Source organism: Vidua macroura, chromosome 24, assembly GCF_024509145.1.
Source record: "Vidua macroura isolate BioBank_ID:100142 chromosome 24, ASM2450914v1, whole genome shotgun sequence".
Lineage (NCBI taxonomy): Eukaryota > Metazoa > Chordata > Aves > Passeriformes > Viduidae > Vidua > Vidua macroura.
The window spans coordinates 2,565,486-2,702,703 of NC_071594.1; the positions used below are offsets into that span (position 1 = coordinate 2,565,486).

Below are 137,218 nucleotides of genomic sequence, written 5' to 3' on the forward strand. Positions count from 1 at the left end.
ACACACGGACACACGGACAGACACACGGACACACGGACACACAGGGACACACGGACACACGGACAGGGACACAGGGACACACAGACAGACACATGGACACACGGACACACGGACAGGGACACACGGACACACAGGGACACACGGACAGACACAGGGACACACGGACACACAGGGACACACGGACACACGGACAGGGACACAGGGACACAGACAGACACACGGACACACGGACAGGGACACACGGACACACAGGGACACACGGACACACATGGACACACGGACACACGGACACACGAACAGGGACACAGGGACACACGGACAGAGAGACAGAGACACACGGACACAGGTTCACACGGACACAGGGACACACAGGGACACACGGACAGAGAGACAGAGACACACGGACACACAGGGACACACGGACACATGGACAGGGACACATGGACTCATGGACACACAGACAGAGAGACAGAGACACATGGACACAGGGACACACGGACACACAGGGACACACGGACAGGGACACACAGGGACACACGGACACACAGGGACACACGGACAGGGACACATGGACACAGAGACAGACACACAGAACAAGAGACAGAGACACATGGACACACGGACACACGGACAGGGACACACGGACACAGGGACACATGGACACACGGACACAAGCACACAGGGACACACGGACAGGGACACACGGACAGGGACACCTGGACACAGAGAAAGACACACAGAACAAGAGACAGAGACACACGGACACACAGACACACGGACAGGGGCACATTGACACGGATACACAGACACACAGACAGAGACACACGGACACACGGACAGGGACACACGGACAGGGAGACACAAACACACAGACATGGACACATGGACAGGGACACACGGACACAGAGACACACGGACACACGGACAGGGACACACGGATACACGGACATGGACACAGGGACACACAGACACGGACACACGGACACACGGACAGGGACACACGGACAGGGACACGCGGGTACAGGGACATGCAGACAGTGACACGGGGACACACGGACAGGGACACACGGATACACGGACATGGACACAGGGACACACAGACACGGACACACGGACACACGGACAGGGACACACGGACAGGGACACACGGACAGGGACACGCGGGTACAGGGACATGCAGACAGTGACACGGGGACACACGGACACACGGACACACGGACACAGCTCGCATTCACACTCGCACTCGTCAGCCCCTGCTGCCCTCTGCCGGGTCAGGGCCCCGCTGCCGCTGCGGGCTGTTCCGGGGCTGTGCCCGCGCTTCTCCGGGCTGTACCGAGGGCTGTTCCGGGCTGCAGCGCGTCTCCACAGGGCTGGCACCACTCCGACACCTCCTTGGCTCCACTGGATCCCGTCCCCTCTGGCGCTGGGGGGTGACACCGTGGAGCAGCAGGATACAGAGCAGGGCAGGGACTGACAGAGCCACCGGGACTGGGGCCTGGCAGCCCTTTGGGCTGTCCGAGGCTGTGGTGAGTCTATCCTAAGAGGACGTGGCATGCCAGGATGGTGTCCAGGTGCCAGAACAGCTCCCCAGCGTGCACAGTCCGTACTGCAGGGCTGGGGTCCGCGCAGCCAGCTGGACACCCGCGCAGCAGAGGGCAGCGCCCACGAGCTGTGCCCACAGCGCCATTGGCTCCATCCTCGGAGCTGGTCTCGCAGGCTGGTGAGGGAAACACATCCAGAGGCCATCAGAGAGCAGGGCTGGAGACAGACAAGCACTGGGGAGCTGAAGGAGTCCCTGTTCTGGCTTTCCTGAGTTGCACTCACGTTGCTGGGGCCGATGGCAGCCGGACACAGCCAGGCCCTGGCTCTGCATCTCCCAGCAGGGGTGGGACCTACAGGGGACTCCCAGCTCTGCAGGTTGGTGTCCAAGTCAGGGCAAATAGCAATGGAGCACAAGGGCAAACTGAGGCACTCAGTTTTCTTTTGAGTCCAGGCTGTATCCTGGGAAAGGGATAGCCAGGACATGCCAGCACTGGTGGCTAGCAGCTGGTGGCCGATGGCTAGTGAGGCAGTGCTGTGCCCAGCACAGAGCCCAGCACCCACCCTCTGCTCTGCAATCTGGGTACCTTCACCCCTCCCCATGTTTGCCCCTCCCAAGGTGCCAGGACCATACGTGCACAGGACTCTGCATCCTGCAGGAGCTCCTCAGCTCTGCTGGCATGGTAAGTCCCAGGATGCTGTATGCTGGTACAAAATCATGGGGGTCAGCAGGACATGGCCTGTCTGGCTTCCTGCAAGGTTGTCAGGAGCTGGTATTCCTCTTTCTTTGTCCCACGTTTGCAAGGACACCTGGTGCACGGTGCAGGTCCCACCCTGAGCTGCTGGTTTTCCTGAGGCTGGACTCTTCCCCTCTGAAGCTCCAGGCAGAGAGGGGCAGTGACTGTGCCATGATGTTTCTCTCTTCCTACTCCCACCCACATGCCAGCTGTACCACAAATCACATCTGTCCCCAGTTCAGCTAGGATCAGCTTAAGAAAGACACACCACACATCTGAGAGATGGAGCAAATCATCCCCTGTGCAGCCCCAGACAGCAGCAGAGGGGGCAGAGCCCCCAGCACAGTGCTGTTGTCCCCACCATAGTGTCACCCTTTATCGTTAGAGCCTCCAGTGACCACCCCCGTGTCTTGGCAAGTGATGCATGCAGTCCTGCATCTCCCCAAACCCACCAGGAGACCACAACCACTCACCCCATGGTGTCCTTGACATGCCCTGGCAGAGCAGCTGAACTGCCAGCCAGCCCCATGCACCTCCACCAGTGCGTGTGTGAGGGTGGGAGTGTCAAGGGGGTAGCTCCTGCCCCAGGGCAAAGGAGCAAGAGGAAGGGATGCAGCAGTTTTCCCCACCCCATCCATCTCTGCTGGCTGCATGCTGTGGGGGAAGCTGTGCTGCCACGGGCTCTGGTGCTCAGGCTGCAGCTGGAACTCGGGCAGTTCCCCTCATGGAGGCAATAAAAGCCATGCTGGGGAGTAGGCTGGCTCATTGATCGCCTCCTCCCCTGGGACCCATCCACTCTCTGCATTTTAATATATATTAGATGATCAAGAGCCCCCAGTTCCCAGTTAGGCCGGGCTGGGGGCCCTGGGGAGCCAGATCCCACTGAACAGCTGGGCTGGGAGATGGGGCTGCCCCAGAGCTCAGCACTCCGATCCCATGGGGGGCACTGTGGGCCCCCTGAGCAGCCCAGAGAGGAACAACCTCGGCTGCTGCTCAGCACCAGCGCAGGCAGTGCTGGGGGCACGGCAGGAACAGCTCCACACCCTCCTGGCCCGTGCCCCACTGAGCTGTGGGATGGATGTCATGGGCTGAACGAGACCTTCCCAGGGACTGGGATGGATGCCTGACCCCAAGAGCGCAGCGTGGAGATAGTGGAAGGGGCAGAAATGGCATCACAGTGTCCAGCTCTCCTCTTGGCCAGCCCCAGGGCTGCTGCCCCGGCCTGAACATGCCTTCACACCTCTGCCCCATCCCCAGCTTCACACACAGTTGGGACAGGGAGCCAAGAAGGCCCCAGGCCCCATTCTGCTGCCCAGACCCTGGCACATCTCCTCACAGGCCAGAGTTAGCTGCAGGCAGGAGGCTGCAGGCTCCAGCTGAGACTTGAGGATGCAGGGTCCAGCTGCTGGGATTTCAGGAGATCCCCAGAGCCTGTCAACCTCAAAATGGCTGGACTGGAGGCTGCCACGTGACTCACTGCCAGCTCTGGCTACACCCTGGTGCAGGCAGGGTGCAGAGGAAGGACGGCAGGGGCACCCAGAGTCACACAGCAGGAACACTTTAATGACCTGTCCAGCTCTTGCAAGACCCCGCTGGAACAGCATTGTCCTGTTCTGAACCAGCACCCCAGAGACCTGTCCCAAAAGTAACACCACAGGTGGCCAGAGTACCTCAGGACCCTGGGCAGAAGAAGGAGCAGTGTGGCTCTGCTCCTGCACCCGCTGTGACAGAACCCTGGGCACTGCAGTGGGCAGCTCAGAGGCGAGTGGCAGTGACGCTCTTCTGGCAGGGAGCTGCACCGAGCCCTGCGGATCTGCCTGGTGGCACGGCTGAGCTGTCCAGAGGGGCAGAGCAAGTTTTTGTGCCCTGCAGTGTTTCTCTTCCCTTTAGCAGCTCCACGGCTGCTTTCTCCACTTCATCCATCTCCAGCTGGCTGCTGGCTGCCATCTCATCCCTGGTCACTGCTAGGAACGACGAGTCCTGGGCCAGAGCCCCGAGGCCACCAGAGATGAGAGCCTGTGCAGAGGATGAGAGCACAGCCTGGGTGCTCAGCCTGGGGAGCTGCCCTGGCTGCAGGCACCCACCCACCCTCTTCTCCTCCCTTCTGCCCTCTGTGCTGGCACACACCTCCTGCTTGTCCTGGTGGCTAAGCTGTGCCCCCCAGTCTCCAATCATGGCACAAGCATGGTATCCCTGCAATTTCCTGCCATCCCTGCCATTCCCTCTGCCAAGCTGTGCCCTTGCCTTACCTCCTGAATGAGGAAGGTGATGGCGGGGGTGGAGGATGTTCCTGGCTCACCAGTTTCCCTCTGCTGGAACCTTGAGCTGGATGCTGTTCCTGCCATGGTGCCATCCTCCGTGGACAGCTGGGTGAGAGTAGCACAGAGGTGCAACATGTGCTGGGACAGTGCCCAGGGAAGATCTCTCCCATGTTAGTGTGGGGGCTGCCCCTGTCCCTGCCCAGTGCCTGGACAGGCAATGCCATCCTGCTGGAGCTCCTGGGTCCAGGGCACCCCCAAAATGGGACCAGCAGGGCCATGTGAACAGAGAGCTGGGAACCAGCCCTGGCTCCCTGCCCTGGCACGTGCCGGGCAAAGGGCAGCAAAGGCAGTGTGGGGCAAATCTGAAGCACCCCTTCTGCCTGCCCTGGGCAGCCAGAGGAATGTGCTTCCAGCTGTTCCAGCTTCAAGGAGCTCCCATGGCTGTTACAGCAGCAGGGAGGGAGCCCAGCTCCACCTCCGGGCTGATCCAAGAGAAAAGCTCCAGCAAGGCTGGATTCACACAATGAGCCCGGAGAGGGGCTCCTTCCCAGCACAGCTGTGCCAGGATGGCAGGGAGGATTCCCAGGATGGGAGGGAGGTTCACCTGTGTCCCTCACATTACACTGTGTCCCCTCTGACATGCACTGTCCCTTTTACCTGCTGGGGGAGGAGTGGCCCTGGTGATGAGAGACCCCCAGAGTGGGCCCCTCGCCTCCTGCTCAGCCTCTCCATGGGTATGGGGCGGTTGTGCTCTGTGGGAGGGAAGGGTAGGGACATCACAGAATTCACAGAATCGCAGAATCACCAGGTTGGAAGAGACCTTCAAGATCATTGAGTCCAACCCAGCCCCAACATCTCAACTAAACCCTGGCACCCAGTGCCACATCCAGGCTTTGTTAAACACACCCAGGGGTGGTGACTGCACCACCTCCCCGGGCAGCCATTCCAGAACTTTATCACCCTTTCTGTAAAAAAACTTTTTCCTAATATCCAACCTTTTCCTATCCAACCTTGGCTCATCTTGAGACTGTGTCCTCTGGTTCTGTCAGCTCCTGGAGAAAGAGCCCAACCCCACCTGAGCACAGCCACCTTTCAGGAGCTGTAGAGAGTGGTAAGGTCACCCCTGAGTCTCCTTTTCTCCAGGCTGAGCACCCCCAGGTCCCTCAGTTGTTCCTCACAGGGCTCGTGTTCCAAGCCCCTCGCCAGCCCTGTTGTGCTCCTCTGGACTCGCTCAAGCATCTCAACATCCATCAGATGGGTACAAGAGCAAGGACACCACTGACAAAGAGAGATGGGACCAGGCTTGCTGGACTGGGGGAAACAGGATTTAGGAATTTAGCAGCACCCAAAGTCCCTGTTTAAGGAAATGAACATGGTCTTGTGGCCCTGGTGCCCTGGGATGGGGAGTGCTCCCCCAGGATGAGGCACTGTCTCCATGTTTCATCAGCTCAAAGGGTGGAAGGAGGGAGAAGGGTCTCCTGGAGCTCACCAGAGAGATCCTGCTGTGCTCAGTGCTCTCAGCAAATCTCCAACTTACTGGGCCCTGCATCTCCTCCTTCCACCCACCACCATCAGCCCCTTCCCCCTGCCCTGGCCCTGGGCTGGTCCCAGTCCCCCAGAAGAACAACAAAGCCCAGACTCACCCCAGGCCGGGCGCCTGCGTGCCGCTGGTAGCGTCCTCCTCAGCACCTCATCCTCATACTGCACCCTGGCAAGGGCAGGCAGGTGGGTCAGCCTGGCTGGGGACCACACACTGAGCCCAGCTCCACCTGGGGGTGCAGCCCTCCCCACCTCCCCCAGCCTGGGGGGATGGACTTGTAGGATGGATGAACAGGGTGGAGACCCCAGGAAGCAGGACTAAGCACCTCCTCTTACACTGGTTATTTTTGTCCCTTCTCCCTGTGCCCAGGCACGTGCTGGTGGCCTCAACCTGAGGGGCCAAGGCCCTCAGAGATTGGCAGGTGAGGGGGAGGGGAGATTCCTGCAATCCCTGGAGCCCTGCTGCCCACCTCCATGCTCATGGCACTGAGATGAAGGATGATGGGATGGGAGCCCCGGGTGCAGCAGCTGCCAGGACAGCCCCAGGGCAGACAGTGGCAGGGCCAGCAGTGCCCTCCTCGCCTGCAGCGCCCTTACCCCTGCAGCCAGCTGCTGCTGTTGGCGTTGTTGATGTTGGTGTTGCCTTCCTGGGGGAAGTCATCAAGGAACACAGGAGAGTCGAGGTCCTCACTGCCCACCTCGGTGAACTGCAGGGGCCTCTGGCTGGCCACCTGGGGCTGCAGCGGGCTGCTGGGCTCCATGAAGCTGTCCACCTGGCCAAACAAGCCACCTGTTCTCTGCAACCAACAGGGAGGGCATCAGGGGAAGCCTGGAGCTCCAGGCTGCTCTGGGGCCATTCCCACGTCAAAACAGTGATTGCTCTGCTCAGGCCTTGCAGACCATGTGGTCCTAAAAGCTCCACTGTCCAGGCGGGGGAAACTGAGGCACTGAGGGTTAATGGCCATGCAGCAGGTTGGAAATGGGGTGTGCATTCTATTCCATCTGTCAGAGCTGGGGCAGTTCTCTGCTGTTCATGGGGCAGTTTCCTTTATCTCTCCCACAGCCAATCCTCCCTCCAGGAGATCTCTGCTGTTCATGGCCACTGAGTGTCCCTGCATGGCTGAGAAAATTCCATCATCCCATGGGGAGAGGCTCCACCCAGGGGAGGAGCCAAGCATTCCTACCTGGATCCAATCTGCCCTTGGAACAGCACAGCAGCCTTTGCGCACTGCATTCCCAGAGGAGCAGCTTTCTGCCCCACTGCATTCCCAGAGGAGCAGCTTTCTGCCCCACTGCATTCCCAGAGGGAGCCCAGGCCCATCTCCAGCAGCCCTGGAGCTCCAGAGGAAAACTCCAGCCTTGTCCAGGATCCTGCTCCAGCAGAAGCACAGCTGGCACTGCAGGAGGGCTGAGCCCCCATGGAATGGCACTGCTGCCACCACCCTGACCCACAGGTTGCCAGGGCAGGCTCTGACTCTGGCAGTGTTGTTTTCTTTTTTGTACTATTGCATTTGTATTTTTAATTTTCCTATTAAAGAACTGTTATTCCTACTCCCACATCTTTGCCTGAGAACCCCTTAATTTCAAAATTATAATAATTTGGAGGGAGGGGGTTTGCATTTTCCATTTCAGGGGAGGCTCCTGCCTTCCTTAGCAGACACCTGGCTTTTCCAATCAAGACAAGCAGCACTGGGATAAGCCAGCCCATGACAAATCCTGTCACCTCTGTGGGACAGCCTGAGGTGGTGGCACCTCTGGACACAGAAGGAACTCTGCAACCCCACAGCTGCCCAGGCTGTCTCTGAGGCTGCCAGGGAGTGGGAAGTGAATCAGTTCCTGTGACACCAGAGCTGTCCCACCTGAGCCTGGCAGAAGGTGTGATTGGGAACCTCCAAAGCAGCAGGTAAATATCCAGCACAGCCCTGCCAGCCACATGGGCTGGGTCCTTTCACAGAGGGGAAACTGAGGCAGGGAGCAGCTTGCCCAAGATGACACAACCAGGATGTTCTGATGCTCACAGAAAGGACAGAAGTGCTGCTCATCCCTGTGGCCCACACCCTGCAGACTGTCCCCCAGAGCCAGCAGCCAAGCTGACCTGTCGGAACCCAGGACATCCCTCTGGCTGCCCTGGCTGTCTCGAGACCCTGGCAGGGGGCTTGGAGACTTTGGCATGAAGTAAAAAACACCTGTGGCTTCGATTTTAGCCCGTGGAAAAAACTGTCAATTTTGTATGAGGAATTACAAGTCACAAGGGTTTGAGTAGTGTGATATTTGAACTAACACAGGGTGGAAAAGTAGAATTTGGGGGATTTTTAGAATGGGGTTCAAGGGGGTACAAGATGGAGGGATCTGGGCATGTCCTAGCCTTCTCCTGCATCTTGTCCTCCATGTCTTGGTGTGATGGTGACACTTTTCTGTTGGTTTAAGGTAGAGATTCACAGTCTAACACAGGTGATGGGAACTGGTAATAAATTGTAAACATACACACGTAGTTTTGAGTACATAAGGTGGGAGCCACTCAAGGCTCGGGGGCAGATGGCCACAGCTTCCTTGCTAGGCAGAGCCCGGCAGGTCAGAGAAAGAATGTCATAGATAAGAAAAAATAAACAACCTCGAAAGCGCAATCGGAGCATTCCAGGGTCCTTCTTTGGCTGCGTCGGGCTAGGGAAGCAAAGACTCTTTACGATCTCTTGGGGTCACCCTGACCTTCAGAACCCTGAGAGAAATCTGAGACACTGACCCACCACCAGCACTCTGAAATCAGGGCTGCTGGACAGCAGACTGTGGTGCCCTGAGGGCTGAACTCACCCTGTATATCCCCTCCTCCAGGGCAGCCTCCACCATGGCTCTTTCCAGCTCCTCCTCTGCAGTCAAGTCCCCAGAAATGGCCCGATGGATTTCGGGAGCAGCTTCTTCTTCAATGCTCCTCAGCCCAGCCTGGAGGGGACAGGAAGGCAGGGCTGGGGTGATGCCACCACCCTCACCTTGGTCTTTGGAGAGGGAAGCATGGTGAGGCACGCTCCCCCTGCCAGGTGTCCTGCCAAGGACAGGCCACGGGTCACAGCCTGCAGCTGCCTGTGCTTGGTGACACTGCTCCTGAGCTGCTGTCCCACAGCTGTCCCTCAGTTTCTGGGCTCATGCTGTCCCACAAAAGGGAATACCCTGATGGAGGTTCAGGCTGGTGACAGCCAAGGGCAGGCTGGGCCTCCATCCCTGATCTGGGACCTGGCTCTTTTCCTTGCTTTGCACCTTTGGGGCTTGGTCTTTTATCTCCACAGGTGACTTCCTCCCTGCAAAGTCAGGAGAGGCTAGGGACATCCCAGCCTTCTGGCCAGGCACAGAAATCCTCTGCCAGCACCCCCCGGGGCCTGCTGTGCAGGCTTCTCTGACTGCAGTGGTCCCACTCAAAGCCAGCCACATTGACCCCCCTCCACCTGCTGCTCTGAAAGGCTGAGAGAACACCTTCACATGGAGCTGCAGACACTGCTAAGGGCAGAGGAGGGACAAGACCCTGGGATTGGAGCAGAGCAGCTGGGTAAGGGCTTGGATGAGCAGCATTTGGCACAGACAGTGGTCTGGGGTGGGACTTCCCAGGTGTTAAAACTACTTGGTGAGGCACCAGATCCTGCCAAGGGTAGAGATCCTCTACCAAGTGCAGATCCTCTATCCAGTGTAGAGAGCTACACTGGAGTGAGTGGAGCAGAGAGTCAAAACCCTCCTCTGCTTTCTGAGTCACCTGCAGCCTGCACACCAAGGTCCTGCTCAGTGCTGGGACTCATGGCCAGTTCAATGCTGGTTTACCTGGGGCACCTCACCTCCAAAGGCCTGAGGCACAGGCTCCCTGCAGCTCCCTGAGCCCCCTGGACTCCCCCAGGCTGGGGGAAGCCTCTTCCCTTCCCTGCCTGCCTCCAGGAAGAATCTCCCCTCCAGCACCACCCACACACCAACCTGGATCTCCACAGGGTTTTTCTTGGGCCGGTACCCATAATACTCCTCCTGGCGCTTCATGAACTTCCTGAAATGCTCTTGGATCAGGAAAGTAGCGTAGAATTTGCCCACTGTCACCTCATCATCTGCAGGGAGGAAACCAACATGATGATTCTGCCTGTCACAAGATCCCCGTGGCTGGAGCAGTGGGACCGTGGCCAGGAGCAGCTCTGTCCCTCTGGAAGGGACACCTGGTGACATACCTCCAATAGGTGGGATGACCTGGTCCAAAAGCTTCATACTTGTTCGCTTCCAGATTTTTTTGATAATAGCTCTGAGCTCCTCATTGGCCTGTTCAAAATTACCTGTGTGGAAAGCAAGCAGGACAGAGCAGTTCATCCCCAGGGATGTGAGCAGGAGTGAAGACAAAGCTTGTGATCACCTGCCCAGTCTCCTGGAGGGTGTGACAGCTCCTCTCTGTCTCCCCACCCAACCAAGATGAGCTTAGTAAGAGCGAGGCTTTGATTTTAGCCAGAGCACTTTACAGATTTTGACCTCCCCTTCGGTGCTCCCGCATTCCCGAAATCCCAGTTTACCTCCAAGACCTCCTGTGCTCCTCCCAGGCTGCCACGCTCCCACCCCAGCCAGAGGGAAGCACCATGGCACCCTGCTGGAAGACACTGATCCCAGGAGCCCACCACTGCCTGGCCTTGGCTCCTGCCACAGCTGCCCAGCCCAGAGCTGCTCACAGCACAGGCAGAGAATCAAGTGTTGCACTAAGGTAGAAAAATCATAAAGGCTTCATAAAATCAGGCCTGCTCTCCTGAGATCACTGTCTGGCCTTGTCAGGCTAGCCCTACGCAAGTTCCCATGTGAAAGCAATCCTGGTGTGAGCAGTTCATTAACATAACAATCTATTCCTGGGTGAAAAACAGGAATAGCACCTGTACATACACCCAGCACCTGTATAAACTGGTTTTACACCGTCAGATAGTTTTAATTTTTCTGTCTCTCACAAACAACTTTCCCTGCACGTACACCCCGGGGGTTTGAGTGACCAATCAATACAGAATAACAACTTGTTACTAACCAGTAAAAGTAATTGGCAAGACAGCTACTGACCAATTGGAGTCCCACATGAGGTCTGTAAAACTGTATAAAAACCGGTTCTGTGAGTAAAGAATGGGCTTTTTCCACCATGAGGAAAATGGAGTCCTGTGTGATTTATTCCCATAACAAGCTGGGGGGACACCTTCCCACAGCAAAGCTCAGCAAAGTATGCTGCTGGCAAGGAAGGGCTAAAGGAAAGCAGCTCCTCCCCAGCACAGCTAAGTTCAGGGGCCTGGAAGTCCCCTGCAGTGAGGGTCCTGGGCAGAGCCAGCCCATCGGTGCCACACCTTTGAAGTAGGAGGTGAGCACAGGTAAGTCCTGATCTTCAGGAGATGAACCACCCCAGCTCTGTGCAGCTCAGCAGCACCTCCCCAAAGCTAAATTCAAAGGATGGGAGCTGGACCAGCCCCGCTCCTAAGCTGTTCAGGGTGGCACTGGTGGCACTGGTGGCACTGGTTCACCCCTCAGGGCTGCCTCACGTGGGCCACCAGCTGATCACATCCTCCAGGGCCATGCAGGCACCCAGGGGCTCTGGCCCTGGCATGGGCAATAACAGCAGGGCTGAGGGTTTGTCCACAGGGTCTGATCCCACAGACAAGTGCCGGAGCTCCCTGGCCAGTGGGGAATGGTGTGTAACCACACCCAGTTACAGAAAGTGGGCTTTTCTAAGTGAAGGTACTGCACCATACCTGCTCCTGTACAACAGAGGACAGTTGTAATATGGTATTGAGAATTGTAAAAACAAGCTGTGGACAGATGCAGTAACCACAATTTGTCCTCCCATCTGTTTTAAACCAGAGGTTTTTCCTGAATCTCAACATCTTCACTCCCAATACTCAGCTGCTGGAAGAATGAAGCACTCTTTTTAGCTCTCTTTTAGCTTAACATCATTAGATTTCCATTAAAAGTCTTGTGGCTGGTTTTCATGCACAGTGGAAAATTTTCATCATGCTCTATCGCTCTTTCCAAACCTAATGTGCACTTTCTCCTGTCTGAGGCAACACTAGAATGTTGACACTGAATGTCTTCTATGTGATTTCATGTCACATTGCTGCCTGGTCGTTATTCAATTGGTCCTAGACAACAGCAAAACTCAATCTATGTGAAAGTCAACCAAGGGAAACTCACAAGGAAGGTTCCCTGTCAGGCTTTAGAGGCAGCCAGGATCACTGCTTACCTTCTGTCTTGATCTTGAGGGCTGTCCTCACCAGAGCAAAGAGGGTGGCGTTGAAGGTGACGGTGCCGTCGCTGTTCAGGGGCATGTTCATGCACACCAGGCGCTGCACAGCAAACCAACACCTGTGGGCCAGGGGACAGAGCAGCCTGGCAGCCCCCAGGCCTGGCCAGGGGTCTGCTCAGGGCATGGAGCCCTCCCAGCCCTGCCTGCCCTGCCCAGCAGTGGCACTGGTGGCACTGGTTCACCCCTCAGGGCTGCCTCACGTGGGCCACCAGCCGATCACATCCTCCAGGGCCATGCAGGCACCCAGGGGCTCTGGCCCTGGCATGGGCAATAACAGCAGGGCTGAGGGTTTGTCCACAGGGTCTGATCCCACAGACAAGTGCCGGAGCTCCCTGGCCTATCAGCCCTGGTACCACAGCTGCCAGAGGCAGTGACATCCCTGGTCCCAGCCAGCTGAACCAGAGCATGTCATGGCTAGAGCTGGGGGAAATAACCTACAGGGGCATGGGTGCTGTGGGAGAAAATCATGGAATCACAGAACTGTTTAGGGCAGAAAAGAACTGTGAGATCATCAGGTCTAACTGTTCCCAGCACTGCTAAGGCCACCAGAAAAACCATGTACACAAGCACCACATCCATATGGCTTTTAAATCCCTCCAGGGCAGAAACCCACCACTGCCCTGGACAGCCCGTCCCAGGGCCCAACCAGTCTTTTCTTGAAAGTTTTCCCCAATATCCATCCTAAACCCCTCATGGTGCAACTTGGGACTGTTTCCTCTTGTACTGTTACTTGAGAGAAGAGATCCACTCCCACCCAGCTTCAGCCTCCTGTCAGGGACTTGTAGAGAGCAAGAAGATCCCCCTGAGCCTCCTCTTCTCCAGGCTGAACCCGCCCAGTTGCTTTCAGAGAGATGGGAGTCATTTTGCAGTGCACTTCCCACTCCAAAACGTGACCCAGGCTGCTGTGAGGAGTCTGGAAATCTCCTGATGTGTTTGCCCAAAACCCAGGAGGGATTACACCAGTGCCTGAGCTCCTGCCCATGCACATGAGCCTCACACAGATTTGTTCAGAATTAGCTAAGCCAGGAAAAATGCCTAAGAAAGTTGGGGTTTCCTTCTCCCTAAGCACCATCAGCTCTTGGAAACAAGTTCTACAGCCCAGCTGACAGGGCCACATGCTCAGGCCCTGCACTGCCCTCCTGCACCAGCTGCACTGTGGCCTGAAGTCCCCTGCAATGAGGGCTCTGGGCAGAGCCAGCCCATCCCTTTGAAGCAGGAGGTGAGCACAGGTAAGTCCTGATCTTGAGGAGCTGAACCACCTCAGCTCTGTCAGTAGCACCTCTCCTTGCCCCCCGAATACACCCCCTCATTAAAAAGGATAAGCTGGCTGGACTGTCACTCTCAGCCTGCCAGGAGGACACAGTGACAGCCTGGGGAAGGTGTCCCTGTGCTCACACACCTTGTCACCACCTTGGTTCTTACCTTACAAGCTACACGGTGTGGGCAGAACTTCCCAAAGCCCAGGGGAGGGTTGATGCGCCTCAGCAGAGTCACCACATCCAGGTGTTTGATTCTCCCCCTGCAGAGGAAACTCCAGCTCAGCAGTGAGGCAGCAGACCTGCCTGACAGTGCCTTGGGGAGCTGCTCTGGGGGCTGATCCCTGGGATCTGCCCCGTGCTCCTGTGCTGGGCAAATCCCTGCTCTTCCCTCTGCTCCTCCTGGGGAAAGCAGCTGCTCCCCAGGAGCAGGTGAAGGTGTGCAGTGGCATGGGAAGGGTCGGCAGCCTCACCACAGCTGGATGAAGAGGGAACTGAAAGCCTTACATTCCCAAATCTCCTGATGGCTTTTATCACACCTGCATCAACTCTGGCAAGTCCACATTGACCTCTGAGATGCTGGAACCTGACTTGCAGGCAGTGCCACAGCTCACCCTGCTGTGCCTGTGTCCCCCTCCATGGAACACCCTCTCCATGCTGCCCACCCACCCTCACTCCACACTCACTTGGCCTCGGGGTCGTACTCAGCCCAGATCCGCTTGAACTCGTCCAGGTGGTGGGGCCCCAGGATGGACCAGTCCCGTGTCAGGTAGTCAAAGTTGTCCATGATGACAGCCACGAAGAGGTTAATGATCTGAGGGCAGAGGAAGGGATGGGAAGGATCCAGGCAGGGGAGAGAGACCAGAACTACAAAAGCAGGGACAGATGTGTTCTGGGATCTCCTGGAGTCAGAGGATGCTGATGATGTCTTCCCATGCAGAGAGGAGCCTCCTGCTCAAGCAGGTCACGTGAAAGGACAAGCACATCAGCATCTTGTCCCTCTCCACCCTTGCCAAGGCTGACACAAACACTCTGGAAGGCAGCACACAGAGGCTGTGGGAAGAAACTAAAAGGGGATACTGGGTCCCCCAGGAGTGCAGTGTCCGTTGACAGCATGGCTGGGTAGGTGGGCTGGGGGTGAAGTCCCCAGGAGGAGGGTCAGGGGCTCACCCCAGGAGACACACAGCTACCAACACCGTGGCTGCCCAGGCAGGACAGGGGTGCCCAAGGGGCCCTGTGGGAGCCAGCAGACTGTGGGAAATGGGTTTGCAGAGAAATCTCAAAGCTTGACAGAAGGCTCACATAGTGTGTATCTGTATGCAAACCTCAAGATAAGAAATGTAAACCTTGAGATAAGAAATGCTGACTTAGAAATGCCATGGAATAGGACAGACATTGTTGAGAGAGAAATGGAAATAGAAACAGGTTTCAAAGGACAGCCTTGCAAATAAGACTAGACACTTTGGAGAAACAGAGCTATGAAAGATGCATACCAGGAAGGCACAGAGCATGTAGAAGCTGATGAAGTAGAAGTAGGCAAAGCCAGTGCCACAGGTGTACTCCTCTCCCTCAGCATAGTCGGACTCGGGGTCACAGCGCCGGCCGTAGCTGCAGTCCAGCAGGATCTCCTGCCACGCCTCGCCGGTGGCACACCTGGGAAGAGGGGACACCTGCTGGACCCCAGGGCCAGAAAGAAAAGTGGCCAGCCCAGATTCCTGATGACAGTTTGTAGGGGGCCCTCGGGACTGTCAGGGCAGCACAGGTTTGAGGTGGGGGCAGCTTGGGTCGGGGACATATCCTTGGTTGTTTGGATTTTTGGAGGTGTCCGGCCACTCAGGGCCACAGGCCCCTGGAGACAAAGACCGGCCCTTTTCCCTGGGAAAGAAAAGTGGCCAGCCCAGGTTCTTAATGTCAGTTTGTAGGGTTCCCTTGGGACTGTCAGGGCAGCACAGGTTTGAACATGCCTGTTCTGGGCATGCAGGGTGGGCTGAGGCCAGCCCAGCACACAGGGGAATGGGAAACATAAGCTTTTGTAAGGAAATCCAAACCCTCCACTGACACGATATACTAACATTTTCAAAAATCAAGGAAATAAGATTCCCACCTTACCACAACACTAGGTAGAGAGCAGAACTAATAACTACCAGCTGCTTTTGGTGAAACAATGCCTAAGAACGTCAGTTAAAGACCAGCTTTGATTCATAACACTGCCCATAAAATGTTCATGTTATCAGAAGCACATGGGCAGCCCCTCGGAGCAAACCAATGGCAGATCCACTCCAGGAAGAGTGGAGGAAGAGCTGCTATCTTGTAAGGGCAGGAGGTATCAATGCAACACAAGAACAGCTAGTGCTAGGTGAAGGCCACCCAGGTTTACATTAGTAATTGGTGTATTGACTGAATCACTGCAAAAGGCTGTTTGTGAACAAAAAAAGGAGCAGTCAGGATTCTGGGGTTGCTGCTATAGGGCCACTGAAAGCTTCAGAAAGTGTCTGGAGTCAAGGACAGCCTTGGGCTGAGCTCCTGCTTCCCATGAGTTTCCTCACAATTCACAAATTAAAATCCAGTCTGGGAAGGAAATACTCAGGATAGGAACCCCAAAATGTCCCTCTCTCCAGCAGCCCAGCCACACCAAGAAAACCCACAGCCTCTCCTGAAATGCTCCCACTGCTGCAGGAGACCTTCCTGTGGGACAAGAAAGAAATCAGCTACTGAAATGTTGGTCCTCCCTCACTCCGAGCTGAGCATTCCTGCACACTCAGAGCCTTCTGGAGCTGCTTACATGACAGGACAAGACTGACCTGAAGAGCAGCAGCACAGCCTGTGGAAAGGTCTGGAAGTTGTTGTTTCGGTTGATCTGGGTCCCATCCACCATGGCAATCTTCCCAAACATCTGAAAGTCACAGCGGCAGGTCTGCAGCGTGCCATCCTTTCTTTGGCACCAACTACCCTCTGGTGCCTGAGCTCCACTTCCTCTTGTTTATTTGGCTTTGGGCACCCCCAAAAGAGACTGAGATTGGGATTGGGTGCTCTGAGGCTTGGAAGCTACTTGGACATTCCTGCCAGTGCTGCAAGCACCCCTGACTACAACTGCACTTCATCTGGGCCACGGAGACAAGGTCTGAACCAGCACAAGCACAGGTGCCTGTGTGTCTGGGTTGTGCCACTGACTCCCGAAGTGCTCTTTGCCATGTGCCTCAGCTGCCCTGGCTGAAGCCCAGGGACAGGAGGCTGCTGGGGTGGCAAACACCTTTGCAGACCAGGGTAAACAGGTCCCATCATTGCAAAGTCCCAGAGAGGCTCTAACAGAGGAACCAGTCCCTCCCTGTCCCACCTCCCCAGGTGCCATCAGGCTCAGGGCATCTGATGAAGACCAGTTCCCACCCCCCTGCCCCTGTGCCACTCACCTGCATCCCAATCACAGCATAGATGAAGAAAAGCATCACAATCAGCAGGGCCACGTATGGCAGAGCCTGTGACAAAAGGATCATGGCTTGTGTGAGACACAGCCCAGGGACAGGGCTTGGGCTCTGGAGGTGCTGCAGGAGCCGTACCTGTCCCTGTGTGGGGAGAGGACAGCTTTCCTGTTCCTCTCACACCCTCCCGCGGGCCCCTTCTCTGCGGTGCTCACACATGGGAGGCTGATGCCAGCCCCCCACGGGAGCACTGGCCTCTGTGGCTGGGACAGAGGCTCGGCACAGCCCGGGGCAGCCCAGGCTGAGGGCAGTGCCCAGGGCAGGCTGTGAGCAGATGCTGCAGCATGCCCTGAGGTACCCACCTGCTGCAGACCCCAGCCAGACCAGGACAAACAGGCCCAGCAGGTACTGCCAGCACCTGGCCAGCTCTGACACTCAGTGCTGTCACCTTCCCACCCACATGGGCCATGTTCTACACACCACAAGCCCCCGGCCCAGCCTGAGGTCAGCAGGAGCACTGGAGCTTTCTCCTCTGCCTGGTGAGGACAGGCTGCTCGTGCCACCAGCCTGAGGGTCAGCCACTGCTGCCAGCCCTGGGCATGTGTGCGTTTGGGAGGGGAGCAGTGCTCCTGACCGACCTGAAAGGACTTGATGAAGGTCCACAGGAGGGTCCTGACTCCTTCCCCCCGGCTCAGCAGCTTCACCAGACGCATCACCCGGAACAGCCGGAAAAAAGTGATGGAGACGCGGGAGTTGTCATCAGAGTCCTGCAGGCAGAGCACAACAGCTGCAGGACACAGAGTGCTGAAGCCTCCAGGCCTTCAGGGCAGGGGGTCCAGGTCCTGGGGGGAGGAAGGGTAACGAGATCCCACCCCCAGGCACCAGCCACGGTGCCCTTGCCTGCCCAAGGATCAGACTGCAAAGGCGTGCTGGCACTTTTCCCCCTGGCTCTTCTCCCCCCGCCTTCCCAGGGATCTCATCTCCCCAGGGCCCCACGCTCACACTTTTGACACTGGGATAATGCAGGAAGGAAGGCATGCTGCCACATGGACTGGGAGAGCTGTGAGGGCCACAGGGCCACCACAGACAGGCTTAGTCCCACCAGGGTCTTGCCCAGCACGTCCTGTATTTGTAGGGTGAGGTGTAGGGTGGGCACCAGGCACAGGAAGGGCTAACCAGAGCTGTTTAAGCAGAGAAGGGCTGTTTTGAGAATGTTGCAGCAGGACTTTAACCAAAGGAGGGACTGAAGAGATCAGGAGAGATCTCTGCAGGGTGCTGCCCATGTCACCTGGCCGGGCAGTGATGCCTGCTCTCTGTGGGTACCCCCCTGGAAGGGGTGAACAGCCAGGGGGTCAGGGCAGAGTGGGCAGGCAGGAGGTGAGGCAGGAGGCACAGCTCCTGGCCTGAAAGGACTGGTTTTGTCTGGAAGCACCTAACAGTGGTGGTTGGAGATGCTGGGGGCTTGGTCACCTGTGCCCTTGATAGCCCCAGCATGGCACAGCCTCAGGCACAGTCTCTGCCACCAGGAGCCATGAACAGACCCTGCTGGCACTGCCTACCTGGACTCCATCACAGCTTGGGATGCTTTTCCCAGTGCCCCCTTAGCCTGCCAGAGTTTTACAGCTGCCACTGGATCCCTCTCACTCCCATCACCCCGGCCTCCCAGCGACTTCAGGGCAACAAAATCCAGCTGTAAATGCCCCTCCCAGCAGCTCCACCTTCCTCAGCATCACACTTCTGAGTTCCCAGGGCTGCACTGAAAAACTCCATCTCCTCTCCGACCTCTTTCTTTTTCACTCTCTTGGTTCCTCGTGCCCATCCAGTGAGTGCAGTGGTCAGGAGCAGCCCACCAGCCCCAGTGCAGCCCACCCCCATCCCTGGGCTCTGGGCAGTGGCCTGTGGAGAGCAGCTTGCACTCTGCAGTCCCCAGCATCAGGGCCCTGGGCAGAGGCTCTGGCACCTGGTACCCTGCAGTCAGCTCCTTCCACATTTTCACACCAGCCCAGGCCACCCCACTGCCACTGCACCCCCTTGGTGGTCTGTTGGGTCAGGTCTTTTCCTGACTTAAAGATGGGGTAACTGAGAGGTGTTTTAAGAATTTTATCCTATTTTTAGTCTCATGTGAGAGGTGAGACAATATAGATGTTGTAATTCACACCATCACAATTAGAAGCTGACTATTTCCTAATTACAATTAATTCTAAGCCTTTCTTGGCCTATCAGCTTTTGCTGCACTATGCTGTGAATGAACCTTCTGTCAAGCTTTGGAAATTCTCTACAAATCTATTTCCCACGGTGCTCTTTGGCCACCAGTGCAGGGCTTGGCCCACTCAGCCTCCCAGGACATTGGGCTGCACCCAGGGGACACAGCCAGCCCTGGGGGAGGGCACAGGGCAGGGACTGCCCCTCTCACCATTTCTCTGGCTGTCAGAGGCTGCAGCCCTTCAGGCAGCCAGGGTGATGGGCAGAAGGACCAAGGCCATCTTTCCTGCCCTACAGCTGGGCAACTCCTCTGACATGGCAGTTCCAGGGGATGGGATGGTGAAGGGCAGGGCTGGGCTTTCAGATGGGCCCAGGAGGGCTGGGGAAGAGCCTGGCACCTCTCAGGGTGGGAGGGGGTGTCTGTGGGTGTGGTGTGTCACCCCAAATCCCCCTCAGCGGGGGCAGAGTTACAGCCCAGAGGGAACAGCGGGTGTGGTGGCCTCGGGGACATGCAGGGCACGTGCAGAGGCTGGCCAGAGGCAGGGAGGGATGCGGGCAGGCACACTCAGCTGGTATTTACAGTGCCATCGCAGCCCCCGCCGAGGCAGTACAATCCACCACTGGGTGCCAGAATAGTCTGTGGAGAGAACAAGAGAGTCAGCAGAAGGGAGGAGGAAGGACAGGGAGGGACACAAGGAGATAACACAGACACAGAAGAAAGAGTAAGATGGAAAGTGGGGAGAAGAGGAGGGGCATAGGGAAGGGCAGGCAGAGCCCCACCGTCCCTTAGGCTCGGGGACAAGGTGATGTGACTGTTGAGAGGCAGAGGCAGCATCGGGGTGAGCAGGGAAGCACACAGACCACGAGACTCCTCCCGGTGCCTGTGGTGTGTCCTGGGCACCCCAAGGACACAGACACAGGCAAAAGGACCTAGGAAGCCCAGGCCACAGAGAACATTCCCCAAATTCTGCCTGGCCTTCTGCACAGCCCTGCTGCTGGCAACAGTGCTGCAGCACACAGAGCACAGCACCTGGGTCAGTCCCTGCCAGCCCTGTCAGGGCACCAGACTCCTCCTGGGCCTGTGATGTGTCCTGGGCACCCCCACCCTCAAGGACAGCAGGATTTTGGTACGTGTGCCAAGTGGTCTCTTGCTCCAGAGGGACTGAAGACCACTGTTGAGTCCAGGGCCTTGAGCACCCCTGGAACTTCAGTTCTGACAGCAGGCTGGGGAAGGACACCCCCAAGGCAGTGGGAAACCAAGGCAGAGGTGCAGAGAGCTGGTGGGCAAGGATGAGGAGGAGCTGATGACAGATGGAAGCTGTTGGCACTGGCATGAAATCTAGGAGATCATGAAGGCTGAGAAGCTCAGAGGGCAGAGGATGGCTGCACTGATGGGCAGGACTGTGCAGAGAGGGACACAGGGCTCTCACAGGAGAGGAAGGTGGGTGGGTTCTGCTCATTCTAGCTCTGTGAGGCGTGGAATGCCAGAGAAGAAGGTGACTGCTCTCAAGGGTCTCTGGAAACCTCACCTTCCTGCACAGAGAACATGGAAGGTGACCCTGTGCAGGGGTGGCAGAGGCAGCAGCAGTGCCAGAGCCAGCCCTGCAGTGCACAGGAGCTGGCAAGCCCTGCCCCTTTGAGGAGACACTGCCAAGCCACTGGAGAGGGTCAATCCATCATCTCCCCCATTCCACAGCTGCCTCTGGAGCCCCACCAGGTCTGCTGAACGAAGCACACACCTCCCACAGCAGGGCCAGGCACAGGTGTGATGTGCCAGGGCTAGGGAAGGCAGGGGCATGGTGGCTTCCTAGCACTGCTTTGGAAATGCTCCCAGCACAGCACTCACCAAACAGGCACTGCCTGAGGCACCAGCCCCAGAGCTCAGAGCCTGCAGAGCTCCTGCAGGGATGGCTGGAGCTCACACAGGCACACGCACACCACCAGAGTGTGTGTGTGTGTGTGTGTGTGTGCAGGGGCTGCTGTGCCAGAGGGCTATGGCTAAACCCTGAGGACAGGAAGGCCCTAGGCATGGAAGGATGTTTGTACCAGTCCTTCCACACAGAAGGCTTTTCCCCATGAGCTGGTTCCCTTCAGATCTGGTTGTCATGCTCAAACAAGGGACACACACCAAGGGACACACACAAAGCAAATGTCTGGAAATCTGATGGGTCTGATGGTTCTCCTGGGCCAGCAGAGTCCTGTGGGGACAGGGAGCTGTGGGAACCCTTTTACTCCCACCTGCACTGATCTGAGGCTGGATGTGTGGATGCCTGTCCAGGCATGCACAGGGGGAGTGGGGCAGGGGCTGGCACACAGCCTGCTGCTGATTTCCACAGGACTCCAGTGCCTACGGATTCAGGAGACCAGAGGGGAGGGGGCAATGTGACACGCTGGGCAGTTGGGGATGCCTAAATTGTGCTTTAATGCTCAAAGGGCCACAGCTGTGCTCTCCATGAGCTCATGCCATGTGCTGATCCTTGCTTGACCCTTCTCAGAACCAAGCAGGGCAGGGAGAGAGGAGAGGACACCGTCCCCCTGCAGGGCTGGACACATCCCAGCACTCCTGCTTCGTGCCAGGGCAGGTCCCAGCACAGCCTGGGGGGGACAGCGCCGTGCCCAAGCCCACTTACGTCGATCTCGCTGAGGATGACATCAATGATGCTGCCAATCACTATGAGGAAGTCAAAGACATTCCAGGGGTCTCCGAAGTAGCCCTGTCAGGGAGAAGCCAAAGAAGAGTGAACATGCAAGGGTGTAAGTCAAAGGACACAGAGGCTGGAGCCCAGAGAAGGGGCACCAGAAGGTTCTTCAGTGACTGTGACCCGCAGAAGAAGGGATGGTGGTCAGAGCTTGCACCCTCTGCTCGGTTATTTGGTCCTGCCTTGCTGTGCAGTGAAGTGAGGAGGGTGGATCAGGGTGGCTGGAGCTATGACCCCACTATGGCCATGACACTGAAGGTGATGGCCAACTGGACTGGGTGGGATTTGGCTAGCAAGGGTACCCTGACAAGCAGTGGGCCCTCCAGAAACCCCAAGGTCCTGTGCATGGAGGTGCTTAAGGGTCTTGTAAGGAGAAGTTCTGTGGAGCTGCAGGGTTGGGGGTGCTTGTACTCAAGAGATGCCCAGTGCAGGATAATTGCCTGCCTTCCATGCTGATCATGCTCTTCTCTCACCTTGGCTTTGAAGGCCATGAGCTTGAGGACCATCTCCAGGGTGAAGAGGATGGTGAAGGCCACGTTGAGGATGTCTGAGATGTGGTTCATTTCTGCAGACTGGTTGTAATGCTGAGGATAAGGCAGAAGGAGCCATTAGCTGACAGCAGATCCAGCCTCTGCTCTGAGCTCAGAGATGTGAGCTGAATGCAGAGCCCCCTCCCACAGCCAGGCCTATGGCTCAGCACAAAGGAAATTTCCCCCCTGCAGCCCCTTCTCTGGGCTCCCCACATCCCACCAGCCCCGTTTTGGTCAAGAGGCCCTGACCCAGACATCATACCATAAGCAACCACCCCCTGTCCAGAGGCTCTCTTGGGGATGGCAGAGCTGAGCCAGCCCGGGCACTCCCACAGACAGCCCTCCACCAGCCCCGTGCCCTCACCTGCATGCCCAGGCAGATGGTGTTCAGCAGGATCAGGAAGAACATGAGGTACTCGAAGTAGGAGGAGGTGACCACGTACCAGATCTGGTACTGGTAGGGGTTCTTGGGGATGTAGCGGCGCAGCGGGCGAGCCTTCAGCGCGTACTGCACGCACTGGCGCTGGGGAGGCAGGGAGGGAGGGAGGGAGGGAGGGAGGGAGGGAGGGCAGGTGTGACCCCACTGCAGGGCTCACACTCAGCGCCACCAGCCTCGCTGCACATCCCCACCAGCCTGGGCTGGAGCGCCCTTCTCTCCCAGCCCAACCACAGGGGCCAGGCACAGCAGTGGGGAATGGAACTGCTGTGCTTCCTGCACAAACACCCCAGAGCACCCACGTGGGACACGCTTCCGAAGTCAGCTTTAGCCTCCAAAGATGGCCATGCTGCCCTTGGCCTGAGCCCTCCAGCCCAGAGCCTGCCTGCTTGGCCCAGCACTTCCCCAGGCTCTCTCAGGACCAGCTTAGAGCACCCTGACGGTGTGGCTGGGCAGTGCCCAGGCAGAAAGGGACCTGGGGGCACTGGTCCACAGCCAGCTGAATGTGAACCAGCAGTGTGCCCTGGTGGCCAAGAAGGCCAATGGCTCCCGGTCTGGATCAGGAATGGTGTGGCCAGCAGGAGCAGGGAGCTCATTCTGCCCCTGGGCTGGGCACTGGTGAGGGCACACCTCGAGTGCTGTGTCCAGCTCTGGGCCCTCAGTTTGGGAAGGACATTGAGACGCTTGAGTGCATCCAGAGGAGGCAACAAGGCTGGAGAGGGGCTTGGAACACAAACCCTGTGAGGAACCACTGAGGGACCTGGCGGTGCTCAGCCTGGAGGAAAGGAGACTCAGGGGTGACCTCAGCACTCTCTGCAGCTCCTGAAAGGTGGCTGTGCTCAGCTGGGCTTGGGCTCTTTCACCAGGAAGCAACTGACAGAACCAGAGGACACAGTCTCAAGCTGCATCAAGGGAAATTTAGGTTGGATATCAGGAAAAAATTTTTCATGGAAAGAGAAATAAAGTTCTGGAATGGCTGCCCGGGGAGGTGGTGGAATCACCATCCCTGGGTGTGTTTAAAACAAGCCTGGATGTGGCACTGGGTGCCAGGGTTTAGTTGAGGTGTTGGGGCTCGATGATCTTGAAGGTCTCTTCCAACCCAGTAATTCCATGAATTCTGTGAAGACACCACATGAAGCAGGGGTGAAGGAGGCACTGAGATGGCTGCACAGGCCTGTGCCTCCCCAGCAGCCCAGGGCCATCTCTGCTGGGTTTCTGTGTGGTTCACATCACCCTGGCACCCCCAGCTCAAGCTGCCCGTGCTGCCTCAGTGCAGAAGCATGACAGCACTCTGGGGCCAGCAGTTGCCCCTGGTTGCCCCAGTGTCCTCCCAGCAGGATGGGGATGTCCCACATCCTCTGCCAATGCCTGTGCTGCCTTCAGCCTTGCTGTCCCCGACCAGAATGACAGCATCACAGAAGGGCTGGCAGCAGAAATACCTCTGGAGATGGTCTAGTCACAGTTTCCTGCCCAAAGCAGGGCCAACTGGAGCATGCTGCCCAGGACAGTTGGCTTTTGAAAATCTCCAAAGATAGAGGCTTCACAGCCACTCTGGGCAACCTGTTCCAGTGCTTGGCCACCATCACCATAAAAAAAAAAAAAAAAAAAAAAAAAAAAAGGGTTTTTTAATGTTTAAATGGAATTTCTTGTTTTCTTCAGTTCGTGTCCATTGCATTTTTCCTGTCACTGGGCACAACTGAAAAGAGCCTGGCTCAGTCTCCTCTGTGCCTTCCCATTGGTGTTTATACCCATAGGTCAGATTCCTATGAGCCTTCTCTTCTCACCACCAGATTTGACTCCCAGAGCCTCCACCATCTCAGTGGCCCTTTGCTGGACTCACTCCAGTACATCCATGTTGCTTTTGTACTGGGGAGCCCAGAGCTGGGCACAGCCCTCTGCTCCAGCTCACTCTGGGCACCCCACCTGTCCAGGGAGGCCCACTCCCTGTTCCTGGTCCCCTCTGCCCTTCCCTCGGGCTTGTTTTGTGCCAGACATGGGTCAAGCTGGCCCTGCCCCAGCAGCAAACAGGCCTGGGGCAGGTTCAACTCATCTGTGTCAGCAGTGTCACCACAAAGAAGGGCTGATCCAAATCAGCCAGCCCCAGCAGTGCCAGATGCAGGGCTGGTCCTCCTTGTCCTGTTCCAGCAGCCCCATTACCTGATTCTTGTCCAGCTCACAGTTCTTGTACTCATTCTCCCCTTGCTCCTGGAAGGTGACGATGACAAAGCCCACAAAGATGTTCATCATGAAGAAGGCAATGAGGATGATGTAGATGATGAAGAACATTGCAATCTCCACCCGGTAGTTGTAGATAGGGCCTGCATCCTCAGCATTGGTGTCAATGGCCATGTACAGCAGCCTACAGGAGGGAAATCGAGGCAACAGAAACCCTAACTGGGGTGGAAAGACCGTGTCTCCTCTTAAAAGTTACAGAGAGCTTTGGGGACATCCAGCAACGGTGGGACAGGACTGCCTGGGTAACCTTGCCAGCTCCTCAGCCACTGCCAGGGTGGCTGGTCCTACTTCTCACCCTGGATAGCTCTTCTTTCTTTACCCTGGCCAAGGCCCATGTGTCTCAGGTTAGCTGGGGGTGTGTATTTTATCACCATCTGTCAGAGCTGGGGCAGTTCTCTGCTGTTCATGGGGCACTTTCCTTTATCTCTTCCACAGCCAATCCTCCCTCCAGGAGATCTCTTCTGTTCATGGCCACTGAGTGTCCCTGCATGGCTGAGAAAATTCCATCATCCCATGGGGAGAGGCTCCACCCAGGGGAGGAGCCAAGCATTCCTACCTGGATCCAATCTGACCTTGGAACAGCACAGCAGCCTTTGCCCACTGCATTCCCAGAGGAGCAGCTTTCTGCCCCACTGCATTCCCAGAGGAGCAGCTTTCTGCCCCACTGCATTCCCAGAGGAAGCCCAGGCCCATCTCCAGCAGCCCTGGAGCTCCAGAGGAAAACTCCAGCCTTGTCCAGGATCCTGCTCCAGCAGAAGCACAGCTGGCACTGCAGGAGGGCTGAGCCCCCATGGAATGGCACTGCTGCCACCTCCCTGACCCACAGCCTGCCAGGGCCTGCTCCAACTCTGTCAGGGTTGTTTTGTGTTACTGCATTTTTAAATTTTATTTTTATTTTCTTCCCTAGTAAAGAACTGTTATTCCTACTCCCATATCTTTGCCTGAGAGCCCGTAATTTCAAAATGATAATAATTCGGAGGGAGGGGGTTTGCATTTTCCATTTCAGGGGAGTCTCCTGCCTTCCTTAGCAGACACCTGGCTTTTCAAACCAAGACACCACGGCAGTGCCCAGCTCCCAGCACAGACCTTCCCTCAGCAGAAACTCACTCGGGCCAGCCCTCGAAGGTGGAGACGGTGAAGAGCGACATCATGGCTGAGAAGACGTTGTTGAAGTGGAAGTCGCTGTGCAGCCAGACACGGTCCTGCACCTCAATCTGCGTGGGGTCTGCGTCCACGTAGTTGATGAACTGACCCCTGCAGCAGAGGGGACACAGAGCTCGCGGGCAGGGCCCCCCCAGCCCACAGGCTGCAGCACTGGCCTGGCCCTCCTTGGTCCCTGGGAGGGGAGCACAGCCCTGTGCTCGTTCCTGATTTACCCCAGGGAGAACAGGACGACACCTCAGGTCCACCTTTTGGATGCAACATTCCCACACAGGAACACAGGCATTCCCCACCACATCCCCCCAGCTCCCATCCCATCCCATCCTGGCCACTGCCCAGCTGGGAGCTGCAGAGAGCTCTTACCTGCACTCCTTCTCCGTCAGCTTGGATGGGTCTGTGCACCTGTAGAACTTGCCCTGCATTCAACAGACACCAGAAGTGGCCATGGTGTTGCTTTGACCTTAGAAGCCCTGGGGAGTTTTGACTTTTTCCCAGCCCTCGGTCAGTCCCCCCGTCAGCACCTCGATGCAGACCCCGGCCCTGGCCTCCAACACCAGCCAGCTCACAAGGCATTTCCAGAGTCAGGGCAGACCTGGGGTCAGTCCCAGGCTGAGACCAAGAAACACTGCCTGGAGATGGGAACAAACCTTCCACCCTGAGCTGAGGCCTGCCTAGCTCACTGGGACTCAGCTATCTGGAAAATAGGGAAGAAAGCAGTACCCAGAGAATTAACTAAAAGCTTAGGTATGCTGACAGGTCTGCTCAGTCTGCTGGGTGTCCTGAAAGCTCTTCCCACATCAGCTCAGAGTTTAAGCTCAGTTATTTAAATAAAACTGAGCTCAGCCAGGGCCAGCTCTGCCTTAGAGCAGCCAAGGCCCAGAGAGCAGGAGCGGTGCTGTGAGAAAGGAAACCCTTCACAATCAAAGCACTGAGGAAATCAGTCAGAAGTGCCTCCTGCCTTAGAAAGAGGAAACTGAGGCATGAAGGGAGGCAAGGCAGTCCTTTACAGGTGCTGTCTGGACCTGGGTGCTTCCTGCCCTCCTCTCACTGCAGGCTCTTCTGTGGCTCCTCTCGCAGACCACGGAGAGCACAGCCTGTGCTGACCTGCCCTGGCAGGCACCATGCCCAAGGTGATGCCCAGGAGAGCCTGGCCAGGATGTGCTTGAGCAGAAGGTCCCTCCTGCCCACCTGAGCTCACCTTGAAGAGCTGAACTCCGATGCAGGCAAACATGAACTGCAGCAATGTCGTGACAACCACAATGTTACCAATGGTCTTGATGGCCACGAACACGCACTGGACCACGTGCTGCAGAGGTGGAGGACAATGCAGATGTGACCACAGCTGGGGCAAGCCCCTGCTCTGTGTCCCACACCCTCCCACTCCAGGAAGAGTGGCAAGAGCGGCTTGGGTTGTGACTTTTGTCCACAGATTTTCACTGCTTTCTTTGTCTCTTTTTCTTACTGGTGAGTCAGAATAAAAATGCCAGTGCCATGGCTGATGTGTCCCCATGTCCCACTCCAGGAAGAGTGGGAGCCTGGCAAGAGCAGAGGGATCGGGCAGACCCCTTTCCACAGATGGGTGGTGGGAATTGGGCACAGGGCACGATGCCTGCCACACAATCTCCTGGTAGGACTGCCGTGGGAGGAGGTCCCCCTGTGCCAGCCTCTCACTTACCTTCAGCCCCTTCGCCCTGTTAATGGCTCGCAGAGGCCTCAGCACCCTCAGCACCCGCAGGATCTTCACCACAGAGATCGTACTGGACCTGGGCAGGAAGGCACAGCTGAGGTGGGGCCACTTCCCTGCCCAGCTAGGCTGGCACAACCCCACCAAGCAGCCAAGGAGGGCAGGCTGGGGCCAGCAGCGAGGGACAAGGGATGGCAGAGACACACAGATGGCCATCAGCCCACATAAGGCCAAGTGACTCTGGCAGCTGGAGAAAGCAGATCCAAACTGAATTTCTGCCCAAAAATGTTTGACACTCAGGGAGTGCCCTTTGACCTCCTTGACCAGTTTGTGGGCACACCTCCCAGTTGTCCATGCCCATGTCCCCCAAACATGACGTGATGGACACATGGGCAGCCATTGGGCTGGCTGCTCCTCCTCCACCATCCCCAGCTGCCCCACCAGCCTGAAGAGCCTAGTGCCCACTCTGTGGCACATGGAGGTGCTTACTCAAATCCCATGGAGATGAGGGAGACAGCGACCACCAGTAAGTCAAGGATATTGAAGGAGTTCCTGCAGAAGGAGCCTTTGTGCAGGAAAGCACCGTAGGTTGTCATCTGGGGAGCAGAAGGAGTTAGGAAAGAGGCTGGGCAGGGCTCAGGGGCATGGTTCTTCCATAGGGGGAAGGATGGACGGGGCACAAGGGACTTCTCAGAGCTCCATGCCCTGGGGACCCTGTCCTGCTCAGACCTCTGCAGCCAGGCAGGAAGCTGGCTTCAGGTGGAAATCCTCTGTGCAGCACTGGCTGGAGACAAAACTCTCCCAGTCAGTCAGCAAATTAAAGAAGAGGAACAGCAAAAACCCTTGGAGTGGAACATCAGCTTGGGTTGTGACTTTTGTCCACAGATTTTCACTGCTTTCTCTTTGTCTCTTTTTCTTACTGGTGTGTCAGAATAAAACAGCCAGTGCCATGGCTGATGTGTCCCCATGTGACAGCACAGCTGGCTTAGCTGCCTGACCTCACTGGAGAGGACACACAGCCTCTGGGACAGGTCACCACCCAGATGGCATGAAGGAACTCTCCAGGAGGACCAGCTGGAAGTTTCTCCTCACTGAGACCTTCAGGAGCATGAATGCCTAAGGAGTGTGAGTGTCCATGGCCACCAAAGTCTAGACCTGTCACCGCTGAGTTAGGAATGGTTGAAGAAAGGCGACATTGACTCTTATGATTAGAAGGTATAAAGTGAGATTTAATAGGAACTTTGCATATTTATAGGTAGGGTTGTTCACTTAAAACTTGATTGGTTTATAAATAACACTTTTATACTGTTGGTTAATTAGGAATAGCACTTTTTGGTAAAGTATTTTTTTATAAACACCACATATAAATATTCTACACGTTAACAAACACTAGGTGTAGAAATTAAGACAAGAATTGTTTTAATTCTTTCTCTGAGCGTTCTCACAACTTTCCTAGAATGATGCCTGGGAGAGTTATCTGTTCCTCTCTCTGACTAACCTGTCACATCCACATAGACCTGTGTGCTAGGCCATGCTCATGGCAAGACCATGGACTCACCTTCAAGACGATTTCAACTGTGAAGACAGAGGTGAAACCAATGTCGAAGTATCCAAGAATCTGGGGACAGAGACACCAGTACAGGATGAGTCTTACAGGAAATGCTTCAGTGTGCTCAAACACCCTGAAGTTGTCCACTCTGTGGACTGGGGAGGCCATCTAGCTCAACAGTCTCTAAACCCAGTACCAAGAAGACTCCTGAACTTTCCCCAGCTTTGCTGATTTTCTCCAGTGCGTGATCCAACCTGCAGCTGGGACAAAGCTCTCCCTTGCCAGGTGAGTTCCACCTGAAAGCACCTGATCCCCAAAAACCCCAACTGCCCTGGGAAGCTGTCTCATGTGAGAGCCCCCAGGCCCTGCCAGACCCACTGGTACCTTGAAGGACAGGAGCTGTGGCTCCCATGGCTGCATGCCAGCAGCATTCCAGGGCACTGCACATGCCAGAGGTCCAGTTTGCTGCCTCACAGGATGTCTCCTTCCCCAGTAAGCCACCACAGTTTCAAACCAAATTAATCTTGCACACCCTGTCAGGCGGATCTTTTCACTCAGAAGTAAACTGAGGCATGGAGCAGTAAAACTTTGTCCCAGCTGCACCCTGGATGGAAAGCACACCCAGCACCTCCTGCCAGAGTGCACTGCCCTCCCAGAGGCAGGGCTGGCACCCCAGCCAAGGAAAAGCAGCTGGCAAGTAAATCCCTGTTTACTGGGGAGCTGGGAGTCTCCATGAGGTCTCCCCCACCCATCCCAAGACTCCACATCTCTGCAGGCACCTGGTTGCGGAAGGACTCGGCCCGGATGGGATCCTCAGCTGCCAGGGAAATGCTGCTGAGCAGGATGAAGAGCAGGATGAAGTTGGTGAACCAGGTGGCATTAACAGTTCTGTGGCACAGGACCCGAAACCTGCCAGGGACAGAAATGCCATGGGATGCTGCAAGGGGCCAGAGGGGCATCAGACAGGGCAGTGGCAGCCTGGCAGAGGGCTATGGCTAAACCCTGAGGACAGGAAGGCCCTAGGCATGGAAGGATGTTTGTACCAGTCCTTCCACACAGAAGGCTTTTCCCCATGAGCTGGTTCCCTTCAGAACTGGTTGTCATGCTCAGACAAGACCCTGCTGTGAACAGCTGGTGCCAGAGACACCTGGGCCATGCCTGGCCCTACAGGGCAGGGAGAAGGGGCAGTGCCTACTTGTTGGTTGGGCTGAAGATGAAGAATGAGCTGGCTTCAGGCATGGGCACGGCCTTCTCCTTCAGCTGTAGCTCTGCAAGGGGACGTGGCCGAGGACTCAGGGGGATTTCAGGCTCATCTTCCTCATCATCACCTGTAGAGTGACCATGAAAAGGGAAAAGAAAATAATCATCCAGAGAGGGACAGGGAATACGACCTTATGGACAATCTTCTGATCCCATGACCCTGATTTGGCATGCAAGCCAGAAGGACCTCAGCACCCCAAGGCTGGTGAAAGTTCACTGCATCCTTTGCTCCTCACACACCATCCCTCTGCAGTGCTTCCTCAGCCTTCCTGCTGCCCTGCCAGGCACAAGTCTTACCTGGGAAGTCTGCAGAAGGGTAGGGGTCTTTGATCTCATTGACATTGGATTCAAATTCGTCCACTTTCAACTGAAACAAGGAGAGACAGAGAGGAGGATGTGCAGCTGCATGTGCCAGTTGGGCAGAGCCTCTCATCTTGGAAGCCATGTGGGACAAGCAGCATCTCTGCATTGGGCCCATAGAGCAGCAAGCACATGGAGTGCTGGCCCAGGTTGGAACCTGGTGAGGGGATGCTGCAATCAAGGCAAAGAGGACAGGAAATAGGAATGTGTGCTGGGCAAGAGCCTGGAGCCATGCAAATATGCCGGGGGGGAACAAGACAGGGAGCGACTCCTGAGTTTCTAAAAGCACCTCTGGAAAGTGGATAGGAAGGCAGCTGCTGGCCAGATGCTTCTCAGAGGCAGCTCAGCACAGCCAGCACAGCTGAACAGAGGGGTTTGCACGTGGGAGGTGCTGGTGTGGACATAAGGGAGATCTGGGATGCTGCTGACTTGCTTTGCTCCACTCCACACTGGTGTGCACCAGACCATGTCAGCCACTGGCAACTGGCTGTGGCCAAGGAAATGCATTGGAGAAAAAGGATCCCAGCAATGGAGCTGTTTCCACATGTCCTGCCTGGCCCCAGAGAGCCCCTGTCACCGAGAGCACCCATCACCAGGGGATGCTACGGCAAGCAGTGATTCTGGTCAAGAGGCCAGACCCAGACTGGCCCCAAGCCTTTGTCTCTCCTGGCTGGTGGGAGGAGGAGCCAGGGCACCCCCAGGAGCTCTCCAAGGCTCACCTCCACCAGAACTGACCTTGGCTGTTGTGGGAATCCCTTCTCCCTTTACTTTCTGCTCCAGTTTCTTTGCCAGCATCTGCTTCTCCTCTTCAGTCTTCTCTGGGTAACCTCTAAGCAGAGAGGAGGGCAGAGCAGGAACTGAAGTCTGGGCAGGGACCATGGGAAAGGTCATTGCGTCCCCTCACACCCAACCAGCTCGTCTGGGAGCTGCCATGGGCAGGGATGGCAGCGCTCACCTGGACATCTTCCTCCGTTTGCGCTCCTCTGCTTTGGCCTTCTGGGCCAAGGTCAGGCTCTCAGCCTCGGCCAGGTTATCCACTGCGATGGCCAGGAACACATTGAGGAGGATATCTGGGGGAACAGTGCTAAGGACATGGACGTGATTTCTGTCTGGAGCCATCCACGGTCTCCAGGGTGCCCTTAGAAACCTTCCTGGAGCTTAGCCCTTGTGATAACCCTGGCTGCTGATCCCTGACCAGCATCCACCCCTTGTGAGCACTGAGCTCTGAGCTGGCTGCCCTCTCTGGCTGAATCTCTGCCTGCCACACATCCAGCTCTGCTCCAGATAAGCTTTCCTCCAGTCCCCAGCCTTCAGCCACTACCAGTGCAAGCCCTGAAGCCCGTGGTTCATTCCTCTGCTCTTCACAACCGAAAAGCTTAAGGCAAGCACTGAAACACTGAGGGGAGCCCCTGCTTCCCCCCTGCCCAGTCCTGTGCAGTTGGTGCTATGGGGGCCTGGGCCTGGCTTTGCAGGCAGAGGATACAGTTCCCACAGACAAAGAGGATGATGAAGTAGATGCAGACCAGCATGCCAGGAAAGGATGGGCCCCCGTAGGCCATGATCCCATCATACATGATTGAATTCCAGTCCTCTCCGGTCAGGATCTGGGAGCAGAGCAGTAATAAAGACTTAAGAGATCCACAACAGAGCATGACAGAACCCCACAGATTGATCCTACCCTGCTGGCTCCAGCCCCATGGTCAAATCCTCCTTTCTGCTCAGACCTGAACCTGAACTACTGCTCACAACTCCAGTTGCATTTCCCTGTTCCTGTCTCAAACCCCCACAAACCCACATCCCCTTGAGACCTAACTCCTGCCTGGAGACCCACAGCCCAGGTGAGAGCCCCAGCCCCCACTGCCCTTCCCACAGCCCCAAACCTGGAAGACACTGATGAGGGCCTGGGGAAAGTTGTCGAACGTGCTGCGCCGCACTTTCATGTCCTCAAAGTCAAACTTGCCCCCAAAGAGCTGCATGCCCAGCAGGGCAAAAACTATGATGAAGAGGAAGAGGAGGAGGAGCAGAGAGGCAATGGAGCGGACTGAGTTGAGCAGAGAGGCCACCAGGTTGCTCAAAGATGTCCAGTACCTGGGAAGAGGAGAGACAGAGGCATGTGGGAGGTGAAAGAGTGGGGAAGGCTGTGGGCAGGAGCAGGCAGGCACAGGGAACCTAGCCAAACAGACCAAGGTGATGTGCCAGCAGCCCAAAAAGGGGGACTCTGGACCCAGGCTGGGCTCTGGGACAGCTCCAGGAGGAAGAAATGAAGCTGCAGGCATAGTGTGACAAGTAAGATAACACTGCTGCCTGCACAGAGCACCAGCAAGCAGGATGGGAAAGAGGGGTGAACACACACTGGGTTGGGGCCACAGAGAAGAGCTGGGAGTCCTGGCCCACAGCAGCCCCATCCACAACATCCTAGAGCCCAGAGCTAGAGTGGGGCCTCAGCTCTGTCCCACTCTCCACTCCCAGCCAAACCACGTCCTGGAGACAAACCCCCAGCATGGCCTTGTTGCTCTGCCCAGCAGCTCCCAGTTCTGTCCACACTGCAGCCTCTCCTGGGGACAGGGCCAGCGATGCCCCAGAACTGCGAGCGATGCCCGGGCACCCTGAGCTGCCAGCACCCACACAGCTCCCTCCCCAACCTGGTGATCTTGAAGATGCGGAGGAGGCGGATGCAGCGCAGCACGGAGATGCCCAGAGGGGACAAGGTGCCCAGCTCCACGAGGATGGTCTCCAGGATCCCCGAGCACACCACGAAGCAGTCGAAGCGGTTGAAGAGCGACATGAAGTACTGGCGCAGCCCCAGCGCGTACATCTTCAGCAGCATTTCGGCCACAAAGAGGGCGAGCAGCAGCCGGTTGGCATTGTCTGGGGTGGGAGATGTCCCTGTCAGAGCAGGGACCTCGATCCCAGCACAGCTGGGCAGCCAGGGAACAGGGCAGTGCTGCTCACCCTCCTCTGAGCCCTGAGCTGCTGGTTTTTGGGGACCACACAGGGGAGGAAGATGAGAGGGTGATGTGCAGCTGGATGCTTGTGTGTGTGAGCACACATCTGTACGGTGCACACGAGTCTATGCAGGGTGGGCACATGGGTTGTGTGTGGGTATGAGGGGCTGAGCTCTGTGTGTGTGCACACCTGTGCTCTGTGTGCCTCTGAGTGTGTGTGTGCATGGGGCTGAGCTGTGTGTGTGCTCACCTGTGCTCTGTGTGCCTCTGAGTGTGTGTGTGTGCATGGGGCTGAGCTGTGTGTGTGCTCACCTGTGCTCTGTGTGCCTCTGAGTGACTGTGTGTGGGTGTGTGTGTGCACACCTGTGTTCTGTGTGCCTCTGAGTGTGTGTGTGCATGGGGCTGAGCTCTGTGTGTGTGCTCACCTGTGCTCTGTGTGCCTCTGAGTGTGTGTGTGCATGGGGCTGAGCTCTGTGTGTGTGCTCACCTGTGCTCTGTGTGCCTCTGAGTGTGTGTGTGCACACCTGTGCTCCATGTGCCTCTGAGTGTGAGCTGCATGTGTATGCATGAGGCTGAGCTCTGTGTGTGTGCACACCTGTGCTCCCTGTGGCTCTGAGTGAGTATGTGTGTGCACACCTGTGCTCTGTGTGCTTCTGAGTGTGTGTGTGCATGGGGCTGAGCTCTGTGTGTGTGCACACCTGTGTTCTGTGTGCCTGTGAGTGTGAGCTCTGTGTATGTGCACACCTGTGCTCCATGTGCCCCTGGGGGTAAGCTCTGTGTGTGTGCATGGGGCTGAGCTCTGTGTGTGTGTGCACACCTGTGCTCTGTGTGCCTGTGAGTGTGTGTGCACACCTCTGCTCTGTGTGCCTCTCAGTATGTGTGTGTGCACACCTGTGCTCCCTGTGCCTCTGAGTGACTGTGTGTGGCTGTGGCTGTGCTCTGTGTGTGTGCTCACCTGTGCTCCCCGTGCCTCTGGGTGTGAGCTGTGTGTGTATGTGGGGCTGAGCTCTGTGTGTGTGTGCACACCTGTGCTCCGTGTGCCCCTGGGGGTAAGCTCTGTGTGTGTGCATGGGGCTGAGCTCTGTGTGTGCACACCTGTGCTCCGTGTGCCTCTGAGTGTGTGGGTGTGTGCGCACACCTGTGCTCCGTGTGCCTCTGGGGGTGTGTTTGGGTGTGTGTGTGTGTGTGTGCACACCTGTGCTCCGTGTGCCTCTGGGGGTGTGTTTGGGTGTGTGTGTGTGTGCGCACACCTGTGCTCCGTGTTGCCTCTGAGTGTGTGTGTGTGTGTGTGTGTGTGTGCGCACACCTGTGCTCCGTGTTGCCTCTGAGTGTGTGTGTGTGTGTGTGTGCGCACACCTGTGCTCCATGTGCCTCTGGGGGTGTGTTTGGGTGTGTGTGTGTGTGTGTGCACACCTGTGCTCCATGTGCCTCTGGGGGTGTGTTTGGGTGTGTGTGTGTGTGTGTGCACACCTGTGCTCCATGTGCCTCTGGGGGTGTGTTTGGGTGTGTGTGTGTGTGTGCACACCTGTGCTCCGTGTGCCTCTGAGTGTGTGTGTGTGTGTGCGCGCACACCTGTGCTCCGTGTGCCTCTGGGGGTGTGTTTGGGTGTGTGTGGAGGTGCAGTCAGTGGGGCTGCATGCACAAATGTGTGTGGCTGCACAGCTTGAGTGCGTGCCATGTGTGCAGAGATGCCAGTGGACACACTCTGTGTGTGTTCACCATGCAAGATCGTGTCCCTAAGCGTACAGAGCGTGGTCAGTGTGAGTTGGATGACAACAAGGATCACACACACACTCAGCTAAGGCCCTGTGTGTCATGCCAGTGTGGCTGTGCACTCACAGCAGGAGCTCACACAGCTCTCTGGGGCAGCAGGGTGTCCTGGGCCCTCCTCTCTCAGGCTCTTTGCTCACCTTGCACCCGTGTCAGCCACTCTGGCTGGAAGTGGTGCTCAGAGGCGATGGAGAGGGTGTTCAGTGCCACCATCAGGATGACAAGCCAGTAGAAGAACTTGGACTTCACCACATCCCTGCACTTCCTACGAAACATTCGGTTCCAACGCCTCCACTGACGGCTGGAGAGATGGCACAGGATCAGCAGAGCTGGCCAGTGGGGCAGACCCAGGCCCTTGGGCTGTGCCTGCAGGGCAAAGCCACCCCTGCTCCCTCCCTGCAAAGGGACGAGGACCATAACCTGCCCCTGGAACTCGGTGCATTCACTCAGGCACTGCAGCTCATTCACCCTCCTGGCTCAGTTTTGGCTTCCAGCCCCTCTCCCAGGGGGCTTGCAGACACAGCTCCTAAATTACACACTGTGCTGCACAGGCCATGGGAGGATGATGGGAGCCTGGTCCCACAGCAAAGACACTGTTCACCATGAGCAGCTTTTTGCCAGTACCAAAGCCAAATTCCCTGTCTGCTGCCCCAATGTTTGCATCTTCCCCCAAGCACCAGTCCCTGTCTCTCTGCCAAAAAACTGGGGGCTGACCAGGAAAGCCTGGCCTGCTTGGGCCAGCAAGTGAGAGACAGTGGAAGCCCACGTGCAAGCAGATGGTTCAGTCAGAACATACTTACAAGAAGAGAATCCACTTGTTCATGCCCTCAATTTCATACAAGCTCTCTGTCTCTGACCCTCCTTCATCCGATGGCATCATACCTAGAAGGAATGACATTACAGGCTTTTCTTGGAGCCCTTGGGAAGAACATGTGGGAGGGAGCCTCTTCCAGAAGTACACCAGGAAGAGCTTCCCCATCAGAAGTGAATAATCCCCACCAAGCAATGCCATCCCAGGGAGCCAGCAACCAAACTTTGGGCAGAAGGCTTTGAGGGTCAGGTGCAAACCAAGCACGAGGCACAAGAAATTCCTGCCCTGCAGGAGGAGCAGAAGCAGCCCAGAGAGGGACAGCAGCAAGTACCCCAGCATGGAAAAAACTGGGGCCAGCTGGGATCTGAGCAAAGGCTGAACAGAGCATGGGCCACAGCTCTGGAAGAGGCGTTTTGTCTGTCCCACTGCTTCCCAAGGCTCTTTGCACACATGCATCACTCAGCTTGAGGCATCAAAAGTGCTTTCACCAGGCAGGGTGGCAAAACCTGCCAAAACCATCAAAAGTGCTTTAACCAGCAAACCCTGTGGCTCTGTGGTAGAACTCCCCAGACTTTACTGAGCTTTTGGCTAGATGCCTGTACATCCACCTCCTTCCCTGAGCCACTTCTGATCCCTTGAAATTGTCAAGTGATGGCAAGAAATTCATGCATCTGCTAGTGTGAGAGCCTGTGGCCCTGCACTGTATCCCTGCACACCAAGGGCACATGCTCCTCATGCCTTTTCAGCCCCTCTTGCCAAAGGAGACTCAGGCCTTGCTTGTTGTCTGCAAATATTAAACACTGTAGTTGAAGTGGAGATTTACCATCAGGGATAAATTATTGCTAGCTTGGGTCAGATTCAACCAAATTATTCAGGAAATGTAAAAAAAAAAAAGAGGAAGGAGACTGTCCTGCGGAAGTCAAAGCATTTTGTTTCATGGGTTTTCAGGCACAATGAGTCTTTGTGCCTTCTTCAAAGATTCCCACCTTGCCTCTCTAGGTGGTCAGCATTAAGAACCCAACCCTCAGGCTAAGGGTCCGTGAGCAAGCAGAGCTGGTACCTTCTCCCCTGGCCCGATCACTGTCCATGACCTCTGCGTGGGTGATCCAGTCCATGTAACCCTTCAGATCCTCCTCCAGCTGCTGCTTCTCCCGCAGCTTCTGGAAGGTGCCCCGCGACTTGGCCTTCTCGCGCTCCTTGGTGAACTCCCTGGGACAAGGCAGCAGCAGAGACTCAGGGATGGCCCTGAGGAACTTGGGAACTCTCAGGAATCACAGCTCTGTGCCAGGCCAGGCCTTGTAGGAAAGCCCTGAAATAGCCTGCCACCATGTCTTAGGTGGGAAATGGGGATGCGCATTCTATTCCCATCTGTCAGAGCTGGGCCATTAATTATTAATTATCTTCTGTTCATGGCCACTGAGTGTCCCTGCATGGCTGAGGAAATTCCATCATCCCATGGGGAGAGGCTCCGCCCAGGGGAGGAGCCAAGCATTCCTACCTGGATCCAATCTGAGACTCTGGGACACCACAGCAGCCTTTGCCCACTGCATTCCCAGAGGAGCAGCTTTCTGCCCCACTGCATTCCCAGAGGAGCAGCTTTCTGCCCCACTGCATTCCCAGAGGGAGCCCAGGCCCATCTCCAGCAGCCCTGGAGCTCCAGAGGAAAACTCCAGCCTTGTCCAGGATCCTGCTCCAGCAGAAGCACAGCTGGCACTGCAGGAGGGCTGAGCCCCCATGGAATGGCACTGCTGCCACACCCTGACCCACAGGCTGCCAGAGCCTGCTCTGACTCTGGCAGGGGTTTGGTTTTTTGTATTCTTGCATTTGTATTTTTAGTTTTCCTAATAAAGAACTGTTATTCCTATTCCCATATCTTTGCCCGAGAGCCCCTTAATTTCAAAATGATAATAATTCGGAGGGAAGAGGTTTACATTTTCCATTTTAAGGGAGACTCCTGCCTTCCTTAAGTAGACACCTGGCTTTTCAAACCAAGACACACCAGCACTGCTCCAGTGACTTTCCTCCTTCTTGGCAAGGTCACAGGGGCCCACCTCCTGATGCCCCATGGCAGGCAGGGCTCCTTCCCCACCACTGCTGCTCTTTGGGAGCTTCTCACTGCAGGGTGCTCCAGCTGGACAGGACAACTGACACCTGGCCAGGACAGTTCCCCATCAGAGTGGGGTCTCAGCCACCTGGGGAGCAAAAACCTGCCCCTAGCTGTCCATATGGAGAAGGTGGCAGGTAAACAGGACACTCTTTTCATGGTAACACGGAAAGAACAGGTCTGCCATTGTCCTTGCCCACTCTTCCTGCTCTCTTTCAATTAATTTCTTTTCTCCTCTGGTGTCTGGCAGGACTGTAGACCTGCTGCCCAGCCATGCTGGTGTTGCCATGTCTTAATAACAGATCTCAGACACTACAACAATAATTTTACTGATCTCAAAGATAATTTAGTTGTATTTGCAAAACTATTTCAGAACGTTTACCGAGCCAGCAACTTACTCCATGATCAGATGACTATAGTCCAGCTTGTCCTGCAGTTGCAGTCAGCTCTACACAAGTGTCAGGTTCCTGTGGTTTATCTTGTGCTTTTAAACTTGTTTTAGTTCTAGTAACACCCAATTTGTTTTAATGTTACAGTGGCATGGTTCTTGTCATAAAAGGGGCCTAACAAATCCAAGTAATTAGGGTAGAACTAACCCTGTGAACTAATAGAGTGATGAGTGTGATCCACTTGCACGAACAAGGACTGAAACGTATAAAAAAGACCCTGACCCTACACAGACCTGAGGAGAAAAGCTCCCCTCACTTCTCAGGACAACACATATTTCCCAGCAACAAAACTGGGACGGTAGCAGTCCCACAGCAATGCATGGTAGGTTGAGCGTAACATCTCAGGTTTTAACTGTACTGCTGGGGGAATTAACACTAATTGAATTTGGCCTAGACTGTCATAACAGACTGATGACAGCTCATTGGTGTACTTGGACAAGACTGCTGAAGCAGTAATTAGACTAACAATCCTTCTCTTGGATCCCTTGCACTCATCAAAGATGTTCTCCCTGGGCTGGCCATGAGAAAACTCTGTGTGCTCACAGCAGGAGGGCAGCTGGAGGTACCCGTGAGGAGTGTCCAGACCCACTGCCATGCTCCCTGCTCAGCTCCATCTGCTGTGAGCGCAGGCAGAAGACACCACCACCCATGTGCTGCAGGGCTGGGCTTGCTCACAGCTGCTTGTGCCTCAGGGAAGAGACTGATGAGTTGAGAGTTGGGCTAAAACCTCAGAAAGCCATAGACACTAACACAAAAAGTAACTCGCAGATCAGAGTTTCTAAGCACGCAAAACAAAAAGGGTGAGGAACGAGAGAGGGAAAAGAACAGAACTTTTCCAGGCTTTTTTGCTTGTATAGTTGAAACCAGTTAAAACTCCTCTGCTGGCAGAAAGGATAGGGTGGCACTTACCCACTGAGCACCCCCAGCACCAGGTTGAGCACAAAGAAGGAGCCAAGTAAGATAAGGCTGACAAAGTAGATCCAGGGCCATTCATTCCCCATGGCATCATTTACCTGGCAAGGAGAGATGCAGGTGAAATATTCTGAAGGCACTGTCCTCCATCTGCTTCCCCTTAGAGCCCCTCAACAGTCTCTGGGATCTTTACCACCTCCAAAAGAGTGCTTGGGATGGTGGCACATAAACCTGGCTCCAAACCTGCCTAGAACTGAGTCTGGTTTACATCCAGACCCAAACATTTTGGGAGCAGATTTAAACACCAGCCCCAAGCCTAAGCTTCAGCATGACTGTCTCCCAAGGACTGCAAAACATGGGCTTTGCTGGAGGAGCATCCTCCAGTCATCGCTGTGCCTGTCCCAAACCCCTTCACAGGGTGGGAGCTGGAGCAATCTCCCGTTGTCTTAGGTTGGAAATGGGGTGTGCATTCTATTCCCATCTGTCAGAGCTGGGGCAGTTCTCTGCTGTTCTTTGGGCAGTTTTCTTTATCTCTCCCACAGCCAATCCTCCCTCCAGGAGATCTCTGCTGTTCATGGCCACTGAGTGTCCCTGCATGGCTGAGGAAATTCCATCATCCCATGGGGAGAGGCTCCGCCCAGGGGAGGAGCCAAGCATTCCTACCTGGATCCAATCTGCCCTTGGAACAGCACAGCAGCCTTTGCCCACTGCATTCCCAGAGGAGCAGCTTTCTGCCCCACTGCATTCCCAGAGGAGCAGCTTTCTGCCCCACTGCATTCCCAGAGGAGCAGCTTTCTTCCCCACTGCATTCCCAGAGGGAGCCCAGGCCCATCTCCAGCAGCCCTGGAGCTCCAGAGGAAAACTCCAGCCTTGTCCAGGATCCTGCTCCAGCAGAAGCACAGCTGGCACTGCAGGAGGGCTGAGCCCCCATGGAATGGGACTGCTGCCACCACCCTGACCCACAGGCTGCCAGGGCCTGCTCTGACTCTGGCAGTGGTTTGTTTTCTTTTTTTGTACTATTGCATTTGTATTTTTAATATTCCTATTAAATAACTGTTATTCCTACTCCCACATCTTTGCCTGAGAGCCCCTTAATTTCAAAATCATAATAATTTGGAGGGAGAGGGTTTCAAGGGAAGCTCCTGCCTTCCTTAGCAGACACCTGGCTGTTCAAGCCCAGGCACATACCCAGTAGAGAACCTCAGTCCAGCCCTCCATGGTGATGCACTGGTAGACGGTGAGCATGGCAAAGCCGAAGTTGTCGAAGTGGGTGATGCCGTTGTTGGGCCCGGGCCAGCCGCCGCGGCACTCGCTGCCGTTGATGCTGCAGTGCCGCCCGTGGCCCGAGCTGGTGCACGGGGCTGGCTTCTCGGAGCCCACCGTGGCAATCACATCTGAGGAGCAAAGCCACGGTGTGAGCGGCAGGTCAGGCCGAGCACAGCAGCCCACACTTCCTCCCCCTCCAAACTGCTCCCTGGGCTGCTCCATCTGCTGCGAGCGCAGGCAGAAGACACCACCACCCATGTGCTGCAGGGCTGGGCTTGCTCACAGCTGCTTGTGCCTCAGGGAAAAGATTGATGAGTTGAGAGTTGGGCTAAAACTTCAGAACGCCATGGACACTAACACAAAAAGTAACTTTACAGATCAGCATTTCTAAGCGCACAAAAAAAAACCCCAAAAAAACCAAAAAAAAACCAAAAAAAAAAACCAAAAACAAAAAAAAAAAAAGGTGAGGAATGAGAGAGGGAAAAGAAAATAACTATTCCAGGCATTTTCCTTGCATAGTTCAAACCAGTTAAGGTGCCCAAATGGGGCCCCTTTCACCACCCCTCACACCCAGCTGGGTGCTGTTTCAGACATCCCTCAGTCATGCCACACTCCCAGGCCTGATGCTGGCCAGACCACAGTTTCTGCCAAACACAGAGTCCCTGCAGTCCCACAGCACCACACAGAGACAGCCCTGCTGCCCTGCTCCCACCACAGCTCCACCTGTCCCGAGGTAGTAGCAGGTCTTGTGCATCCTGCCCTTGAAGAGCTCCTGCCCCACGATGGCGTAAATGATGATCATGAAGAGCACCAGCAGGGCGATGTGGAGCAGGGGCACCATGGCCTTGATGATGGAGTTCAGGACAACCTGAAGGCCTGCACAAAGGTGAAGGGAGAGGAGGTCAACCACTTCCTAAACAGCTTTGGGTGCACCTTGTATCCCTGCCAGCCCACCAACAAGCAGCCTTTGAAATGCCCCTTGCCAAGGGAAGAGGGGCACGGGTGGGGCAGGACTGAGATCTCTGAAGCAGGAAATCCCTTCTTCTACCCACCAGGAAAGCATGTGGAAGAGCACAACAGAGCCAGGCAGTGCTGAAGGCTGCTTCATGCCCCTCCCTTTGTTCTGGTGCTCTCACCCTGGCTGTGTTAATGAGTTACAGAAGATGCAGATCCCTGCTCTGAGAAACCAGATCAGATCCTAGCCCCCTTCACACTGGCCACCCAAAGGTACTGCCACTGAGCCACGGAGGCAGCCAACCTGCAGCTCCCCAGGGCTGACAACCACTGTATTATCTATCCGAGCCAGGTCTTATAGGCTCTCATAGACAAAACATCACACCCTTGATAGCTCAGCTACCTCAGGTGGTGTAAAAGTAGCAGGATGGCTCCTGTGACAGTGTTGGAAACAAAAAGGTTTTAATAAAAGGCAAAATAAAAAAGCTCTTTACAGAGAAAAACTGAGCCAGAGCAAGAGGTTCTTGCTCCTGCTAAAACACTTCACAAAAGCGATTTTCTTCTTTTGTTCTCTTCTTTAGTGAATTGCTTAGGTGGGACTTTTTGGCTCCTGTCCAGTTAGCTATCCTTAAATGTGAGGTGAAGTCTCCAAGGTCCTATGAGGTGTCTTTTAACCAAATTGAGGAGAGAAACTTCTGGGATTTTGTCCTTTTTAAGTAGACAAAGGGTGACTTGTTTACTCCGTCAACAGGGGGCACATTCCTACAAACCACCAGCTGGAGGAACAAGCAGGAACCCGTGCTTCCTCTACACCTACTCCATGGCTGGGCTTGATCCAGCAACAACAAGAAACCCTTCCATGGCTCCCCACCCCGGCCAGGCCCGGAGGCTCCATGCAGCCACCAGGCGTGGCTGACGGGGGCAGCCAGCACGCACTCGGCACTCCGGACACCAGGCGCAGGGGTCTCAGCACGCGGAACGCTCGCAGCGCCTTCACGTCAAAGCCGCCTTTTCCCCCCGAAGGCCCTGCCTGCTTCACGTTGACCTGCTCCAGGGTCATGGTGATGAGCCTGAAAGAGCCGGGGCACAGCGAGGGAAGGAGGAGAAGCAGAAGGGAGGACAAGGGAAAAGAGAAGGGAGTGAGAATGGAGACTGAGAAATCTGAGCTAAGGATTCAGAGCTCTGCAGGCAGCAAAGCAAGGTCAGGACTGCCAGCCGTGCTCAGCCTCGCCCAGGGGGCAGCTCTTGGCAATGCCAGCCCTGGGCTCAGCTCCACTGCTGACAGCCAGCGAGCTCCCACCCCATGTGCAAACCCTGGAGGACCCCATGCCACCCCCTTTCTCCAGGGTAAGGAGATCTACGAGGCATGAAGGAGTCAAGACAGGAAGAAGAGTTAGAGAGGATCCCAGTGGATGTCAGAGCAGGAACAGGGGGGCCATGAACTTAGTCGAGGAGGTGTCCCCAAACACCTTGCAATCACCACAAAAACTAGCCCCTGACTGGCTGTGGAAGAGGCCTGGCACAAGCTGAAGAGCAGCAGCCCTCCCACTTTTCCTTACCCTAGAGTCACGATGGAAAAGTCGAGCACGTTCCAGCCGTTTCGGAGATAGGCATCCGTGTGGAACAGAAAGCCATAGGCAATTATCTTCAACATGGCCTCGATGGCAAAGAAGATGAGGAAGGCATATTCGATCTTCTCCTGGGGATTGCAAAGGCAACCAGGAGAGAATGCTCCATTAGAACAGACTGTCACCTCCCCTCCTCACCTCCTCTGGACGAGCCCCTGCTGCCACCCCTACACACACCAAGGGGACTCTGGGGACAAGGGTGGCATGCTGAGCCACCACATGCCACTCTCTGGCCTGCAGCATGATTCCCCCAGCCCTTTAATGGCCCCTGCCCTGAGCCTTTGGTTCCTACAAACTGCTCCAGCAAAGCCACCTGAAGGTGCCTGGCCCGGGGCACTGCTCCTCTCTGGCTCTCCTCCCTGCTGCTCACCCTCTCATTCCCCCCACAGCCTTCCTCCTACAGGCAGCACTGACCCCTTCTCATCCTCTCCAGCTGAGGGCTCGCTGGGTCTGTCCTGGAGTCCCCACACAGTCACTGTGGGACAAGCCAGCTGTACCTCGGCTTCCTTTTTGCCTGGGATGATCAGGAAGCTCCCAGGGAATGGAGGCCTGGGGCTCAAGGACTCCTGCTTAATGCCAAACCAGCTAGAAATGGGCCTGGGGCTCACTGGGCAGAGGTGCTGCACCCCCTCCCAGGCAGGACCTGGCACCCCACTGCAGGGGCTTGGCACAGCCCTGCAGCTGCTGGGCCAGGGCAGCTCATCTGTCCCTGGAGCACAGCCAAGAGCTGCCTGTGCCCAGCTGGCTCTGCCTGTCACTGCCATCACTGCCCTTGCTGACAATGTCCCTTCCAGACTAAAAGCCTCCTGAAGCCTCCAGGTGGACAGGGCTGTTTATATTTCTGGTGTTTCCTGGTCCCTCTCCTCAGCCCATATCCCCTGACGGACAAGGAGCATCACTGCCCAGGATCTCCAGGGAATTGCCCTCAGAAAGGCAGAAATTTCTCTCTGAGACCAAACTGGGAGTGGATCTTCACTGGGGAATACTGTAGTGCTGTGAGCACGCCTTCCTCCCAGGGTCCCCATGTCCTGCCAAATGGAAAATCCTCTCCTTTTACACAGCCAGGGCTAGAGCTCAAGAGAGAAGCATTGCTGGCTCAATTAACGTGTCCAAAAGCAGTGACTGTGCTGAGTGTCCCCACATGACTGTCACCCACACAATGCCATTTCTTGTTGGATCTGAGGGCAGCTAGGGTAAGAGCAGAGATCCTCCTGGCATTGCCTCTGCCTTCAAGGTTTTAGCTACAGCAACTCAGCACTGCTCACCTCCCACCCTCAGAGGACAAATGCCCCCTAGACTGTCCTCCAAAGCCTGTCCTTGCAATCCCATGCAAATACAACTGCCATGTGGATCATTTCAGGAATGGAGGGGCTGCAGAGCCATGCCAGCAGCCACTGGGGTGGTGGGGTGTCTCCCCAGCTGCAGAGGAAAAACAGGAAAGCCCACTGCAAGCTACAGCAGCCCTGCAGCTGCTGGGGCTGGTGAGTGTCGGGGTCCAGCCTGGAGTGGGATGCAGCTGCTGAGGCTGATGTCAGAATCCAGCACTGCAAAAGCCAGTTCCATGCCCTGATTTTCCAGCAGAACAGACTCAGCCTCTCACTAGAAGGGATTTTCCTCTGAAAACCCCTTGCTCAGAATCAAAAGGTGACTTGCTGTTCCTCAGAGGACACTTTGAGAAGTCCAGAGCAGATGAATGGTGCTGCTTCAAAGGTATCAGGTGCATCCAGTGAGGAGCAGCCAGGTTCAAACCTGGGCCAAGGAAGAGGCAGCAGGCAGCCCCCTGCCCCCAGCCACCCTCCCCCAGCCTGGGAGGGACATAACAGCAAATTCCCAGCTTCTCTGGGCAGCCTGTGCCAGGGCCTCAACACCATCTCTGTATAAATTCCTTTTTTTTGGATAACTAATCAAAATCTACCCTCCTTCACTTTAAAACCATCACCCTCTGCAACAGACCCTCTTAAAAAGTTTATGCCAATCTTTCCTACAAGCCCCTGTCTTAGGTTGTAAGATGTGGTTTGGGGGTGTTCTATCAGCATCTGTCAGAGCTGGGGCAGTTCTCTGCTGTTCTTTGGGCAGTTTTATTTCTCTCTCCCACAGCCAATTCTCCCTCCAGAGATCTCTTCTGTTCATGGCCATTAATTATTAATTATCTTCTGTTCATGGCCACTGAGTGTCCCTGCATGGCTGAGAAAATTCCATCATCCCATGGGGAGAGGCTGTGCCCAGGGGAGGAGCCAAGCATTCCTACCTGGATCCAATCTGCCCTTGGAACAGCACAGCAGCCTTTGCCCACTGCATTCCCAGAGGAGCAGCTTTCTGCCCCACTGCATTCCCAGAGGAGCAGCTTTCTGCCCCACTGCATTCCCAGAGGAGCAGCTTTCTGCCCCACTGCATTCCCAGAGGAGCAGCTTTCTGCCCCACTGCATGCCCAGAGGGAGCCCAGGCCCATCTCCAGCAGCCCTTGGAGCATCTTTGTGGCCTTCTCTGAACCTGCTCCAGCAGCTCCACATCCTTCCTGTGCTGTGACCCCAGGGCTGGAGGCAGCTCTGCAGGTGGGGTCTCACCTGAGCAAAGCAGAGCAGAATCCCCACCACTTCCTGCTTCCCTCACCTGCTTGGGAGTGAGCCCAGGGCATGAGTGGCTTTTGGGGCTGTCATCAAGCACAGTAGTGGCAATTAAACTTATGTGGCTACAACGCAATGGCCTGAGCCAGGGCAAACCTAGCACAGTCTCCTCAGACTGGCAGGAAGCAGCTGAAGGGTATTTCATGCTGCCAGACTGTTAGAGATGAGCAATGAGATGCTTGGCTCTCACAATGAGGGCTGAACATTGTGTGTGTGTTAAGAGAAGTTTTGTACATGCAGAGTTGTGTTACTGGAATGTGTCCTCCCCTCGTTGTTATCATGGGATGGCCTCGGTACTCGGGGCATTTGGGAGGGTTGGCTCGTTACTGTGGCAACACCTGAGCTCCAACCGAGGCGTAAGGAAGTGATCTGCACCCCTGGGCAGCAAGGGAGGGTCACTGACAGCACTCTAGGAGGGGCTGGAGATAAATCCATCTTGCAGATGAGCACGTGGCTGGTAGTCACGGGGGCTCCCAGCGCTGTAATTTTTCCTTATTTAGTCCTTTGTTGTAGTTTTTTGTTAAAGTTTAATAAAATTTTAAAAAGTGAGCAGTGGTTTCTCACACAGACTTTACACCAGGTCAAGGACCACTCTGCATTCCCCACTTCCTGTGCCCAGGCTGGTCTGAGAAGGAATCAGCCACGTCCAGCCCTGGTGCTGCCCACGCTGCAGGCCAGCACAGGGACTGCACTCGTGGCCCAGTCACCACCCTGTGCCCATGCCAGGAGGGCCCCACTGCAGCCCCTGCACATGCCATGGACAGACACAGCTCTGCTGGCTTCACTGACGCCCTGGCCAGCTTCTGGCACCTGGGCACCCACTCTGTGCCACTGCCATCCACTCTCCCTTCCTCAGCCCAGAATTCAGAGCTGGCTCCCTGTGGACACTGAAGTCTAGTCAGGGAAAGAGTCAGATAAACTTTCCCAGGCCTCGCTCTGGGAAGTTTTGGGAAAGTTCAGAGAAAGAATTAAAACAATTCTTAATCTTTGCAGCTGCTGTTTAGAATGTGTTGTTTTCTTGTAAGATGTTTACAAGAAGGGCGTTGTTCCTAATTAGCCAATGGTGTGAGAGGTGTTGATTAAGAACCAATCAGGTCCATCTTTATCATAATTTTCTACAAAAGAATGTGTGGTGTCTAATAAACTTTGCATGTGCCTTCTGAAGACATAGGAGTCGTGTTGCTTCATTCATCCATCCTTAATGCAACAGCAACAGCTCCCCACTGTGGGATGCTCAGGGCAGGGCACAGGGCTGGCTGGCACAGCTGGGACAGGGAGTACAAAGAGCCAAAAAGCCACAGGGAAAAGATACAGCTCTGTGTAACACACAGGGCTCCACACATGCTCCAGCCATGTCTGGGTGTTGCAGTGAGGTAGAAAAATTATAAAGAAAAGCCTGATAAAATCAGGCCTGCTCTGCCTGGCCTGTCATTTCTTCTAAGTCAAGCTAGCATTTTGCAGGCTCCCATGTAAAAGCAATCCTGGTGTGAGCAGTCCATTAACGTAACAATCTATTCCTGGGTAAAAAACAACTTGCACCTCTATAAACTGTTTTTACACCGTTAGATAGAAAAATGAAAACTATCTCTCACAAACAACTTTTCCTGCACGTACACCCCGGGGGTTTGAGTGACCAATCAATACAGAATAACAACTTGTTACTAACCAGTAAAAGTAATTGGCAAGACAGCTACTGACCAATTGGAGTCCCACATGAGGTCTGTAAAACTGTATAAAAACCAGTTCTGTGAATAAAGAAGGGGCTTTTTCCTCCATGAGGAAAATGGAGTCCCGTGTGATTTATTCCCACGTGTGGGCACACAGGAACCTGAGCCGCGGTGCTGGGTGAGCCGTGGGGCAGCAGGGTCACAGCGTGCACCACGCTGAATGATGAAACATGCCACAGCCCCAGCCTGCCCAGCATCCTCAGCCCCCAGTGCCCACAGGACTCTCTGCAATGAGCCCCACCTTCGTGTCCCTGGTGCCCTCTCCCAGGGAGGAGGGCAAGCAGGGTTTGAATGAAGTCTCCTAGCTGGGCAAACTGGGGGTAGGTGGTTAGAGCACAGCATGGCCACAACACAGATGGAGATCTACCCCTGTTGCATCCACCTGCAATGAGAGCTCACAGCCCTCACACTCCCCCTTGACTGCTCCAAACCCTCCCCTGCCTTTTGCTCCTGTACCATCAGCCCTGCACCTCCTCCTCAGCATCCCACTCCCAGCTGGGCCCTGCTCCCCTTTTCCCCTGCAGCTCCAGCCCACCCTAATAAAAACAGGTTTTGTAGGTGTGATTCCTAGGTTTTGGCTTTTCTATTTTTCAGTTTCTGTGCTGCTTTAGTGTGTGGGTCTGGGCTCCACATTAGGGGATGGTGAGCTCTCTGCACAGGGCAGGGAGACAAAACAATTCCTTCTCCAGCTGGGGACCAAGGACAAATGATCAAAATCTCAGGCCCAAGAGTATAAACAGCATGGGCTGGAGAGAGAAAAACAATCAGGATGGGACTTCGTGGGCTAAAGCTGGAATTGGACAATCAGCTCCAATATGCAAATGAACCAAAACTTATAAAAGTGAGAGACCCCGTGAGCAGTCGTGCATTTTGTGACCATTTTGGTTCATCTTGCGTGCAGCCCTGGCTGGGCTCTTGTGCTGCCCAAGGTGGATCCATTGAGGCCTCCTAATAAATCCCTGATTTATTCTTTAGCTCTGTCCATCCTCTGCTCCAGGTCAGCCTGCACAAGGCATTAGGTGCACCAACGGGGTGGCCAGGATACATGCACGGACTGCCAGGGCAGGGACCTGTGCTGCTGAAGTCTTTCTAAGCCTTTTGTAAACATAAAACATCCCTAAAAGTGCTCCCCAGAGTCTTGCAGCAACGATCCTCTGCAAAACAGAGCAGCTCAGTGTCCTTCTATTCCCCTGAATGGAGGCGAATGAAATCCTACAGATGTGAGGCAGAGAAGGGGACAGGACAGGTAACGTATGGGAATACATTGACAGCAATCTCATAGGATCCCCTTCCTTTGGAAAAGAAGATGAAAATGAGGGCTGGAGCCAAGGAAGTTTCCCCTGAGTGGTGGGAAGGGCACAGTGGGAGGCAAGCAGGGTTGGGACTGCTGCACAGCCAGGAAGAGACACCAAGAGAAACAATTCTGCTCTCCACATCGGCCTCTGTCACAGCACAGGAAGCACTTGGGATGAGAAGACATGCAGGAAAGAATTTGGGAGAGTTTTTTAATTGCTTGCACGGATTTCTCAGAGAAGGTAGTTGGAGTAGATCATCTCTAGAGGTCACTCCACCCCTAGCTGCTCTGCAGTGCTGTGATTTTCCTGCCACATTCTCCAGCCACAGCTCCTCCTTTCCCACAAACAAGAGACACTCCAGGGCTGCAAAGACAGGAACCAGGAAAGCCATGACCTCCTAGAGCAGCCATGAGAGCACAGAGTGGCCAGGTCCAACAAGTTGTTCTCCATTGCATCTCCCTCACGGGCTGCCCAGAGCTCCTCGCTGCTTCACGTCACACCAGCTGCCCCACGCCTGTTCCAGAGCCTGTGAGACACCTTCTGACATTCCTGAGGGCTCTCCCTGGACTAGATGCCTTATGTCTGCTTGGTTTGAAAAGGCTTTGGTGGGTGCCACCAGCTCAGTCACCAAAAGCAGAAGGATTTGACTGCAGTAGGAACAAGGGCTCGGCGATGCCTGTCAGACCTGGGGTATGGACAGCCCAGCTGGAAGAACAGAAACCTCAAGAAGCTGCAGCCAACCCAGCCTTCTCCAGGGCTGGGAGCAGAGGAGCAGCAAAGCCCCTTCCAAGGAAGCCTTGCCGTGGAGCTGGGGACCACAGGGCACCAGGAGCACCCTGAGTGATGGAGCAGGGGAAGGAGGCTGCCGTGCTGGGAGTGGCATTCAGGATGAGTGGGGTGAGCTCTGCTGGCCCACCTGCACAGGGAGATGAGAGGGGCCTGGCTCATCTGCCAACCAAAACCCCAGGGTGACCACAGAGGTGGCCAAGCCACAAGCTGGGCAGAGTGCCAGCCCTTGGCAATAGCCCCAGTCAGAGTGAGGGGAAGGAGGGTGTCTTAGGTTGAAAGATGTTAGTGGGGGTGTGTGTTCTATTTGCCATCTGTCAGAGCTGGGGCAGCTATCTCCTGTCCATTGGGCAGTTTTCTTTATCTCTTCCACAACCAATCCTCCCTCCAGGAGATCTCTGCTGTTCATGGGCCACTAATTATTAATTAAATTATCTTCTGTTCATGGCCACTGAGTGTCCCTGCATGGCTGAGAAAATTCCATCATCCCATGGGGAGAGGCTGTGCCCAGGGGAGCAGCCAAGCATTCCTACCTGGATCCAATCTGCCCTTGGAACAGCACAGCAGCCTTTGCCCACTGCATTCCCAGAGGAGCAGCTTTCTGCCCCACTGCATTCCCAGAGGAGCAGCTTTCTGCCCCACTGCATTCCCAGAGGAGCAGCTTTCTGCCCCACTGCATTCCCAGAGGAGCAGCTTTCTGCCCCACTGCATTCCCAGAGGGAGCCCAGGCCCATCTCCAGCAGCCCTGGAGCTCCAGAGGAAAACTCCAGCCTTGTCCAGGATCCTGCTCCAGCAGAAGCACAGCTGGCACTGCAGGAGGGCTGAGCCCCCATGGAATGGCACTGCTGCCACCACCCTGACCCACAGGCTGCCAGGGCCTGCTCTGACTCTGGCAGTGGTTTGGTTTCTTTTTTGTACTATTGCATTTGTATTTTTAATATTCCTAGTAAATGACTGTTATTCCTACTCCCACATCTTTGCCTGAGAGCCCCTTAATTTCAAAATGATGATAATTTGGAGGGAGGGGGTTTACATTTTCCATTTCAGGGGAGGCTCCTGCCTTCCTTAGCAGACACCTGGCTTTTCAAACCAAGACAGAGGGAGGCAGGGGTAGCTCACACAGCTGCATGTGCACCCCTCCAGGTGCCAGTACCAGAGCAGCAGCATTTTCTGCAGTTTTATCAAGTCTGTGCAGGCAGACATGCAGGAGTGTTGCCCATTGTCACAGCTCCTGGAAGACTCCAGGAGATCCAGGGTGACCCGAAGCTCTAGGAAAGCCACATGCAATCACGACTCTCCTGCAGCAAGTAACCCATGCCAGCCTCCAGGCACAGAGCCCAATAGCTCTTGAAAAGCAGCAATGGACAGCAAACTCTGCTCAGGGACCCTGGGACTCCAGTCAGCTGCCCAAAAGCAACTGTTCCAGTGTGGCTGGGATGCCCATGGCACAGCCCTGGGGTGACAGACATGACACAGGACCCACAGGTAATTACAGCTCCCCAGAGCTGATGGAAAGCTGGGAGAGTCCTGCAACTGCATCACACACCCACATTCCTGTCACTGAATTGTACCCAAGGCTTTGGAAACACAGGAATTCCCCAACCCCAGGGCTGAGATACAACCCAAAAATGGTGGGGTTTTCAGAAGCATACTCCTTGTGCAAACATTTGTGCTATCTAAAATACCCAAAGCCATTATCTGTGACACCAGCAGCATGCCTGCACACAGGCCAGTACCCATGCTACTTAAATTGTCTTCTTGACAGCTTGAGCTCCAGCTCTGTCCCCCACTCCCTAGGCCCCATGTCCTACCTGACATTCCTACAGAGCCCACAGGGCTCAGGACAGCTGCTTTTGGGTGGTCTAAAAGGGTGACCTCCCTCCAAGCAGTCACCCTTGAGTCCCACTGATGGGGAAAAACTTTAAACTGAAAAGAGAGTTGGCTTTAAATTGACAGACAGATCATTTAAATATTAGGAAAATATGTTCCCTGTGAGGGTGGGCAGGCCCTGGCACAGGGTGCCCAGAGCAGCTGTGGCTGCCCCTGGATCCCTGGCAGTGCCCAAGGCCAGGCTGGACAGGGCTTGGAGCACCCTGGGATGTGGAAAGTGTCCCCCATGGTGGGGTGGAATGAGATGGGCTTGAAGGTCCCTTCCCAGCCAAACCATGCTGCAATAAATGCAAATATCTCAAATATCTCAGAGCTGGCTGACACCCAGCTCAGCCCACTCTGCTCAGTGCTGCTCCTGGGCTCCTGTGGCAGGGGGAACTGGTGTGGCCAGGGATGTGGTGTCCTCTGAGCCCAGCGCTGGCTCTGGGCTCCCCGAGTGTCACAGGGCTCAGGACCAGCACTGAGCATCCTCACACTGAAGGGGCAGGTGCAGGATTCACACCTGAGTGAGGGGGAGCAGAATTTGGGGCCTGGTCACTGCTCCTGCCTCCCTCCTGTGTGGTCCCAGCCAAAGAAAGTCTTCTGAAATACCAAATAAGAAAAGAGATATGAAATACCTCTTTCAAATAATGAAATACAGCTGGTTTAGATTAGATTTTAGAGAAAAAATCCTTCCCTGTGAGGGTGCTGAGGCCCTGGCACAGGGTGCCCAGAGCAGCTGTGGCTGCTCCATCCCTGGCAGTGCCCAAGGCCAGGTTGGACAGGGCTTGGAGCAGCCTGGGGCACTGGAAGGTGTCCCTGCCCAGGGCAAGGGGTAGAATGAGCCTCCTGACCCAAGCCATGTTACAATTCTATGTTTCTATGAAAACCAGGTATTTCAAATTCTCGGCTGGCTTTGCTCCTACAAAGCCACCAGAACATCGTGACAAAGGGACAGCAAGCAGGAATGAAAGAACAGCAGCCTCGGGCTACCTGGCTCTTGATACCTATTGCTGTGGCAACAGGCTGAAACTTCCCCCAGTAGGGTATAGTGTAAGTAATTCAACATACAAGAAATAAAAATAGATGGAATTTCATTCATGCAATGAATTTACATCACTTGGTCCTTGCCCATGTGCCTCTTGCTCATGGGAAAGCTCCTGGGGCAGCATCAGCCCCTCTGGGCGCCCTGTGAGGCCAGTGCCACTTCACTTCTTCTCCCCACACACACCTGGGCTTCCCCCAGCTCTGCCCTCACAGGTCTCAGCCACATCCCAAGCCCTCTCCCAGAGGGAAGCCCCATCCCCACTGTCCCCATCTCCTGCTTCCTGTGGTCAACTTCTCCCAGCCTTGCTTTGCCCCTTTTACCTCTCCTCTGAGGCAACTGCACCTACCAAAGCCTGCTCTGCCCCTGGCCAGGGAAGAAAAAACCCAAAACCAGCCCGAGGGGTTAGGGAGGCTGGTCAGACCAGCCAGAAGGAGCAACCCAGGATCTAACCCTCCATGGGCATTTACCCTGAGGAGTCCTGAAACCCCATTTCATTGAAAGGGGGATTTAGATGTTTTGATTCAGTCATCATAGTCAGTCTCTCAATGCAAATCAATGTGGACTGAACCACAGTGGGGATCTGAAGAGTAGAAAGGCATGGCAATCTAAAAAATAGTGTAAACTGTTGATCTGGGTCACATTAAAACATCATATTCCAAGAAAACTGGAGCAACTGTGGAAGAATATGGAATAATGATTGGAAAAGAGTAACCCTTCTGCCTAACAGAAACAGGTTTTTTCCCCTCTTAAATAAAAGATAACAAAATTAAAATAGAGTTTTGAAAGGAAAGGTCAGAAAAAATTATTCCCAAATGCTGAAACAAACCATTTGAGCCTTTCTGGAACAGGATGTTTCCTTTTGAAATTGTGATTTTAAAAATCTGAGGATTTTTTTTCTTTCATTGGCATCCATTCTTCCTTTGTGTGTACTCCACACACAACCTGCTGCCTTTGATCTCTACCCAGAGGTGCTTTCAGCCCCTCTGAAAACTCATTTTGCAGTCACTTCTTCCCACCCCTGCCTCCCATTGACTGCAGCAGCTGTGGCTGGACCAACACTGCCTGACTCCCCCTGGGGCAGCAGATGGCCCCAGAACAGCTCTTGCCACCCCGCAGCAGTGTCACCCCAAGCCACCGGCCCCACGGAGCCCTCAGGGCTGCGGGAAGGGCTCCAGGTGCTCCTTACCAGGCTGGAGTTGGCGATGTTGGTGTCATCCTCGGGCATGGGCAGGTAGATGGCCAGAGCAACACAGTTGGCAAAGATGGTGAGGAGGATGATGATCTCGAAGGGTCTAAGAGGAAGTGTTAAGGAGTGCAGACAGGAAAGAAAAAGCAGAATAACCCCACCCCTGCCCTGCCCTGTCCTGCCTGGGTGGGTGTGGAGAACCAGCCCTGCCATGGGGCAGAGCACAGAGGGAGCAGCCAGACCTCAGCCTCAGCACATCCTCGGCTGCTGCAGGGCCAGGAGCTGGGGTCAACTTTGACACAGACAAAGGGATGGGAGAGCTGGCAGTGTCCCCCTCCTCATCCTTCAGTGCATCACCCTGAAGGGTCAGGAGCCTGTTCAGAATGTAGGCACTGAACCTGTGGAAGAGGTTTTACAGCAACTTCTGTGAGCCAGAGAGAAGTTTGATAAGAGGATCCATGTTTACCCCTGAAAGAATTTTCTGCCAAGGTTGTTGACACAGAAACCTGTCACCACAGGGCATCCCCAGCCAGGTAATAATTAGCATTGACTCCATGATTCACAGAAGGCTGATCAATCTCTTTATTATTATCTCATTATTAAGAAACCCGTTGCTTTTATAAACAGTTACGATACAGGTGGACCTAATTGGTCCTCCAGCCCAAACACCATCACCATTGGCTAATTAAGAAACCACCCTTTGGTAAGCAAATCTCCACAGCACATTCCACATGTTCACAACAACAGGTGCAGCAAGTGAAGGTAAGAATTCTTTCTCATTCTTTCCCCTGATCTTCTCACAGACTTTCCCAGAACGATGCCTGGGGAAGTGTCTGCCACATTTACCCCTGAAAGAATTTTCTACCAAGGTCGTTGACATAGAAACCAAGAAAGAAAGAAGGATAAATCAGAGAAACCTGCAACTGCCTATTCCAATGAGCACTTTGCTTGTCTCTCGTGACCAATGAGTAAACTTATGAGCTATGCAAGAATGTATAAAAGGCATGCATGCTAGAATAAAAACAGTCTGAGGCATTCTGAAAATGGAGTGTTGCTTTGTATTGTCTCTGTCTCAACTACGACATCCCAAGCATCCCCCCAGAGCAGCAGGTCCAGCTCCCTCTGCACTTGGCATCCATGAGGGAGACTCCTGCTGCTCGGGTCCCACGGGGGCTCTGTGGCCCCAGCTGAAGGTATCTGGGGCAAGGCAGCTCCTTCATCCAGGGGCTCCTGTGGCAGGACATCCCCTGGTGTCCTCACAGCCTTGGTGGCCCAGGACAGGCAGCACTGCTGTGACTGTCCCCAGGAGTGAACACAGCGCTCAGCCTGAGGACTGTCCCACCCCCTTCGAGGTGGAAACTGGGCTGTTTGGGCCCTGTGACACCTCAGAACACCAGGGGTGACTTTAGTCTTTCCCCATGAAGGTCCTGGGACAGGCACTTGGTCACTCCCAGGCTCTTGCTGCTGTCACTCCTTTGCTGGGCCTTGAAACCTCTTGGACAAGCTTCAGCTCTCACCTTCCTGAAGCCTCCAAAGAGCTCAAACTCTGTCTCCAGGGCCTCGTTTGCAGCCAGGCTCTCCCTGCAGGGATCCCCACTCTCTGTTTCCCCCAGCAGTCTCCCCTGAGGGCTGCTCTGGTGGCCACGCCGCTCCAGCCCATTACAGAGCAAGGGCCACCCGGGGAGCATGCCATCCCCACCAGCCTGAGTGCTGCCAGGTGTGTCCTGGGCTCAGCACAGGCTTTGTTTCCTTTTCTGAATCTTTCTATCCATCAACCCGGTGACGCTTTAAAAACTGGAGTCAGCTGGAAAAGCTGCTCCCCTTTGTGTCCAGGTAATGAGGCAGAGCCCAGGGCCTGGAGGCTTCCCTGCCTGCTTGGACAGGGTAGGACAAGCCCTCCTTGAAGGGTGACCTCCACTGGAGCTCCTGTAACTGGAGCTGGAATCCACTTGTTGCCTGTGATTCTGGCACAGTTATGAGGTAGAAATGCAGTGGGACAGATTGAACCAAAAAAAACGCCATGTGGATAACTGGGTGCAGTGTGTCTGCCTCCTGCCACAGAGCCTCAGCATCCTCCTCATCTCCTTGGCTTGCAATCTAACTTCTTTCTGTCCAGCACCACACGGCATCTGAGGGTCCCCACATCTGCCTTGCAGCAGGAATTAGGCCTCTGTGTCTTGCAGCTCTGTGTTTCTCCAGGGTCCCCAGAGTCCTCACCCATCTGCCTTGCAGTTCTCCTGGCTACAGAATGACCTGAAGTACCAGGGTGGTGTCACAAAGCCAGCCACGTCCCAACAGCTATCAGGCTGTTGGACTGTCTTGCACACAACACCCAGTAAGCTGCAGAACATTCCATTTCCTTGTTCTAATGAACATATTTCTTGAGATGTGAGCAAATTTCAGCACAAAACACCCTCTGCCTCAAGTCAGCCTTTCACCCACCCTCGGCTGAGTGGAGTGATGGTCCCCAGTCTTCAACTGCTTGAAAAAGCCCCTGGCCCAGCCCCGTGGCTCAGCTTTGTGCTCTGACAGCAGCAGCCAGGAGTGCTGGGCCCAGGGAACAGGAACACACACTGCCACATGGAACCTACAGCCAGGTACCCCCACACCAGAGGGTCACAGCTAATCTCCCCTTGGCAGCCTGCATGTCCCTGCAGACCATAATAACCCCCAGGAACTGGAACGACCCGACCCTGTCACATACCCTGATCCCTGAGTGAGGGCAGCCAGGTGCATCTGGGTATAAATACAGCCAGGCACTGCAGAAACCTGATTCCCTGGATCGTTTGTCCTGCGCAGGCCAGAGCCACCTGCACATGCCACCGTTCTGTGGGGCACCCACTCATCCCCCTCCGGAGCACCGAGGTGGGGAAGACCCTCCCTGTGCTATGCACTTGCTCTGGCACGTGCTGGCCCAGCAGGAAGAATGTGCTTGAGCACGCTGCAAGATGGAAGTCCTATTTGCAGCTCCTCCCCTGCCACTCAGGCGTACACACAGGTTTCCTCCTTTCTCAGTGCCCGTTTAAGACACAGGCACAATTCCCTTCTATGTGCCCACAGAACCATCATTTCTCTTGCCAGAGACACAGAAAACGAGAACTCCTCTGTTTTGGCCCTGCTCCCACTCCCTGGAGGACAGAGAGTCCCCTTGCAGTAAAGGAAGGAGGTCTCAAACTCCAGCCCCACCAGAGCTGTGAGCATGCCCTCATGCCTGCCAAGAGGCTCCCTGGGCTTTGGACAAAGCAGCATCTCTGGGCATGGTTTTGGTATCCCCACAACAACACAGCCAGCCTAAGGTGACCAAGCCACCTCCCAGAGTAAAGCCTGGCCAGAGCTGGGATCATCTTGCCAAGGCCAGGAACACTCAGATAAGGTTCAGCCATTGAAATGAGAAAATACGTGGTGGAAGAAGTCGACTCTGTTCCCCAGTCCATCGTTTTTGCTACAGCCCAAACGTTTTGCTGAAATCAAAGTGAAAAGTTTCATCTCCCACTCTCTTCCTTTACATAAAACAGAGGTGAACAAAGTGATAGTTCCTGGATGTGTGGCAGGAACATGACATCTTGGTATTTCTGAGCCACAATGCCCCAGTGAAAAGGTCAAAAAGCAGCACCCAAACTACAATACTAACCCAAAGGTACAAAGAAAGATTATCCCTCTGAACAGTATCACCCACAAAAAGCCTTCACCGGTGACAGCAGTACCAGGGAGGGATGGGAAAGGCAGCTGAGAGGACAATGGTGTCAGCAAGGATTTGGGGGAGGCCCCCCAGCAGGGCAGAGCACAGCTGTGGGATCAGGCAGATTGTGGTACACACAAAGAGCCATCCCAAGCAACTCACCATGGTCTTGCTACCCACGCCCAAAACTCCAGAGTATCACATTGTCCCCAGCCTGACCCTGTCCCCACCCCTGGATGGGCACTGTGCCCCCTCCTGCCACACCAAACCCCCTCCCCTCTCAACTGTCTGTCCCCCGTTGCTCCCCAGCACACAACACACACAAAACATTCACCAGGCACACACACACACTGCTCACAGACACACACACTGCTCACAAGGACACACACTGCTCATGCACACACACTGCTCACAGTCACACACACACTGCTCATGCACACACACTGCTCACAGTCACACACACACTGCTCATGCACACACACTGCTCACAGGCACACACACACTGCTCACAGGCACACACACACACTGCTCATGCACACACACAGCTCACAGGCACACACACACACTGCTCACAGGCACACACACAGCTCACAGGCACACACACACACTGCTCACAGGCACACACACACACTGCTCACAGGCACACACTGCTCACAGTCACACACACACTGCTCACAGGCACACACACACACTGCTCATGCACACACACAGCTCACAGGCACACACATAGCTCACAGGCACACACACACAGCTCACAGGCACACACACACTGCTCACAGGCACACACACACTGCTCACAGGCACACACACACTGTTCCCCAGCCCTGTAGCCAGAGGATACTTCCACTCCACGATGCTGATGCACGCCTTCCGCAGGGGGTTTTCCAGGGTTAGGCAGAACAGAGCCCTGGGTGGACGAGGAGCTATTGGTGGTACCGGCTTCTTGGACTTCTCCTTCTGTTGCCTCTTCTTCACGTCACCCTGGGGAGAAGAGGGCTCCATGGTGTTGCTCCCCTAGCTGTCTCTTCCCCTCCTGCCCTGCAGTGGAGCCCCCCTTCCCCAGGTCCCAGCCAGCTGGAGCTCCTCTGGCTCTCTGTCCCCTCCGTGCAGCAGGGGAGGTGGTGGGGGAGTGGGGGCTGGAGCCTGCACTCGCATGTACAAACACACAAAGCATGAGTTTAAATTTAGATCCCGGCCTGACTCTCGGTGCTGTCCCAGCTCCTGAGGCAGCAGAAGGGCCCCTGCAGCTGTTCCCTCTTTACCCAGCACATGGGGAGTTGGGCGAGTGCTTGGCGTGCCACTGGCTGGGCTGGGGGTGGGACAGGCTGCCCGGGCTGGGCACTGTCTCCACAGAGCAGCGCCCGAGCCCCAGGTCAGCTCTGTCCCCCCGTCCCCACCTGCACCGGGAAGCAGCCCGGGGCAATGTGCATTTGCTGAATCACATCGTGCAGGGTGACATGGAGAAGCCAGCTCTGGCTAGTTCCCAAGGACAGTTTCCCCCCCACCCCTCATCCCATCGGCCCCTCCTCTGCAGGATTTCACCTGCAGCTGGTGCACACCTGTGCCCTGACCATGTCGTACTGGGGCTGTAGGGCCTTCGAGGCTGGGTCCATTTCACTGGCTTCACACCCTAGTCTCAGAGCTCCAGGGAATCGTGGTGAGTCCAAAAAGTGCTCAGGCTTGCTTTTCTGGAGGCACAGAGGAAACCCTTGGCTGACACTGGTCACTTGAACAACCACTTGCTCAGCCTGATGGAGGTAAGTCCTGCATGCAGGGTGTGGAGGATGTCTGGGGATGCAGGAGCCCAGCCAGCCTGGTGATGCCTTGTGAAGGCTGGCCTAGAACAGAGACTAGACAGAGCTAAAGAATAAAGTAGGAATTTATTAAGAGGTCTCATACAGAATGGATAACAGGGGTCTCTCACTTTTATAAGTTCTGCTTCATTTGCATATTGGAGCTAATTGTCCAATTACACCTTTAGCCCATGCAGTCCCATCCTGATTGTTTTTCTCTCTTCAGCTCATGGTGTTTGTGCTCTTGGATTTGGATCATTTGTCCTTGGTCCCCAGCTGGAGAAGGAATTGCTTTGTCTCCCTGCTCTGTGCAGAGAGCTCACCATCCCCTAATGTGAAGCCCAGACCCACACACTAAAGCAGCACAGAAACTGAAAAAGATAAAACCCAAAACCTGAGGCATCACTAGGCTGGATTGTGTCCTGCCAAGCCCTGCTGGGCTTGGGAAAGCCTGACTGGGTGAATGGTATGGTAATTCCTGAGCTGAGATAAGGAGAGGCAGGTTAGCAGCACCTTCCACAGCAGGAGACTGAGGCACCAGAAGTGTTATTCATGGGGGTTTTCCTGGGGTTTTCTAGACTGTCAGCCAACTGCAGCGATCTAATGTTCCACAGCAAATGGTATCCCTGTTGTACAGATGTTACAGCTGTTAGAGGCTGCCCAGCTGTGCCCTGCTCCACCTCGGGCATCCCAGGGTGCTGCTCCACCCAGGGCACTGTGCTGCCTTGCTCGCAGCTGCCTCTCCCTGGCTTTGTGGGGTCCTTCTACCGGGGAGGGAAATGCTTGCCAGCTGTGCAGCCAGCTGTGCTGGGGGCCAGAAAGGAGTGATTGGGGAGCCCAGGGCAGGGAGAGCAGCTCCTGCAGCTGCTCCAGCCAGTTTTGATGTACTTTGGAGGAGGGTGCCCTCGGTTGTGAAGGGGTTCATAGAATCATGGAATGGCTTGGGTTGGAAGGAACCTTATAAATGATGGCATCCCAACCCCCCTGCCGTGGCCGAGGGCAGCTTCCACTAGGGTTAAATTAGCAATCTGCCCCCTTCTACACCACTCTGCTCTGCAAATCAGAGTCAAATCATTTCTGCTGCGGGGTCCAGCCCCGTTTCCGTGTGAGGCAGATCCCTCTTCTCACTCAGCCGTCATTTTCCCCCTAAACCCTAAGTTCAAGCCGGGAGCCCTATTCCCGCTGCTGCCGGTGCAGAAGAGCCTTTGCAGGGACCGCAAGGCCGCGGGGCCCATCTAGCGGGGATCTCCAGGACGAACATCTGCCTGGGACGCCCTGGGAACCCGAGGAGGAGGGCGGCCGGGCTGGGCAGGGCATCCCCGCAGCCTCTCAGGGCTCTGAGCCGCCCCTCGCCCCACCGGGAGCTGTTGGCACACGTCGGATTAAGCCCTTTTCTGACCCAGAGATGGGGCAACTGAGAGGCATTTTAAAAACCTTTATTCCATTTTCAGTCTCATTTGAAGGGTGAGACAATGCAGATGTTATACTTCACACCATCATAATCAGAAGCCAACCATTTCCTAATTACAAAACATTATAAGTGTTTCTTTGCCTATCAGCTTTTGCCACACCATACTTCAAATGCCTTAAAGCCAATCATCAAAAATTACCCTTGTGAGTCCTACCACAATGCATCTTTCATAGCTCTGTTTCTCCAAAGTATCTAGTCTTTTTTGTAAGGCCGTCCTTTGAAGCTTGTTTCTATTTCCATTTCTCTCTCAACAATGTCTGTCCTATTCCACGGCATTTCTAAATCAGCATTTCTTATCTCAAGGTTTACATTTCTTATCTCAAGGTTTGCATACAGATGCACACTGTGTAAACTTTCTCTCAGGTTTTCTAATTTCTTGTGAAAAATGTGTATTTTATGATTGGCTCTTTGCAAATATTAAATTGAGTACTGTATGTATTATGGAGGGTTATTTTGTAATACTGTATTAATGCTTTTTAAGTAGTGTGCTAAATATAATTTTAGGTTACAACATAATGTTAAAATAGAAACTCTGTGATGTCAGATATTTTTTACTAGCTCAAGAAAAGGGATAAGATAATCAAGAAACTCTTCACACAGAGATAACAGTGACAGGAAATCTAAAGAGTTACGGCCTCCTTATCAGAAAAGACAAACATTCTTCCACCTTCTCTCCATCTTGATGGAACCACCAGGAGTAAGGGGAAGAAGTTGACAAAAACCAGAAAAATTCTTAATTTGCAAGGAATTTATGCATCATGTATGAGATATATGAATATGCAACAGGCTGTTGCTTTTAAGGGTTGTTCCTTTGTTCACAAGGTGTGTTTTTGGCAGCTCAGTGCCCAAAAACATCCGGATGTCTGAAATTCTTTGCTTTTTATTGTCTCATAGTGTCCTAATCCTCATTGTCCAAATTTGTATTACTCTAATTTTATTACTGTTTTTTAATAACTATTTTATTACTAGTAAACGTTTAAGATTAAAAAAAAAAAAAACAAAAAAAAAACAAGTGATTGGAGTTTTTCACATTTCTAATTGGCACGGGGCACCAAAGCCGACCCGGCACAGCCCCAGCACACTCGGGACAGCGCTCTGCCCGACGGGGCCGCTCCCTACCTGCCCGGCCGCGAGAGGCTCCTTCCTGGTGGAGCCTCTTCACAGCCGCTCTCCTCTTCCTCGCACGCTCCTGGGCCTGCATGTCCCTCTCCCGCTGCATCAGCGCAGCGGCACGGCCTTGGGAAGGCTCCCGAAGAGATGGGCTGTGATGGGGTCTGACTCCCGCAGGTGCATCTCCTGCCGCCGTGCCGAGCCGTGCCGAGCCGTGCCGTGCCGAACCGAGCCGTGCCGTGCCGAACCGAGCCGTGCCGTGCCGAACCGAGCCGTGCCGTGCCGAGCCGAGCCGTGCCGTGCCGAACCGAGCCGTGCCGTGCCGAACCGTGCCAAAAGCTGCCGTCCGCCGCTCTCCGGCCCGTTCTGCCGCTCGTCCGCCGCCGCTGCCGGCCGCACGCCCGCCCCTCTCCGGCCCCGCAGCGCCGCCCCGCCCTCGGTGCCGGAGCTGCTGCGGTGCCGGGCGGTTCCGTCCCGCACGGGCACTCGCTCCCGGGAACCTTTGGGTGCGAGGTGGCGAGGGCAGCGCGGGCAGCGAGCGCCGGTGCTTGCGGAGCCCGCAGCTGGAGAGGTGCTGGGAGAGGCGCGGGCAGGCAGAGGCGCTGAGCTGGCTTCTGCACGCCCTGTGTGCACATGGGTCCGCACGCGTGTGTGTGCGCGGACCTACGCGCCCGTGGGGATGTGTGTGTGTGTGTGTGTGTGTGTGTGTGTGTGTGTGTGTGTGTGTGTGTGTGTATTTTTCCGCTCAAGGAATGAGGGATGATTAGCCAGAGGGGAGCAGGATGAGGCTTTGGTGCTGTTGGTGTTCCTGTCTTCATCTCTGTGGCCAGGCACACGTGTGGGTGTGATGGATGAGTAATGCCACGGGTGACTCTCACAATTAAAAGGCAAATGTTTTGTACGTGTTAAGAGAAGTTTTTAGTTACGTTTTTACCCCCCCCCCCCCCTTGTGTTGTTATCAGGGGTGACCTGGGTAGTCGGGACATTTGGGAGGGTCGGCTCGTTACTTTGGCAACAGCTGACCTCCAATCCAGATTTAAGGAAGTAAACTCCCCCACTGGACAGTGAAGGAGTCGATGGACAGAACTTTGGGAGGGGCTAAAGGGTTAAAAGGCGAAACCTTCATTGTGTGGGCGAGTACATGGTGGGAAAAATCCTTTGCTCCCGGGGCAGTAATATTTTATCTATTCAGTCTTCTGTTGTATTTTTGATAAGGTTTTAATAAACCTTTTAATTTTTTTGGAAGTGAATATCATTTCTCACATGTGTCTGTAGGTGCACACACGTGTGTGTAGCCGTGTGTGCCCATTGGTGTCACCAGTGAATGGTTTGGGCACTTAAAGGTACTGGCAAAAAGCAGATTTAAATACAAATTAGTGAAAGTGCAACTTAAGGGAGTTGAATTATGATGTTCACCCTGTTGCTGACTACATGGCTGTCATATGTGTAGGAAAACCAGATTGGAATCCATTTAGGATGATTTACATGGAGGGGATTTTACCTTTACTGAGGATGCAAAAGGGTCAGGATACAAAAAAGATAAGGGTGTAAAAGGGTTTAGCAGTACTCAGTCATGGATTGATTTACCAATTAAACATTCAGTAGCATTTTTTACATTTTAACAGTGGCTTACTAACAGACTCATGATAAAAGCATTCATAGCAGAATCAATTCACACACATTCAGAGATGTGTACATCTGTAGTGATCTGTGCAGAGGAACCTGCCAAAAATTCCCCTTAGGTTCAGTGAAATATGTCACATCCCTTAGTGATTCTCAAAGGTGGGGATTGCACCCTGAGGGGTGTCAGGGGTGGGGGATTGATAAGGGAACCAAAGAATGAAAACCAAATGAGCATTGAAGGCAAAGGGGTCAACAACCACTAGGAGATCGAATACTAAGAATTGTGTAATTTAAGACCAATTAAACTATTTAAGACCAATTTAAGACCAATGTTTCTTTGGGACTTTTTATGTATAAATATGTGACAAGTCTGCTAAAGAGGCATGTGTGATGGAATGAAATTCACTGCACAACCCGGGCACGTGTGGATGAAATATTTTCTGTTGCACATCCTGGCCAGGATAAAGTAATGCCTAAATTCTCTTTCCTATCACATCTTTCCTACCAATTCCAAGTTTCCATCCTGGCCGTAACCCAGGCTGGGAACAATGGTACCATTCTACTCAAGTTAGAACTCAGGTAAATTATTTACCAAGGCTAACAGGGATAACTGTTTCCTTTGTTCTCCATCTTGGTTGGTCACTGAAGACTCCTCTTGGCAGAACCCTGGTTGCTGAGAATTTCAGACTTTCTGTGCTGGCAGGCACTGACCCCCAAGAGAACGCTGCATTGACCTGAGGCCGTGGAGAAGCTTCCAAAATGGAATGATAGAACTGGGATTGTGGGGGTGGAGTTTGAATAGAAGTGTGTAACAGCACAGGGTGGAAAACTTAGAGTTTAAAGTTTTAGAATACAGTAATATATATAAAGCAAGATGGACGTTTTAGGGCAGAGGCTGGTCCTTTTTCTTCACCTTCTTCTCCATGGGTTTGAGTGGTTTTGTGTAATTGGATAAAAAAGTCCACATTGTGATCACAGGTGGTTGGTTATTGGGTTAAAAGTAAAAATAATTTAGGTGTCATTTCTTAATTGGACAGTTTATCCTTAAAAGGCCTTGTAGAGAGAGAGATGGGGCTGCATTTTTAGTTTGTTAGAGTGAAGTGCTGTAGGACTCAGGGTCTGTGAGACGGTGACATAGATGAGAACTGATAAAAATCTGAGTCCCAACAAGAAACACCATCTCACACATTTAATCCTGACCCTGGCAAAAAGAAGAAGCAAAGACTCAGCATCCTGTTACAGTCAGAATTATTCCCGCATTTATGATGCTCCAGTACAGTCAGGGACACTTTACCACCCCACTGGTGCAGTCAAGGGGATGCTTTAAGAACCTATAAATGAAACAACACACACTTTTGAGATAATATTTGTATAGGAGGTAATAGAAAAGCTGTTTTTATTGGAGGTCTCCAAGAGCAATTATGGAAAAATGTTCACAAAAGCCCACCACCTACGGGGTGAACACATATAAGTGTAGCAAATTAGCATAATTGACTAGAATTCCCAATTAGAACCTCAGGTGATGAAGTAATTCCCCTTTCTGGTTCAACCCTGTGATGGGTTTTCACTGGCTAAACGCCAGCAGCAACAACAAATAGAACCAGCGACCCACTGACAGCCAGAACCACTGACCCAGAACCACAGACCCACTGACCCAGCCCCACTGACCCAGTGACCCAGTCCCACAATTCCAGCCCCAGTCCCAGTTCCAGTCCCATTCCCAATTCCATTCCCATTCCCAGTTCCACAGTCCCACAGTCCCATTCCCATTCCCAGTCCCATTCCCAGTCCCACAGTCCCATTCCCATTCCCAGTTCCGTTCCCAGTTCCATTCCCAGTCCCATTCCCATTCCCATTCCCATTCCCATTCCCATTCCCATTCCCACAGTCCCATTCCCACAGTCCCATTTCCATTCCCATTCCCATTCCCATTCCCATTCCCGGCTCGGGCCCTTTCCCCTCCGCTGCAGTTCCGGCCGCGACCGCCAGGGGCGCTGGTGGCTCCCGGCCGGGCGGGGCGGGTGCGATGATTCCCCCGCGCCGGCAGGGGGCGCTGTGCCGCGAGCGCGGCCGCGCCTCCCTCAGGCGGCGACGGCGGGCGGGGACATGGAGAAGGGATTTCCTCACAAACAGGGCCAGGGGAGATGGAGAAGGGATTTCCTCACAAACAGACCACGGGAGATGGAGAAGGGATTTCCTCACAAACAGCCAGGGGAGATGGAGAAGGGATTTCCTCACAAACAGGGCCAGGGGAGATGGAGAAGGGATTTCCTCACAAACAGGGCCAGGGGAGATGGAGAAGGGATTTCCTCACAAACAGCCAGGGGAGATGGAGAAGGGATTTCCTCACAAACAGGGCCAGGGGAGATGGAGAAGGGATTTCCTCACAAACAGGGCCAGGGGAGATGGAGAAGGGATTTCCTCACAAACAGGGCCAGGGGAGATGGAGAAGGGATTTCCTCACAAACAGCCAGGGGAGATGGAGAAGGGATTTCCTCACAAACAGGGCCAGGGGAGATGGAGAAGGGATTTCCTCACAAACAGGGCCAGGGGAGATGGAGAAGGGATTTCCTCACAAACAGGGCCAGGGGAGATGGAGAAGGGATTTCCTCACAAACAGACCACGGGAGATGGAGAAGGGATTTCCTCACAAACAGGGCCAGGGGAGATGGAGAAGGGATTTCCTCACAAACAGCCAGGGGAGATGGAGAAGGGATTTCCTCACAAACAGGGCCGTGGGCAGGCCCGGTGCCCCTCCGCATGGCGAGCAGGCTCTGGCAGGAGCCTCGGAGCGCGGCTGGAGCGGCAGAGGCGGGCACACCCGGGTGGCGAACAAAATAGAGCAGAAACTCAGAGCCGCAGCAGAGCCGCGGGATGTCCCGGCAGGCACGGACTGCTGGATTAAAGCGTTGCGAAAAAACCCAGAGCAAGGGCAGAGAACAGCGGGCTGGGCAGCGGCAGACAGGCTTCACAAGCAGCTGCCACATGAAGCCGGGAGATGCTCACTCTGGGAAGGGAGATGGGGTTGGGGTCCCCTTCTGGGGTCGGGGTCCCCTTCCCAGTGAGGCTGGGTGTTGGAAAGGTCCCAGTTCTTACAAGCAGAATCTCACCCACGGTAAGGAGAAGCAGTGCAGGACAAAATCTGCACAGTGGTAGCAAATCCTCTGAGCAGCAGCAGTCCAGCACCAAAACCCCACCTGTCTCCAGTGTGATCCCAAGAGAGAGCATGAGAGAGCTGAGCTTCACCCCAATCCCCCAGCCAAAATCTGGCAGCATCTCTGCCCTTCCCAAGAGAAACCCCCCAGCTAAGAGACTGTAGCAAACTGCACCCCTTCCCTGGCCACTTTGTTCACGTCTTTTGTCTCTCTTGAATATCTGTGTCTCGGTTTGAGAGTTACCCCAGAACAATCTGTGCTCCCATCTCTTAGGCAACAAATGGGAGAAAAATTGCATGAGAGAAAGAAAATAAAAAGGAAAAATCCTAACCTCCAACACTGGGGGAAGAGGGACTTCTGGCAAGGCTTACTTTCAGCTTTTTTTTTTTTTTTTTTAAGATGCAGCCATTAAACAAACGTGCCTTTAATGGTTGGTTTATACATTCACACAAGACACGAGTTTAAGCATCCCTTTATTGCATAAGCACCAAAGAAATCATTGCTCCCCTAGCAGCAGCAGAAAGCACATGAAGAAATAAACATGTTTTTCAAATGTTATCACCTTTCGTTCATGCACTGTTTCTGAATCCAGCTTTCATTTGGAAAAAGGACTTGTAAACTAAACAGCAAAACATTTCCCTTCCCTAACAGCCTTTCCAACCCATTGATTCCTCACAGAGATGCTGCCTGCACTCTAGGCTGTGTTTGATTGAATTCTTCAAAGAAAGATGAGAGACACTGTATTCCCTCAGGCCAGGTGCCCATATCCCTCATATCCATATTTCACTGCCCTATCCCTCATACCAGCCGGGAGCAGATGCTCAGATAAATTTAAGGAGCAATGTCACGTTCCAGCATAGTTTTCTCTCTCTGTCAGTGACTGTCTTAGTCATAAGGCAACATAATTCTGCACGTCTTACACAGTGTTCATGAAATTTTTGTATTTCCTCACTACAGACACTCCAATAAGAATGGGCAAAAAAATAAAGGGGAGGGAGGAGAGGAGGAAGGGAGGGGTGAAGAAGAACAGAGAAAGATAGAAAAGGAGCGAGAAACCCTTAATGTTGCTAAGCCCTGGTAGGGCAACAAAACCTTGAGTCAGGATTATGCAAATAAATCAAGGCTGAAACTCCACCAGTAGTGGCTTGATGCTTTACCAGTTTTTATTAAGCTGTGAGCTGTAAGTTCTCTGTTTGCGTTGCAGCAGTGTGAAGGCCTCCAGAGTTAGCACTAGACATTACCCACTCTATCTTTTCTGGCTTATACTGCTTTTAATTCCCCACACCCATGCATTTCCCTGGCCTCTCCAAACGCTGACATTCTCTCCGTCTCTGGTGATCCTGAGGAAACGATCAATCGACACCTGTGGGGTGATTTAGCAGCCCCTGACAAAGGAACTCAGGTCTCTGCCCCGGCAATGGTTTTTCCAGCCATACCTGAAAAAGCAAATACATTGTGTAATTTGAGGGGTTTGATTATGATTGAATTGATTATGAAAACAGACTTGGTTAATCTTTGAGAGTCTTGGGTGAAGACTCTCAAAGATCTCTCTGAAAGATACGAATAAACGGAAATTATTATGAGCTCAATCTAAGAGAGCTGGGGGAAGGGGAAGAGAACAAAAAAGGAGAGCTCTGGGAGAGGAGGAGAATTTAGGGAATTAGAGCAGGTGCTGCAAGACAGGGTTTCTATCTTCTCCTTTCAGCTTTAGGAGAAGGACTGTGCTAAACTCCACCCAATCCAGCTTCCCATCCATTGATTCCCCTGCCTCCCTCAGTCAATAGCAGGACTCTCTTTGATCTCCTCTGCCCACTCTTCCCCAGTGTCCATTGCAAATATCCTTACCAGGGACTGAGGCCATGAGCCTCCCGGGCAATCTTCTTGGCACACCGAATATCATCCTCAAGATTATCATCTTGCAATTCTGTAGAGAAGGGAGAAAAGATCGGTGTGGAGGGAAGCGGGGCAGAGGAAGAGCAGGGACAGACTGGCAGAAGGAAAGGTATCCATCAGGAAGGGCAGGTGGGACATGGAGAAGGTGGATGGAAGAAGGACAGATAGAAATGCCCGGAGCAGCTTCATGGCAGGTGTCATAGACAGAGCAGGTGCTTTCATGGAATGAACAAAGAAAGGTTCTTCATTCTGTCCTCCCACTTACTTGAGCAACTGATGCGGCAGGCATTCTTGGATCCAGAGGTCCTGCCATCATTGCACCAGTACTTGCTGTTGATCTGGAAGATGCCGTAGTCCCTGCTTGGACCATTGTCGTTGTACGCTTTCGTGTTATAACTACTCTCATATTTCACCAGGCACATCCCTGCAGGAGGAAGAGAGATCCCAGAGGAGAACATTAAGGTTTGCTGAGGGTAAATAAGAGGAAAGATATGACAGTATTCAGGATGAATGAAGTGCTGGAGAAGTAATTAAACTGGTCATATCATAACCATGAGAATTGGATGGGTAAATTCTTGGAAGGACAAAGCTCTAGATGAGTATTTGTTATGTGAACTATAGAAGGGAGCAAGGAAGGGGATGAGGAAAAGATGAAGTCAAAGAAATGGAGGGATGGAATAGTACTGCTGGAAGACCAAAAAGAAGTTGAGAGGGACAAAGGTGGTACAGGCAGAGAGGTGCAGTGGCAGCTCATTATACTCACAGTCAGCAACAGTTGTGCCCTCGAAGCCCTGAAAGCCATTCTGACGTAGGATCTTCACCATCTCACATCTGGGAATTATTTTTCCCTGGGTGCCTGGCAGAGCCAGGCCAAGGAAAACAAGAAGAAAGCCAAGGAAGAGCATTGATTTTCTCATCTTGCAGTCCACAGCAAGATGTGCCAAAGCAGCTTGAGCTGCCTGTCTGCCAGAACTGCCGGCAGTGCCAGCCTTTTATTCCTGCTCCCAGGGGGAGGATCAGCTGGTTAAGCAAGCATATCTGGGAAGTCTGGGCAGTCTTTACAGTAACAAGGCAATAAGGAAGTGGGCCAAACTCCAAAACAAATTCCTGGAAGGTGCCAGTAACTATTTCCCTAGTCCTTCAAGGCTGGGGTATATGTTTTCCCCAGCCAACCCAGTAGTCCTCAGCTGGATATTATCCCAAATGTCATGGATGTAGTTCCATGTCAAAGGCTGTAGTTCCCTTTGTATGAGTGTCATGGTTTAATCCCAGCAGTCTGATAGGTCACTCAATCTCTCCCACCCTAGTGGGATGGGAAAGGTAAAAGTTAGAAAACTTGTGGGTTGAGATACAGGCCGATTAATGGGGAAAGGAAAAGCCATACATGCAAGAAAAAGCGAAATAGAGAGGTAACATACTCCTTCCCATCAGCAGGAAGATGTTCAGCCACCTCCAGGAAACCAGGCTCCACCATTAACAGTGGTTGAGGAAAACAAACACCATCAGTCAGGAAAACAAACACCTCCTTCCTTCTTCTTCCTTCAGGTTTATACTTCGAGCAGGACACTATGTATGATCTGGGATAAGCCGTGGTCAGTGGGGGTCAGCTGTCTTGGCTGCATTCCCCATCATGGTTTAGGAATAATATTCCCCAATTTAGTATTCCCATTAAAAAGTCTACAAGCTGCTCCCCTCATCTTCTCTGATCCCACCTTGAGATAAAAAGAATTTACTGGGAACAGCAATCGGTTAAGAATAGACCATGAAAAATGGCCTTGAATAGAACCTCCTGCGAAGGAGGTGAAGAAGGAGTAGCCAACTTTATGTTCTTAATTCATCTTCCTACTATCCCTCGTAGAACATTTCTGAACAATAAACTACATACAATAGAAAGAAACCTGATTTATTATGTTTTTGTTTGCATGGACTGTTTATTACAAGCCATGGCTGATCACTGGACATTAACTTCATTAGTCACTACCTCAAGATGGCTGCCTTTGACATCAGTTTTCTTTCTTCTACTGCATGCATCAAAAAGCTCAACAAAATGAGGATAAGAAAAAAGTCTTGAAAGGTAAAAGTAAAATGAGGCAATGGTTATCAAAGACATAATGCTAAGAAGATATGGCACAGCTGAGTAGCAGGAGTCTCTCATATTGGTGTGTCTGATGAAGAAATAGCAAAAGCTGACTGTGCTGGGTGTGGCTGAGGGAATTTCCCTCCCTGGCTGGCATGGGGCTGTATTTTGGATTTGTGCTGAATGTAGGGATGATAATGGAGATGTTTTTGTTATTGCTGAGTGTCACCCTTACTCCAAGCATGACACAAGAACAGATGAGAGACTGAATTGCAAGAGGAGAAAAAGAAACTTTAATACAAAGGATTCTCTGGCTTATATAGACCAATATGATATATTCTACTTGATTGGCTACTTAATAAAAACATCTTTCTCACACACCGTCCTTGAGAAGAACAAGAAAAACAAGGTGGAAAGACACCACCTGCAGATTGTTTAGACTAACAAGTTATCACATTCCTACAATTCCCTAAAAATTCTCACAAGCCACTGTGAGAAACAATTGCCATTTCTCTCTCCCTGACCAGGCTGGCATCCACAGCTGAGCACTGGTCACACAGAGGCAAGGACTTCTCTGCTTTTCATACTGCCAGGCTGGCAAAGGGGCTGGGAAGGAGACACATGGGAAGTTGGGAAGGAGACAGAGCTGGGAGAGATGACCCAAAAAGTGATCAAAGGCATGTTCCAGACCACATAACATCATGCTCAGTATTTAAAGTGGGGGGCAGAAGGAAGGAGGGGAGGGATGTTTGGAGTGATGGTGTTTGTCTTCCCAAGTCACTGTTACGTGTCCTGGAACCCTGCTCTCTCTGGGATTGCTGAACACCTGCCTGCCCTGGGAAACGGGGAGTGAATTCCTGGGTTTGCTGTGTTTGCACACGTGGCTTTTGCTTTCCATATTAAACTGTCTTTATCCCAAACCATGAATTTTCCAGCTTTGACCCTTCTGATTCTCTCTGTTCCTTCTGGCAAGGGAGCAAGGCTGTGTGGGGCTTGGCGGCTAAACCAGGACATTGGCTGACAAACTCAGGATGCAGGAATTATATTCCCTCTACATGTTTTCAGGCTTCTCAGTCCTTGAAAGTGTCCTCTGTGGTTTATTTCCTCCTCTAGCTCCAAAGCAAGCTGTTTATCCTTTCATGCTATCAATGCTGCCACACAGCTTTGAAGAAGGAAGGATTGAGGGTTGAGTATTTTGGGAGGGGGTTTTGGATGAGATGTTGAATAGAAGAGTTTCTTTTTTCTTCTCTAGCAGTCATAGAGGACATTGGCAGGAGAAATAATTTCACTGGTTTCTTTATGTATTTTTGTATCAACTGCCATCGCACCTAAGTTGGAGAAAATTGTGCAAAGGCTTCACCTTTGCCATGAATTCCAGGGAAAAAAGGAGTCCATGCTTCTACAACCCTCTAGCTCAGTGAGGTGCTTATGGGGGTCCTCTTGTTGGAAATTATAACAAGTTTAAAATTTTTTGTATAACTTTAGTCAGGGGTTTTGTTTACCTTTGCCCAAATGAAAAGGCATTGAAGTTTCTTCTCAAAAAACCGTTTCCCCACTCCAGGTCTGATGAGCTTAACATCTCTGCAGGCTGGGGGTAGCACAGAAGATACACAAAAGGTAATGACCATAAACAACCATCAACTCCAAACATAACTCCTGATCTGGGAAAAGATAGATAAGAGATAGATAAGAATGAGGATCTAATTAGCATCGGAGTCCAAGAGATCTGTAACCAATAAGAAATCAAATACTACGAACTGTAACTTGCAACCAATGAACTTTGAACCAATTGATCTCTATGGGTTTTGATTGTTAAAAGCTTGTGAAAAATCTGGTAAAATTCCCGTGTCATGGATTTTCTCTGCACAACCCGGGCTGTGTGGATGAAATTATTTCTGTTGCATATCCTGGCCAGAACAACTTCCTGTCCAGAATGAAGTAATGTATTGATTCCCTAACACTAAAAATGTTGTTGGAGAGTTTTTGTTTTTCCCACAGTTTCAGTGATGACTGTGGTTTATTCTAGGCAAGTTTTTGTTGTTTCTGGGAAAGGGATCTCCTTTACTAAGGCACTTTTAGATCGTGTTGCCTGGAGACAGCTTGTTTAGTGTAAAATTTCAGTGCTTGGCTTTACACTTGAGTAAATGGTTCTGAAATGAATGACAGGTATTATAAAATTTGGAAATAACTGTGAAATATGTATTTGTTATTTTATTTACCCTTGCATAGTCCAGAATTTGTTTCCAAGACCCACTTTGTATAATAGGTTGGACTTTTTAAACAAAGTTTTGCACAACTTTGTGACTTGAGATTTAGCTGTCAGATAAGAATTCAACTTGCAATCGTCTAGGAAATGAAAAAAAAAAAAGAGCCTCACATTCACAACAATAGCTTTCCTGGATTATTTGAAGGAACAGTGGGAATTCTTTGGAAAAATGTAACACCTGTAGCTTTTAGTTGCAGTAGGGTTCACTGCTCAGCTCTTCACTGCTCATTCTGTGCCATAATTTGAAGTTGGCTTCCTTACTAGTTGCTGGTGCTTCCATGTAGGATTGCTTTATTTGTCTGATTCATAAGGGAGGTGACAGTGACACTTGTTAGAGCTTTTGCTGCCAGGGGATTCCCTAGCAACTCAGACTTGAAGCTCAGCTGGGTAGAGTGAGTTACTTCCATAATTGGTCATGTGGAAGAATATTTTTTCCCTGAGTTGATTCTTTTTGCATGGGAGTACTAAAACTGTTATTACCTCAGTTAAAAGTTCTTCCTTTTTTTCATTTGAAACTCTGGGTTAAGGGGAAGAATGAAGATAATGCCATAAATAAAATTGTAACCAGATGATATATGGCCTACACCTGGTGAGCTAACACAAAGCCTGTTCCAGAATGACTGGCCAATGGAAACTGCACAATGCCTATTGTGTAAGAAGGAGAACTGGAAATTCACCAGCCTCAGTGTCCTGCCAACTCAGCGAGGTCACCTGGAACCTTGGGGTCCACAACCACCAGGGACCACCAGAGAGACCCCCAGGACAGAAGAATGAATGCATAAAGGAGAGGGGAAATATGGTAATGATTTTGGGGAAATCATACATATGCATAAAAAATATATGTCTAAAAATCATATGTATAATCATATGTATCATAGGTATAATCATATGTATCATATGTATATATGTATATGTCTAATCATATGTATATATGTATATGTATAATAATATGTATCATATGATTATCATATGAATGTTTCATCTGGGACAATCAACGAATATGTATAAAAAATACAGAATATAAACAGAAACTTTCCTGTACTCAACATGCATGGCTTTGGGAGGAGCTATCCCCCCGTGCATATGGCTGAATAAAGAATGCTGCTTTTTAATGCTACATTGGTGTTAAAGAGTCTTTTTATTTTACTGAATTCTTGGTAAAAAAGAAATTGAATCCCTGTCTTAAGTGACGGTAAACCAGCACGAGGTTGCTACAAAGGGGTTTGCCGAGAAATCCTAGCTAAAAGTCATATGCCATAAGTCTGATGAAGAGCAGCTGAGGGAGCTGGGAAGGGGCTCAGCCTGGAGAAAAGGAGGCTCAGGGGGGACCTTGTGGCTCTGCACAACTCCTGACAGGAGGGGACAGCCGGGGGGTCGGGCTCTGCTCCCAGGGAACAGGGACAGGAGGAGAGGGAACGGCCTTAAGCTGTGCCAAGGAAGGTTCAGGTTGGACATCAGGAGGAATTTCTTCACTGAAAGGGTGGTCAGGCCTTGGAAGGAGCTGCCCAGGGAGGTGGTAGAGTCCCCATCCTTTGCTTCCTTCTTTACTGCTTACAGTTCTACTGATCAAACAAAGGTTGAAGTACAATTCCCAGGGCCTATGGCTGTATTTGTTTTAGTCAATAGTGCTAGGCTCTGGCACAAATTAGTCTCTCACTACACATCCACGGTCAAGGAGTAGATGTTTCCATGCATTCTGCCATTGTCTTAAACCCTGGACTTGTGGCTTCCACTCTGCTTCTGGGATAGGGCACGTATAGCACTGTGTCAGGGGTTTACAAGAGACGGGTTGGAAACAGCTGGTCATGGAATCATAGAATCATGGAACCATGGAACCTCTGACATGGAAGGGACCCCTACACCTCTTCTGTCCTGCCTACCCCTCCCAAAGAGCCTGTAACTGTCCAGAAGAAACTGGTGAGGAACCTTTGGGTAATGAACCTTCTCCTTTTGAGTGAAGAACATTCTGGGTGAAGAAGCAGAACCCAGAATGTGGTCAGGTACTGGGACAGGTTCCCCAGTGAATTGGCTACTGCACCAAGTCAGCTGTCAGACATGTGGTGTGCTTGTTGGGGTGGTCCTGTTCAGGGCCAGGAGTTGGACTTGATGATCCTTGTGGGTCCCCTCTAAGTCAGCAGATTCTGATTCACCCAGAAGTTTCTTTACCCAAATGGTTCTTCACTCAGAGCATGGTTGGGCACTGGAGCAGGCTTCCCAGAGAACTGGTCATGGCACTGAGTCAGCTGTCAGACACATGGTGTGGTTGTTGGGGCTGTCCTGTGCAGGGCCAGGAGTTGGACTTGATGATCCTTGTGGGTCCCTTTCAACAGAGGGTATTAAATGATTCTATAATTCCTAATATCTTACCTAAAACTCACCTGACACAGTCCCACATGCATCCTCTAAAATCAACATTGGGCTACCACATCATTCCCCCCCATTTCCCTCTTCCCCCTGCCCTTTCTTCTTTTGTGTTTTCTTCTTTATTTATCTTGGCCCTGGGTTGAGGCTTTCTGGTTTTCCATCTTTCCGTGAACCTTCACTTGGTAAATGCAGGTACACCACGGGTTTCCCCAGTTGCTCTTCACAAAAAGTTTGACCTGTGAAAAGGCTCTGGGGAGCAGCATGTTCTGTGAGGAGGGAAAAGGGGGGTGTTAAAATCAACAGTGAAATCAACATGTCATACCCTGCCAGCCCTTTTTCTGGTCAGGAGCAAGCTCCCAAAAGAAGCTGGGAGAAGCAATAGAGATCTGAAGCTCACTGCTGGTACTAGGGCTGCTGGGGAGGCTGGGGGCAAGGGAAGCACTTGGCATCCTCTGCAGGCTGGCCCAGCTGGGGCTGCTCCTCCTTTGCCTCTGTCCCTTGCTCTGTGCTGATACAGGGGCTGGGGACGTGCTCCTGTGCATGGGGCTGGTGTGTCACCCACTGGTGTGTCACCCACTGGTGTGTCACCCATTGGTGTGTTACCCCACTGAGCCCCTGCCATGCCCTCTGCCTGCCTTCCTCCTGGCAGACTGAGAGCAATGGGAGAGAAGGGGCATTCTGTGCTTGGGGTGACACTGTCCAGCTTGTCAGCAGGGCACACAGTGGAACAACAGTGATGCCTGATGGCTTTTGCCACCACTTGTCCCCGTTTCTCCATGGCACAAGGTCTGTTTGCTGTTTGGGTGGTGTGGCTGCTTGTGCATCTGGCTTTTCTGAAGGCAGTGGCTGCAGCCAGAGACCTCTCAGGAGCTGTGTTGCCATGGGCCTGACCCTGTCCTTCAGCCACCACAACCATGTGCTTCTCTGCCCTCCAAGCCCCACCGGGTCTCTTTCAGCAGCGATCCAGGGCCCTCTGCCCAAGGAGGAAACATTTGCACCTTCCCTGCCACGGACTTGCAAGAAAACCTGTTTTGCTCCCTGGCACCTGGCCCCCACGTGTTGAGCATACCTTCAGAGGGAAAGTCTGTGTGGGGTTTTTTTCTACATTGTAGGTGAACACCCCCAGGAGGGTTTCCTCTTCTCTGTCTGCATCCACTCCCTTGGAAGCAAAGCACAAGGAGAGCAAGTCGGGCTCATCCCAACAAAGAGGGAATGTACAGGCTGGACCAGCCTCTCCCGGGGCTCTGCCATTGCTTAGGGTAGAGCTCAGTCTCTGCCTTGCATTTTGGTCAAGAGCCCTTAGGTGCTTGGCCAGAAGGAGTCTTAAGAAGAATGGACCTCTCGAGCACAGCAGTGCTCAGGAGAGTGCAGGACACAAAGCTCAGAGGATGCACAAAAGCAAGCAAGACCTCACCTGAGCTCCCGCTCGGGCCAGACCCCCACCAGAAGTGCCCAGCAGACTTACAAAGATAGCAATGTCTCTGGGGGCACTGATGATGGCCCACTTGGAGAGGCATCTTTGGGGATGTGCTGCACTGTGATGGCAGTCAGGTAGACTCATGCTGGCAACTTGATGACAACCTGGCCCTGATGCCTTTTGAAAGCCCAGCAGTTTCCTGGGAAAACATTTGGCTGCAACAGAATGCAAGAGCAGTGATGTGTGGGCCAAAGTGGGCTCAGCATGGCAGAACAGAGAATACTGGTTACAAAGCCATCCTACTCAGGGACCAGCAGAAACACCTCTGCCCAGGGACTCTGTAGGGCATCCCTCCTCCTCCTGCCTCCCACCCTGGAACACAGTTCTTAGGGTTGACAGTGGAGACAGGGTGACCAGGTAGAAAGAAATCCTTTCACCCAGCTGTGGCCAAGGACTGTGGGCAGAATCAGTTTGGCTCCACTCCCCTCCGGAGAGGAACCACTGCTTCTCAGCAAGCCCAGCCCCATGTTCCAGCTCTGGTTCCAGGAATCCAATCTACTGTGGGCTTCATCAGTACCACTGGGCTGAGGGGAGAGCCCCCAGGAATGGTTCCCAAATGCAAAGGAGAGAAGAAAACTGGTGATTTCTGCTAAGATATATGCAGAATAGTATCAGGAAGGCTGGCAGTCCAGAAGAAGGGTAAAATCCTGCAGAGACAACTCTCTTTGCAGTCATAGGTCTGGGAAGTTCTTTGTGTGTCAATGGTGGCTCCTGTAAGGAAGGGAGGGCAAATGGCTGCAAGCAGCTACAGACTGGCAGGGCTTGGTGCTCAGACACCAATTCTGGTGCCACTGGGCAGCTCCATGTCCTGTGTGCATCACCCTGCCCTGGGGGGCAATGACAGCAGCCACATGCCTGGTGACTGCCTCTCCCACAGGGCTAAGAGAGCTGGGAGGGAGCAAAACACAAGCCAGCCATTCCTACTCCAGGTGCAGTGGAGAGGAAGAGAGCCCCTCCATCCACACAGGAACGTTGTCATTTCTGTGCCGTGCCCCCAGGAACGTGTGTGGAGCCAACCCCAGTCATTCCTTGTGGAGGCTGTGGGCAGGACACAGACAAGCACAAGGCAAGGAGACCGGGCTGCTCGTGTCCTTGCCAGAGCTCTTCAGGGCCCAGTCCGTCTTGACACAGGGTTCCAAGGCCATCTGGCTCAATTCCTGGGAAAGCCATGAGCAAACAGGCAAGGACCACATCAGTGGACAGTTCAGCACGCTGCCAGCACCCACAGAGGCAGAGCTCGGTGTCAGCCATGCATGGCCAGCCATGCCCACAGAGCTGGCAAACTCTGCACTGCTGATAGGAGCCACGAGGAACAGGGTCTGTGGCCACAATGTTCTGACCCTACCAACAATACCAAGGAGAGCTTTCTTGGGGGTTCTGCCCAGCCAAGCCTCTCTCCCCAAAATGGCAGGGTCACCTTCAAACTACTGATCTCCACCCTCAGTTGAGTGACCTCTTCCAACAGATTCTGCAACTTTTGGGTTTCAATGAGAGTGTGTGAATTCCTGGAGGAACAGAAAAGCAGATCTTGTCAAAGCAGCCCATTCCTTCTGTGAAGCACCCGAGCTCAGTGAAGACACACACGTGCTTTCCCTGCTTTGCCAGTGCTTCTTTCCAGCAAGCTGAGCAAAAGGCCAAGGCAGGACAGAAGTACAGGAGCTGTTGCAGTTTGGAAACTGAGCACAGGTAGCACAAGGACAGCTGACACTTCTGCACACAGACACGGTTCCAGTTCAGGAAATCTCTCTTACCAGAAGGTTTTCAGTCCTGCTGGAAATACACATTGCAGCTTCTGAAAGAGAAAAATCTCGATTAGAACATCTACTGCCAGACCCACTGTGGCTTCCCAGGGCAGACTACACAATCTGCTTCTTCTTTGGGTCATGCTGGGTAGAAGCAGAAGAGCCTCAGATTTATCCAGCCACCGCCAGCAACACTCCCTTGCAGGAGGTGCCTGTCCCACAGCAGTCACTGACCTCCAGGAGTCCCTTTGTCCACGGTGACCGTTCTGACAGGGCAGTCCTGCAGAAAGCACTGGCAGTTCACATCTTGAGTGGGGTTTGCAGCAAACCCCGAGGGCCCCTTGTCTGCTCCCTGCTGCCTTGGGGGTCAGGCAGGTTAGCTGAGGGGTTGGAACGTGGGGTGCAGAGAGAGGATGTGCCTCTGACTGAGGGCCGTCAGCCCAGGCTTCAGGGGACATGGCAGCACGGCCTGCAGTTGTGCTTGTTGCCCCAGTTCTACTCCCTGTTTCCCCTCACTTTAGCCAGCACCAGGACCAGGCTGTAGGGGATGGGAGGGGTACCTGCCCACCCCTCCCCTTGCACCCCCCCTCCGGGCATCCCCAGTTCAGCTTTGGAAGTGGCCCATGCCCTTCTCTCTCAACCTTGCAGCAAGCCCTTCAGTCCAGCGGCCAGAGCAGTAGCATGGCTGTGAGACTACCTGGGAGTCTTACTGGTGGTCCAAAAGGCAGTCAAGGGCACCCTCAGGAAGCACTTGGGCCACAGGAGATCTGGTATCCAGCTCAGCCAGGCTGTCACTCTCAGTTGTTTGCACATGAAAACTCACCAAGAGCCACTGAGAGCAACACGATGAAGACTATAAAGCTCTTCTTCAGCTGCACCATCTTTTCCCTGAAAGAGAGGGAGTCCTGGGGCTGTCAATTACCAACACTTAGGCAAGCCCCTTCACAGCAAGGCAGCACAGGAGCTTTGCCTGACTTGGTCCCAGAGCTCTCCCACACCTGCACGGTCTCTTGCCAGAGGTGGGCCAAACCCTTCCCCTGCAGATGCTTGGCTCTCCCCTGAGTGCTTGGCTACGCAGCAGCTTGTCCTTCTGCAGCCAAAGCTGGAGGCTCAGGCTCTGGCACTGCTCAGGCAGTGGCACTGCCAAGAGGTTTTGCCTGAGACTGGCCACGGCACAAGCAGTGCTCAAGCTTCATCATCCAAGTGAGAGCCCTGGGCTGCTGATTAGGGAACACCCTCTGCTCTCCCCTCTGCTTGCACTGGCCCTCAGACATTCCCATCCTGCCCCCTGTCCACAGTAGAAACATGTAGTGTGCACTCTGTGAGGATGACATGGGCTCAGAAAATTTCAAAGGCACCTGCCAAATAAGCTTAAAGAACACCTCTTGGAAAAGAAACCAGATAAAAGTTATGCCTGTCTCTTGAGTCTCTTCTTCAGCTGGGACCTGTCCCCACAGAAAGGGGACTTCACACATCATGGGGCTGGTCTTCAGAAAACCTTCCAGCTTCCCCATGCCGCTCCAACCCCACTGACAACCACATCCAACCCCACTGACAACCCCACTGACAACCACATCCTGTTCCACCCTGCCACCCTGGGCAGGTGCAGCCCACTTCATACCAGCTCACTGGGCAGTTGCTGAGCTCCACAGTCACCTCTGGTTTGGAAGACTCCAGTGGTTTGTGCGGTGAGCCTTTCTCCTCCCCTTCCCTCTGCGCTCAGCTCTGCCTCCTCAGCTGCAGCAGGACGTGATGTCTGCCCAGTGTGACAGCCACACAGCCACTCTGGGTTCTGTCCCCATGGCACAGGGCTGTGCAGGCAGCTGCTCTGACCTCACAGCCGTGGTGGCTCTTCTTTCACAATTGGGGTGCCCAGGGTGATAGCCACGTGGCAACTGAGCATCTGTGCGTCCCCATTTTGGTTTGCAAAAGGCCGTGCTGGGAGCTCTGTCTTAAGGTTAGATGGTTCATCCCACCACCTAACTAGTAAGTTATCTATAAACAAGCAAAGGATGCTTGCAGAGGGCCAGGAATCATAGATTCATCCTGCAATGACGGGATGGTTTGGATTGTGTGATGGATGTGTAATGTGATGGGTGACTCTCACAATTAAAAGGCAAATATCATGTATATATGTTAGGAGAAGTTCTATAGATTTACAGTTATGTTTTACCCTCCTTGTGTTGTTATCAGGGGTGGCCTGGGTTTGGACATTTGGGAAGGTCAGCTCATTACCATGGCAACAGCTGCCCCCAATCAGGATGTCAGGCAGCGATCCCCAGCACTGGACAGCGAAGGAGGAGTCAGTGGACAGAACTTTGGGAGGGGCTAAAGGGTTAAAAGGCAACACCTCCACTGTGTGGATGAGCACAGGGTGGGAAAGATTCTCTGCTCCCGGTGCTGTAACATTTCTCTATTCAGTCTTCTGTTGTATTTTTGATAAGGTTTTAATAAACCTTTTAAACGTTTTTGGAAGTGAGTATCATTTCTCACAAATTGAAAGGCTGCTGCAGGGCTACACATGCCTGAACTCTGGGAGTTATTATGGTTCAGCCTCAGCAGCACCAGTGTCACCAGGCACTTGTTCCCTGGGCTGGCACAGGAAGGGAGGCTGCTCCTGAGGCCACGAGCTGGGCCCTATTCACCTTACAGTAATGGAACCACACACCCTGGAACGTGTGAAGCCCAGTTTCTTACAGCTTTGTGTGTGAAAGACAGACTTTTGTTGCCCAGGAGGTAATTTTCTAGTTAGAACAACCATAACTTTCCTAACAGTTTCTGTTATCTATAAAAGTTTATTGCTGTTGCCTTTGCTGGACAGAAGTATTAACTTGAGCTTGTTTCCTCTATCCAGTTGTTCCAAGACTGTGGGAAATGTGTTATCTGCAGGACTTCTAACTTCTGCCAAACTGGGTCTGATCACAGTGCTGAAATAATTACCAGAGAGAGTGGATGCACAAATAGTGTCATTGCATTCATCTTGTTTCCTGCAACAACAAAATATCCTTAGCATCGCATTTCTTCTCCTTTTCCTCCTCCCAGCTTACCCTCAGTTGCATTGAGTGGTTTTTCCCTTCTGGTTTATAGCCTGGGCAATACCACCCTGCTCAGACCTGCGTTGCATGCAAGATCCCCTTTGTTCTCCAGGAAAAGGGAACCACGAAGACATGGCCTCTGTTGCCTCCCTTTCCCTTGCAAGTTACTGTAATCTGCTCTAGAAGGGATTGTGGTGATGGAGGGCAAAGCCCCTGGTACCCTCAGCACCTGATGGGTCACATGGTGCTGCTGTAAGGAAAGCCAAAAATGCCTGATGGACAAGCAAAGGAGACGTGCAGGAGGGCTGCAAGAAAGGAGTTCCCTTCACCCAGCTTCAGGCCTCCTACTGATGCACCTGTGGTGAGAAAGTGAGAGGACCAGGCTTTGCCAAACACAACCACAGCAGCTGGAACAGCTTCTGGCATTTCTGATGGGCCATCCAACAAAACATGCTCATGTATGCACCACAGTCTCACATAACTGAAGAAAGGACCAAAAAGCCAGGTGGGGACCCAAGTCCTTTGCCTGAAGCCAATAAGAGCTGTCATTTCTGCTTAGTAACTCCAGCTGCTGCTTGGAAGGCAGTGTGGCAGGACTTCCCCCCAGCACAGAAGAGCTGGTCTGTTCTGTCCATCAGCTGGTGCCGTAGCTCTGGGCATTGTCCTCCCATCACAGGAACTGAGGAGATAACCCGGGCTGGCCTGTCTGACTGGTGAGCTGTCCCTGGCTGCTGAGTTCTCTCTCTCTCTCTCTGGCACCAGGGGTGGAGCTCCCAGTGGACAATGAACAACTGGCCTTGAGAACAAGATGTGGGGATATAAGCTGGGATTTCTGACTGACAGACACTTCACTTTACAAATTACAAAAGCTGCACAAACTTTCACGGAGGCAGAAGTGTGTTGCCCTGATTTTTAAAAGTGTTAACTTTTCTTTTATAGTTCTTTTAGAAGTTTTAAAGTTCTCATAAAACTTCTTTAACCTCCTAATAATGTTTACATATTTCTACTAGAGTTCTCGAGCACTGTTCATGTAAATAATGATTGTTTTGCATTCTTGTTTGTGGGAGGAGCGAATTGATGGACTATTGGTTTAACCAGTGTAGTTGGAGAGGTGGCAATTTCATCCTCCAATCCACTGTCCTTTTAGAATTTTATATATTAAAATTAGCTCTTTTTCTCTCTTAACTCACCAAGCTTCTGTGTACTCATCTCGTGTCCAAAAGCAACAGAAGTCTCCTACACACACCTTGGAAACGTGAAGGACTTCTCCCCAGAGTTTGGATGCAAATTCCACAGATATTTTCCCAGGAATTGAGTTGAAAGGACCTTATGTGTACTCCATCATCAATTCCACGCTAAGTTACATTGACCCCTAATCTATACTATTTCTTCACTAGCTGTAATAAAGGTACCTTTTTATCTACTAGCAGTTGGTTTTATTTCATCCTGTGTAGTAACCGGTCTATTTAAAGTCCTAAGTCTGTTAATCTTGTGTCTATCAATAAAGAATTCATTTTGTAATAGGCCTAATTGGCCATTCTTAAGAACTTGCAAGTCAGAGACATTTGGGGTGCAAGCCACCTCAAACAGAGCTACTGCCAGAAATCTGAGTCAAAGGCAGGACTTGTCTAAGCTCTCATCTCCATTTGTCACAACCAGTCAGGTGCTGACACTGAATTTTGTAATTAGAAGAAAACTCTCCTGTCTATTAAAAAAAAAGTTGCAAATATAGGAACATAACCAGTGACAGAGAGAGATGGCAACTGAGGCACCAAGGCAGTTTTATAAATATTGCTGTGGTGCCTCTTATGGATACACTTGACCCTCAGCTGTACTTTGGATCAGGCCAGCTATGGAGCAACGGGCCCCACGCCCTGTGGTGGATTTGTGAGCTGGAATGCTCCTGGCTTAGGTACAAGGAAGTGAAGCTGCCTTGTTAAAATATTTTTAAAGGTGGTTTCAAAGCCCAAAAGTGGAAAATAACTAAAGTACAGAAGAAGATAACAGAGCTAAAACAAAGACATCTATCTTCTCTAAACTATTGACTAGCAGCCAACTACTTCACTCTAATAAATATTGCCATCAGGGAAGGGCAAATTTGAGCTGCCCCTGAGTGACAGCTGGGCTGCATACCAGTGACTCTCCCCTTGAACTGGAGCACCACTCGAGGTTTCAGATCCCTTACCTGAAAATAAGAGGTCCTTCCATGCCCAAGGCAGAGAGATTTCTTAGTTGCAACAGATCCTCAGTAAGTAACTGATGGCATGCTGAATTAATAAAAAAAAAAAAATCCATGTAGCTGTTCAGTATTAACTATTATAAATTTTGTGTAGATAATTCCATTAAACATAAACCATTGTCATAATCTGAGGCTAAGATTAGACCTAGCTGAATCCAGGCTTTGTGTGGAGGTTAGAAAGCACAGGGGTCCACTCTGAACCTCATTGCAACAGTCTTCCTCGCCCTCTGAACCTTCCTTAGGGAGCTGGGCTCTTGTGCTTCCCTTTCCTCTTCTCCCTCCTCAGCTTTGGCCAGCTGAAGAACATAAACTGGAACCCCAGAATAGTTTGGGTTGCAAGAGACCTGGGACATTGTCACATTAAGCCTTTTTCTGACCCAGAGATGGGGTAACTGAGAGGCATTTTAAAAACTTTTATTCCATTTTCAATCTCATGAGAAGGATGAGACAATACAGATGTTATAATTCACGCCATCACAATCAGAAGCCAACCATTTCCTAATTACAAAACATTATAAGCATTTCTTGGCCTATCAGCTTTAGCTGCACCAAGCTGTAAATGCTTTAAAGCAAATAATCTAAAATTACCCCTCGTGGGTCCTACTACCATGCATCTTTTGTAGTTCTATTTCTCCAAAGTATCTAGTCTTATTTGTAAGGCCATCCTTTGAAATTAGTTTCATTTCTCTCTCTCTCTGTCCTATTCCACGTGAGCCTTCTGTGAGACTTTGAGAATTCTCTACAAATCCATTTCCCACAGGAGATCATCCTGTTCCACCCTCTGCCATGGCAGGGACACCTTCCACTGTCCCAGGCTGCTCCCAGCCCTGTCCAGCCTGGCCTCGGGCACTGCCAGGGATGGGGCAGCCACAGCTGCTCTGGGCACCCTGTGCCAGGGTCTCACCTCTCCCACAGGGAGGAATTTCTTACTAATATCCAATTTAAATCTACCATCTTTCATCTTAAAGCTGTTCCCCCTTGTCCACTCAGTCCTTGTCCAAAGTCCTGCTCTCTTGCAGGCTTCCTTCTCCTAGCAGTTTTCTTGGTCATCTCAGCTTTCTGCCTTCCAGGTAAGTAGATTATCTTAACAGGATAAGCATGGCACTGGTAAGCAAATATTTAAACTGTCATTTTAAAGATAAGAATTATAAAGGAGGGGGAAAATGACAGCTAAATGGAAAGTAAAAGTTTAATTTAGTGTTTAAACAACTTGTGTCCTTATGCTGTACCTGCAGCAGAGGGCTGACACTTGTATACCAGATCATGATAAATCCAAAAATCCTTCTGCTAATCTTTGAAATGAAGAGATAACTTCATCTGAAGGAAAACAAAATCTATATATGCAAACATTATAGGGCACTCTCAGCACAAAGTTTCTCTTATGGCACCGAGAATTTGCTGGTATGGAAAATTACACTTTTTAAGTGCTATTTTAAAGTAATTTACACTTGAATCAACAGAAGTAAGAAAACAGTCAAGAATTTGACTTGCAGAATGGGATATGATTCATGACTTTCTCAGCAGCTTTTAATCTGGTTGAAGTTTACACCTATTTGGGAACGACATGCTTGTATTTGGCTGGTCAGACACACAGTTGGCTGGCTTGGTCAGCCCTGCAGTTCTTCAGCCAGAGGAGAGAAGGAACTGAGGAAGAACTAAGCAGAAGAAGGCCAGCAGGTTTAGGTTCCAGCTGACTTTCACCTCAGTGCATCACTTCAGTGCAGAATTAAGCTTCTACCAAAAAAATCAAAGCAAAACAACAACAACAACAACAAAATAACCAATTAAATTTAAAATAAAATTAAAGCTTTAATTTTTAAAAAAAAATTAAAATTGCATCTCTACCAAGATATTGGCTCTTCTAGGAAATGTCTTTCTTCCACCTTTGCTTCACCAAAAAGCTCTTTGGCCCCAATGGTTTTCTCCTGCTGCAGGAACAGGAAATATTTGGAATCTTGCACAATTGCACAGGAAAGCTGTTGCCCCTCGGCCCTGCAGCTGTGAGGGGCGATGCTGCAATGCCACGTTCACCTGTACCTGCAGCTGTCCCTGCTCACGCCCCAAGAGATCACAGCTGAGCCATATCAGGAAAAAAAATTTCCACTAAGTTTTCTCCTCCATGTCATAATTATACAGCATGAATACCTCAAAAAATGATCATATTGACTGCTCCCTCAGAGCCAGGAGGGATTTGCACTGCTGGAATTTTCATACCACTCAACAGGCAAAAGAGAAGCCCTTTTATTGCTTTTTATTCTTTCACATTTGTTCCATGAAACCTTTTTTCCACTCCAGCTCAACATCTCTTTAAGTGGAAAAGTCCTGTCCACCACACACTTGTCATAAATTAGGAAGGATATGACTTGAGTTTCAGATAGATCTGTATTTATTAAATTACACACTTTTAAATGCAAAAACAAAAGGAAAAAAAAGTGTTAGTGAAGAAGATTATTCTCTATCTTGACTGCTAGGCTCTTGAGCTGCCTGTGTTTAACATTAATGTCTCTGTATTTCTAGGTCTTGATTGCAACAGCTCTGCTAATTGTGGATATCAGTGAGAGATTATCTGACTTTCACCAGCTCAGGCGTTCCACCTACACTTAGTCACAATCAAAGATTTGTTCTGCTTTTTTTTTTTTTTTTTTAATGTTTAAAAGGTTAGAATCCGCTGCTCCAAGCTATAATGGGCAAAAGAGCGCATTTTAAGTGAAATTAAACCATGCTTCTCTCAATTTAAATAGAAAAAGATAGCTCTGTTGGTACATTCCTACACGAGAATGGTAGCACCTGCAACTTCACAGACATCCATAAAATATTTTTGTAAACATCAAATTACTAAACATAGTACAACATCCTGCGCAATCAATCAACATTTTCCTTTCTTACTACAAAATTTATGTCTCGTAAACCTGAACTAATAATCAATCAAATCTGGAGCCCAGGTTGTGGTCCCAGGGAATGGGCACAGCCCCAAGGCTGCCAGGGCACCAGGAGTGTTTGGACAGTGCTGTAAGGGATGCACAGGGGGGATTTGGGGGTGTCTGTGCAGGGCAGGGGTTGGATTCGATGATCCCTGTGGGCCCCTTCCAAATCAGGAGATTCTATGATTTTATGATTTCCTTCTCAAGCTGTCAGCTGGCACTTGCTACCTAGCAGGAATAAAAACAATTCCATTTACACGAAGCACAGCAGTGTGTGAATCTTCTCTGTGAAGTCCTGTATTCACAGGAACAGCTGGAGGCAATGACAACCTGCAGGGGTGGCTGCTCTAGGGACATGCTGTGTTTGCTGCACAGGGCTTATGGTGAAATCTGCAAACTGAGCACTGCAACACCTCTCGTGTCCCTGTTCCCTTCCCCTCGGTTTGGTGTGTGTTCTGGTTTGAAAGCAAAACCACTGAGAGACTCCAAGTCAGAAACACAATTTACTGGGGAAAGGGAAAAGAAACAAAATCCATGCAATAATACAACAGGAAAATCACCGACAGTGTCAGAATACAACCTGACACCCTGTTGGTCAGGGTGTTGGTAGCAGTCCAAATTGGAGTGGCTGCAGTGCTCCTGGAGGGGCAGACGTGGTTCTGTGGGAGCAGTGGTCCTGCAGAAGGGTGTAGTCGATCCAGTGGAAAACCCCAGCTGTTCCTCTTGGGAACCTGTGGAAAGGCTGAGTCTGGTGTCCCCAAAACCCGGATTATATCCAGGTAGGAATGCTTGGCTCCTCCCTCTGGACGGAGCATCTCCCAATGGCATGTTCTAGTTTTTATCAGTCACACCGTGACATTCAGTAGCCCATTATCAGCAGATATCTCCCCTGAGAGAGACATCCCTGGTTGTGAAAGAGATAAGGAAAACTGCTCACTTAACCGAAAACAACTGCTACACAGATGGCAATAGAAAACATCTTGCTTCTCAATCTGGGACAGTGTGACAGCTCATTTCACCAGAAAAGGTGAACCACAAAAATAGCCTCACACAGGGAAAGGCAGAGGAGAGGATAGGGGAAGAGGTGAAAAGCAAACACACAGAGCAGCAGCTCTGCCTTCAATCCTGAGAGCTGCAGCCCACTTGAAAACCACATTTCCAGCCTTCAGAGTGAAAAACATGGAATCACCAGCAATAAATCAGAGAAGCAGACTGGTTTGGGTTGGAAGGCACCACAAACATCACGTCCTTCCACCCCTGCCATGGGCACAGACTCACTTGTTAGAGATGAGCAATGAGATGCTTGGCTCTCACAATGAGGGCTGAACATTGTGTGTGTGTTAAGAGAAGTTTTGTACACGCAGAGTTGTGTTACTGGAATGTGTCCTCCCCTCGTTGTTATCATGGGATGGCCTCGGTACTCGGGGCATTTGGGAGGGTTGGCTCGTTACTGTGGCAACACCTGAGCTCCAACTGAAATGGACATTTTTGAAGTTCACTTGAGTTAACAAAATGAATTAAGCATTTAAATTTTAGCTTGTAGAATTATGTGTTAAATTTTAACCTTTTACTTAAGAAACCTTTGCCATGGTACAAAGGGCATAGGAAAATGCAAATTTCTGAAGCTTCTTGCATAAAGAACAATACCAGAGGAGGCAAAGAACCCAGATAAAGAAGCTCCTCTGTCTCCAAGCCTATCAAGACTGACAGACGTACTCAGATAAGCACCAAAGGACCAAAAGCGCACGCGCAGAGAGGAAAAGTTCAAAAGTTCAATCATGAGGAAGACCACAATCTTCAGCCTCAGGGCCACCGAGAGACCCCTGCGAGACCACCACAGCAAACCACGCGTGCCCAGAAGGGCGTGGACTCATTTAGCGTGAGAGGCGAGGACAGGCGGGGCCAGGGGTTGAATATGCATGAAAAAGTTGTGCAATGTATTGCATATGGAACATCTTTGGGAATAAAGGTGTGGGTCAGACTGAGGCTCGGGGCACAAGTTTTGGAGAGCAATCTCACTTGTGCCGGGCGCTGACATACATACCTACTTCATAACTACCCCAGGTTGTAGAGTATATTTATTTATTCCATTTATCACTTCACAACCGAGGTGTAAGGAAGTGATCTGCACCCCTGGGCAGCAAGGGAGGGTCACTGACAGCACTCTAGGAGGGGCTGGAGATGTAAAAAGGGGAGCATCCATCTTGCAGAAGAGCACGTGGCTGGTAGTCACAGGGGCTCCCAGCGCTGTAATTATTCCTTATTTAGTCCTTTTGTTGTATTTTTGTTAAGGTTTAATAAACCTTTAACATTTTAAAAGTGAGGGTCATTTCTCACACACTGTTCCGGGGTGGTCCAAGCCCTGTCCAAGCCACCCTTTGACACTTCCAGGGATGGGGCAGCCACAGCTCTGGGCAATCTGTGCCAAGGCCTCTCCACTCTCATGGGGAAGAATTCCTTCCCAATATCTGATCTAACCCTGCCCTCTCTCAGTGGGAAGCCATTCTCTCCTTGTCCTGTCACTCCAAGCCTCTGTCCAAAGCCCCTCTAAATTTTTCTTTTTCTTGTAGGCCCCTTTAGACACTTGGAAGGCCCTCTAAGGTGTCTCCAGAGCTTTCTCGTCTCCAGGCTGAACAGCCCCATCTCTCAGTCTGTCTCCAGAGCAGAGGGGTTCCAGCCCCGTGACCATTCCAACAGGTCAACATCATCCTGTGTTTGGGGCCCCAGAGCTGGACAGAGACCCCAGGTGTGAAAAATTCACACTGAAGCAGGGAATAGAACTCTCCAAGTAGTTAAATTTACAAAGTTATGTTTATTGGCAGTGTCGGACACACGAGGAGTCACCTCCCAAAGACGTGCAAAATCACAAAGCCCCAGCTCCCTTATTGTAGGAAATGGATTTGTAGAAGATTGTCAAAACCTGACAGAAGGCTCAGATAGTGTGAGCCTCACATCTGTGTGCAAACCTCGAGATAAGAAATGCTGACTTAGAAATGCCATGGAATAGGACAGACATTGTTGAGAGAGAAATGGAAATAGAAACAAGTTTCAAAGGACGGCCTTGCAAATAAGACAAAACAATGTAGAGAAATAGAACTATGAAAATGCATTGTAGTAGGACGCACAAGGGGTAATTTCTGATGATTGGCTTTAAGGCATTTGCAGCATGGTGTGGCTAAAGCTGATAGGCCAAGAAACACTTATAATGAATTGTAATTAGGAAATGGTTGGCTTCTGATTGTGATGGCGTGAATTATAACATCTGTATTGTCTCACCCTTCTCATGAGACTGAAAATAAAATAAAGGTTTTTAAAATTTCGCTCAGTTGCCCCATCTCTGGGTCAGAAAAGGGCTTAATCCGACATGTTATTTACCCAAAAAAGTCTTACATATTCATATAATTTTCTGGAATGTCTATATATATTCATTACCTAGCCCTGCCTACCTCCACTTCATATTAAAATGTATTTAAATTAGTTCAAAGTTCCTTCACACACAGTTCTTCAAATGGTAGGTGGGTTTTGAAATGGGAGTGGTCTTCTTAAGATGAAGGCAAAGATGTTTTCCTCAATTTGACCTTTTCACTTTTGTGTGTGTCAGGCTTTCTGACCCCTGGGCTGCAGTCCAAGCTCCCCCACTTGATCTTAGCTGGTTTCAGGGCACAGGTGCAAGGCACGGTTTCTTCATTTTCACAATAGCTCCAAATTTTTGTCCTGCTTCTTCAAACACAGTAAGACAAGTAAGTGATTTATATCTTAGCCTTAACTACTCCATCTGCTAATAACTATTCCCCATTACTTCTACTCTTCTTGGTATACTTTTAATAATCAGATACCATTCCTATCCTCCTAACTAAATCTAGCTAAACTTTTTAATTCTTTTCGTTTCTTTAAACCCTTGATTTGATATCAGCATCACTGAGTTTCAAATATATCTGTATTTATTAAATAAATAAATGTACTTATTGAAGCATCACTGCTTTGGGTAATTTTGGGTTCTGCAGAGGGATTTGACAAACCCAGGCTGCCCATGCAATGAGAACCAGATGGCCTCCTGCAAGGTCAGCCAGCAGGAAGCTCTTCCTTGGTTTCCAACAAGAGCAGTGCCAATCTGGTGGGGTGTTAAAGGCATTTCTCCTCTGCAAAGCCAAGAAGCAAACATTCACCACACCCCACGAAGGAGGGAGCAAACTGAGGCAGGACATCCCATCCACCCCTTTCAGAGTTACAACACTCAAGATAAACAGGGGGTGAGGAAAAGTAAATTTAAACAGTGGCCAGAGGCAGTTTTATAAAATGCATATAGGGGCCTGAGCCAAACCTCAGAAAGACTTTCAGTATTGATATTCTTGACTATTAGACCAAAGCCCAAACTTAAGTGATGGATTCTTCTCGCCAAATTGTGAGAATATCACTTAAATGGGATTACACAGGAATGAGAAAACACCCAAGGAAATGGAGGAGGTTGCTGGTTTCCTCCAGCCAGCCTGAAGGTGGCTCCAAAGTCACTGAGAAAAATAATAAATCCTTATCCTGGAATGTAAAGACACCACCGTGGTTCTCACGCAGAGCAGCGGAGATGGCCCAGCAGGATCATGTGCTGTCATTCCAGGTCAAAGAAAGGTGCAGGATACGTTTATGGGGCTGGTTTGAGGTATCCCTTCCGTCATTTGACAGCCTGGGAAAGGATGTGGTGGCACCTGAAGTTAAAACAGGTGCTGAACATCACCCTGACTCCTGAGTTGCTTTCATCAATAAATTAAAAAGAAAAAAATTCCTTTCTCCATTGTGGAGGGAACAGGATCTCACAGGTGGATTCCAGCCACACCTGAGGAGGGCAGCTGGCAGGTGCTTGACTTTAAATGTGTGCTTACATCCTGCCAATGAGCTGTTAAAGGTCGTGTGAATCCGAGACCTAACAAAGACAGAAAATCTCCAGGAAACACTGCACTCCCTTTTTCAGTCCTGAAGGGCGCCACGTTCACGTTTCACTTTAGGGCAGTGTGGACGGGCTTGGCAGCTGCTCTGCAGGGCAAACGACTGAGCTAACAGAAGAAGAAATTTATAAAATACGAGTTTATCCAAAGCAAGGAAGAAAACAAGGCTGTTAGCTTTTATTTATGGAAACCAATAAAATAAACACATAGGGGATATTTGCAGTTAGAGAATATGTGCCTTAATAATTTGTTGTAAACTCTTGCCAATTAATTATCGTGAAAAACGCCAATCACTTGTTTTTAGAATTTTTAAAAGTTTAATATTAATAAAATGGTTATAAAATAGTAATACAATTAGAGTAATAAAAATTTAGAGTTAGGACAATTACAAGACAATAAAAAACAAAGAATTACGGACATCCGGATGCTCTCGGACACTAGGTCATGAAAAGCATGCTTTGTGAACAAAGAATAACCCTTAAAACAATACACTGTTGCATATTCATATGTACTTCATGGTTATGCATACATTCTATTTAAAACAAGAACCTCTGTCTGCTACATGTCAACTATTTCTTTTAATCCCCACGGCATCTTCGAGTCTGAGCAAGGCCTGAGGAAATTAGCTTCTTCTGATAAGAAAACCATCAATTCCTCTTCTCTGGAAGATTTAGGTGTTCTGTGACTGTTATCTCGAAGCGAGTATCTCATTCCTTAAAAAAAAAAAAATACATATCTTCTATTTTAACTACTAAAGCTTCATTTTAACTACAAAACTACATTTACCATACTATTAAAATGTTAACACAGCACTTCTAATCAATATAACCTAATACATACAATATTCAATTTAATATTTGCGAAAAGCCAATCATAAAATATGCTTTTTTCACAATTATTGACATTAATTGCTTTGTACCAATAAAATACAATAAGCTATTGCTTTGCCCAATGAATCTCATGAGCTGTTTTGATGCAACTAATGACTTAAGATCAAGCTTTGTTAAGAAGTATAAAACTTGAGAGCGACTTGTAATAAAAAAGAAGCCATTGCTGTCACTGCACAAGTGTGTGTGTGTGGTGTGTCCATCTCTACAGCGACAGACCCACACCCTGGAGCTTCTCAGACTCCAGATGGAATTTGGAACGTTGTCCTGCCCCAAGAGGCTGCCAGAGCCATGGCACAGCCGGGACAGCAGCTCCAGCCAGGATGGCAGCACCCATCAACCCACCCAGCTCTGCTCCTGGACCACAGCAGCCAGGACTCCTCAGGAAACAATCACTCTCTGACAGACCTCAGTTTTGAAAAAAAAAATAGTCGATTCTGTCATAGATACATATTGTAATATTGGCTTTTTGCAGATATTAAAATGGATTTTATATGTGTGGTGTTAAAGTAACTTCATTATAAAGATATGTTTTTTATTTCTGTTGTTAATAAAGCTTAGACATAGTAGTGAAATAGGTGATATAAGTGTGCTTGTGTTAAAATGCCTGCTTGGATGTGTGAAAAATGCGTGTTTTACAATTGGCTCTTTGCAAATATTAAATTGAGTACTGTATGTATTATGGAGGGTTATTTTGTAATACTGTATTAATGCTTTTTAAGTAGTGTGCTAAATATAATTTTAGGTTACAACATAATGTTAAAATAGAAACTCTGTGATGTCAGATATTTTTTACTAGCTCAAGAAAAGGGATAAGATAATCAAGAAACTCTTCACACAGAGATAACAGTGACAGGCAATCTAAAGAGTTACGGCCTCCTTATCAGAAAAGACAAACATTCTTCAACTTCCTCCATCTTTATGGAACCACCAGGAGTAAGGGGAAGAAGTTGACAAAATAAAACAGAAAAATTCTTAATTTGCAAGAAATTTATGCATCATGTATGAGATATATGAATATGCAACAGGCTGTTGCTGTTAAGGGTTGTTCCTTTGTTCACAAGGTGTGTTTTTGGCAGCTCAGTGCCCAAAAACACCCGGACATCCGTTATTCTTTGCTTTTTATTGTCTTGTAGTGTCCTAACCCTCATTGACCAAATTATTATTACTCTAATTTTATTACTATTTTTATAACTCTTTTATTACTAATAAACTTTTAAGATTTAAAAAAAAAAACCAAGTGATTGGTGTTTTTCACAGATGGGATAACATCCAATGAACATGGGGTGAGGACACCTGTACAGATCTGCCAGCCATCAGCACTCACCCTCTGAAGGCAGTGCGGACCAAGGCCCAAAACTGAAGATAATGATAAAAAAAGGACTAAAACCACAACCAAGGAATCTGCCTGCCCTAAAACGGTGGATCCAAGGAGGAGCCATGCTAAACAGTTCTTGGAGTATGTATCCTTCCTTGCCTTGCCCTTCCTACCCAGCCTTGAATTCCCATGTAATTTCTGATCATCGCTTCCTTTGCCGTTCTTACCCCTCAATGTCCTTTTCTTTCCCTTCCTTCACCCATCCTCCCCCTTGACTTCCCCGTCCCATTTTTCCAGTTCTTGCCTTGTTGCCTGCTCCTCACATTTCCTTGGTATAGCCCCAGGGATTCAGGAGTAGATTACACAGGAGCCACGAGAGGTGAAGGCAAGCCAGACCTGTCTGTCCCGGCAGCTTTCGTCTGGGAGCAGCAGCACGATTGAGCTTTGCTTTGCCCTGCTGAGCCTCCCCTGCCTCACATTCCCTTGCATGTCCATGCTCCACCCTTCACCTGTTTTCCTGGTTGCTGAAGTGTGGCAAAACATCTCTGCCTGGCTGGAGTCACCTTCCTACGCCCAGCCTTGCCTACAGCTTCTGAACCTTCTCTCGCCCAACATTCCACTCGCTTTCCCCTCACTGGGCTGGCCTTCCCTTCCTCTCCCTTGCCTTGCCTAGAATTGCCTTCAACTGCTTTGCATTGCCTGATGGAAGCAGGGCAGGGCAGGGCAAAGCAAAAGAGCTGCAGGAAAAGCAAAGAAAGGCAAGGAAATTGTAGCAGGGGAGGGCAAGGGAAAGCAAAGCAAGGCTAGGCTGGGCAAAGCCAGGCAATGGTGCTGAAGGCAAGGCAAAGCCAGATGACTCAGAGCACCTAGAAATATTTCACACTGGAGGTGCTCCCCAACTTTCAGCTGGTAAATTCCTGAATGAGGACAGCAGTGCTTTTGCATGGGAAGGAAAGCACAGAATCCCAGCGTTTCAGTGTCTTAGGTTGGAAATGGGGTGTGCATTCTATTGCCATCTGTCAGAGCTGGGGCAGTTCTCTGCTGTTCATTGGGCAGTTTTCTTTATCTCTCCCACAACCAATCCTCCCTCCATATCTTCTGTTCAGATCTCTTCTGTTCATGGGCCAGTAATTATTAATTAAATTACCTTCTGTCCATGGCCAGTGACTGTCCCTGCATGGCTGAGAAAATTCCATCATCCCATGGGGAGAGGCTCCGCCCAGGGGAGGAGCCAAGCATTCCTACCTGGATCCAATCTGACCTTGGAACAGCACAGCAGCCTTTGCCCACTGCATTCCCAGAGGAGCAGCTTTCTGCCCCACTGCATTCCCAGAGGAGCAGCTTTCTGCCCCACTGCATTCCCAGAGGAGCAGCTTTCTGCCCCACTGCATTCCCAGAGGGAGCCCAGGCCCATCTCCAGCAGCCCTGGAGCTCCAGAGGAAAACTCCAGCCTTGTCCAGGATCCTGCTCCAGCAGAAGCACAGCTGGCACTGCAGGAGGGCTGAGCCCCCATGGAATGGCACTGCTGCCACCACCCTGACCCACAGCCTGCCAGGGCCTGCTCTGACTCTGGCAGTTTTTTGGGGTTTTTTTTTGTACTATTGCATTTGTATTTTTAATATTCCTATTAAAGTACTGTTATTCCTACTCCCATATTTTTGCCTGAGAGCCCCTTAATTTCAAAATTATAATAATTCAGAGGGAGGGTGTTTACATTTTCCATTTCAAGGGAGGCTCCTGCCTTCCTTAGCAGACACCTGGCTTTTCAAACCATGACATTCAGATAAGAAGCTGCCTCGTGGAAGTAAAGCTGTCATCAGCTTTCCATCCCTGCACGTTTGGTATGGAAGCATCCCATCAGCTTGTACAATGATGGAGTTGGTATCTGTATTTGGGGTGGCCTGCTGAAAGATTCAATTTGGCATGTCATTTCCACTTCTCAAAGGGGGGTCTTCTGAAATTTTTGGCAATACCTGGCTTTTGGGCAATCCTCATTCTTGCCATGCATCTGGTATAGTGCCCAGGGAAAGAACTGCAACAGTGTGAGAGTGTTCTGGCACCTTTGAATGGGATTGATTCACAGGAGTTTTCTCTTTTGGAGGAGACAATCCCATTTCTTTTGAGATGTGCTCATAGCTCCATTCTTTGGCAAAGAAAACAATTTTGGATCTGCACACTGGGTGGTCTTGATGATATTAATTTCCTAGTACACAGTTGTATTGGTTAGAGCTCCTGAACTGTTACAGTGAGAATGCAAAAGCAAAAACTATTGAGCTTTTTGTCCTGCTCTCTTTAGTGTCTGAGCAGTGAGGGGTGGTGCTCAGTTTTGGATCCTGTGAGCCAGAAGGATTATGATGGTGAAGCTGAGAAGGCAGGTGCAGCTAGCAGGGGGAGTGGTGCAGTTGAAATTGTGGGCAGCGAGAGCTTTCTCAGCTGGCACTTTTGTGAGCTAGGTTTTTGACAAATGTTGTCAGGTTTGTAGTGTCATTCTGCAATAATGAAAAAAATTATTAGTGGAAATAAGTTTGTGTTGCCATTTGAATATGGTGCAAAGAAAGGATTTGCACTTGGAAGGAAAGATCAGCGAAATAATTTTGTTCTGGCAGAGCAGGGACATCCTGGCTCTGCCCTCGGGGTGTTTCCGAGCTGGGCTGGGCTGGTTTCCTCCTTTTGCCGGTCGGCAGCGGCATCGTGTGGTTACAGTGCTGAGCGCTGACAGTGCCCAGGAAAAGGGGAAGCGCTTTCCTGCCCCGTTCCCGCGGGGGAACAGCTCCGCTGTGGATCCCGGCGCGTGGGCACTGACGGAATGTGATGGGGAGGAAGACAAATGGTTTCATTGTCGGCTGTGCCCTTTATCGGCTGCAAAGGCAATTCCAGCACGGCCTCTTTCTTTCCGAACCTCCTCCGCGGGACCAGCGGCTGGGAGTTCTCGGGTTTGTGACTGGATTCTGTGAGAGTGGAAGTTCAGAGGGTGCACAGAGCTGGGCACGCAGACCTGTGCGTGCCACGCTCTGTAAGGCGCAAGGGGAAAGCGAATGTTTGCGTTTCTTTCTAGGACTTTGGGTGTGTGAATTGCTGGATGTGGTAAGTTTCGAAGCTGGGCTCTGCCAGAGTGGAAGAATGGGATTGTACATTTAGTTTGAAAAGAAAGCTCCAGTTTGCACAGTGAACATGAAACCTGTGGGAAATGAATTTGCAGAAAATTCTTAAAGTCTGATAAAAGGTTTATATAGTATGTATTTGTGTGTAAACTTTGAGATAAGAAATGTTGATTTAGAAATGTTATAGAATAATATAGATATTACTAAGATTATTTCTAGTTCTGGAAATAAGAAATAAGTTTTAAAATATAGTCATAATGAGTTTTAAAAGATAGTCATAAAAAAGAATAGATATTTTAGAAAAATAGAATTATAAAAGACATCTTGTAGGAAGATTTATGAAGAGTAATTTTAAACTATTTAAACTTTAAAACAGTTATAGTATAGTGTAGTAAAAGTTGATAAGTTAAGAAATGCTTATAATGTATTGTAATTAAGAAATAGTTGGGTTTTGATTGTAATGGTATAAATTATAATATTGTAATCCAACAGAAACCCACAGCTGAAATGAAGAGCATAACACCAATGTGAGTCGTGCAGTTTAAGACTGCAGAGGAAAAGTGATGCCCAGCACCATCTCAATTTTTCTAGGAACTCTTTTTTTAAGCAGTGGATCTTGAAGGTCTCTATGCAAGACTGGAAGGAGAGGATTGAACACGCAGCTTAGAAGAAACTTCAGCTTCCTTTTGAAACCCCAAATTCTCACCTCGGTCAAGGAACAACACAAATTACCATGCCAGGAATGAAACAGTTGCTGGATTACCCCTTGTTCTCCTCACAGCTTTTCAGCTACACAAAACAGGATCAGTCCATGCACCATCTTCCTCAGCTATTTGTGCAGTCACATTTAGAGCCCAGGGACAGAATTGCAATTGTAAAATTGGTATTGTAGAGCATTGTTGGCAAAAGCATGGTGTGGATCGTGTTACAATTCAGAATTTCAAACCAGGTATAAGGCCACAGAAATTTTAATTACATTTGGCCTGTCCCAAAACAGAATTGAGAAAAGACAAAAAGAAAGTGTCTTGAATCAGAAAGAAAACCAAAGAGAAATATGAAACTAAATCAGATATCATACTTGTGCCTTATTACGTTGTTGTTTACCTTAAGTAACGTGATCCTGCCCATGAGTCAACCAAAAACCAATGTTTGGGTGACCTTGGCCAATGCATCAGGCCTGGATACCATTTGTTTGACTTATTCAAATCCACAAAAGCCATTCTCAACCTGCTTGGTCGGTTTGCCAGTAATTGATTGGCCAATATCCCAAAATGTCTCTCCAGATCTTTCACAATTCACCACCAATCCCACTGAGGGAGGGGTGTCTGGACCACATTTCTCCCTGAAGCACCCTATGAACGTCAAGAATTGGAAATCCTTGGCTCAGTGAAAATGGATTTTTTCCAGTGCTCCAGCAAAAAGCTCATTCAGAAGCAGTGAGAGCTGAGTGTCAGCTCAGTGCCAGCTGAGAACTCCCTGGGCTGGCTCAGCATGTGCAGGTGTGTGTGTGCATTCAAACTCCATGTCTTCTTGGAGAAGATGTAATGTAATGTTTCCTTTGCTTTGTGCCATGAAAATATCTCACTGTGGTGTCCTGTGGCATGGTCCCTGCTTTGCTTCAGACCCCTAAACTGAGAAACAGCACACCCTAACCATGTCCTGAGACCTCCCGAACAGCCAAGGCCTCTGGGCCAAGTGCAATGTGATGTGGATGGCACCTGGGCGTGCCCTTTGGCCTCAGGGTAACAATCCTTGGCACACATTTATTCTCTGGGGCCAGTAGAGATCTACCCAACAACACCAGGCAGAAAACAACTCACAGCCAGAACGGGCAAATATTAGACACAGACCTGCCTCGTGCACTGTCCCCAGAGATCTGTGCACCATCCTGGTCTTTCATTCTCACAGATACTCAAACACCTCCAAAACATCCAGCAACTGCTCCCGTACAAAAACAGCCACTATGGGTCTTCACCTGCCCCTCTGTCCTGGTTTAGGGCAAATTTGGGAGAGGAGCTCCAAAGGGGTTCCTCTAGAAAGCAGATTCACTTGGCCCCTCACCCCAACCGATTCAGGGAAAATAATTCCTTGGAGAGAAGTGGGAAAAAACTGTTTATTTCACAGGCAAAGCATTCACCAGCATAAAAAGAAATGAGCAATATTAAACAATAAAACCTCTGGCTGCTCCAAAAGAGAGACAAACTCAGAAAGTCCCCTTCGTGGGCTGTAGATCAGTTCACTCAGTCTCTTACCAGTCTCTTATCAGTGTCTTATCAGTCCCTCGGGCGCTGGAAATGCCGCGGTGGCCCGGCCCAGTGGGCTGTAGGTGAGAGCTGCCGATGCTCTTCTCGGTTTTCAGTCCAGAGCAGGTTTAAACAGGTCCAGAGAAAAAGAAAACCACAGTCCAGAGAACTTCTCTGCCTCGGCTAGCTAAAACTACCTAAAAGCCAAGGAGAGCTCTGTCCCGCTGTCTGTCTGTCCATCCGCAGACAGCACATCCAGGAGCAGGAACGTGCAGGAGCGAGTGCCGTTTCTGAAAACAAACTCCGCGCTTCTTCTCTCCCCCCTTTGCTCTCAGAACCAGTCTTAAAGGTGCAAAACCTATTATCCAGCACGAACAGAACAAACAGGGGTTACCAGCACCATAGAGCCAGCCCAGGGCACCCTTGTAGCTACAAACTGACAAACACCCCGTGATCGACCCTTCCTCAGCTCCATGAAGCTTCACTTTTTCCCCAGCTCAGAGTCCTTCACTGAACCAAAGCGTTTCCAGCTGCAGCTCGGACTGAGAGATGTGCCAGGACAGAAAGCATTCCATTGAGATAGAGTAAAAATTTAACAAGGTAGAAAATTATTTAGATTTAAGTAAAATGTGTTGTTTTGAGCTTCTTAACATAAGTAAAATATATTGTTTAGTTTAGTAATTACAGCACTAACAAAACTGCCCCAACTAAAGAAAAAGAATGCAAATTTCCAAGCTAAAAAAATAAGAAATAAATCTCCTCAGACCTTGAAACAAACAACACAGTGACCCAAGAGTTCTTCTGTACTTTCTAACAAAAACTAAGTACAACTAACTGTAAGTGTAATGCAAAATCAACAAAATGAATATGTATGAACCTATTGTAAAATTCTATGAATATGTAAATTAGTAAAAGTAATTTTAAAAAATCAAGAATTCTCAAAAGCACACATGTCCTTTAAAAAAGAATAATTCCCCACATGGGTCCAGTGCTGTAATAAACATACCATTCCCTACGAATCTTTATTAGAATTATAGAGTCTTAATTTTCCACCGCAATTCATTATGGCGAGCCTTCCCGGTTCCCTGTGAAAACTGGAATTCACAGGGCAGTCCCTTTCACACGCGGTGTCGCAGAGTTCAGCCAGCTGAGTGTCACAGAGAAGTGTTAGAACAGTGACTGCTGGAACCTGGATATTGAGAATTTGAGACTTTCTGTGCTGGCAGGCACTGACCCCCAAGAGAACACTGCATTGACCTGAGGCCGTGGAGAAGCTTCCAAAATGGAATTATAGACCTGGGATTGTGGGGGTGGAGTTTGAATAGAAGTGTGTAACAGCACAGGGTGGAAAACTCAGAGTTTAAAGTTTTAGAATATAGTAATATCTATAAAGCAAGATGGACGTTTTAGGGCAGAGGCTGGTCCTTCTTCTTCACCTTCTTCTCCATGGGTTTGGGTGGTTTTGTGTAGTTGGATAAAAAAGCCCACATTGCAGGCACAGGTGGTTGGTTATTGGGTTAAAAGTAAAACTAACTTAGGTGTCATTTCTTAATTGGACAGTTTATCCTTAAAGGCCTTGTAGAGAGAGAGACAGGGCTGCATTTTTAGTTTGTTGAAGTGCTGTAGGACTCAGGGTTTGTGAGACTGTGACATAGATGAGAACTGATAAACATCTGAGTCCCAACAAGAAACACCATCTCACACATTTAATCCTGACCCAGGCAGAAAAGAAGCAAAGACTCCACAGGTAAATTCCTGGATTATCCCCTCCTCCCAGCAGCCCTTGAACTGCCCACAACACACTTTGGCTTTGCGTCTTCCTTCTCACATTTAGGATTTTCCCACTCTCCCAGGTCTCTTTCACACACCCAGCAGCTGCTCCCATAAAAAGGGCTCGGGAAGAAGAAGGCAGCGCTGCTCTGCACCTTCCCCCAGCCTGGGGGCAAAGCCACCTCCAGGAGCTGATCCCCGATCCCGGGGCGTCCCCAGCTCAGGCGTCCTGTGGCTGCCAGGGAACCAGCGGTGCCCGGGCACTGCTGCCCGCGTTTGTTTGTTTGTTTGTTTGTTTGTGCTTTTTGGACAGTGGGGCCAGGGAAGCACAGAGAGGTCTGTCTGTCCATCCCTGGGGATGTCTGTCTGTCCATCCCAGGGCATGCAGAGGGGATGTCTGTCTGTCCATCCCTGGGGATGTCTGTGTGTCCATCCCAGGGCATGCAGAGGGGATGTCTGTCTGTCTGTCTGTGTGTCCATCCATCCCAGGGGATGTACAGGGGATGTCTGTCTGTCCATCCCGGGGGATGTACAGGGGATGTCTGTCTGTCCATCCCGGGGGATGTACAGGGGATGTCTGTGTGTCTGTCTATCTTGGGGAATGCAGAGGGGATGTCTGTCTGTCTGTCTGTCCATCCCAGGGCATGCAGAGGCAATGTCTGTCTGTCCATCCCGGGGGATGCAGAGGAGATGTCTGTCTGTGTGTCCATCCCGGGGGATGTACAGGGGATGTCTGTCTGTCTGTCTGTCTGTCTGTCCATCCCGGGGGATGCAAGGGGGGGAGGGGATGTCTGTCTGTCTGTCCATCCGTCCTGGGAGATACAGAGGGGGATGTCTGTGTGTCCATCCCAGGGGATGAAGAGGGGGGAATGTCTGTCTGTCTGTCCGTCCATCCCAGGGGATGTACAGGGGATGTCTGTCTGTCCATCTCGGGGGACGGAGAGCGGATGTCTGTCTGTCTGTGTGTCCATCTCGGGGGACGCAGAGGGGATGTCTGTCTGTCTGTCTCTGTGTCCATCCCGGGGGAAGCAGGGAGGGGTATGTATCTGTCTGTCCGTCCCAGGCGTGGCAAGGAAGGATGTCTTTCTGTCCGTCCTTCTCCACGTGCTGGCGCCGTGCGCTGGGAGGGCAGGGGGCGGGGGCCGATCTGTCGATTCATCTGTCCGTCCGTCTATCGGTCCTTCTCTCGGCCTGTCCTGCTGTCCGTCTGTCGGGGGGCGTGTCCCGCTAGCCACGCCAGGGCGGCGGTGATTGGCTGGAGGAGCTGTCGCTCAGAATTCGGTCACGCCTCCTCCCCAAAGGCACAGTCCCGCCAGCTCTGATTGGTTCGCTCCTTTCTCAATCACCGCCCACCCCCTCCTGTGATTGGCTGTGAATTCGCGCCCTCCCCAAGCCCGGTCTCTAATCTACCCAGCGACAGCCGCTGATTGGCGGGGAGCGCCGGAGCGATTTTTTGATTGGCCGAAGCCATCGGGAGCCCGCCGGACCCATTCACCCGGCGCGGTTGGGCCGGGGCTCCCGGCGGTCCCGGGGCTCCGAGCCCCCAGGCCGGGACGGGACCGCGGTGCGGCCGCCGGGACTGAGCCGAGCCGGACAGGCACTGCTGCCCAGGGAAGCAGCGGGGTCTGTGTTCCCGGCCAGCGGCAGAGCCTCGCCGAGCGCTCCCGGCGGGACGGGCGGGGCCCGGCGCTCCCGGGCGGCTGCCGTGCAGGAGGGGCCCGGTGCCGTTCCAGAGCCAGCCCGAATGGGCTGTGCACAGCACCGAGGCAGAGCCGGGCTGACCCCCCACGCCAGGGGGGGTTCTACCTGCAGGGACCGGCGTCGGAGCCACTTCGTTCCTTTACGGGGCTCTGCAAGAGGAGACAGGAATTGTCACAGGAGTTCCAGGAGGGCGCTGGGCCTTGCTGAAACTGAGGGTGTCCAAAAACTGATTTTCCAGACTGTGCTTCCCTTCCTGAATCCGTCTGGCAATGGCAAGAGAGGGGAAAACCAACAGGAGAGGCATTCTTCCCTCTGGAGGCGGGGGGAGATTTGGCTTTGCCCACTGATGAAACCTTTCCTCATTTCCAGCATTATGCTGGGGAAAGTGGCCCTAGTTCCCTGTCCCAGCTCTATCCAGCTCTTCCACACCAGCCAATGCTGCTTGGTTCAGTGTGATACCATCATTTATCCTGAAATTGTAATTTGAAATTGTAATTTGTCTTGGAATTTGATTTCCAGGCTTCTGCCCTTCTCAGGACAGCCCAGAACCAGCTGCCAGGATTGAGGCACAGCTGGCTTTCCCCACAAGCATGATTTTATAGGAAAATACTCTTTTGATCTTCATTTATTCCCTTATCAGACCCACCTTTGATTCCCAGACACTGTTTTGAGGACACGCAGAGAGATTTTTGCTGGAGAACAAAAAACTCAGCAGGATAAGCAGGAATTTTCTGGTGAAAAATAGAGTTAAGTGTCAAAAGCCAGTGGTACCTGCAGGATTTCAGTGCTGGGGACTGTCTCAGCCTGTATCCCTGTTTCTGCTTGGTGGGCTCTGATCTATCAGCTGTTATGGATTTTTTTCAAGCCCTACCAGAAGGAAACACAAACCCCAAGGCTGATTGTAGATTTTTTTTTGCAGGGAAGGAGATGGAGCTCCAGGGACTCATTTTACAGATAAAAAACACTGGAGAAGGAGGGAGGAATGCACTGAACAGATTAAAAGCTCTTATTTTTTTTAAAAGAAGTGTGGAATGACACCTGGATTTCCCCATGGACAGCACCACAAGAGGGAGACTCTCTCCTGCAGCAGACCTGGCAGTGCCCTTGGCACAGCTGCTGTCCCAATCCACCCCCAGTTTTGGCTCCAAATCCCTGCCTTCCCACCTTTCCCCCCCTGCTGAGGAGCCCAGTGAGAGTAACAAAATTATTTATTTCATTCCCTCCTGGGGCAAAGCTCAGTTCTGTCCAGAAATGGTAAAAAACCTCTGGAGCTGGCAGGAGCAGCAGATACAGGTGCTGTGGGAAGGGAAGTCCCAGGAGCTGGGTGAGCTGGACCAGTTCCTTTGGTCAGGGCAGGGCTTTGAGCTTTTGGGGGGTCTCTCCCTCTTTTTCAAATATCCTTGATGACCTCCTCGAGCTCCTCTTTTGTGTACATGTGGAATTTCATGCCAGGCTCCACCGTGGCAAGCTGGAAGAGAAGGAACAAGGGGTTAAATGTGGCTGAGGAAAGCAGGGAGCAGCTGTTCCTTCTCCTGATCTGCCAGGCCAGCAGGATCATTCCAGCCCAGAACATGCTCCATGGTTCCCTAAAATAGCTGCCTGCTGCACAAATAGCTTTGGATTGACTCAGCCTCCTCAGAGGAGCAGCAGCAGGGAATTTTAGTGGGAACTGCTCCCACTCCATGGGGGGAAAGCCATCAAAACCTCCCAGGAGAGAATTCCTGCCTCTCCAAAGGATTCTTCTCCCCCAGGAACCAAGGGGACAAATCCTGGCCTGTCTGGGAGCTGAGGGGACTCAGGGTTGGCTCAGGGAAACTGAGGCAGAGATCTCTAAGGAAAACAGAACAGTGTCAGGGCAGACAGCAGAAACATTCCAGAGGCAGCACCAAGGATGAGGAACACTTGAATGACAAGGCTGGAGGAGAAACGTGAGCAGAAATATTCACACCTGGCTCAGGGATGGGAGCCCAAAACAGGGAAAGCTGTGCCAGCAGAAATGCCAAGGCTCCAGAGAGAGTTGGGATGCCCTGGAATGAGCTGGGCTATCCCATAACAGGTTGGGATGGGGCAGGACAGGGCTGGGATGCTCCTGAACCCACAGGCACTGGGCATTCTCCAGGAATCAAAGTGTGTGGATACAACCAATAAGCTGAAGGAAAGCTCTGGAGCATCCCAGCAGATCCCAGAGCTCTTCCAGGGTGACTTCTCACAACCCCCCCTTCACCAGCACAAGGGGAACTGAGCCAGGGGCAGGGAGGTACCATGAGGTGTTTGTTCAAGTGCAAAGGTGCCCACGCTCAGCCTGAGAGCTCCTGTCAGCCCAGGCTCCACCCAGAACTCTCAGACATTTGGAGACGCCACTTTAGGCCCCTCAAATCGTGGAGTAGTTTGAGCTGGAGGGGACCTTAAAGCCCCTCCAGTGCCAGCCCTGCCATGGCAGGGACACCTCCCACTGTCCCAGGCTGCTCCCAGCCCCATCCAGCCTGGCCTTGGGCACTGCCAGGATCCAGGGGCAGCCCCAGCTGCTCTGGGCACCAAACCACCTGTGCAGGGACTGGACTGATCCTGGGCCCAACCAGACTCAACAAGACCCAGATTTATGCACCAAAACCAGCTCTAAATACCGAAGAAACCTTTATGAACACTAAAACCAGCAGAGGCACCAATTCCTTTGCTTTTCCACACCTCCTCAAACCTTCTCCCTGCCAAAGCTTCACTCTCCACCATTCCCTGACAGGATTCACAGGGAAGTCATTAATCTAAAATTGTGAAGTCCTTTCAGGCTCCTGACCTTTGCCATCAATGGATTTAACTCTTCCACAGCCACACTTCCCCTCTTCTCTTTGTTCCTAGATGGAAAATGCCTCAGCAGCGTGGCCAGAGCCAAGAAATGGGAGAGGCACATAGTTCTAGGAAGCAAAGAGCTCTTCAGGTGGCAGATTTTCAGCCAGGGGGTGACTTGAGTCAATAGAAACCTTTTAAACCTCAGCACATTCCTGCTGTCCTTCCCCCCTGCACGATTCCACCCCACTCCAGGGCTGTGCCAAGCACAGTTAAGCCCTGTTAAACAGGGACATGACATCAGGATACTGTACACATTCCTCTGCCTGCACTGTACCAGGAAAAAATGTATGGCTAAGGGCTGGAAGAGCACCTGGGAAGGAGATTCCAGCCATATGGCATGATTTTGGGACAGAGTATCCAAGTTTCCCTGTGCTGTTGGCCTTCCCCTCCAAAGGAAGCTGTTGAATCCCACCAGGAATGGTCCCCCCACAGCAACATTTAATACAAAAATGGGGTGAATACCTTGGAGCTGTTTGGGAAAAGGTTTTCCAGCACTCAGAGGGAAGGAAGGGGAGGAGAGAGCGGCTCAGGAGCTGGAATGCCACACTTTGGAAAGGTCTGGTGTCTCATAACCCACCCAAAATAGAAGCAAACTCTATACACCAGCCTGGCTTCTCATCTCCCAGTTACCCCAGCCAGTGCAGAGGGTTTGTACCTTTCCCACCCAAAAAGGAGCCTGTGGAGCAGGTTTGGGGGGCCCAGCATCCCCAGCTCTGTGGATACTGCCTGCCCCCGGGGCTCCAGGGGCACAGCCATTCCTGGAGGATCCCTGCTGCTCCCACTGTCCAAGGGATTTTTGGCACTGCCCCAGGACTAATATAGCAGCCCAGGAGCTGGGTAATTTTCATTCCTTCTAATATTACAAGCAGCAAGGCAAAAAAGAATGGCTAGATGCAGGGGAAGAACAAGCACTCTGGGTGGTATCTTGGGTTCTGCTGACTGGAGAAGGTCAGAGAATCCCTTCAGCTCATCATGGATCAGCCATGGATCAGGCTCTGTGCCTCTGCAAGGGAAAAGCTTCAACTTTTCCAAAATGCCCCACAGGATATGATGAAAAGGGCAGGAACATCTGCAGGACTTGGCTCAGGAAGCCCTGAGCTGCTCCATTCCTTGCTCCAGGGGCAATCCTGACTCCAGGAGGGCTTACCTCGATGTTGGTGGCATTTAGTTTCTCCTCCATGACCTGTTTCAGGATGACCAGGGAAGATTTGATGGCTTCCTTTAGTGTCATGGACTGGAAAACAAATGGCTCATGGATGACATGCTGGAGGCCCCTCTCCCTCCCCTCTCCCAAATCCCTTGAGCCAGGCAGCCAAAGGAGCAGCTTAGCAAGGGATGTGCAGCATCCCTGGGAGACTGGAGCAGGCAGGGCAGGGATATGCACAGGGACAGTGAAATCCTGCCTTTCTGAGATTTAAAAATGGTTCATTTGGGCACACAAATCTGGTTCATTTAAAAGTGGTCAGTATGGGACAGGAGGGGCTGTTTCTCTTCACCAATTTCCTCCCAAAAAGTCAGATTCCCTCTAGGCAGAAGCCTCCATGCTGCATTTAATCTGATAAATCCCATGGATCCCTAGAGCCAGAGGCATGTGCAGCACAGCTGTGTTACACTAACTTTGCACTTGAAAAAGGGTTGACAATCCAGGGAGTCCAGGATTTGGGTAATCTGGAGAATTCTAGTGAACAAATGAATCTTCCCAGCCACCATCACTAACTGTGCTTTTCATTAGGGCTTGGTTTCTTACCACCCAAAATGGGCAACTCCCTCCTCACGGGGGAAAAAAAAATTCCTATTTAGTATCAAACATGACCAGAACTTGCAGCACAAAAGCTGTTCCCTTCCCTGAAGGTGCTGCTGTGAGCTCAGGATGCTTCCAGCTGTATCCACACAGAGCCTGATGCTGACAGCAGCACCCAGAGCTCAGCCCTTATTTATAGAGAACTTCCTGACATGGCCTTAATTATCTCACAGCCCCTCAGAGCAGCTGCTGGGAGCAGCTCTCAGCTGTAGAGATCCTCAGCACCTACTCACAGGATCCTCTGCTCAGGAGTGATCCTGCCCTCAGCAGCTCAGGCACTCCTCTCCAGCCCAGTCCTAAATCCTCACTGGGGAGGGAATCAGGGGATCCTGGCAGGTGGTGAAGTACCCCAGACCCACAAGCTGTGACCCCCAAGCCCAAATGCAGCCCTTACCTTGTGGTAAACCTCTTGCAGGGAGCTCTGGGCTCCCTCTGAGGCGGAGCCGATGGCTCTGGCATCGCACTGCACGAACGTTCCCGAGGGATCCATGTGGAACCTGTGGGGACAGGGGGTGACTGCCTGCACCCCATCCCACCCCAGGGCATCCCAAGGACTCTCCCAGCAGCCCCCCAGAGCTCCCTGCACAGCTGGAGCTGGGATTCATCCCCAGGAGCTCCTGGGCTGGCAGCTTACACACTCTAACACTGCCCTCTTTCCTCAGAGAACCGTTTCCCTTTGGATTTCCCAACTTATGGTAATTTTTTTTTAATAAATTGAGCAAGTTTTTTTCTCTGCTGGAAGGCAGACCTGGTCTGGCTCTGCCAAGCCTTTCCCACTTCCAGTGGGGCCATTTGAAGCCCTGAGTTCAGGTTACAGCTGCTCCAACACCTCCCCAAGGAATGTCACATGGATTATGTTACTGGTGGCTCTGCCGGTCCTTTAGGGAAAGGTAAGAATACACTCAAGATGAGGAGAGCTTTAACGCTTCCCTCCTCCCCAGGAAACCACATTTTTAATTAAAAAAGGCAAGGGTTTGGGGCAGATATGATGATTTTCCATGCCAAACAAGCAGGCTGGGCTCTGGAAAGGGTTTAACAGGATTAACAAACATATCAGAGACATAATGGGATAAACCCCAAGGGGCTGGCTTAAGGAAAATCCCAGAATGGAGTCGTTAAAACAGCCTGGGAATTTTGCAGTGGAGGTTTGGTCTTTCCCCTGGATTAAGAGAGCAGAACTCACAGCTGGGGTCCCTTCTCATCCACTCCTCCAAAGAGCAGAGCGACACCGAACGGGCGGGACTGCGGGACAGAGGAGGGAATGGGTCACACCAGGCAAGGACAGGGGGGTCCCAGCACCCCCCAACCCCCCCAATCCCACCATGGCTCCTGGGTCAGCATCTTCCTCCCCAAACTGCAGGGCCAGGTTAGACACAGCCTGTGTCACGCTCTCCACCGTCATCGTCTCGTTGTAGGTGAACCAGTGATTCTGCAGGAAAATCCAAATAAAGATTCCCATTATCCCCATGTTCCCAAAATGTGACTGCCCTGCATGGCTGAGGTGGAGGGAGACCTGTGGGGACACAAGGATAACTTCCCTGTGGAACTCAGGGCACAGCCAGTTCCCCCATGGAAGCATCAGGAGAGTGGGATGTACAAAAAATCCACAGAAAATTGGATACCAAGGCTTGGGATGCCAATAGGGAAATGCAAGGCTTTATCCCAAAATCTGCTTTGGAAGTAATGTGTTACCCAGCTCTCCAGAGGGTGGAAAACTGCTGATATGCAGGAGAAAAAAATCAGGAAAATCCTTTGCAGCAGCACAGATTTGTACCTGGGACCTCCAAGCACCTGAGGCATCCAGGAAATTTAAGGGGATAAAAAGAAAACCAATATATCCAGAATTGTACCAGAACAGTCAGGCAGCCCCCACACTCCCAACAAGCCTCCAGCTTCCCACCAGCTTCTTTGATGGAATGAACTTCCCTTTCCCAGGACTTTCAAGGAGTTCCTGGGATTTGTGCTGCTAATTTAAGAACAGAGATGTCAGATCTTACCTGAGTCTCCACTCTGGCCTTGTCAATTAAAGTCTTTGCATCAGCTATTAGGCCACTCATGGCACACCCTGGAAGGGAAAGGGGAAACTGGAGCCATTCCTGTTTCATTCCTGAGTCATTCCACCCATTATTTGGGATGTGTTTTCCCCCAGAATGCCCAAAGCCCACGTAAAACACAAAGGGCTGCAGGGAGAAGCTGGTCCCTGAGTGGGAAGGTGGGGAAGAGATTTATCCCACTGTGCTGGGCACTGCTGAGGCCACACCTGGAATCCTGGGGTCAGTTTTGGGTTTCTCACAAGAAGGACAATGAGGAGCTGAAGCATGAAGGGAATGGAGCTGGGGAAGGGGCTGCAGCACCAGGAGGGGCTGAGGGAGCTGGGAAAGGGCTCAGCCTGGAGCAAAGGAGGCTCAGGGGGGACCTTGTGGCTCTGCACAACTCCTGACAGGAGGGGACAGCCAGGGGAATTGGGCTCTGCTCCCTGGGAACAGGGACAGGAGGAGAGGGAATGGCCTCAGGCTGGGCCAGGGCAGATATTACATAATTTTTTTCATGGAAAGCTTGGTCAGGCCCTGGCACAGGCTGCCCCTGTAACAGTGGTGGAGTCCCCATCCCTGGAAGGGTTCCAAAAGTGTGGCTGTGGCACTTTGGGACATGGATTAGTGGTGGCCTTGGTATGGTTGGACTCAATGGTCTTAGAGGGCTTTTCCAGCCTCGAGGATTCCGTGGGATTGAACCAGATTTGCTCCAGAACAACCTGCTGGGAAGGGGCCCAGGCTGCCCCACAGGCAGCAGATGCTGCAGGAGCCCCAGCACAGATTCCACTCTGGGAAGAGGGGACTGCATCACAGGCTCCTGGGAGGAGGAAATTGGACTCTTGGAGCTCCTCCCGTGCCCATGGAGCAGCAACACAGGAATTCTGGAGGTTTCCTGCCCTTCAGGGTGACACATTTGGTCATGAGCCCATTGTGGGCCACTCATGACTCCAGGGTGGCATCAGTGATCCTGGAGAAACTGGCCCCAGTCAGGCCCACCGTAATTCCCTGCCCTCCCAGAGCTAAATTTGGGACGAGCTTTCACAAGGGAGGTTACTGAGGCAGGGGGCAGTGCTTCAGCTGCCTCTTTCTGCTTCCTGGAGCTCCATTCTGCCAGCTTGGAGCCTGGAAAACCAGAGACCAGGAGCTGGTGTGCACTGGGAGGGACGAGCCTTCCTGCTCCAGGCACTGCCTGCAGGGAGGGCTCATCCCAACACACAACTTCCCAAACTGCCAGGGCACGGACTCTTGTCATAAACAATTCACAGTTTTAGGGGTGATGTGATGCAGAGGGACCCCCAGGGCCATACCAATGTGGGAGTCGATCTCCACAATCTTCTCAATGCTGCTGGGCTCCATCAGGGGAGATGTGATCCTCTTCTCCACAGCCAGGCAAACTCCCTCTGAGGTCTGGATCCCGATGGCTGTGGAGCCAAGCTGCAAAACACCACCACAGGCTCCAGCTCACACAAGCAGCACTGCTAATTCTGACTTATTTGCAGGTGTGTTGGTTTGGATTCAGGTGTGTCACCCACTCACAAACCCACCCTGGGTTTACATGGTGCATTTTCAAGCTTACTCCCTGAAGAAGGAAGTGGGGAAGGTCAAATCCATGTGATGCCCATGAGAACCCAGTGGGTCCCAGAAGGGCCCCCCTGAGCCTCCTTTTCTCCAGGCTGAGTCCCTTTCCCAGCTCCCTCAGGAGCTGCAGCCCCTTCCCCAGCTGCAAATCCTTCAAGCAACAGCAGCTTGTGGAGCCTGGTGAGTGTAAAAGGCCCTGGGAATTCTCCTCTGCCAGAGGAAAAATAGTTTTAGACCCTTTTAAACCTTTAAGGGTGAGAGAATTTCCCACATCAGTACAAATCCCACTGCAGCTCTGGCTTGGCTTTCCATAAGCTCCTGTTCTCCCCAGAGTCCCAGGCAGCAAATTCCACCCTGGGACAGCAGGACACCTCAGTGTCACCAGGGCCACAAGCACAGGGACAGATCCTAGGGGCTCCTGGCAGCCCTTGCCTGGATCCTGCCGTGATCCCACCTCGATCCCATCAGGCCCTGCCTGGATCCCACAAATCCCTGCCTTGATCCCAACAGCCCCTACTTTGATCCTACCTTGGGCACACCAAGAGCTGCCTTGATCCCACTTTCACCCCACCAGCCCTGCCTTGATCCCACCATGATCCTACCAAGGCTTCCCTGGATCCCCCCAGCCCCTGATCTGCATTTTACCAGCCCTTACCTCAATCCTGTTTAATCCCACCAACCCCCACACTGGTCCTACCTTAACCCCACCAACTCCTGAACTCCATCCAGCCTTGATCCCAATTACCTTCACCCCACCCTGCTCCCAGCATTCCCAGCTCTTCCACACCTCAGAATTTCCTGGCAGAACTGTCTCAGCTGCAGTGTGGAATGCTCACTCCCAACATCCACTCCAAGCCACGGGGTTTAATTTTAACCCCAAGATTCCCTGGAAAGCTGCACCTACAGCCACAGGTATGGCAGGAGATCTATTTTAATTTATCAAGTCAGCATGGCCACCAACATCCTCCTGGGAGCTTTAATTCCCAAGTCCTTGGTGATTTTATTAATTTTTCTGTTATTTTATTACTTTATTCCTCTATTTAGTGCTCCAAGGATCTAAAGGAACACAGGGAAGATGAAGTCAGGAGCCTTCTCCCCAGTTCAAACACCTCACAGCTTTTTCCCTTCATCACTTGACCTGTTTCTTCCAAATTTAAACTCATTACCAATCAGCACCCACATTCTATCAGTGCAATAGACAGGAATAGTTATCAATTAAGGACATTCATCAATTAAGAATCTCTAATCCCCAAAGGCCATTTGGCCCTGCAAAGGTGGGTTTGCTCGTAACAACCTTCAGCTTCACGTTTAAATCCACCCAAGAAGTGGTTTGGGTTTGATTTGGGGATAAACAGCTTTGGATTGCATTTTGTTGGGGGATGAATCACTTGGTAGGACAGGGGAGGGAACATTCCACTCAACTCTGGGGAAATCAATGGGTTTTGGTCCTTCCTGACCCATAAAAGCAGAGCTGTGGGATGTCTGGCTGGAGGAAGCAGACACAGCCTGAGGGTTTGAAGGAGCCCCAGATGTCACAGTTTGGAAACTTTTAAAAAGTACCTTTATGGCCTCGATGGCATATTCCACCTGGAAGAGCCTCCCCTCTGGAGAGAACGTGTTCACACCCCTGCAAGGACAGCACACAGTGAGAAGGGCAGGACAGCAAGGGAATGCAAGTCCTTGCTCACGGGGGAAGGCCCCTGGGCACGGGGACGTGTCCCTGAGCACAGGACACCCACAGCCTCGGGATGCTCGTGGACAGGAGCTCAAGGAAAGGCAGCAGGTCAAGGCACAGGTGAGAAGCAGGTGGGGTGTCCCAGCACGCTTTGGAACCCAAAGGGAGCACCAGGAGCCAGAAAGGTCCTGTTTTACCGTGGAATCCTTGAGATTGGAAAAGTCCTTCGAGATCATGAGTCCAGCCTTTCCCCAGCCCTGCCAAGGCCACCGCTAACCCCTGGCCCCGAGTGCCACCTCCACGTGGTTTTTGAGCCCTTCCAGGGATGAGGACTCCCCCACTGCCCCGGGCAGCCTGTGTCAGGGCTGGATAGCGCCTCCCATGAAAAAAAATTCCCAACATCCAAACTCAACACCCCTGGCCCAGCCTGAGGCCGTGCCCTGGGGGCAGAGCCCGACCCCCCGGCTGGCTCCTCCTGTCAGGAGAGCCACAAGGTCCCCCCTGAGCCTGCTCTGCTCCGGGCTGAGCCCTTTCCCAGCTCCCTCAGCCGCTCCCGGTGCCCCAGCCCGTTCCGCTGCTCCCGCTGGACCCGCTCCTTTCCCTGGGTGCCCCATCCCCACACACCACGAGCTGCCCCCGCCCTCGGGTCCGTCCCATCCTGGCGGCCCCCGGTCCCGTGGCAGCGCTGCGGGCTCCTGGCAGCTCCCGGTGCGATGGCGGTGCGGGAGCCGCCGCTCGGGGCGCTCCGGACCGCTCGGGCCGCGCCGGGCGCAGGCCCGTGACTCAGCCGCGGCGCGGGCGGGCACTCACCGGTCGTACTCGGAGCGCGTGAGGAACATGGCGGCGCTGGGGCCGGGGGGTTGCGGCGGGTCCCGGGGACTCCGGAGGTGCCGGGGCGGCGCGAGGCTTCGGGGGCACCGGGAGCGCCGCGGCCTCACCGGGGGCTGCAACGCCGCTTCCGGCCCCCAGCGGCACTTCCGCCCGCGCCGCCCGCCCATTGGACAGCGGCCCTGCCGCCCGGCCAATGGGAGAGCGGGGAGGGCGGGACCAGCGCGCAGGGGAGGAGCGGGGCCGGGATTGGGGGAGAGGGGAGATGGGCGGGGCCATGTTTTGGGGCGGGGCCAACACGCGAGGGGCGGGGCTGAAGCACAGGGGCGTGGTCTGTGTGGTGGGGGCGGAGCCAGAGCGGGACGGGGCAGGGGCGGGGAGGGGCGTGGTTATGTGGAGGGCGTGGCTGCCGCTCCGGAGGCGGGGCCAAGCCAGCAGGGGCGGGGCCTGCGGCGGGCACGGCGCGGTGCCGGGAGGGGCTCCCAGGAATGGGGACTCGGGGAGGGGGTACCGGGAAAGGGGGACCGGGGAGGCGGTGCCAGGGACGGGACACCGACAAGGGGGCACCGGGAAGGAGCTACGGGAGGCGGTGTGGGGAAGGGGCTCCGGGGCGGGCTGCACGGAGGGGAATACCGGGAGGAGACACCGGGAGGGGGTGTATGCCCCTGGCCCCCCGGGGCCACACCGGCACCCCAACGCCCAGTGCACGGTGCGACGCCGTCAGCCTCCTTGCCGGCCCCGTTAGCGGCCCCCGGCGGAATTCCCGCCGCGTTCCAGCGCTCCCGGTTACCGGGGGATCGGCGGAGCCGATGGACGGACGGACCCTGCCCGGGGGGCGCTGCGCATCCCGCGCTGGCCGGAGGGCCGGGGGGCGGACCGGGGCGGGGGGCTGTCCCGGGGGGCCCGGGGCCGGCCCAGGGGCGCTGCCGGGGGCGGGGCGGTGCTGCCCGCCCCGGGGGCGGTGGGGTGCCTGGTGGCGGCTCCGCCAGCGGAGCCGTCCCAGCGGGCGGCGGAGGCAGCACCGACCGCCCCCGGCCCGGCCATGTCGGAGCCCGGCGCCCCCGCGGCCGGTGATAAAGCGCCCCGGCTCCAGGTAGGGCTCCGGTGCGTCCCCCCTCCCGGTGACCGCGGCAGGCTCCCGGTGCAGCCCCTTGGTGTCCCGGCGCTGTTGCCCGGGGCAGCTCCCGGTGTCCCTCCGGTGTCCCGGAGGCGATCCCCGGAGGAGTCCACGGTGTCCCGGTGCCGACCTCCGGAGAAGCCCACAGTGTCCCGTTGTAGCTGCCCCGGTGTCGCGGTACAGCCCTCCGCTGTTCCGGTGCCGTGGCCCATGCCGTTCCCCCGGTCCCCCAGGGCAGCCCCCTGCCCGGGGCAATCCCGTTGCAGCCCCTCCGTTTCCCCGGGGCAGCTCCCCGGTTCCCCGGTGCGGCCCCTCCGGTTTTCCGGGGCAGTGCCCCCGGTTTCCCGGAGTAGACCCCTCTCCACCGAGGCAATCCCCAGCCCGGAGCAGGCTCCTTTGCAGCCCCCTGCCCGGGAGCAATCCCGCTGTGGCAACCCGGGGTAGCCCACGGTGCAGCGCCCCATCCCCCGGGTAGCCCCCGGTTCCCCGGAGCAGACCAAGTCCCGGTGCCGTCCCGGTGCTCCCTGGCTCCCGCCGCTCTCTCCTGCAGGACCGTGTCCTTCGTGGGCTGCGCTGGGGCCGCCTCCAGGAGCCCCTGGGCTTCATCAAGGTGCTGGAATGGGTGAGTGACCCCGGTGTGTCCCCCTGTCCCGGGCCCGATCCCAGACCCACACCACAGCCCCTTCCCCAGCGCTGCTGCTGCTGCTCCCCAAGGACCGGAGTCCCCCCAGCTTTGGGGGGTTCCGTTGCTTTCCCGAAGCCCCCCCAGAACGAAGGAATCCCAGAGCCCTCCCTGCCCCTCCGGAGCTTCCTGCACCCCATCAGCAGCGGGGGTGGGGGCCGCATTTTGGGGCTCCGGGGGAGGAGGGGAGCGGGGCCACGCGGACGCCCGGGCTCAGGCCACGAGCCCCTCTCTGGCCCTCCCCGGTGACCTTGAGCAGGTGGCTCTGCCCAGCCGTGCCAAAGGGGACAGCGACATCGGGGTGTCAGGTCCCCGCCATTCCCACGGGCTCAGGGGGCACCGCGTGCGTGGGTGGGTGGGGGGGTGGGTGGGGAGAGGGGCTGAGGGTCAGAGAGCCCCAGGAAGGGGGACACTGGGGACGGGGGGGAGCCAAGTGCCCGCGGCTCTGTCCTGTCCTGTCCATGCCACGAATGGCTCCCTGTGAGATTGGATTTCAGGGTGGCATTTCTGCAGCTCGGCCTCGCCAGGGCCGGGGGCTCCCGGGGGAAACTGAGGTACAGAGGGGACTCAGCCCTCTCTGGGCATCTCCCGCCAGTAGAAGCCAGATTGAGGGGCTTTCCCCCAGTCCTACAGCTCCTTGGTTTGCATAATCCCACCCAAGGAGGCTCTGGGCTCCCCCTGGCATTGAGGCCACCATATGGGATCAGATCCCACATGCAAAGACAGCCCAAAAACAAAAATGAGGAGAAAATCCCTGGAGGATCCACCGACACCCCTGCTTAAGCCCTTAGTGCCACACACGGGGCTGCCCATCCCTGTAGCGTCAGGCCTGGCTTAGATCCCCCATTTCACCCGGGAAGCTGGGAGCTCAGCCAGGAGGAGTTGTGGGAAAACACTTTGAGAATGGTGTTTTCCTGGCACCCTCATCCAAGGGATGAGGGCAGTGTGACTCCAAAGACAAGGGGGGGCAGTGCTGGCTCCTGGGGAGGGGACAACTCTGGGGGTCCCACCATGGGGATGCTCCCAGCTCTCTGGAAACGCACTCTGGCACTCAGTACCCTGCCCAAAATTAAGGGGGGATTGGGGTGCATTTGGCCTTGGTGTCCCCACCCCCCCCAAACATGACCCCCATCCTCAATTCCCAGTGTTGGAGGGAGGCACCCAAGGCCAACACCTGGGGGTGGCAGCCTGCCCAGTACTCAGTGCCAGGGGATGCAGCCTGCCCCCCAAGGATGAAAGGGCCCCAGGGCCTCAACCCCCTGACCCATTGCCCTCTCCTGTAGCTCTTTGCCATCTTCGCCTTCGGCTCCTGCGGCTCCTTCAGCGGCGAGACCGGAGCCACAGTGAAATGTGACAGCGGAGGGATGACAGCCATCAGCATCCAGTTCGGGTACCCCTTCAGGTGAGGGGGTGCTGGTCCCTGACACCCCCCAGGACTGCCCCAGACAAGCTGGGGGGTGCTGGGCTGGGGTTAGACTCCCTTCCTGCTGGCAGGGCCTCCATGGGACCACAGCCATGGTCTGTGTGGTGCTGTGTTCAGCTGGGGACCACCCACACCCTGACCCCATGGGACATCCCCTGGCATCCCTGTCAGTTCCTGACGCCACGCAGGGGGATTCTTGTTAGTCACGGAAGATTGGGGTGGGGAAGGAGGGAAGTTCTCAGAACTCAGGGAAGACCACGGGAATGCTGATTTATCTGGGAAGGCAATGATGGAGTTGGGCCAGATGAGAGTCACAGTTCCAACCCCTTCCCTCTGCCACCAGCCCCATGCCAGGGCACTAGACCCTGGAAAAGAATCCAGTGGGCAGTGGATCTGTGCCCTCCATCCCAGGAGACCACCCCAGCCTGGTTATTCTAGCCATCACCATCAAACCTTCCATTCCCAGGGGACCACCCCAGCAGTTACTGCATCCATCCTTCCCATCCCAGGGGACCACCCCAGCCTGGTTATTCAAGCCATCCGTGTCATCATCTCCATTCCCAGGGGACCGCCCCAGCGTGGTTACACCACCCACCCCTATACCCCGTCCGTTCCCAGCCCCCTGACACCCCCCTCCCTCTATCCCAGGTTATACCAGATTCCCTTTGGGATGCCGAATTGTGAGGATGAATCAGAAGCCCGCACCCTGTACCTCGTTGGCGATTTCTCCGCTCCCGCCGAGTTTTTCGTGACCCTGGGGGTCTTCTCCTTCCTCTACTCCATGGCTGCTCTGGTGCTCTACCTCCGCTTCCATTCCCTGTACACCGAAAACACGAAGCTCCCCTTCACAGTAAGGCAGGCTCATCCCCCGGGACACGTGAATCCAGCGCCGTGCCAGGATGGCAGCTGATCCCGGGCTCTCATCCTGGCAGGATTTCTGCGTCACCGTCTGCTTTGCCTTCTTCTGGCTGGTGGCAGCGGCGGCGTGGGGCAAGGGGCTGAGCGACGTGAAGGCAGCCACGCGCCCCTCCACCCTCATCTCTGCCATGGGCGTCTGCCAGGGCGATGGCGTGGTCTGCAACGCCGGCACCACGCCGGCCATGGGGCTGGCCAACATCTCGGTGGTGAGGGCCACACGGGCACACACACGGGCACACACACGGGCACACACATGGGCACCCAGCGGCACCCAAGGGGCACACACACACATGGGCACACACACACGGGCACACACACACGGGCACACACACACGGGCACCCAGGGACACCCAGGGACACACACACGGGCACACACATGGGCACACACACGGGCACCCAGGGGCACCCAGGGACACACACACGGGCACACACACATGGGCACACAGGGGCACACAGGGGCACACACACGGGCACACACACGGGCACACACACGGGCACTCAGGGGCACACAGGGGCACACACATGGGGACACACAGGGGCACACACACACAGGAGCACACACATGGGCACACACATGGGCACACACACATAGGCACACACATGGGCACACAGGGGCACACACATGGGCACACACACACGGGCACTCAGGGGCACACACAAAGACACACACAGGGACACACACACATAGGCACACACATGGGCACACATGGGCACACAGGGGCACACACATGGGCACACACAGCCAAATAGGTGTAGTTTTTTCATTGGAAGCACAGTTTAGGGGCTTCAAGCAGAGCTGAGCAGCACATGTGCAACCCACAGGCTGCAAACGTGGGCAGGACCTGCTGCAAACCTGGGCACACGAAGGCACAGCGGTGCACGTGCGTGTTCATGGGACAGCACACGTGGCCGTGGGAGCACCCCACAGGTGCACAGTGCTCACACACAGGTGTGCGCTCACACTCACTCACACACTCTGTGCACACGTGTGCCGGATTCCTGAGTGCAGCCAGGAGAGGGCAGTGGGAATGAGGGCACACAGATGGAAATATGGGCACACGCATGGAAATGCGGGTGAAAACATTCCAGAGCCACCTGCCTCGCTCCCACGGGATGTGGGATCCACCCTGCATCCCCCCAGCCGTCAGGGAGTGCCAGGATGGGGTGGGTGGTGGTGATGCAGTCCCTGGCGTTGGTGTTTGGGATGTATGGGGTGCGTGATGCACGTGGGGGCCTAGGGCATACGAGGTGCATGAGGTATATGGGGTGAAGTGGGGCGAAGTGGGGTGCATGGGGTGCATCTGGCATGGGGGTGGCATGGTGTACATGGGGTGCATGAGGTGTATGGGGTGCACAGGTTGCATGGCACGTGTGGGGCACACGGGGTGCATAAGGTGCCTGGGGTGCACGGGTGGGGAGTTTGGGGTGCGTGGGGCACAGGACGTGGGTTACACATGGGGCACGTGGGGTGCCTGGAGCGCAGTGGGGTGCGTGGGATGTACGGGAATTATGGCGTGTGTGGGGTGCACAGGGCACACACGATGTACAGGGTACATGGGGTGCTTGGAGCTCATGGGGCGCACAGGGTGTGTGGGGTGCTCTGCTCCCCCAAGGCTGCCCTGTGGGACCGTCTCCCTTCTTCTCTGTCCCCTCCCCTCTCCCCTTTCCTCTCCTGCAGCTCTTCGGGTTCCTCAACTTCCTGCTGTGGGCCGGGAACTGCTGGTTCGTGCTGCGGGAGACGCCGTGGCTGCGGCCGCCCGCGCCCCGCGACAGCGCGGCCGAGCAAGGCGCCATCGACAAGCAGTAGCCACGGGGGCGACCCAGCCCGGGGATCGATCCCGCCCGGCCCCCGGGACCTCGCGCCGGCCGCCAGCCCGGGGCCGGGGTGTCGCTGTCCCCGGGGTCGGAGCCGCCGGGGGTTCGGATGCTGAAGGGGGACACGGAACCTCGGGGATCCCGCTTGCTGTCGGGGGCTCTGTGTGTCACCCCGGGGGTCCATGCCTGTGTGGGGCGCATAAAGTCCTGGGTACCAGCTGTGCACTGGGGCTCCTGGTGTCTGCCTCGGTGCCCCACCCCCGGCTGGGGCACGACCCCCGGCCCGTACAGGGATAAACCGGTCCCCATCTCTGGTACAGGGTGAAGTGTGGACCTCAGATCAGTGTTGGGCTAATGGAGGGATCCAGACAGGTCACAGGGGATCCCAGACCAGTAAAAGGATAATCAGGAACCCCAGTCCGGTATTGGGATAATATTGGGAGCACCACTCCAGTATAGGGATCACCTGGAACCCCAGCCTGGTATGGGAATAATGGCAGGGAGTCCCAACTCCATGCAGGGATAATAGGGAGCCCCAGACCAGTGGAAGGATAATGGGGGCTCCTAGGCTGGTATAGGCATAACGGGGGTCCCCAGCCCCGCACAGGAATAACCTGGAACCTCAGCCTTGTATGGCAATACCCTGGGCTCACAGCCCAGTATAGAAGTAACTACACCAGACCCCAGCCCCTTATAGGAATAACTGGAGTTCTGGGTCCGGTATGGGGACAACAGGGAGCCCCAGCCGAGTATAGGGATACCGAGTGCCCCTAACCTGTTGTAGGGGTACCGGGTACCCCCATCCCCGTGTAGGGATAACAGGAGACCCCAGCCTGGTACCCGAGGTACCTGATGCCGAGGGATCACTCGGGACCCCCAGGCCAGCGCGAGATGACGGGTGTCCCCAGCTCAGGATGGGGACAGCGGGTGCCCGGTGCCGGTGCGGGCTCCCGGGCCGGCCGGGGGTCGCTCCGGGACTACCGTGCCCGTGGTGCCGCGGGGCGGGCGGGGCGCGCGGCGCATGCGCGGGGCGGGGGCGGCGCGGGGGGGGCGGCGGTGCCGCGGCGGCGGCGGCGGCGATGGCGGCGGAGCGGCGGCCGGTGCCCGGCCTGGACGAGTTCGCGGGGCAGAGCTGGAGCGCCTGGCTGGAGCGGGCCGGGCCGCCCGCCGACACCGGTGAGGGCGGCGGCGGCGGGGGGGGCTTCGCGACCGGGGCCGCGCCCGCCGACCCCCGGTCCGAGCGCCGCCGCGCGGCGGGCGGGCAGCGGCACCGGGAGAGGGGAGTCCGGCACCGGGAACCGGCAGCAGGGCATCCTGCACCGGGCACTGGGAACGGGGCATCCTGCACTGGGAAGCGCGAACGGAGCATCCTCCACCGGGCGCTGGGAGCCGAGAGCGGCAGGAACGGCTCGTTCTGCTCTGGGAACGGGGCACCGGGAACGGGGCTTCCTGCACCGGACGGTGGGAAACAGGGCACTGGGAACCCTGTTCTGGGCACCGAGACCTGGCATCCAGTACCGGGAGCTGGGCGCACAGCAGAGGGTGCCGGGTCTGGATGCCCAGGGCAGGATTCCCAGTGCCCAGTTTCTGGCGCAGGTTGTCCTGGCATGTCCTAGGATGTTCCCTGGCACTGGGAACTGGACACCTGGAATGAAGCATCCTGTACTAGCACCTGGCACTGGGAACAGGGCAGCCAGACCTGGCACCCTGCACCGGGAATCCGACACTGGGAATGGGGCACCGTGCACTGGGATCCTGGTACTGGGAATGGGGCACCCTGCACTGGGATTCTGGTACTGGGAATGGGCACCCTGCACTGGGATCCTGGTACTGGGAATGGGCACCCAGCACTGGTGACCACGCACTGAGAATGTGGCATCCTGCACCAGAACAGGCAGAAACAGGAATGGGGCACCCAGCCCTGGGCACCAGACAATGCGAATAGGATATCCTGCAGTGGGTACCTGGCACCAGGAACTGGGCACTGGGAACCCTACACTGGGCATCCAGACCTGGCACCCAGCACTGAGAACTGGGCACCCAGCACTGAGCACTGGGAACTGGGAATGGACACCTCCTGCTCTGGGAATGTGGCATCCAGCACCGGGCATCTGGCACCAGGAGTCAGGACTGGGAACCTGGCACTGCACAGCCAGATGTGGCACCTGGTACCAGGAACTGGGCACTCAGCACTGGGCACTGGGCATCCTGTACTGGAGACCCAGCACTGAGAAATGGAATGGGGCATCCTGTATAAGTTATCCAAACACTCGGAGCCTTGCACTGTACATGGGCACCAGGAACTGGGCACCTGGAACTGGGCACCCTGTGCTTGCACTGGGAACTGGGCACTGGGCAGCCACACTGGGCACTGGGATTCAGGAACTGGGCAGCAGGATCTCTGCACTAGGAACTGGGCACCCAGCACCAGGCACCGATCTGGCACCAGGCAGCCCAGTCTGCCCACTGGGAACCCTGTGCCCGTTATGGGCAGCCAGTTATTGGGTGCCCCATCCTGGATTCCAGATGTCCCAGCTGCAGTTGGACACTGGTGGGAGCAGAGCAGTAACTGGAGAGCCTGGACTGGGAATTAGTTGCCACCATTACCCCAGACCGGGCAGGAGGTACTGGGAGCCCCAGGTGGGGGACTGGGCATCACGTGCTGGGCACTGGGATATCCTGCACTGGGAACTGGGCAGGGCATACTGGGAGCCTGGGGCTCCTTACTGGGAGCTTGGGAGTGTCCCAGTGGGCTCTCAGCACTGGGACTGGCTGCCCCAGACTGGGCACCAGTGATGGTACATCTGAATGGGTCTGGGTGCCCAGTATGGCACAGCTAGATGGCACTGGCCACCCAGTATGGCATGGCCAGGCAGGCAGGGCTGGTTACCCAGTATGGCACAGCTGGATGGAACTGGGTGCCCAGAGTGGCTTGGCCTGATAGGAGTGGGGATGGACTGGGCACCAGTTTGGCACAGTCGGCCAGGTCACCATCGCCACTGGCTCAGTGGCCACCAGTGCCCCCAGAACAGAGCCCAGGCACAGCCAGTGGAGCCACGGCTGTGTGGGATCCAGGGTGACCCCAAGGTGTCACATCCTGGGGCCAGGATGTTCCCGGGGGTGTCATGTGCCACACTGGTGTGTCCTCAGGGATGTTACACCCCATCCAGGATGGGGCTGTCCCCCAGGGTGTCCTCAGGGATGTTCCATCCCAGGGCAAATACGTCCCAGGGGTGTCACATCCCAGGAGTGTCACATCCCATACTGGGATGTCCCCAGGAACATCCTGCTGGCACTGGGCTGTCAGGATGGGGACCCTGGAGGTGGTGACACACTGCAGGGCGATGCCACTCACAGGATGATCTGTCTCTCTGGTCTAATTTTGTCTGGTTTAATTGTTCCAGGAGCAGGAATGCCAGGACCACCCCTGTGTGGGGGCACCGGGACTGTCCGTGTGCCAGCCACTGACAGGATTTTGTCTCTGGCAGGATCAGGGTCAGAGCTGGAGGAGAATGGGAAGAGTGGCAGCAAGAAACTGGACACCATGACCCTGATTAAGGAAGGTGAGCTCCTCTCTGGGGTGAAACCCAGCATTTCGGGGCTGTGTGAGCCATCGAGCTGGGATCCTTGTCTGCAGTGCTTCCAGCAGCACCAGCTGTGTGCCAGCTTACTGAGCTCTCCCCACAGACATGGACATCTTCGGGCACTGCCCTGCGCACGACGAGTTCTACCTGGTGGTCTGCAACCACTGCAGCCAGGTGGTGAAACCCCAGGCCTTCCAGAAGCACTGTGGTGAGCCAAGGCATTTGGGGAATGGCAATTCCACCCCACGGTGCTGGGAACAGCACTGGGAATGCCACCAGGGCTGGTTGTGGGGGTACAGCCTACAGGCAGGGAGGGGGCTCGCAGCAGTGTGAGCTCTGGGTGTGGGCTAACCGTGGGGTTATCCCATTTCATTTCATTTCATTTCATTTCATTTCATTTCATTTCATCCCATCCCATCCCATCCCATCCCATCCCATCCCATCCCATCCCACCCCTCCTGGCAGAACGCCGGCACGGCCCGCTCAGCAAGCTCTATGCCCGTGCCACCGCGTGCCACGTCGCCGTGAACGGGCAGCCGGTGCCTGGCAGGACCCCCGGAGCTGCCAAAGCCCTGCAGGAGAAGCACCCTGGTGCCCGTGGGAGAGCCCAGCCCCTCCCCGAGCACACGGACAAGGATAACAACCTCTGGTGAGCGCTGGGACCGGCGGCCCTGATGCCCTTGTGGGGGTCACTTTGATGCCACCCCTCCTCCCCAAAATTCTCTCCACAGCTTGTTTGTGCCCGTGGTGAACCTGGAGAAGATTCCCAGCATTCCCAAACCGGACGGGCACGGGATCAAGGTGCCCCCCAAAGCCGTCCCCACCAACTCCAAGGAATCCCTGGGGAAACCCGCGGCTGCCGCGGTGCCCAAAGAGCCCCCGGTGCCCGCCGGGGTCGGGGGGGATTCGGCCATGCCGGAGAGCATCCCTGCTCCGGGGGACAAGGATGTGGGGGCCCCCAAACCGCCCCCCAGGCCCCACAGGAAGCTGGCGCGTGAGTCCCCCCTTTCCTTGCCGGCCATGGGGGGGGGCGGATGATCCCAGCGGGACTTCCTGGTGCCGGAATTCCGGTGGCCAGGTCTAGCAGTGGGGTAGGTACCAGGGGAGTGGCTCCCCCCTCTCCTCTGGAGGGTTGTTGGGGGGGGGGGGTCCCTGCCCTCCCCTCCCACTTCTGGTCATCCTGTAGGTTTAGGGCCCCCACTTGACTGCTCCCAAGGAATGGCCACAGCAAGAGCGGGAGCTGAGGATGGATCCCCAAATTCGCACGTGCTCCTCCAAAAGTGGGGGTCAAACGTGTCCCCCATAAAAATATGGAGGTAGAACAAGTGCCCCCCCCCCCCCAATATGGGGGTTGAACTTGTGTCCCCCAGAGAAAATGTGAGAATTGGATATGTGACCCCCAAAAATATGGGGGTCAAATGTGCATTCCCCCCCCCCAAAATATGGGGGTTGAATACGTGTCCCCTAGAATAGGAATATATGTCCCCCCAAAAATATGGGGTTTGGATGTGTATCCCTCCAAAATATGGGGGTCACATGTGTCACCCCAAAATATGGGTGTTAAATGCATGGTCCCCCAACATATAGGGGTTAAACACATGTTTCCTCCAAAATATGTGGGTGAAACGTGTGTCCCCCCAAAATACGGGGTTCAAATGTGTATCCTCTGAAAATGTGGGGGTTGAACACGTGTCCCCCCCAAAAATATGGGGGTTGGGCATGTGTCACCCCAAAATACAGGGGTTGGACATGTGTCACCCTGAAAGGAGGCTGGACACATAGAGACCCCCCCAAAATATGGGGGCCAAATGTGTTGTCCCTTGCAAAATATGGAGGTATAACATATGCCCCTCCCAAATATGGGGGTCAAATGTGTATCACCCCAAAATATGTGCGTCAAATGTGTGTGCCACCCCAAAATATGTTTGGATGTGTGCCCCCCCCCCCCAAAAAAAGATGGGATTTGGACATATGTCACGCCAAAAGATGGGTGTTGGACATATATTCCCCAAAATATGGGAGTCAAACATGTGCCCTCCTGCCCCCAAAATACCAGAGCCAATTGCTGCTGTGCCCACAGACACTCCCAGGTGACAGCAAGGCCATTAGCAGGACCCAGGTGAAAATGGGGGGGTCACTCCAGGGAAGCAGCAAAAAAGGTGGAGGGCTCACCCTGAAGAGGAGCAAAAAGGGGAGGGAGCAGCACATGGTGACCCCCCCCACCCCATCAAAACTTCTCAGGGGCTGAGGGGGCTGTGTCCCCCCCTCAGAGCTGCTCCGAGGAGTGGGTGCTCATGCCCAGCCCTGGTGGGGGGTGTTGGGGTGCCCCCCCAGCACTCCCCAGCACCCTCTGCCTCCATGTCCCCCCAGGTAAGGAGTGTGACCTGAACCGGCAGTGTGGGGTGCGGAACCCCGACACCAACAAGCTCTGCACCCGCCTGCTGACCTGCAAGGTAGTGGGGAACGGGGAGGGGACACCCCAATATCCCAGCCTGGGTGTTTTGGAGGATCCTGAGCCCCTCCCTGCTGTCGCCCAGATCCACTCGGTTCACCAGCGCCGGGAGGTGCAGGGTCGGGCCAAGGATTTCGATGTGCTGGTGGCTGAGCTCAAGGCCAGCACCCGCCGAGGGGACCCCCCGAAAGACAGGAGCCCCCCTGAGAAGGACCCACTGCACCCTGCCCTGCAGGACACCCCCTCACTGCTGCAGCCCCCCAGCACCCCTCCCTGCCAAGCCAGGCTGCCCCACTGCTTGCACCCCCCCAGGTGAGTACCCCATGGATTTGGGGGGGGTCTCCTCTCACCTTTCCCCACCTGAATTGGGGGGGATGCATTGAAAGGGCAGGAATGGGAGTGGGGATTTGGGGGGGTCCATCTCACCCCCTCCCCACCTGAACTGGGGGGATGTGGTTTGAAGCAGTGATTTGTGGGGTCCCACGTCACCGGCTGAATCTGGGGGGATGTGGATGGGAGCAGGGATTTGGGGAGTCCTGTCTCACCCCCTCCCCACCTGAATTAGGGGAGGATGTGGCTGGGAGCTGGGTTTTGGGGGTCCCATCTCACCTTTCCCCACCTGCACGGGGGGGTGTGGCAGGGCAGCAGGAATGTGAGCACAGAATTGTGGGGTGCTGTCTCAGCCCCTCTGCACCTGAACTGGGAGGGGAAGTGGATGGAAGCAGGGATTTTGTGGGGGTCTGATCTCTCCCCACCTGAACTGGGGAGCACATTGTAGGGATTAGAAGTGGGGATTTGTGCGGAGGGTATTGTCTCACAGTGACCCCCCCCCCAGTATGGAGCACCCCAAAACTCCCTCTCCAATGCAGGGCCCGACTTTCCTCTGCCAGTGACCCTGAGGATGCTCTGGCCACCTCTGGGGAGGGGAGCATGGGAGGCTTCCCCCTCCCCCTGCCCAAGGCCGGCAGCCGCGTGTCCAGCGAGGAGAGCGAGGAGGAGGGGGGCGAGGAGCCCCCCCGCACCCCAGTGCGCCCACCACGGCCTCAGGCGGTGAGTGAGGGGACCCCAGAGCGGGGCAGGGACCCCAGCCCCACCAGCGACCCACCCATGTCAGACCCCAGAGCGGGGCAGGGACCCCAGCCCCACCAGCGACCCACCCATGTCAGACCCCAGAGCGGGGCAGGGACCCCCAGCCCCACCAGCGACCCACCCATGTCAGACCCCAGAGCGGGGCAGGGACCCCAGCCCCACCAGCGACCCATCCAGGGGTCCTTTCCCCGGCTCCGTGCCGGGTGGGTGGTGGAGGCGGGGATGTGGGGGGGCTGCAGTGACCCTGGCACGGTGCCCCCCCCAGTTCTGCACCTTCGGGAGCCGCCTGGTGACCCCGGGCTGTTACGTGTTCGACCGACGGCTGGACCGGTTCTGCGCCGCGCTGGGCTCCATGCTGGAGCAGCACCTCAGCGCGCACAGGTGGAGGTGAGGGGGGCCCAGGGGACAGAGCCTCGGGTTTGGGGTCCCAGCGTGGTGTTGGCATTGGGGGGAGGAAGGGATTGGGGATTTGGGGGGGTCTTGTTGCACCCGCCCCCCGTTCAAAGTGAGGGGTGCAGGGATGCGAGTGGGAAACTGGAGTGGGTCTCATTTCACCCCATTCTGATCCAAACTGATGAGGATGAGGTGGGGATGGAGGGATGGGAGTGGGGATTTGGGATCCCCTCCCTACCTGAATCAGGAAGGATTGTGGGGGACAAAGATGGGAGTGGGGATTTGAGTGGTCCCATTTTCATCACCTTCTCACCCAAACTGGGAAAGATCAGGTGGGGATGCAGGACTGAGAGCAGAGATTGGAGAGGGGGGGGGTTCTGTTCACCCTCTCCTCACCTGAATTGGGGTGTAATGGAGATTTGGGGGGATGTCCTGTTTCACCCCTTCCCATCCAAACTAAGGGGGACAAGGTGGGGATGCAGGGGTGGAAGTGAGGATTTGTGAGGGCTCCCATCTCAGCTTTCCACACCTGAACTGGGGAGGACAAGGTGGGGCTGGAGGGATGGAAATGGAGATTTGGAGAGGTCCCATCTCACCTTTCCACACCTGAATTGGGGAGGATAAGGGAGGGATGGAGGGATGGAAATGGGGATTTGGAGAGGTCCCATCTCACCTTTCCACACCTGAATTGGGGAGGATAAGGGAGGGATGGACATGGGGATTTGGAGAGGTCCCATCTCACCTTTCCACACCTTGAATTGGGGAGGACAAGGTGGGGCTGGAGGGATGAGAATGGGGATTTGGAGAGGATGAAGTGGAGGGATGTGGTTGGGAACAGGAGTTTTGAGGATTTCCCATCTCACCCGCCCCCTCCTTTCCCACAGGAAGATCCCTCCAGCCGTCGTCCCCCCTCTTCACCTCCCCGCAGCCCCCCCCAGCCCCGCTGCCCCCCTTTACGGCCCTGCAACCCCTTCCCCGCCCCTCCGGAGCCTCTCGGCGGCCGGGGGGTGCCGGGTCCCCACCAGCCTCACCTACACCGTGGGGTCCCCCCCGGCGGCGGCCGCCTGCAGCCAGCCCGAGTGCGGGGGAGGGGGCACGCAGTCCATCACCTCTCCCCTCCCCGCCAACACCCCCTCACCCTCCTTCAGCAAACTGCCCCCCAGCAAGGCCAGCAAATCGCCCCGGGCACGGGAGGCGCCCGGCGGGATGGACGCGGAGCCCCGGCCCTGGCAGCCCCCCCTCACGGCCGGCAGCCCCCCCTACAAACGGACCTGTTTGGGGGACAGCGCCAAGGGCAAAAATCAGGGCTTGGCTCCCCCCGGCAAGACGAAACTCACCCCCCCGGCTTCGCCCTCCATCGCCATCCTCAACGGGACCCCGCGGGTGCGCCGGCTGCCCCCCGGCCAGCCCTGCCGTGCCCCCCCCGCTGCCCTGGACCCCCAAACGCCGCCGCTGCACGGGCTGGGGGCCCCCCCCCGGGGGCTGTCCGAGGATGAGGTGAAGAAGCGCAAGAACGCGGCCACCTATTGCCGAGCCCTGAAGGCCAAAGCCGCGCCCCCCCCTGCCCGGCCCCCCGGCCCCCCCCGGCTCCGGGAGCTCCGGCTCGGGGGGCTCCATCCGCAGGAAGAAGCCGGGGACGCCCCTGGGATTCGAGGAGAAGAGGAGCGCCCTGAAGGTAGGGCTGGGGGGTGGGGTGGGTGGTGAAGCAGGGGGACCCCCCCCTCGAGTGTGAACACTGGGACTGGGAACACTGGGATTGGGGTGACTGTGCCCTGAGAGATGCCCCGTGCTGGGGGGGACACCGTGGTCCGGAGGGGGAAAAGCACCGGGACATCCTGGTCTGGTGGGGGACACCCTGTCCTGTGGGGGGACACCCTGAGGGGGTGTCCGCCTCCCCAACCCGGGGGACACCATGGGGATCCCCTAAGCCTGTGGAGAGTCCCTGCGGGTCCCCTGTCCCCAGGCTTGCCCCCCAGGGCTGACTCGTCCCCTCTCCCCCCTGCAGTCCAAAGCCCATTAACGGAGGGGTCACCGGGGACCCCCCCTGTGTCCTCCCCACCGGGAAACGCCAGAAAACCGATGAAGGGGGAAAAAAACATCCCAAGGAAACACGAAGGAAAAATCCCAAACTTCCAGAAAATACCTCAAAACTCTCAGTTCTGTTCTCTTGCTGCTAAACCAGCCCCGGGAGGGGGGGCGGCACTGGGGACCCCCCCGGACCTCCCGGGGCCCCGTCGGCCGCGGATATTTATAAGAAACGGTTGTTGCTGTTTTTGTTCTTTTTGTAAAAAAAAAAAAAAAACAAAGAGAAAAAAAAAAAGAAGAGTTGTGTAGTGGTGGATGGGGAAAAGGGGGTGCTGGGGGTCTGCGGGTTTGGGGGATAGGGGGGCTCAGTGGGGCAGGGGGATGCTGGGGACCGTGGGGAGTTATTGGGGGACTGGGGCAGTGTCACTGGGGAGCTGGAAGGGGTCACTGGAGTTGTTAAAAGTGTTGAGGGGCAGTGGGGTACTGGGGGGCTCGTTGTGGGGGGGCTGTGGAGGGTTACTGAGGAGCAAAGGGGGTCTTTGGGGTGCTGTGGGGCTGGGCAGGGCTTCATAAGGGTCTCTGGGAGGCTGAGGGCACCATTGGGGCGCTGGGGGCTTACTGGGGACTAGAGGGGGTCTTCGGGGTGCTGCAGGGTGGGCAGGACCCCATAAGGGTCTTTGGGAGACTGGGAGATGGTCAGTGGGGTCATTGAGATTCTGGGGTGCTGGGTGGTGGTAAATGGGGTCATTGGGGTGCTGGGAGGCTCAGTGAAGTCACTGGATGGTGGCATGCTGGGGACCACAGGAGGTTTTTGGGGTGCTCGGGGGACAGGTGGGGTTCATTGGGGTGCTGGGAGGGTACAGGGGACCACAGAGGGTCTCTGGGGACTTGGGGGGGCAGTGGGGTCATTAAGGGGCTGGGAAGATCAGTGAATTGCTTGGGGGTGGCCTCAGGACAGCGAGGAGGTCCTGGGGACCATGGAGGGTTATTAGGGTGCTGGGGGGTTAAAGGGCAGGTACTGGGGACCGACCATAGGGGGTCTTTGGGGTGCTGGGGGGACAGGCGGGGGACCATAAGGGTCATTGAGGTGCTAGAGGTGTCACTTGGGCCATTGGGGTGCTGGGGTGAGCCCGGGGCTGGCCATAGGGGGGTGCCCAGAAGCCCCTCCCAGCACAGCGTGTCGTGGTCGGGGTCAGAGGGACCCTGGGATGGGCACACTGGGGTGACCGGGGTGCCCCCCCTACCTCACCCCCCTGCACCCCAGATGGGGGCAGGCAGGGCAGCAGGGCCCCCCACCCAGCCTCACCACGGGGGGGTACCCCAGCAGTGTCACCCTGTCCCCAACCCGCCCCCACCGCAGCAAGGGGACACCCCTGGGAGTCCCCCAAAAGCAGGTGAAGGTCGCACAGGCACGAGGGAAACACGTTTATTTTGGCCAAGGCATCGGTGGGCATTGCCCAGTGCGGGGGGGGAACGTCCGCGGTGGGGGCACGGGAGACACAGGCTGGGCTGGCATGGGGACACCCATGGGAGGGGGCACCCCTTTTTGGGGTGCAGGAGCTCCCGGGTCCCACCCCCTGTGGGGGAGGGGGCTCTGTTTGCAGCTGTGGGTTGCAGGGGGGGTCAGGAGGTGTTGGGGGTTCCCCAGGGGGTTGACACACCCCCGGTGTCCCCATGGGGGTGGCACATGCTCCCCAGGGGGACTCATGCTTGGCCATGCACATGCCAAGGGGGGCAGGGGGAATGGGGGGGCCAGGGCTGCAGGGAGGGGGTTCCGCCCAGTGCTGCCGCTCCTGGGGGCTCAAGGCTGCCACTGCCACTGTCCCTCAGTCCTCCGGTGCCTGGTGGGGCTGATGCCCTGCAGTTGGTGGCCACGCTGTCCTCACAGAGACTTGTCCCTGTGGTCCTGCGGTGAGCTCAGCCGGGGCCAGCAGCATGTTCAGTCCTGAGGGGCAATGGTGGGACCCCCAAAAACGAGGGGCACGGTGGTGGGAGTCTGGTCATCCCTCCTGCCCAGGGACAGGTCACAGCAGGAGATTGTCCCCTTGGCGTGTCCCCTCACACCCTTGTCCACTGCAGTCCCCCGGTGACCTTGGCGGGGGCCAGGGATGATGCTCAGTCCTGAGGGGTGATGGTGGGATCCCCAAAACCTGGGGACACGGTGATGGGGGTCCAGCCACCCCTCCAGCCTGGGACAGCTTGCAGTGGCAGTGGGGACACAGGATGTCCCTGAGGACTCCCCATGGTTGTCCCCTCACACCCTTGTCCCTCGCAGTCCCTCAGTGATCTCGGCAGGGGCTGGGGATGATGCTCAGTCCTGGGGGGTGATGGTGGGACCCCCAAAAGCTGGGGCATGCTGGTGGGGGTCTGGCCACCCTTCCTGCCTGGTGACAGTAGGGGACTGCCCCATGGTGTCACATCCTTGTCCCTTGCGGTTGCGCAGTGACCTCGGTGGGGCCAGCAGTGATGCTCTGTCCTGGGGGCAGTGGTGTTGCCCCCCAAGTGGGGGACATGGCAGATGGGGTGCAGCCACCCCTTCTGCCCGTGGCATGTCCATGGGGAACAGGTCACAGCAGCAGTAGGAACACAGGGTGTCCCGGTGGACTGTCCCCATGGTGTGTCTCCTCACACCCGTGTGTCCCTCACGGTCCCTTTGTGATCTCAGTGGGGGTGTGGGATGATGCTCAGTCCTGGGGGTTGATCATGGGACCCTCAGAAGCTGGGGCCACGGTGGTGGGAGTCCGGCCAACTCTCCTGCCCAGGGACAGGTCATGGTGGGAGACTGTCCCCAAGTGTGTGTCACAGCTTTGTCCCTCACTGTCCCATGGTGTCGGTGACCTTGGCGGGAGCCAGCAGCGATGCTCAGTCCTGGGGTGTGATGGTGTGACCCCCCAAGCTGGGGACACGGCAGTGGGGGTCTGGCCATCCCTCCTGCCCAGGGACAGCTTGCAGTGGCTGACACCGGGTGTCCCTGGGGACTGTCCCCACAGTGTCCCCTCACACCACGATGGGCGTGTCGGAGAAGACGGAACTCACCGAGTCTGGATCCGACACCTTCCTCTGCGCCTTGGGGCCCTGCCGGGCGGGCAGCGGGGGGGTCCCCCCGCCCTTGAACCTGCCGTTCTGCCCTGTGCCAGCACTGGAGGCCACGTGGGATGCGCAGGGCTCCCCGGCGCCCCCGGCGTGGTTCGGGGTGGTGCTCAGCACCGAGGAGTTGATGCTGTCGTCGCGTGGCGCCGGCGGCTTCTCGGTGCCACGGCAGCAGCAGCAGCGGCACGGGGTGAGGTACAGGTAGATGAGCACCAGCACCACGCTCAGGATGCAGCCCACCAGAGTGGTGTAGGCCGTGTTCAGCGTGTCGTGGGGGCCGTGCAGGGTGAAGTTGTGCACCAGCAGCTCCACGTAGAGGGTCTCGTTGAGGAGGGGTCCGGCCACCCAGCAGGAGTAAGTGCCCGCATCCTCAGGGCGCAGCGCCCGCAGCTGAAGGCTGCCGTTGGCCAGCAGGACCACGCTGCCGTTGCCCCCGTCCCCCAGCACCCGCTCCCCGCCCGGTGTCACCCAGTGCCGGCTGCGCACGCCCTGCCACCGGCTGTCACAGCCCAGCGTCACGCTGTCCCCGAGGTGCGCCTCCAGCACGGCCTCCCGTGCCTTGCTGCAGTTGAGAGGCGGCTTGCCCGCCAGCTCCAGGATCTTGACGTGAGTGGTCACTCCGGGCAGGAAGCAGTGCAGCTCGTCCTGGAAATCCTCCACGGCGCTGAGGTGGCGGCGGCGGCCGCGGTCCAGCAGCTGGAAGAGCACGCAGTCGCAGGCCAGGGGGTTGTTGTGCAGGTAGAGGCGGTCGCGCAGCCAGGCGGGCAGCGCCTGCAGCTCGCCCGCGGGCACGGCCCGCAGCCGGTTGGCCGACAGGTCCAGCAGCGCCAGCTGCGGCAGCCGGGTGCCCTCCCGGAGCAGCTCCAGCGGGAAGCGGGCGATGCGGTTCCGTCCCAGGTAGAGCTTGCGCAGCCGGCCCAGGTTCTCGAAGGCCGTGCGATCCACCGTGGCGATCTCGTTGTTGTACAGCAGCAGCACCTCCAGCTCGCCCAGGTCGCTGAACAGGTTCTCGTCCAGCGTCCGCAGGCGGTTGGAGGACAGGTCGAGGTGGCGCAGGCGCGGCACGCGGGCGAAGGCCTCGGTGGACACGAAGGCCAGCCCGTTGTGGCTCAGCAGCAGCGCGTGCAGGTGCGGCAGCCGCGCCGGCGTCCAGTCCGCGCGCAGCCGTGTCACGTTGTTGTGGCTCAAGTCCAGCACGGCGGTGAAGCGCGGCAGCGGCGCCGGCACCACGCTCAGGTTGGCCTGCGAGCAGCTCAGCAGGTTGGAGGCGCAGACGCAGTGCGGGGGGCAGCTCCCTCCCGCAGACCCCCACGGGGACAGCAGGGACAGCGCCAGCAGCAGCGACAGCGGCACCGCGGGGACACGCATGGCCACGCAGGGGTGACAGGATGGTGGCATGACGGGGACAACGCAGCGTGGAGATCGGGGGGGGGCTTCAGTCACATGGTGTCACGATGTGGAGTGGCTTGGTCACCCAGCGTCACAGCACAGGGTGGCTTTCAGTCACGCGGTGTCACGCAAGCGCCAGGTTGAGGGTTCACCAGCTGTCATGGTGCAGAGGCTTGGTCACTTGGTATCACAGTCCAAGGTGGCTTTGGTCACCCAGTGGCAGGTGCCAGGCTGGTTGATCACTTGTCACAGTCCAGGCTGGCTTTGGTCCGCCAGTGTCACAGCACGTGCCAGGCTCAAGGCTCGCCCAGGAGTCACGGCACAGGGTGGTTTGGTCACCCAGTGTCACAGCACCTGCCAGGCGCAGGGTCCCCCTGGTGTCACAGCACCTGCCGATCTGGCTGCTCACGGGGTGCCATGGTGCGGGGTGCTCGGTGGCACCGCGCTGTCACCAAGTGCCGTGGCGTGTGCACCGAGTGCCACTGCCTGGGGTAGCTGTGGTCCCCCGGTGTCACGACATGGAATGGCTTTGTGCCCCGGTGCTCCCTCAGTGTCACGGCTTGGGGGGTTCGGTCCTGGTGCCACAGGGTGTCCCTGGGTCACTGCCCACCAGGTCCCGGTGCGGGGTGGCTCTGTCTCCACTGTCACGACATGTCCCCACTGTCACGGCCCAGCCGGGGCACGTCTGGCCCGGGGCTCCTGCCTGCCCCCCCGGCCAGGATATCCCCCCGGTCCCGGCCGAGCGGCGGAGGATGCTCGCTCCCTCCCTCCCCCCTTCCTCCCGGGGCGTTACCGGGGCTGGGCTCGGGCCTGCACCGGGGATGGGGTCGGAGCGTTACCGGGCCCGGTGCGGCGGCGACCGGGCAGGGCCGGGCCCAGACGAACCGAACCGAGGAGAGTCAAGCGGAGCCGAACCGAGCCGAGAGATGCCGAACAGAGACGAGCTGAGCCGAGCGAGGCCGAAGGAAGCCGAGCGGGCCGCGCCGAACCAAGCCAGGCCGAACCGGGTCGGGCCGAACCTCCCCGAGCTCAGCCGAGCAGAGCCGAGCCCGGCACGAAGGCAGCCGAACCTTCCCGATCCTTCCCGAGCTGAGACGAGCGGAGCCGAGCCCGGCACGAACGCACCCGAACGGTTCCGACCCGGCCCGAACGCGGCCGAACCGCCCCGATCCGCCCCGGGACGGGGTCTGGGGCAGGCCCGGTGCGCACGGCCCGTCCCCATTGGCTGCGGCCGCTCCGCGCTCCGCCAATGGCGGCAGCGCGCGGCTTAACCCGCCCGGCCCCGGCACGGCCCCGGCACGGCCCCGGCCCCGGCACGGCCCCGGCACGGCCCCGGCACGGCCCCGATCCCAGCCCCGGCACGGCCCCGACACCGCCCCGGCACGGCCCCGGCACGGCCCCGACCCCGGCACGGCCCCGACCCAGCCCCGGCCCCGTGTCCGACCCCAGCCCCTGCCCCGAGTCCCACCCCAGCCCCGGCTCCATCCTCCAGTCCAGCACGGCCCGTGTCCGACACTAGCCCCGGTCCCGTGTCCGACACTAGCCCCGGTCCCGTGTCCCACCCCAGCCCCATCTCCCACCCCAGCCCTGGCCCCACGCTCATTTCCCTCCCCAGCCCCAGCCCTATGTCCGACCCCATCCTCATCCCTGTCCCAGCCCGTCCCCACTCTCCATCCCCCTCCCCATCTCCGTTCCTATCATCCCCATCCCATTTTTATCCTCATCCCACTCTCCCTCCCCAAGTTCTTCACCACCCCCATCCTCATGCCCCTCTTTATTCCCATCCCTATCCTGTATCCCTGTCCTCATCTTTATCCTCATCTCTATCCCTGTCCTTTTCTCCATCATCCCAATCCCATCCCTGTCCCTATCCCCCATCTCTATCCTCACACTTAACTCTCCCCTATCCCCATCCTCATTTCCATCTCTGTCCTCTATCCCCATTATCCCCCTTCCATCCCTGTCCTCATCCTTGTCCCCATCTCCCATTCCCATCCTCTCCCCATTCTCATTCTCATCCCTGTCCTCTGTCCCCATCCCCGTCATCCCCATCCCATCCCATCCCATCCCATCCCATCCCATCCCATCCCATCCCATCCCATCCCATTACTGTTCTCATCCCCATTTCCATTTCATCCAGTCCAATCCAATCCCATCATGGCTCTCATTCTCATTCCCATCCCTGTCCCCATCCCCATCACCTCTATTCTATCCCTAACCCCGTCCTCATCCCTGTGCTATCCCCATCTCCATCCCCATGGCATCCCATGTCAGCCCCAGCCCCCCCTCCTCTCCCAGCCCCATCCCACTCCCATCCCCACTCCTGAAGGCACAGCCCCATGGTCCCGGTCCCCCCGCAGTCCCGACCCCATCCCACAGCCCCACGCACCAGCCCTTGGACTGAGGGGGCTCCCCTGCCCCGGGCCCCCCGAGGGGCACTCCTGGGTGTCACAGCCCAGCTGCAGGGAGCCCCGCACCCCCCACTGGAGGCTTTGCTTCCCGGCAGTATTTTTAGATCCAAACATTCGTGCCGGATTTTGGGTCCAAAATTAGAGGGAAAAGAGCTGGAACAAACCATGCTGGGATGATGCAGCTTTTTATTGCGAAGGGGGGCAGGGATTAAAAGGAACCCCTGGAACACAGAACAGGATGTCCTCAGAGTGCTCCTCACCCTGTTCCCTTCACCCTAACCTCCCCCCTCGGCTGGATGCCCCCCTTAATCAGACAGGGAATTTTGCCCTTGGATCGTCCTTATTTTCCCAGTTTTAATCCAGGAGTTAATCCCTGCCCAGAACCCACAGCCCACACCCCTCCCGACAGCCGGCCCCACCCACACCCCGACATCCCCAGGGCAGCGCTGGGCTTTGGGTGTCCTTGGGGGGCCCTGGGTGTCCCAGGGGACAGCAGGAGGGGTCCCGGCTGCATGCAGTACATCATGGGAGCACACGCGTGTCAGCACACACACAGAGACACAGATACAGACACAGACACAGACACACACGTGTGTGTGCACAGCCCAGGGACGTGTGTGCCCCCCTCACATGTGTGTCAGCACACACAGACACACAGACACACACACACACAGACACACAGACACACACACACACACTTGTGCACAGCCCAGGGATGTGTGTGTGCCCCTCACACGTGTGTGCACACTCAGAT

General features: G+C 54.2%; 7 protein-coding genes and 2 long non-coding RNA genes across 10 annotated transcripts; 3 read left to right on the top strand and 6 right to left on the bottom strand.

Moving 5' to 3' along the window:
- Positions 1-3,838: 3,838 nt before the first annotated feature.
- CACNA1S (calcium voltage-gated channel subunit alpha1 S) lies at positions 3,839-59,196 on the bottom strand. Its single transcript, XM_053998261.1, has 44 exons — positions 59,036-59,196; positions 54,516-54,621; positions 43,912-44,051; positions 43,289-43,422; positions 42,122-42,274; positions 41,321-41,526; positions 40,130-40,233; positions 37,728-37,876; positions 36,657-36,738; positions 35,997-36,157; positions 33,784-34,009; positions 33,022-33,229; positions 32,625-32,745; positions 32,097-32,211; positions 31,877-31,970; positions 31,079-31,148; positions 30,717-30,849; positions 30,301-30,430; positions 29,531-29,590; positions 28,462-28,568; positions 27,964-28,051; positions 27,487-27,594; positions 26,652-26,704; positions 26,235-26,381; positions 25,050-25,251; positions 22,821-22,979; positions 22,400-22,510; positions 21,858-21,941; positions 19,808-19,864; positions 17,664-17,792; positions 17,017-17,082; positions 16,411-16,502; positions 15,103-15,262; positions 14,296-14,423; positions 13,776-13,872; positions 12,291-12,393; positions 10,267-10,368; positions 10,025-10,149; positions 8,885-9,013; positions 6,674-6,873; positions 6,181-6,245; positions 5,195-5,289; positions 4,526-4,642; positions 3,839-4,292 (listed from the first exon to the last, which is right to left on the bottom strand). The coding sequence occupies exons 1-44, from the start codon at positions 59,194-59,196 to the stop codon at positions 4,032-4,034; spliced, it is 5,538 nt and encodes a 1,845-aa protein (XP_053854236.1). The 3' UTR covers positions 3,839-4,031.
- An 8,610-nt stretch (positions 59,197-67,806) lies between these two features.
- On the bottom strand, positions 67,807-70,199 carry LYZ (lysozyme). The gene is made up of 4 exons (XM_053998238.1): positions 70,003-70,199; positions 69,505-69,663; positions 69,192-69,270; positions 67,807-68,782 (listed from the first exon to the last, which is right to left on the bottom strand). Exons 1-4 carry the CDS (start codon positions 70,154-70,156, stop codon positions 68,722-68,724), a joined length of 453 nt encoding a protein of 150 aa, XP_053854213.1. The 5' UTR covers positions 70,157-70,199; the 3' UTR covers positions 67,807-68,721.
- A 5,796-nt stretch (positions 70,200-75,995) lies between these two features.
- On the bottom strand, positions 75,996-77,602 carry LOC128818708 (sperm-associated antigen 4 protein-like). Its single transcript, XM_053998265.1, has 3 exons — positions 77,412-77,602; positions 77,016-77,105; positions 75,996-76,212 (listed from the first exon to the last, which is right to left on the bottom strand). The coding sequence occupies exons 1-3, from the start codon at positions 77,505-77,507 to the stop codon at positions 76,066-76,068; spliced, it is 333 nt and encodes a 110-aa protein (XP_053854240.1). The 5' UTR covers positions 77,508-77,602; the 3' UTR covers positions 75,996-76,065.
- A 333-nt stretch (positions 77,603-77,935) lies between these two features.
- On the bottom strand, positions 77,936-80,935 carry LOC128818709 (uncharacterized). 2 transcript variants are annotated; one of them, XR_008440537.1, is made up of 5 exons: positions 80,787-80,935; positions 79,989-80,053; positions 79,400-79,457; positions 79,175-79,215; positions 77,936-78,134 (listed from the first exon to the last, which is right to left on the bottom strand). It is a non-coding gene; the product is annotated as an uncharacterized LOC128818709 (long non-coding RNA). The 2 variants fall into 2 exon arrangements; XR_008440536.1 differs by having other exon boundaries at positions 77,939-78,134; positions 79,400-79,445.
- Positions 80,936-81,061: 126 nt separating this feature from the next.
- LOC128818734 (uncharacterized) lies at positions 81,062-83,626 on the top strand. Its single transcript, XR_008440540.1, has 3 exons — positions 81,062-81,151; positions 82,208-82,705; positions 83,395-83,626. It is a non-coding gene; the product is annotated as an uncharacterized LOC128818734 (long non-coding RNA).
- A 20,881-nt stretch (positions 83,627-104,507) lies between these two features.
- Positions 104,508-114,235, bottom strand: PSMA5 (proteasome 20S subunit alpha 5). Its single transcript, XM_053998356.1, has 9 exons — positions 114,059-114,235; positions 113,134-113,200; positions 111,303-111,429; positions 109,960-110,027; positions 109,284-109,391; positions 109,146-109,204; positions 108,357-108,459; positions 107,309-107,395; positions 104,508-104,785 (listed from the first exon to the last, which is right to left on the bottom strand). The coding sequence occupies exons 1-9, from the start codon at positions 114,085-114,087 to the stop codon at positions 104,708-104,710; spliced, it is 726 nt and encodes a 241-aa protein (XP_053854331.1). The 5' UTR covers positions 114,088-114,235; the 3' UTR covers positions 104,508-104,707.
- An 806-nt stretch (positions 114,236-115,041) lies between these two features.
- Positions 115,042-120,246, top strand: SYPL2 (synaptophysin like 2). The gene is made up of 6 exons (XM_053998264.1): positions 115,042-115,169; positions 115,744-115,815; positions 117,159-117,277; positions 117,947-118,148; positions 118,231-118,422; positions 119,895-120,246. The coding sequence occupies exons 1-6, from the start codon at positions 115,119-115,121 to the stop codon at positions 120,021-120,023; spliced, it is 765 nt and encodes a 254-aa protein (XP_053854239.1). The 5' UTR covers positions 115,042-115,118; the 3' UTR covers positions 120,024-120,246.
- Positions 120,247-121,109: 863 nt separating this feature from the next.
- ATXN7L2 (ataxin 7 like 2) lies at positions 121,110-129,664 on the top strand. The gene is given in 12 exon segments (XM_053998133.1): positions 121,110-121,207; positions 123,520-123,594; positions 123,719-123,823; positions 124,081-124,264; positions 124,347-124,609; positions 125,986-126,068; positions 126,153-126,379; positions 126,937-127,117; positions 127,422-127,543; positions 128,434-129,103; positions 129,105-129,224; positions 129,555-129,664. Coding segments are annotated over 12 exon segments (2,142 nt in total). The 5' UTR covers position 121,110; the 3' UTR covers positions 129,570-129,664.
- Positions 129,665-130,984: 1,320 nt separating this feature from the next.
- AMIGO1 (adhesion molecule with Ig like domain 1) lies at positions 130,985-134,788 on the bottom strand. Its single transcript, XM_053998419.1, has one exon. It carries the CDS (start codon positions 134,060-134,062, stop codon positions 132,572-132,574), a length of 1,491 nt encoding a protein of 496 aa, XP_053854394.1. The 5' UTR covers positions 134,063-134,788; the 3' UTR covers positions 130,985-132,571.
- Between the last annotated feature and the right edge of the window lie 2,430 nt (positions 134,789-137,218).

Coding starts and splice junctions, on each gene's coding strand:
- LYZ (XM_053998238.1), bottom strand. CDS start 70,156: ATGAGAAAATCAATGCTCTTCCTTGGCTTTCTTCTTGTTTTCCTTGGC. Junction 69,271..69,504: donor CTGCCGCATCAGTTGCTCAA/GTAAGTGGGAGG, acceptor CCTTCTCTACAG/AATTGCAAGATGATAATCTT. Junction 68,783..69,191: donor GCTCATGGCCTCAGTCCCTG/GTAAGGATATTT, acceptor TTGCTTTTTCAG/GTATGGCTGGAAAAACCATT.
- PSMA5 (XM_053998356.1), bottom strand. CDS start 114,087: ATGTTCCTCACGCGCTCCGAGTACGACCG. Junction 111,430..113,133: donor ATGCCATCGAGGCCATAAAG/GTACTTTTTAAA, acceptor GGTGTTTTGCAG/CTTGGCTCCACAGCCATCGG. Junction 109,205..109,283: donor ATGCTGACCCAGGAGCCATG/GTGGGATTGGGG, acceptor TCTGTCCCGCAG/TCCCGCCCGTTCGGTGTCGC.
- SYPL2 (XM_053998264.1), top strand. CDS start 115,119: ATGTCGGAGCCCGGCGCCCCCGCGGCCGGTGATAAAGCGCCCCGGCTC. Junction 117,278..117,946: donor CAGTTCGGGTACCCCTTCAG/GTGAGGGGGTGC, acceptor CCTCTATCCCAG/GTTATACCAGATTCCCTTTG. Junction 118,423..119,894: donor GGCTGGCCAACATCTCGGTG/GTGAGGGCCACA, acceptor CCTCTCCTGCAG/CTCTTCGGGTTCCTCAACTT.
- CACNA1S (XM_053998261.1), bottom strand. CDS start 59,196: ATGGAGCCCTCTTCTCCCCAGGGTGACGTGAAGAAGAGGCAACAGAAG. Junction 33,230..33,783: donor CGCATCTTCAAGATCACCAG/GTTGGGGAGGGA, acceptor TCCTCTTCCCAG/GTACTGGACATCTTTGAGCA. Junction 16,503..17,016: donor ATGCTGTGATTGGGATGCAG/GTGAGTGGCACA, acceptor TGTGACTTTCAG/ATGTTTGGGAAGATTGCCAT.
- LOC128818708 (XM_053998265.1), bottom strand. CDS start 77,507: ATGAGTCTACCTGACTGCCATCACAGTGCAGCACATCCCCAAAGATGC. Junction 77,106..77,411: donor CCAGAGACATTGCTATCTTT/GTAAGTCTGCTG, acceptor TTTGCTTCCAAG/GGAGTGGATGCAGACAGAGA. Junction 76,213..77,015: donor CACAGACTTTCCCTCTGAAG/GTATGCTCAACA, acceptor CCCTCCTCACAG/AACATGCTGCTCCCCAGAGC.
- AMIGO1 (XM_053998419.1), bottom strand. CDS start 134,062: ATGCCACCATCCTGTCACCCCTGCGTGGCCATGCGTGTCCCCGCGGTG.